This window comes from Dasypus novemcinctus, chromosome 15 (genome assembly GCF_030445035.2).
Source record: "Dasypus novemcinctus isolate mDasNov1 chromosome 15, mDasNov1.1.hap2, whole genome shotgun sequence".
Lineage (NCBI taxonomy): Eukaryota > Metazoa > Chordata > Mammalia > Cingulata > Dasypodidae > Dasypus > Dasypus novemcinctus.
In genome coordinates this window covers 96984389-97128567 of record NC_080687.1, presented here as the reverse complement: position 1 = coordinate 97128567, position 144179 = coordinate 96984389, and positions in this window count along the sequence as shown.

The following is a 144179-nucleotide window of genomic DNA, read 5'->3' as shown; positions in this document are numbered from 1 at the left end:
AGTTAAGAATGTTAACTTGAGGATGAACTTCCATTATGCATGCTATTCTAATACCAAATTAATGGAGATCCACCAGGGATTTCTCAGTTGTGGTGGGTTTTCCAGTTCTGGTTCTTTTGGAAATAGAATATGGGAAGCTTGATGCAGTCATACCAAGCTACTTTCCCTATTCAGATTCAGGTCACATTCCTTTTACCCTCTGATCACACTAAACATCTCAAGTCATTCCCAGCAAGGCATTCACTCACCCAAACCACTTCCAGACAAAGGAAATTCATGGATAAATTGTTGCTACATTGAATTATTTGGGCCAGGATGAAAAAGAAAAACAAGGGCATGGAAACCGCATTTTAATTCCCCATTATGCTGAATGAAATGTGTATTAAGGTACCTAATATAGGTCAGCAAATTAACCAAAGGAAAAACTTGAAGGCTACTGACATAAGTCATTTTGATAATTCCCAAGTTTCTATAGATATACAGCGGATTTCTTTTTAATTATTCTACATCTGTTTAGAGATATGCAATTTCCAACTATGTAATTGGATTTTAAGTACTTTCTCATTACTATAAATAAAGTGTTACATGCAATTACATTGAAAAGTCTGAAGTGAAAAGCAAGCTGCAGCCTACAGGTTACCGCACTTTAGCATATGGAGGATGCTCTAGTTATGGTGTGATGATAGCCAAATTAAAACGAGCTCTTTACTCTTGAGCTGGATAATAGGCTGATTATATTTAGAGCATATTCACTTCCCACAATCATCTGGTAGGAAAGATGGCATCGTTCAAACTACATCTCCTCCACTGGACAGTATCGTGACTGGGAGGAATTATTAGTGAAGAAAAAAAGAAGGAACACAACCAGGATCCAGATCCAGAATGCTAGTCAAAGATTTGCTCTCATACCTGAGACCTTTTCCAGAATAAAAAAGGTATTGCTTTTGACCTGTGGAAAGGATTCAAGGCAAAGGATCAGGAGGTATGTGTACTTGGTGTAAATTTCAGCCCCCTTTGGCTCCAGTGTCTACCCCTCCATTCAACCCCTCAGCTGGTGGCAAATTCAGGCTCTTTCTCTTAGCTATTGCATGAGGTTAGGCAGATAATCTTAACACCTTTTTTTTAGGAAAGACTCTAGATTAGCAAGGATTAGAGCAGAAGGAGGCATTAGAGATCCCTTAAAGAAGGTGGAATTGAAAATGAGCAAGGTTACTAAGTTGCCTGAGATGGAGCATACTGTTAACAAACTTGCCCGTGTTTCCCTTCAACTCACGCCTTCCTTCTTTCCCCTAGTTTTCTCTTTCCTTTTCCCCCTCTTCCCTTTGTCTTTGCACAAAGCTTCTCCAATTCAGCTCTACGGTGTTTCACACGTGTGGTGCCGCTGCTTGCCCCGCCTAGCACTACGTAAGTCTTGACTCCTGTGTCCCTAGCTCTCTCAAGGCTTTCTTAAGTTATTCAGATCTATGGATCCTAGGCAGACACAGTGCATATGCTGACAAATTCCTTACTAAAGGTGGTTTCCTGATGTTTCCTCGTTGTTGTGGATGTCCTTTTTAGTCTTCTTTGTCAGCGTCGGTTGTTGGTTTCTACTACTTTTGGAACTCTCCTTGTGTCTAAGTCTCCACCAGACACTGCCCAGAGGGTTTTGACAAAATGTAAGACAAAGTTCTTCTAGTCATTGAAATTATATTTTATAAAGGAGTGAAAACTAAGACATTAAATAGTAAAGTTCCAATCTCTCTGTTACTGAATCGAAATGGATCAATAATGAATGGTCAGAGAAAAGATGGATCAGAAAGATTTGGGCTTCTTCAAGCAAATCGGACAACCTGTGTGGATTGGAGCCAACAAAGCAGAACACTTTAAAGCCCACTGTGCTACAAAAAAAAGAAAAAAAAATATTATTAAAATCCTCCCGTGACTTTAATACTTTGGGAAAGAAACATGCCAAAAACACACTATGTAGAAAATACATGTCATTCAATGATATAGGATACTCACCTCTCCCTTGAAACAGGCTGCCTTATACATGTTGTACAATTTGATTTTCTTCACTCATTGAATTTAGTGACCAGATATTGCTGAACAATTTCATAAAACTAAATTTTTACCACTCATCCTAAAATTTTCCAAGGAATTTGGGCCTCATGAGTCACAATGCTTGGAACATGTTTTATATGTTTAGATCTAAGTAATTTTTCATAATCTTAAATATCCTTTTCATAAGCATTTATGATAGTCATTTTCTCTTTTTCCCAAAAGCCAAACAAGTCATTATTAACTTGTTCATCTGAAGAGCAGACACAGAATCAGACAAGTGGCAAAGTGGGAATTACTTTTTACTGCTCCTGGCTTGCAGATACAACTGCTAGATGAGTGAGGCAGTAAGATAATGTTCAGTAACATTACCACCAGAAAGCATTTCTTATGAGCCTATTCATGAGGCACTTAAAAAATTAATCACCTGCACCATAACCTATTTACTTTTGCCTTCAGATTTTTTAAGTAAATCTTTATTGAACTCCAATTGCATCTGAGGAACTTTTACAATTGTCAAATTTAAATTAACATCAATGAAAGACAAATTTCATTATGTCCAATTTTTTATATATTTGATACAAGCCCTTAATCAGAAGTGCTATTTTTGCAATATGTTTTTCCACCTTGTGGCTTTTTCTTTTAAAAAATTTATTTTGACAATGTCTTTTCCGGAACAGAAGTTTTTAATTTTAGTAATGCCCGACTTATCATTTTTTTCTTTCATGGACTGTGCTTTCAGTGTTGTATCTAAAATCTCTTCACAGAATCCAAGGTTTTCTTCTAGAAGCTTTATAGTTTTGCATTTTACATTTAGGTCTGTGATGTATTTTGAGTTAATTTTTGTGAAAACTGTAAGTTCTGCACCTAGATTCATTTTGCTACATGTGGATGTCCACTTGTGCCAGCACCATTTGTTGAAAAGATTATCCTTTCTCTGTTGACTTGCCTTTGCTTCTTTGTCAAAGATCAGTTAAGTATATTTGCTTGGGTCTATTTCTGGGCCCTCTCTTCTGTTCCATTATCTCTGTGTCTATTCTTTGATCATTGTGTCCTATTTTCGTAGATGAAGACATAATCTTAGAGAAGTTTAATGACCACTCAAAGTCATACTGAGTTACAGATTGGGAATTTGAACTCAGATCCTTTGAAATTACTACATTCTGTTCACCAAACTACAGCTCTCTGTCTTCCAATCCAGAACCAAATAAGAGATGTGACTGTCCATGAAGCCCAATGCCATAACCAATTTGTTTACCTTGCATGCTCCTCTCTGACCATAGAACCTGCTTCACATTGGCCACCTAGGGGCAGAGAGAGTGGCTGGAAGACAGATGGTATATTGTACACAGAACGTGCTTCCTACCTGTGCAGTCTGGATCCTGGTATTGTGTAATTTGAGGCCGATTACATTGTTGGAGTACATACAGGTGCAAATCAAAACCCAACTCCTTTTGCAATCTAAATCGAAAGATTTCCAGTGTCACTGTACTTGCTGGTACAGTGACAGGAGCTGCTGTTGATGAGCTGCAAAGTGCCTGAGCATTGCTCCTGCTTTTAATCAAGGAAGTCAGTCCAGAGAGGGGGCACTCGGTTTTGCCGGGTGGAAGGTCTGCAGACCATTGATTGGCTTTACTGTAGCCATTTTCAGAGAAGGAAAGATTTTGTCTGAAATTTTTGGTTTTTGTTTTAAAGAAAGTGCAATCATAATGTAAAGCTACGGGAGCCTGGGGTTCTGTGGAACGGATGGTATTTTGCACATTTTTTTTTTAATGTTAACAGTGATTTTGTTTTTTCTGTTGTTTTCTTTTCTTTTTTTTTAAAAAAAGATGTATTTATTTATTTATTTCTCTCCCCTCCACCCCCCCACCCCCCCACCCCCCCACCTCCCCACCCCCCCACCCCCCCACCTCCCCACCCCAGTTGTCTGTTCTCTGTGTCTATTTGCTGCATCTTTTTTGTCCGCTTCTGTTGTTGTCAGCGGCACGGGAATCTGTGTTTCTTTTTGTTGCGTCATCTTGCTGTGTCAGCTCTCCGTGCGTGCGGCACCATTCCTGGGCAGGCTGCACTTTCTTTCGCGCTGGGTGGCTCTCCTTACGGTGCGCGCTCCTTGCGCGTGGGGCTCCCCTAGGGCAGGGGACACCCCTGCATGGCAGGGCACTCCTTGCGTGCATCAGCACTGCGCATGGGCCAGCTGCACACGGGTCAAGGAGGCCCGGGGTTTGAACCTTGGACCTCCCACGTGGTAGACGGACGCCCTAACCACTGGGCCAAGTCCGCGGCCTATTTTGCACACCTTATCATTGTTTTCTGAAACGTGTAGGAAATGAAAAAGAAAGGCTTTCATTGGAAGACCAGTGTTTCCTTGCTGTCAGGGCAGAAGGACTTTCCTTGTGTGGCTGTCAAAAAGTTATTCAAGCAGTAATGAAGGGAATTCGAGACTTCAGTCACCTTTTATGGAACTTGGGTGAGATTTTGGGAGAATCCTGGTCAAGGAACAAATTCTGCCACAGTGACATTATCACGGAGGACAAGTACGAAACCCCCTCTTCACATGTTTCGTGACTGCTCAGTGGGGCTTGTGGCAGGAGGATGGGTGATATAGCTGGTTGGGATTCTTTCAATTCTCAGTTTCCAGAGTCCAGTTTATGCCTGATGGTCTACTCCAGATATTTTTAGTCTCTGAGATATAAATGTTCACTCCTATCATTTTATCTTTTCAATACAGAAGTTTAGAGATAATTTAGACGCCATTATAGGATGGAGTATCCCTGAGTGCCCAAAATGCTATTGGCAAAAGAAATTGTGAGGTGCTTGGAATATAATAGCTAGATAATTTAATAATATAAAGTGCAAGAACTAGGGGATCAAGGAGTTATTAGCAATATGAATATTCATTAAGATGCTTTAGTAAACAAATATAGTTAAGTTGAAGGCTTTCTTACTGAAACGACGTTACTCCTCAGAAGCTGTTTTACTGATGCTTTGTGCTTGTGCCATATAATCTTAGCAACTCCTTGCATCTCTCTAAAGTTATCAGTCTGCGTTTATACTATCAAGGTGTTCAAAACTCCAAACTTCTTCTCAGGTCATTGTGATGTTTTGTGGTATCTAGAATTTAAATACAGGCTAACAACTTTGCAATATCTGTATTCTCAGTGCTAATTTTGGACTCTGAAATATATGGGTATTAAGGCTTTATCAGGAGTAATTGCTACAAGTTAAATCAAGTTCAAACACTTCAGAAGAAAAGATATTTTGGTCAAGTTCAAGGGAACCTTAAGGATCATTAAGTCCACACCTCTGCCCTTACAAACTAGGAGTGGATATTCAGAGAGTGCAGGGCAGGCTTGAGGCCTAACGGTCACTGGTGAAAGAAGCACCACTGCAGGCTCTGAAACATTTCCGTGTCATCCTTCCTGTTAATATGAAAATGGATCCACTCTGCTACTTATTTATTTTAGATACACCCACAAACCTATGAAAGGTCTCTTTAGTTTTTCAAGGACAGTTTTCCGGTGAGCATGTCTAGGACTTGTTTGGAGGCTAATAACGAAAGTCTGAGGGAGGGTGAGGGTGTCACACTTATAGACTCGGACCAAGCCCATCACAAGCTGTGATGGAGAGAAACAAAGAGGGTGGATCTGTTACTCCAGAGTTGAATCAACCTGTTCCTTTTTTAGGGCAACAAACACATGGCTTCAGCTATAGATTAAAAAGGTTTTCCTGCCTTTCTATACAGGAACAATGATTTTTTTAAAAGGTCCATTTAATCAAAGTTGTACTTCTAGGCTCAAAATAGCAGTTCAAAGGGATAAAGAACTGGAACACGTTAGTAAGTCAAGATGCGTTAGCATGAGGGATTCTCAAATTTTAATGTGCATAAACACCATAAGCCTTGTTCAAAATGCAGATTTCTGGGAACTACCCCTGATATTTCGATTGGTAGGTCTGGAATGGGGGCCAAGAGATCTGTGTTAATGAAGAAAAGCTTGAGTGATTCTATAGTAACTGATCAAAGGTTTGAGCTGTGACATTTTCTTTAGAGAAAATAACTCAAAAGTTGTGTATTTTGACATTTTATTTAGAGGGAATAAAAACTCAAGTTGTTTTTTTTTTTTTTTTTGGTACTTGTTCATTTCCTTACTATTCCCACTCTTTCCTTCAAATTTCCTGTCTCCTGTTTTCCAAAAATACAAATGTAAATCTCACAATTCTCTTTTCCAGTCTGTTCTTTTTCCTCTCTATTTATATATATATTCATACAGAGATACAATGTTCTTCTACGACCAGAACAAAATTCAGGAAACCTTTTTCATTTCCATATTTCCCACGTTTGATTTTAACTTGTGTTGCGTGAACAAATATTTTTCTTCTAATTTCAATTGCAAGTGGTCTGGCAAACACCATCCCCATCACAATTTCAGAGTCCATTTTGAATTGCAAGTCCTTTGGTAAATGACCTTTCCTTTACAAAGCTCCAGACTTGTCACATATCCATCCATTGAGGGCAGAGTAATCTGGCAGTTAGTTTTCCTTGTGAATATTCCGACCCTGGGCAAATATTCTAGGCAGCCTTTGGACAACATCTGTCACCCAAAGGAAATGCTTTATTATCTAGACTAGAGTTAATGCCTACCTTGTTTCTGATTTCTTCTTAAGAGTTAAATGGTAGTTTTGGTTCACACTATAGATGCTAGGCTGATAGCCATAATGCCCCCCAACCTTTGTACAGGCCATGAGTTTTTGTCCAGGTGAAGGGCATGGGTACAAATTGGTGCTAGAGAGTGGTACTTCATGTGAGGATTGAAGAGTTTAAGGGGATTAGCATTGTTATGATGTGTTCTCTTTGGGTTTTCTCATTTGGAGTCTTCTGGCTCCTTGTCCACTTTTGAATTCTTTCCTTCCATAGGTCTGGTATTATAAGATAGGTCAAGGATTGGCTCCTACTTGGAAAGAGCTAGTACCACCCATCACTATTTCCTAAAGGGTATGAGCCTGAATGCCAGATCTGATGCAGAAAGTAGTCTCCATAGTTTAAATATGGTTTACCTCATCTCTGCAGGAAATTGTATTGGTATTTGAGGCCAAACAATATAATAGGCAATGCAGTTTTCCTGGCCTCACCTTCTGGGTTCGCCACCTCAGGGAAAAATAGAAAAGAAACAGAATTGATAGGTACTATTCATGTCTACATATTAGAAATAACTAACAGGAGATAGTAGCCAAATTTCACTACCAACACCCCTTATTTCATTTATTCAGTGACTATCTTAGTGCCTGCTAAGTGGAGATATCTTCATCAGGGACAGAGCGCGGGAGTCAGGCATGACCTCTGCCCTTAAGAAGGCAGATAGCTACTTTAAGAGTTTGTCCTCAAATGTTTAGTCTTTCTCTGGTGCCTGTGAGTCTACAATCAAAGATTTTATTAGCCATAGTATGCAGAAGCAAGATGCCCTTGTAGTTGAACAACTTTATTTTATTTGTCTGATTTCCCAGAACAGAATGAGCTTGCCAAAGTCAGTTAAAGAAAACAAGGTGCTGAATGGGAAGGAAAAAGCTCTTTACTTTTTGAATGAATTTCAAGGACTGGGAATAAGTGTCTACCAGAGAAGATGGGGTTAGACTCAAGAGCAATATTCTGTACCATTTCTCACAGACTCCCCAAAGCCTGCCACCAGCTCTAAGGGCATCACAAAGGAATTCAGGGAAATGACTTCAATGAGTTTGGGAGGGAGTAATTGTGATGCCTATCAAACCCTCCAAGTTCATGACTAACTGAGAAATGGATGCAGGTATCTTATGGCTGGAGATCAAAATATTACCTTTATTACTAGTAAAGCTACATTGATAAATGTTTGGAATAGAATTGGCTGGAATCAAGCTTCCTCATTCTGAGCTCTCCTCTCAGTATCAGACAGAACTCTATAGTCACAGTTCTCCTCTATGAGGACGGGTTGATTGGGATGGAAGCCTCTACTGTAGGTGTTGTGATGGATGAATTATGAGGAGAAGAGGGTTTCTCTTCCCTACTGCCTATAATTTAAGAATCAATGACTATAGGTTTGTGCTTATTCTTCAGTACAACTTTCTTCAGATTATTCCTTAGCTCATAAGTTTTATTTTTCTTTCATGGTACTCTGCAAGAAATTGCAACACAATCTCCATGACCATCTCCTGGGAAAAGTTAGTCCAGGTTCAAGGAAACTTACCATGAGCCCCAACATGCTCTATCCACGTTTCAACAAGGGCTTAGCCTTATGTGCAGTTTCTCCCCAAGGGCAATCCAGAATTCAACAAGCCAAGCATTATACCTAAACGTCAATTGATTATAAGTTTATAATGAGGGCAACTCATTAATATAATGTGCTATTGATAGATTCAACATATCCAAGAGTTGACTGGGTCAACAATGTTTCCAAAATAGGAAGTCCATTAACAGACAAGCTTTATATTTTTATTTAAAGTTCTTTAGAGTATTTTCTTTATGCACTGAAATATCTGAAAAATCAACTGGGATTGTGTGTAATATGGTGTCTTGTTTGTTTTTCCACATAAGGTTGTAAACGTCAAACTTTTCAAAAGACTTCTCTTTCAAAATGAATTCTGTAATTTAAGGTCTTCCACTCAATTTTTCTAAGGTCCATTTTTTTTCCCACCTGAATCATCTTCTTGTGGCATGTTTGTGTTTTAGATATTTTTTCTATTTAAGATGTTCTTTGTTAGCATGTAGAGAAATTAGATTAAAATGATAAAACTCGTTATTGGCAGGATGGGTGAACATTAAGAAACTGTCCTTCTGGAGAGCAATCTGGAAAGATTTATTTACTTAATAAACAAGAACCAACTCCAGGCTCCTGGTTAAGTGCTGAGGCTAGTAAGATGGATGATACAATGGTCAGCGAGGTCTACCAGGTAAGAACGCATGTGGACTGCCGGCAGTGTGAGGTAGACAGGAGGCAGCACCTCTGCGAGGCCGTGACCAGGCCACCCGCCGTCCTGTAACATACCCTGCCGCCATGAACCCAGGGTGGGAAGGAGGGGCTCTGGCCAGGGCTCTCCAAGTCCTTCCCTAAGATTTCTCAGATTTGAAGTAGGTTAGAGAAATTTCTTTTCTTTCTGGATTAAGAGGTGATGATAGGCGAGCCTGGAGCTGAATATAGCTATGACTCTGGCCACATGGAGTAAAGCTGGTTTGAGAAAATGTAGCTTTCAAAGAAGACCTGAGACAAGAAATGGAGAATTTGTCCTGACAAATTTAGTTTCTGGATTTGGGCCTCCTGTCCTGTTGCTTGGTTTGGTTACTGGAACCAACTCATTTTCTGTTTTTGCTTGTTCCGTGTTTGGTTTCTGTTATTAGCAATCTGACCAATATACAGCATCCAGTGGAGGCATGAACCCAAAGATACAATACTTTCACTTTTAGAAATACACCCTAAGGAAATAGCCATCTCCATTCACAAAATTAAATTACATTTACTGAGATGTTCTTGGAAGCACTATTTATACTAGTAAACATCTGGAGAAAAGCCAAATGCCCCCCAAAATGAGTAGTTAAGCTATGACATAGCTATAATAAATAATAATTCTAAGTATTATGTCCTTACATAAAAATGCATGTGTTAAATTATGTAAACTAGGATTGTTGGAACAGAGTTCACTGAGCATCTTGAAAGGAGGAGCCATGTCTTCACTGTTTTTCCACCGATAGTACTTAGCCTGGCATGCAGGAAGGTGTGGCTGACACAGCATACCTAATAGTCACTACTGAGGCCAATGAGGTCTAAATGGAAGTCTTTGGTTAGGGATTAATCGGGGACTTGCTTTCTAATGGATCAACAGTAGCACCCATATTTTGCCCAGTTCTCTTCCCACTTCTTCTAGCTTGGAAGTCGGGTTGTGCTTGGTACAGGAGCCACTTTTCATCTTTAGCACAAAAGCCGTAAGGTCTGCCAGATTGCTGAACCCTAAGAGGCACCCCTGGATCATGACTGTTACATGTTCTCTCTGGATTTGGAAAACATGGTTACCCTGAAAGCCAGATCGTCAGGCAACTTCACAGACGAGGAAATATTTATGGCCAATAAACTTATGAAAAGATGTGTAAACTCTCTGGTAATTACAGAAATGCAAATTAAAACCACAAGAAGATATCATTTCACCCAATAAAATCGGAAAAAATTCAATCTGATCTCTTGCTGGAGAGAATGTTGAAAAATAAAAACCATCACACCTTGCTAGTAGGAGAACATAGTGATACAAGCATCTTGGAGAGCAGTTTGGCAATATCTGCTAAATGTTATGATGCTCTTATTCTACAACCCAGTAATTCTACTCCTAGAAAATCTCAGGTGTACATGATTAGGGGGACAGATGCTGTTTAGAGCAGCATTGTTGATGATAGTGAAAGTAAAGGAAGAACCGATGTGCCAACTGAGTGGAGGGTGGGTAAATTATAGTACTTTCAGAAGAAGAATACTCTATAGCAGCGAAAATAAGATTACATACAACATTTGGCTACATAAATTTTAAACAGCTGCAAAAGAAATCTATATACAGAATAAATATATAAAAATATGAATGAGAGTGATCAATACCAAATTATATGTTTGTGTGGTTGCTTCTGTGGTGGGCATTAACAGGAAAGGAGAAAGAGGGGCAGTGCAAGGGGCCTCACCACTATCTATGATATTTTATTTTGTTAAAGAATAATCCGCATCACATATGTTGGTGTTGGATATCAGTGGGGCTATGTAATGGGAACATAGATATTTGTTGCATTATTTTTTATTTTCCTTTTGTCTTTTTACATTTTTAAATAAGCTTTAGCTTACATAAATGTCACATCAAAAATATAAGGGAAAGAAAAAAAAGGAAATGAAAAATAAACAAAAAAAGAAGGAAATATACAGAGATTCTTATATACCCCACCCTATCCCCGGTCCACACTTTTCCCCATTAACATCTTTCATTAGTGTGGTACATTGTTACAATTGAGGAACACATATTGAAGCATTGCTACTAAGCATGGGCTATAGTTTACATTATAGTTTATACTTTGTACTGCACAATATTATAAGTTTTGACAAAATGAATCATGGCCTGTATCCGTCATGGCAATATCATGAAGAACAATTCCCATGTTCCCCAAATGCCCCATGTTACACCTATTCTTCCCTTCCCCTCCCCTCAGAACCTCTGGTGGCCACTGCCTTTATATCAATGATACGAGTTCTTCCATTGCTAAAGTAATAATAAGTCTACTTTAGTCCATAGTTGCATTCCCTTCTTACGATTTTTCATTCCTCAGTCTTAAGCATTTTGGGATGGTGATACCCACTCTGTTTGTGATTGAGAGGGGGCTTAGATCCCTTGGGGCAGATGGTTGGAACTGTCTTGCTTGCTGTTTCAGCTACTCTTTTTTTTGGGATGGGTGTTGTCCATCATCATCCTTTTGTTAGTTGTCCTAGGTGAATCCAGTGAACTGGAGAGTAGGTGTTGCAACTCTGCTGAGATTCAGGGCTCAACTGGCACATGAATCACCTGAAGATTTAAGTCTCTGGGACATATATTTAATGAGTATAGTCCTAATTATAAGTTCAGATAAAAAGACAGAAGAGCCCTGTGTAGGGAAATTATAAATGAATCTAACTCCATTACACAGGGGAACATATATTTCAAGGTAAGGCCCACAGAGAGGGTGCCCAACTCCTGAGATTGTCTGCCCTGCCTACAGTGTCTAGATATCTACGGAGCCCTCAGGAGCCCCCTGCTTGGGGCACTGTTCATTGTGACAGTCAGTGAGATCCTGCTGAGACTTGCATGAGCATAACCTCTGGAATGACCTCCAGGTTCACTTTAAAATCTCTTGGCCATAAAAACTCATTTGTATTTAATTTCCCCTTTTTGGTCAAGGTCTTTTTCCAGATGTATTGCTAATTGGCTCTTGGTAATAATCCCGAAGTGTCAGGGAGACTCATCTCCAGGAGTGGGGGTGGGGGGGGGGGTAGGGGCTGGGGTGTGGGGGATGGAATTAGTGAGTTTATATCCTGAGTTTGGCTTAGAGGGAGACCATATTTGAGCATCAAAGGGGCTTTCAGGAGGTAACTTTTAGGCAGTATATAATACTAGGCTAAGTTTCAATTTCACAAGAACAAGGTTCGTAAGTACAACCGTCAGTATCAAGAGCCCAGCATATTGGTCTCTCTTTTTTGGTTAAGCACTGCCCATGTACTCTAGGAATCCTTGCTGCTCTATTAGAGAATGTAGCAGGACTTCCCAGTTGGGAACTGAATATCCTTTTGGTTATTGTGTGGGTCTTCACCTACTGAGATGATGTCCCATTGCCACTTGAACACATTCATATTCCATAGAGACATATTGCAGCATTTTTTTCATATTTGTCTAAATGCTTCAAATATTGCATAATTTAAAAATAAGTATATATGGGAAATTATTCCCACCAGTTAAGATTTGAACTATTATCCAGGTGTGTAAGTGAGTAAGGGATCCAAGGGATGTATATTAAAATGAAGACATGTAGGAGACATGGTGGCTCTCCTAAGGGAGGGGCTCTCATTGTGAGGCTGGTCTCTATTGAGGAGTCATAGCAGTGATTGAAAAAGAGGTAGCAAGTCGATATCAAGGGGAGTAGCCCTCTAAAGTTTGTGAAATACATTCACTGTATCTTTTCTTCTTCCATCATCCTACAAATTAAATAGAAAGTACTATCTGCCTATGTGATAGTTTGAGACAGTATGTACCCCAGAAAAGATAAGGTCCTTGGAGCTAAACCATTCTCTGTGGTGTGAACCTATTTTAGATGGGACCTTTTGATTAATTTACTCCAGTTAAAGGTCTTTGATTAGTTTACCCAGGGTGGGTCTTAATCCTCTTTTAAAAGGATGAATATGTAGAGACAGACAGGCAGAAAAGACCCAGGGGCTCAGAGAGGAACCCACAGAGGGAACGAAAGCAAGCCAGGAGAGCAAGAAGCTGAAACCAATGATTTCTGTCTCTTGGAACCCAAGAGATAGAAAGCCACAGAAGGAGCAGCCGGAAGCTGAAGGCAACAGTGCCTGGAGAAGAAGGCAGAGACCGGCAGATACTGCCATGGGGCCCTTCCTTGTGACAGGAGTCCAGGATCTTTGGGGAGAGAGCTTCACGTGATGCTTCAATCTGGACATTTTTATCAACCTTGGAACTGTAAGATTATACATTAATAAATCCCCATTGTAAAAGTGAGCCCATTTATGGTATATTGCCTTGGCAATCTTTGGCAAACTGAAAGACTACGTAAAACTTATTATAAACTTTTTTCCAATTGACAGAATTTAAAATCATGTATATAGATACTCCTCTATAAATATGGAGAGAAAAAGTAGGGGAAAGAGAGAGAGAGAATGCACATTAGGTTTGGAAACACATTTACCTTTTAATTTACCAAAGGGATGCATTTCACTCAAATAGACAATAAAACAACCAATTTCAAGCTGGAAACATTGGGGAAACATGAAACTTAGTACCCAGTGCCATTTTGTCCCTTTGATCACTCAGCCTCTGACCAGAGACACTGGTGCTGTAGGAAAGACACCCGTGCAATAAGGCTGATGATTTAGAAACTTATTATAATATGTTTCAGCAATTTTAAAAATATAATAAACTTTATTTCAAAAGAAGTTTTAGATTACAGAAAAGTTACAGTGAAAGTATGAGGATTCCCATATACCCCCAACTCCTTCCCATTTCACATTTCCCCCTATTAATAACATCCTACATTAGTGTGGTACATTTGGTACAGTTTATGAACAAATATTGAAGCATTGCTACCAACCATGGTCTATAGTTTACAATATGGTTTACATTTTGTATGGTACAGTTTTATAGGTTTTTGCAAAATGTATAATGGCCTTATCTGTCATTGCAGTGTCATGCAGAACAGTTCCAGTGTCTTTGTCATACCTATTCTCCTCTCCCCCTCCCTTTAGGATCTCTGACAACTACTATCTCTATATCAGTGTTACACATTCTTTCATTACTACAATAATAATGTCTGTTTTATGTTTGTTCTATCCTCAATCTTGAAAATTTGGGGATGGTGATGCCTCATCTGCTTCAGATTAGATCTTATGGGCCAGAGGGAATAAACTGTTTTGCTTGCAGTTGTAGATACTTTGTTTTTGGGGTTGTGGGTAGTCCATCATCATCCTTCTGTTAGTTTTCCTGGGCAACTCTGTTGAACTGGAGCATAAGTGTTGACTGAAACCTTGCTGAGATTTTGGGCTCAATCTGCATATGAACAGGTAGAAGACTTAAGTCTCCGGGACACATATTTAATGGTTATAGTGCTAATTATGGGTTCAGATAAAAGGGGTAGAAGAGTCATGTGTAGACAAATTATAAATAAGTCTACTTCTGTTACGTTAGGGAAACAGGTTACCATAAAATTTCACCAAATATTAACCTTTATGAGCTAGAGGCTTAAGAAAAGCCTTTTTGGAAGGAACATCTTTCCATCTCTAGAACTGCAAACAACCAGTTCCTCCCTCTGTCTTTATGGGGGTTTAACACTTACCTGATGATTTCTCCACATGAGTTTTAAATAACTGAAACCAAAATTACAACCCATAGATCACTTACATTAGAGCAGCAAACACTTTTATACAGTAAGTTTCCATCTGGAGAGAGTTAAGCTGGTGGGATGCTAAGAAAAGATGAATAACTTTATCAGTTAATTTGATTTTAAATTGCTTTTTTTGCTGTAGCTGGAAATTGGAAATTGTAGCTATCAATTTAAGAACTTTACAGAAAAGAACCCATAGCATGAATGTCATACTCTGTTAGGAAATTTGTTTAATTAGTTTTGAAGAATATATCATTGTTGGTTTAGCCACCTTTCCCAAAAGCACTGGAAGAAATTAAATTATAGAGCAGTCATTCTTACCTCAGAATTATCTAAAGAGGACATTAATTAATACTGGGAAAAAGATGATAACAATCACCAAGAGAGTACCGCATTTGTCAAACAGAATTCTGCATATAAGCAAAATCCCAATCCATTGTGCATTTTTTACATAATATTCTTATTTGAGGAGAGTAACCATAGTTTCCAGGACTACAGTTGTGACTGCTGTACCCTTGTACAAGCGAAAGCTACCCTTTTACAAGAACTATTGAATAAATTATAATTACCTAAGAAATAATGTGACAAAGACCAGCGCCTTTAGAAAACTTTGAGTAAGCATTTGAGCAAAAGCCAACCATTTCTCCCAGTCAATTTCTTGTTCTGTTTGTATCATTCATGTCTAGAACAGGGCCTGGAACTCATAATTATTTGTCAAATGAATGAATAAATAAATAAATGAAAGAAATATTTGCATTTAATTAAAGGACCCTGAAATAATAAAGTAACATCTGATAGAGCATACGACTGTGGGGCACATATGGTATCAAGCACTGAAGAGAACCAGAAGAACTAAGTAGGTAAGTCATTCTGACCAAATAGAACAAAGATGATTCTTTTTCTCATACCATCAGAGAACACTCTCCTGTGACCTAAAGAGAAAGATGGCGTACCTTAGGGTGGACTTTCATTTTTTTTTTTTTTTTACTTTTTTTTTTTTTTACTTTTTTTTTATTTTATTTTTTATTGACTTTGTAATAATATTACATAAAAATATATATGTGAGGTCCCATTGACTTTCATTATAAGTTGAACTAAGCTGTACCTAAGGTGGGAGAAACAAATGATTTAGTATTGTATTTGGTGAGCTTATTTCCACTTTGATGTGCTACATGAAACATCTGTATTCTGGCACAGAAAACGGTACTGGAGCTCTAAAATTCCATTCATTCACAAAAGCAATGATTAGGTTGGCAAAAACTTTCAGAATCGACTTTCACAGAACTCTGGGATCTAATAAAAGTTTACAACAATAAGAGGAACACTTGAAGAAGAAGTAAACTGCTGAATTTTGACAACAGAGCACTGTGGCACTTTAAATTCCTGACTTGCCGTTCCCTACTCCCTAGCTCAGTGACGTCTATGAAGATGGCAGCCTGCATTCATGGTGCAGGTTGCTGGTACCATGGGGAGCAGTGGTGACCTTTTTTCTGAAAGATTTATAGTTGTGTGTCTTGACTGTCTGGTGGCTCCCTGAAGGATCCACTGAAGGGCTGGCCTTTGCTTTGCCTACCTCGGAGATTACCCAGGGATGAGGTAACTTCCTGAGCCTTATTTGTCAAAACCATTAAAGGCAAATGGACTAGCCCAGATGCCTACAGCCAATTTGGGCCAGGCAATAGAATGACCGAAAAAACCTGGGGAGGAATTGGTTGGAGAAAGAGATTCTTGAAAGTTCAAGGGCTTTGAAAGGTTCTCACACATATCTATAAGGCCACACATACCCAGGGCTGGATGCAAGCTCAGAAAAGACCTGGAAAGACACTAAGTTTTTGTCTCTGGCTGAGCTTTAAGTTCCATAACAGCAGCAAGTGAAGGTGAAGGAAGAGTTGTAAACAGCCTGGCTGAGTGTTGAAGGAGTATGCTAACACTCCTCTGCAAACAGTAGGAGAGTAATTTTCTTGCCCCAGTAATTAAGAATTTTTCTTTGAAATGAACAAAATGAGAACACAGCATATAAAAACTAATGAGGGCTCAAGCATTTGGGCATCTGCCTACCACATGGGAAGTCCCAGGTTCAGTTCCCAGTGCCTCCTAGAGAAGATGAGCAAGACAGAAAACTAGTGTGACAGGCTGGCATGGCAATAAAGAGACATAAGGAGGAAACACAAAGAGAGACACAACAAAGTAGGAAGGTGGGGGTGGGTCAAGTGACTGAGCACCTCTCTCCCACATGGGAGGTCCCCAGTTTGGTTTCTGGTGCCTTCTAAAGCAAAGATGAGCCAATGTGGACACAGAGAGCAGACAGTGAGCACAAACAATGAGATGGGGAGGGGGTGGAGAGAAATAAATAAATAAAATAAATTTTAAAAAACAAAACCTAATGGGATGCAGCAAAGACAGTGCTGAGAGGGAAATTTATAGCCCTAAACTCTTATATTAAAAAAGAGGAAAGAGATATAATCAAAGGTTCAAAAATAAAAATTAGATCAGAAATAAATGAAACTGAGAACATAAAAACAATAGAAAGAATTAACAAAGCCAAAAGATGATTTCTGGTAAAGATCGATAAATTTGACCAACCTTTATCTAGACTGATGAAGGAAAAAAGAGAGAACACAAACAAATAAAATCAGAAATGAGACAGGGGACATTATTACTGACACTACAGAAATAAAAAGAATCCTAAGAGAATACTATGAACAACTGCATACCAACAATTAGACAACCTACAGGAAATGGACAAAGTCTTGGAAACACACAAACAACCTACACTGAGGAAATAGATGATATCAACACACTAATTACAAGTAAAGAGATTGTATCAGTCATCAAAAGTGTACCAACACAGAAAAGCCCAGGACCCAGTGACTTTAAAGGTGAATACTTCCAATAATTTCAAGAAGAATTAACACCAATCCTGCTCAAACTCTTCCAAACAATTGAAGAGGAGAGAACACTACCTAATACATTCTATGAGGCCAACATCACCCTGATGTCAAAGCCAGATAAAGAAACAATAAGAAAATAAAATTACAGACCAGTTTTTCTTATGAATATAAATGGAAAAATCCTCAACATAATATTTGCAAAATGAATCCAACAGCTCATCAAAAGAATTACACATTTTGATCCAGTGGGTTTTATCCCAGGTATGAACGGGTGGTTTAGCATAAGAAAATCAATTAATGTAATGCACCACATCAACAAAACAAAGGGAAAAATGACATAACAATCTCAATTGAGGCAGAAAACATTTGACATGTTTTCATTTGACAAATTTCAGTATCATTTCTTGATAAAGACAGGTCAATTTAGATTATCCAGTCTGTAGAGCAGAAAGAAAAAATAAAAGCTTAAGTGACCTGCGGAAATCATCAAGCATACCAAACAATGCATAATGCAGGCCTGGAATGAAAGGAAAAAGAGAAAGGGGAAGAAAGAATATTAGAGAATAATGGCCCACAACTTCCCAAATCTAATGAAATATGTGGATCTACACATCAAAGAATCTCAACAAACCCCAAGTAGGGTAAACTCAAAGGGATCCAGACTGAGGCATATAAAGAAACCCACACTCAGACGCGTTATACACATTATAAAAAATAAATGACAAAGGGAGAATCTTGAAAGTACAAAGACAGTCTCATTCTATACAAGAGACCCTCAATAAGATTAATAGCTGATTCCTCATCAGCAATAATGGAGACAAGAAGACAATGAGATGATATATTTAAAGTGCTGAGAGAAATCTCTGACAAAGATTTCTGTAGATGTCAAAATTAACTTTAAAATGAGGAGATAGCAAGAAATTCTCACATAACAAAAACTGAGTGAGTTCATTACTATACCTGCCCTAAAAGAAATGCTGAAGAGAATTCTTCAGGGTGAGATGAAAGGACACTAGACAATAACTCTAATCCATATGAAATACTAAAGAACACAGGTAAGGGTAGCACATAGATAAATAAAAAGCCAGTAATATTGTATTTATTGTTTATAACTCCAAATTTCCCCCTATATGATTTGGAAAACAAATGCCTAAAACAACCATTATAAATCTATGTTAATGGGCATGCAATGTATAAAGATGTAATTTTTTATTTAAAAAAACATAAAAAGAGGCAAGGAGTTTTATATTAATAGAAGCAGAGTTTTTGTATAGTTTTGAAACTAAGTTGATATTAATTCAAACTAGATAGTTATAAATTCCTCAGGATAACAAGTAAGAAAATAACTAAAATATGTAGAAAAGGAAATAAGGAAATAAAAATTGTAGACTAGAAAAATCAAGTAAACATGAAAGAAGGCATTAAAGGAGGAAATGAGGAATATAAGAAATATGACATATGGAAAACCAATTAAAAAATGACAGATACAAATACTTCCTTACCAGTAATTGATTTGACTATAAATAGATTATTTTCCAATTAAAAAGTAGTTTGGAAGAATGGATTAAAAAAACAACCATTATCCAACTATATGCAGTCTACTTTATATCCAAGGATGCAAACAGGTTCAAAGTGAAAGGATGGAAAAGATATTCCATGTAAATAGTAATCGAAAGAGAGCTGGAATAGCAGCTGTAGCAGACAAAATAGAATTTAAGTAAAAATTCATTGCATGAGACAGTGAAGGGCAATGTTGATAATCAAAGTGTTAATTCATCAAGAAGCTATAACACCTATAAACATATAAACACCTAACAACAGAATCCCAAATTATATAAAGTAAAAACTGACAGAATTGAAGGAAGAAATAGACAATTCAACAATAATAGTTGGAAAAGTCAATATCTCAGTTTAAATAATGGATAGAACAACTACACAGAAGACCATTAAGAAAATAGTAGTGAACTATAAACCAACTAGACCTAACGTCCTTCTATATAACATTATAATCACTAACAGGGTACACATTCTCTCAAGTGCATATGGAACATTTTCTATGGTTGACCATATATTAGGTCATAAAACAAGTCTAAATAAATTTCACAGCATTGAAATTTTATAGATTATCTTCTCTGATCACAATGTATTGAAACCAGAAATAACAGAAGTAAAACTAGAAAATCACAAATATGTGCATATTAAACATCACATTCCTGAACAACCAATGGGTCAAAAAAAAAAAAAAAGACATCGTAAGGGAAATCAGAAAATACTTTGTGATTAGTAAAAATGAAAACACATCACACCATATCTTATGGGAAACAGCTAAAGTAGTGCCTAGAGTGAGATTCATAACTGTAAATGCTTATATTGAGAAAGGAGATAAATCAATGACCTAAACTTCCACCTTAAGAAACTAGAAAAAGAAGAATACATTAAACCCAGAACTGGTAGGTGGAAGGTAAAAGTTAAAATGAAGATAGATGAAATAGAGAATAGAAAAACAAAGAAAGAATCAATGGGAAAAAAAATATCTGGTTGCCTGATAAAGTCAAGAAAATTGACAAACCTTTAGTTATACTGATCAAGGAAAAAAAGAAGATGCAAAGAACTGAAATCAGAAATGAAAGTGGGGACATTACTAAAAACCTAACAGAAATTAAAAACTTAGAATACTATGAACAATTCTATGCCTACAAATTGGACAGCATGATGAAATAGACAAATTCTGAGAAACACACAAACTACCAAAACTGACTCAAAGAGAAATAGAAGTCTAAGTAGATCCATAACAAGTAAAGGGGGAAGTGGATTTGGCCCAATGGATAGGGTATCCGCCTATCACATGGGAGGTCCAAGATTCAAACCCAGAGCCTCCTGACCTGTGTGATGAGCTGGCCCATGGGCAGTGCTGATGCACGCAAGGAGTGCTATGCCACATAGGGGTGTCCCTTGTAAAGGGGAGCCCCATGCACTAGGAGTGCGCCCCGCAAGGAGAGCTGCCCGCGTGAAAAAAGGGCAGCCTGCCCAGGAATGACACAGCACACACGGAGAGCTGACGCAGCAAGATGACGCAACAAAACGAGACACAGGTTCTGGGTGCTGCTGACAAGAACGCAAGCGGACACAGAAGAACACACAGTGAATGGACACAGAGAACAGACAACTGGGGAGGGAGGGGTGGGGAGAGGAAAACAAACAAACAAGCAAGTAAAGGGGCTGAATTGGTAATCAAAACATCCCAGCAAAGAAAAATCCAGGACCAGAAGACTTTGCTGGTGAATTCCATTAATCATTTAAGGAATAATTAAACTCTATCCTCACACTCATCTAAAGAAACAGAAGAGGAGGGAACATTTCCTAGCCCACTTTATGAGGCTGATGCCCAGTCCAGACAAAGGCATCACAAGAAACCTACAGACCAATATCTCTTACGAATATAAGAAGACTACAGACCAATATCCAGCATCATGGCAAATAAATCCAAATGGGATTTATTTCTGAAATGCAAGGGTGGTTGAACATATGAAAATTAAACAATGTATATGCACTATATTAGCAGACAGGCAGAAGAATCTACAGTTAATTAAATCAATGAAGAAAAAAGCATTTGACAAAGTCCCAACCATTTCATGATAAAAAAGAAAACATTAATCAACTATGAATAGAATGGAAATTCTTCAAGCTGATAAAGGACATCCTTGAAAAATCCACAGTCAACATCATACTTAATGGTGAAAGACTGAAAGTTTTCATACTAAGATCAGGAAAAGACAAGCATGCCTGCTTTCATGTTACCATAAACAAAATAAAGCTCTCAAAGGATACACAGATCCCTCCATAAAAAGAACTTCACAGATGAATCCAGTTAATTTTTTAAACTTACCCTTATCTCCAATTCTATTCAAATATTCCATAGCATAGACAAACAGGGAAACCTTCCAAATCCTTTTTACAAAATCAACATATATTGGTACAAAAACCTCCAAATATTACATTAAAAAGAATATTGTGGATCACTCTCACTTAACAGTAATAATGGAAAAAACTCAAAACATTTGTAAACACACTCAAGCAATATATTAAAATAATAACATAGACATTTAAGTGGGGATTAGAAGTTACATATTTTAATATTATGAAAACTATTAATTATGCAACCTATTAATACAATAGCCACTGTATTCAGGTGTCCACACTTAATTTTTTAGGATTGAGCAAAGGAGTCATGCGTGATTTTGATTTTTTTCTCTTTGAATAGTTATTTAACCTTTATGAAATTATATTTTTATTTATGATTTCTTAATTTTCTTCTAAGTAGTTTAGCTAATGGTTTATTTAAACATTATAAATTTATTTTTTCTGTAATAGTTTTTGACATTAATTTCTGCTTTAATTTTTATTAATTTCCTCCATTTTGTAACTCTTGTTTTTATTTTACTCCTTATGCTTTCTTAAAGGTATAATTTACATACAATAAAATCCACATATCTTAAATATTTAGTGTATTGAGTTTGACAATTGTATATCAGATTTTACTACTACAGTGAGGCAAGTGAGGCACCTAGAGCCAACTTAAGGAGACTCACACTCAGAGTCCCACAAGGGCAAGGTTGATGTGTTATATATTATGCTTTGTGTTTGTGTGACACACATTTTAAAATTTTATCTGTTTTATATTTAAAGTTGATTTCTTGTAGGCAGCCTAAATTTGTATCTTATTCTCTTTTGATATTGTATAGTCTGACAATATCTATCTTTTAATTAGAGTATTTAGACTATTTACATTTAATATAATTTTGATATGGCCAGATTTTAAAAATCATATTGCTATTAGTATTCTATTTGTCTTATCTGTTTGTTTATATTCCTCTCTTTTCCCCCTTCCTTTAGATTAAGGAGTATATTTTCACATTCCACTTTATCTTTACTTTAAAAAAAACAGTAGTTACTCTAAGATTTGAAGGATGAACCTTTAAGTTATCACAGTCTACTGACAAATGATCCTATTCCACTTAATTAATAATTAAAGGCTCTAATGGTGGTATACTTTCATTTCCCTTTCTATTTTTTTTTGTCCTAGTGTGGTCAGAAATCTTGCTTCACATACGTTATGAACTCCAAAGTTTAGTTATGATTTTTGCTTTAAATGGTCAATAATATTTTAAAGAAACTTAGAAGTGCGAAAAATATCTACTTTATTTACATGCATATTTAACATTTCTGCCTGTCTTCCTTCCTTCATTCCAAGTTTCACCTGGTTCTTTTTAAGATAGTTTGGTATCTTCATTTCTCTAATGATTCTGTTAATGTTTTCCTTTAAATGGCTTTAAATAATTATATTCACAGTTTAAAGATCCTTCTCTGCTTTTCCCACTGCCTGGGTCATTTCTGGATCTCTTCTTATTGCCTTCTATTTTTCATTGTCCTGAGTCACATTTTTCTGCTTCTAGGCATGTGTAGAAATGTTCATTAGATAAAAAATAAGGAATATTACATTTTAGGTATTTAGGTTTTGTTGTCTCAAAATAATGGTGGCTTTGTTTTAGCAGTTAAGTAACTTGTTCATCATTTTGATCCCCTAAAAAACTATTTTTTAAGGTTTTCTAAGTCAGTTGTGGAGACCCTTAAACCTTACTACTTAGGTATAACCCTCTGGTGTCTCCACTAAATGCAGTGGGTGATTACTCAGGACTTTTCACTTTATTTAAATTAAAATTTTTAGTTTGAGATGATAGCACATTCACAGGTAGTAGTAAAGATCCAATGTATTCTTTACCAAGTTTCCCTAAATGGTAACATCTTGTAAAACTCCAGTGCAAAACCACACTAGGATACTGACCTTGATACAAACTGCAGCACCAGCCCATAACCACAATAAGCCCTCCTGTTTCTCTTTTATAGCCAAGGTCACTTCCCGCCTGCTCCTCCCACCCATTCTTTACCTCAAGTAACCACTGATCTATTCTCCATTTCTAAAATGTTGATATTTCAAGAATGTAATATAAATTAAATCACAGTTACAACCTTTTGAGTTTAGCTTTTTCACTCCACATAATTCTCTGCAGATTCCTCCAAGGTGTTGTATACACCAATAGTTTGTTCTTTTTATTGCTGAGTAGTATTCCGTGGTATGGATATACCACAGCTTGTTTTATAATTCATCTGTTCAAGAACATTCGGGTTGTTTCCCGCTTTTGGTTGTTATTAATAAAGCTGCCATAAACATTTATGTGCAGGTTCTTTCTTTAACATAAGTTTTCATTTTTCTGGCATAGATAAATGTCCAAGAATGCAGTGGCTACATGTGAAGGCACTTACATGCTTACTTTACTAGGAATTGGTCAAACTGTTTCTAGAGTGTCTTTACTATTTTACTTTCTCAGCAACAGTTTCTCTGAATCCTTGCTAGAATATGGTGTCATCACTTAAAAAAAAATTTAGCCATTATGATAAGTGAATAGTGATAGCTCATTCTGGTTTTAATTGGAGTTTTCCTAATGTCTAATGATGTTGAACATTTTTTAATATGCTTATTTGTCATCTGTATGTCTGCTTCAGTGAAATGGCTGCTTTGTCTTTTGCCTGTTTCCTAATTGAAATTTTTTTTTTTTACTGTTGAATATTGTGAATTCTTTGTTTTCTACTAGTCCTTTGTTGAGTGTGTGCTTTATAAGTATTTCCCCCCACATTGTAGCTTTACTTCTTATCCTCTTAACAGGGACATTCACAGAGCCAAAGTTTTAAATTTTTATGACAACTACTTTAAGTTTTCTTTTATGGACTGTGTTTTTTTGGTGTCAAGCCTAAGAACTCTTTACCAAGCCCTATATCTAAAGAATGTCTCCTATTTTTTCTGAAAGATTTATAGTTGTAAGTTTAAGTTCATGATCCATACTGAGTTAAACTTTTTTTTTTAAGATTTATTTTTAAATTTTTATTTATTTCTCCCACTCCCTTATTGTTTGCACTTGCTGTGTCTGTTCATCTTTTTTATTTCTTTAGGAGGCACCAGGAACTGAACCTAGGACCTCAAAGTGGGAGGGAGTCACCTCATTGCTTAAGCCATCTCCATTCTCTGCTTTGTTGTGTCTCTCATTATGTTCTTCCTCCTGTGTCTCTTGTTGCATCACCTTGTTGTGTTAGCTCACTGTCTTGCCCATCTTCTCCAGGAGGCTCCAGGAAACTCTGCTCCCTGCTTTGTTGATTTTCTTCTTGTGTCTCTTGCTGTGTCATTTTGTTGTGTCAGCTTGCCATCCCTGCCCATCACACCAGCTTGCTGTCTTCTTTAGGAGGCACCACAGAGCTTCCATGTGGTAGGTGGGAGCTCAACCTCTTAAGCCACATCCACTTCCCTATATTTAGTTAATTTTTATAAAAGGTGTGAGGTGTAGGTCAGTATTTATATTTTGCTTACAGATATCTAACACCAGCACCATTTATTTAAAAGTTTACTCTTCATCCCATGAACTGCTTTTGCATCTTTGTAAAAAAAAAATCATTTGGGCATATTTGCGTGGGTCTACTTCTTGGGCTGTCCATTATAATTTATTGATCTATGTATCTGTCCCTCTGCAAGTGTCACACAGTATTGATTACTGCAACTTAAAACCTCAAAATGTTTAGATTGATTATTCCCACTTTAGTCTTTTTTTCAAAGCTGTTTTAGTTATTCTAGTTCCTTTGCCTATTTTTAGAATAATCTTATCTATATCTACAAAAATCTTGCTAGGATTTTGATAGGAGTTGTGTTAAATATGTATAGCATTTTGGAGAGAGTTGGCATCTGTAATACGTTGTCTTTCAATTCATGAATATGGTATGTCTCTCCATTTATTTAGATCTTTGGTTTCTTTCATCAGTGCTTTGAAGTTTTCAGCATACATGTCCTGTACATGTTTTGTTAGATTTTCACCTAAATAAATTTAGTTTTTAATATTGGTGTCCATGTATTCATTGAAAAGTACATAGAATACAACTGACTTTGTATGTTTATCTTATATCGTGTGGCCCTGCAGAACTCACTTATTAGTTTTAGGGGTGTTTTCTTTTGTAAATTCCTTGGGATTTTCTATGAGGATAATCATGTAATTTACAAAAAGGGCTAGTTTTATTTCTTCCTTTACAATCTGTTTTTCATTTTATTGCTTTGTCTTGCTTCACTGCACTTTCTAGAACTTACAGAAATGCATTGAATGAGTGTTAAGAGTATTGTGAGAAGACATCTTTCCTTTGTTCTCAGTCTTTGGAGGAAAGCTTTCAGTCTTCAGCCATTATATATGATGTTGGTGGTGGATTTTTCATAGACGCTTACTGGATTCTTTCTTATTTCCTAATGCTTGAAGATTCCTTCTTTTATCATTTACTTTCTGGTTAGAGAGTTTCCTTTCCATAGTCATTGTTTTAGAGTAGGTCTAAGGCAAAAAATTCTTCTAGTTTTTCTTTATCTCCTAATGTCTTTATTGTTGCTCTTTTTCTGAAGAAGATTTTCTCTGGGTATAGATGTGAGTTGGCAGTTCTTTTTTCAGCACTTGAAAATCATTCTGCCCTTTACTTCTGGCCATGGTTTCTGATGAGAAATCTACCATCATTTGAATTTAGTTTTGCCATATAGCTAAGGTGCCATTTTTTTCCTCTGGTTACTTTCAAATTTTTTTCTTTGTCTTTATTTTCACATGTTTAATTATGATGTAACTTGGTATAAATTTCTTTGTGTTTATCCAGAAAAACAGAACCAACAGGATATATATGTGTGTGTATATGTATATGTGTATGTATTAGTTAGCCAGAGGGGTGCTGATTTAAAATATCAGAAATTGGTTGTTTTTTTTTCTTTTTCTTTTTTATTGAAGTATATCATTCATACATGAACACACATAAACCGTAAGTGTATAGTAAAGATTGCAAGCTTACAAAATAAACATACGTAACATCACACAGCATAAGTTACTTCCTTTACCAAAGTCTATTTTCACGTGTTGGAGCAAGATGACTGCCAATGTCTGTGAGGGTTCAGGCTTCCTGGGTTCCTCCTTTCCAGGGTCTTGCTTCTATCTGGGTTCAAGGTTCCTTCCTTCACAGGGCTTGCTTCACCCTGGGCTCAGCATTCCTCTCTTCCTGGGGCTGGCTTCTCTTTCATCTGTGAACTTACTTCCTGGGGCTTCAGCTTTGTGGGCTCGCTGGCAGTGATTAGCGGCCCACGAGGTCCGGGCAGCCTTCCACGGCTCGGTGGGAAGCCCCTAGGCCAGCGCGTAGGCCTAGGTTCTCCAGGCGTGGGGGACGTGCGGTAAAAACCACGGAGACAGCCTGAGCGCAGGAACAAGTCTGCTTTATTGCGGAAATACACTTGGTTATATAGGGTTGGGTAGAGGGAGGGGCAGGAGCTGGGGCGGGTTAACTATGGGGCGGTAGTGGATAGGCGGAGTTGTGCAGGCGGCTATGAGGTAGGCAGTAGCCAGGGAAGAAGGCAGATTATATATTGGCAACGTGGGCGGGACTAGCGGGAAGGACAGCAATGGCTGGAGGAAGGAGATAACAAAGGCTGGGGGAAGGGATGCAGCAACAATTGCTCCTTCTGTATTTTAAGGGAGAGTAGATGAAAACAGAGTATCTCTGGGGAGGACGAGGGGTGAGGGGGCAGAATTGACTGGCTAAGGGCAAATGACATAGCATTTGATCAGGATGCATGTATAGCCCTTAGAGTCGGTACGTGCTAGTGCTAAATGAAATATCTAACCTGATGTTGCTTTTTTGGGGTGGATAGCACTGTGGCTAACTTAACTGCAAAATTTCTCTGACGTATAGCAATAAAGGGGGGCGGGGGTGCACCCAAGCCCTTTACGCCGAGGGAAACAAACCCGTGCCGGCGGCTACGGTCAGGGAGTTCTACAGTAAGCAGCTTACAGGCAGGAAGTACGGTGGGAAGGGGGGCGAGGACATGGTCGAGATTGAGGAATGGAATCAGAAGCAACGAGACGTTGGTAATGAATTTGGACAAATGAGGAGAATACACTGTCAGCATGATCTTTGGCAAGGCGGATGATTCGTCGAATGGCCCAGGGACCAACGGTGAGGCCCAGGACAATGAGCAGAACTGGGGTTAGTAACGGGAGGAGATAGGGGAGGAGGGGCTGCAGGAAGCCCCAGGAACCAGCAGTTTGGGCTTGTTCAAGTCGGCGTTGGTTGAGACCTTTTTCAAGTTCTTTTAAGCTAGAGTCTACTAAGCCGGTATAGTTAGCATAAACGCAGCATTCTTCTCCTAGAGCAGCACATAGGCCACCTTCTTTAAGGAGGAGGAGGTCAAGGCCTCGGCGGTTTTGCAGGACAACTTCAGAGAGAGAATTAAGAGAGTCTTTAAGGTATTTGACTGCATCACGGAGGTAGATGATATCAGAGTCTACTGCTTGTCTGAGGTTTTGGAGGGCAGATGCTTGTGTGGCTAGAGCTGCAACACCAGTGGCAGCTCCAGCTGCAGCTAGGAGGGAAGTGACAGTGAGTACAGCAGTAATAGGTTCGCGTTTGTGGAGGTAAATAGCTTCTTGCGTGTGATCAAAGGCTTCAAAGAAATGTAGAGGAGTGTGATAAATGACTCGAGGTGTGAGGAGGATAAGAGCACATGTTTCTTTGGTCTTGTTAAGTGTAGCAACAGATAAGCATGGAGTAAGTCCGGTGGAAGAGCAAAGCCATAGGGTAGTGTTTAGAGGAATTAAGTATTTGGTAGAGATATTTGGGGAGGTATAGTTGGCACAGGCTGTAAGGCTGGGAGTGCGAGAAGAACGGGGGTGAATGCATAAACCTTTGGAAGAGATGTGCGTAAAAGTGAGTGGGACATGAGTAGATTGATTCCAATTGCAGGAAGAGGGGGAATCGTCGGTGGAGGAAGTAAAGAGTGGTGAAGGAATAGCAAGTGGATCATAGAGGGGGAGGCTGGGGGAAAGACACAACCAGCAAGAGCGAGTGAGGTTGGGGTGGGAGGCGTTGAGAGAGAAATAGGAGGTGTTTAGGAGTTTGAAGTAGGGACTAGAGGAGATGAGAGGATGTGGTTGTAAATCTGAAGCAGGGGGGGAAGTGGGCCTAGTAGAAGGAACGAAGGCGGTCGAGGTGGAAGAGATTTTGAGGGGAGTAGATGAGGACGGAAGAAGGTGAACAGTGGGTGGGGGAGGAGGGTTAAGGATGTGGTTGGGACCAATAGCAGAGAGTGGGGCGGAGACAGGTCTTTTCATTATAATAAAAAAGGCACCAGGGTCATACTCGGTCATATACAGACGGATCCCCCAAGTGCGGCCTGTGAACCACTGATCTGAATTAGGGTCTTTGACAGAAAGTGTGACGCGGTCCCATCGATTTCCATACTTGAGAGTGAGATATGGGTCTTTGTCTTTTGGGGTTGTAGACAGGCCATAGGCTATGGTTTCACAGCCCCAGGATGGGCAGTAGTAATGTGTCGGATCATGACAGCCTCTCACTGAAGGGGGGCATATATAGTAACCGGAAAGAGTTTTCCCGTAGGGGCCAGTAAGGCCACTGCTAGGGGTGCCTGAGCACTTGGGTCAGGGTGGCAACTTATTACTGATGTATCCCATGTTAAATGTATTTATAACAGAGCTTGAGATTTTAGTATCTGTGTGATCGTATCCAGCTAGCCGGCAAACGTGCAGCGTGAAGGAGGGGGCTCCAGCAGTCACGTTGAAGGCGAGAAGTTTTTCAAACTGCCAGAGGCTGAGGGTCCAATTGAAGGGCTGGTGATTCAGGTTGGCGGTAGCAGAGGAGGCTAGAGACAGCATGAGGATAAGGAGATGAATGAGACGGGGGAGGGTGGAGGGGCAGGAGGCGGGGGTCTGGATAGAGCGGGCTTGTCTGAGGAGTTGAAGAATTTGGCGTTCGATGGGGTCATCATCTTCAAGAGAAAGTCGGCTTAGGTGGCGGGCAAAGAAGCGTTGTCGACGTCGTTCGCGGCGAGAGAGAGCTGGTGTGGTCCCCATGGGCGACGGTGTTGGGGTAGTAGGCTCAGATGAATGTACTTGGGGGCGCATAGTGGTCATGGGAGAAGGACTACAAGAGAGATGAGGATAGCAATTAGAAGCAACCAGGCAATAGCGAGGAGAAGACGTTGATGAAGGTTCCAGTCTGTTGGGGCTGTGGCTGCGAGACAGACAGCTGAAAAGATTGTTAGAAAAATGAAAATTGCAAGAAAAAAGCAAAGTAAGAGTGGGTGGGAGGGGAGCTTGAGGAGCATTTGCACGGTGAGTTCCCTTTATTGATAGGTTATAAGGCACGTTTTGGTGAAGATTCAGGCACTTGTCAACGGCGGGTTGCGGAGGTAGCAGAGGCTTCTCTTGTGCAGAGTTGGGTCTTTAGAAAGATCTGGAATGACAAAAAGGAAAAAAGAGTCCCCATAGAGGAGGGGCAATCAGCAGAAAGAAACTTAGAGAGAGCACTTATTGGAATAGAAACATTTTTAGGAGGGGGCTTGGCCGATGTCTCAATCATTGCCATTAGCATTGTGTTCTGGTATCAAAGGACGTGGGATGTCTTCGGGGTCTGGCGCTAGTGGGCGCGGGATATCATCTAGGTCAAGCTGCTGTGTTGCAGGCCGGATGTACCTTCCTGGGACCCAAAGAGGCTGTCGTTCTGTTTCTGGGAAAATACAGGCGAACCCTCTTCCTTGTGCTAGCAGAGGGGCAGGTTCTTCTTGCCAGCGATTGGAAGCTGGGTCTTTCCAGTAGACCACAGGAGTTTGGGAAGGCGGCCACATAGGTCCCCAATGCTTATGCGTGGGAGAGAGTCCTTGACTATCAAAAGTTAGGAGATTGTGATGGATGAGACAAGCTGTTACAACATCTGCTGGAGCTTTGTGGGGGGAAGAGGCTTTCTCTTTTTGAATGAGTAGCTTGAGCTGTTGATGAGTGCGTTCGACAATTCCTTGTCCTTGTGGGTTATACGGAATGCCGAAGTGATGTGTGATGTGATACATTTGCACAAAGTTGGCAAAGGAAGCACTGCGGTATGCTGGCCCGTTATCTGTTTTGAGGTCCCACGGGACTCCCATGAACAGAATGGCTTGGCGAAGAGCCTTGATGCAATGTTTGGCACTCTCCCCTGCGAGGGGCACCGCGTAGCACAGATGGGAAAAGGTGTCAATGGCTACGTGAAGATACTTGAAGCGGCCGAAGGCGCTGACATGAGTGACATCTAGTTGCCACCGCGAGTTAGGTCGGAGGCCGTGAGGGTTGACACCTCGGGGTTGCAGGGGCCCCAGAGGGAGGAGAGGGGCGCACACGCGGCACGAGCGCACTAGGTGCTTGCAGGTTTCAGCGGGTAATTCTGGATAGAGCTTGCGAATTGTCCGCGCTGAGTAATGAAACCGCGAGTGCAGCAACTTAGCGTGGTTGATGGGGTCTCCAAGCAGATTTTCATCCACAACATAATCTTTGCAGGCTAAAGGAAATACTCTAAAGCTTGACACCGCCGCATCGGCAAGGTTGTTGCCGTGGGCAAGGGGCCCCGGAAGGTTGGAATGACTTCGCAAATGTGTGATGAACCAGGGCTGCTGTCTCGTTTCAAGTAAGCGCTGCATGAAGGCAAGCGCTCGGTCAATGTTTGAATCGCCTGGCAAAAAGGTGGCAAGTGGCAGGCTGCGACAAACTTGTAGTGTGTATAGGCTGTCTGTAAAGATATTGAGAGGCTGGCTTGGGTGGAGATTGAGGACCGCTGCGACCGCTAGGAGCTCGCCTACTTGAACAGAAAAGTCATTGGCGAATACTAAGTGCTGGGCTCAGGTTTTCCAGGAGTGTAGATAACGGCTGCAAACGCTGTTTTTGAGGCATCTGTGAAGGCAGTGATGGCTGATGGAATGGGGTTCCGCGCAGGCAATGGGCGGAACGGGTTAGAGAATGCTAACTGAGACACCCCTTGCAGCAAACGGTGATGAGGGTAGTGATTATCAAAGGAGCCGCGAAAGAGCTCTACTAAGCTCTGCATCTGGGTATTGTTCATAATAAGGGAAGAAACTTCTTTGGCATCAAGAGGCCAAATAATAGTGTGCGGTGGGATACCATACGTTTGTATGGAAAGGAAGACTAAGTCAGTGGCCAACGCAATCCAGGCCCTTAGGAAAGGGCAGGTTTTTGGGAGTTTGCTCTTTGACGTGTGCAGAAAAAGAAGAGGACCATCTTGCCACAGGAGACCTGTCGGGGTGACCGGCGTCGGTAGAACCAGGGCAAAGATTGGAAGATCTGGAGAGAATCGCTCGAGGCGGCATTGCTGAAGCGCATCACTGACTTGTTGGACGGCTTCTTGCGCAGCGCGGGTGATGGTGATCTTTTGCCGGACTGCAGCAGGTGGGCTATCTTTGGTTTGCAGAAGCTCGAAGAGAGGCTGCATTTGTGCTGTCGTGATGGGAAGAGCTGATCGAAGCCAATTGATTTGCCCACAAAGTTGCTGAAGTTCAGTCAGTGTCATAGTGGGAGAGATGTGCAGCTGAGGGCTTGACGGTTGTATGAAGTGATGGAAATGAAAGCCCAAGAATTGAAAAGGAGGTTTGAGGTTTATTTTGTCTGACTGTACGGTAAGCCTGAGACTCGAGAGGTTGGTCATCACTGCAGAAAGCAGGTCATTGAGAAGGGTGCTAGAACTCGCTGCTAAGAGAAGATCGTCCATATAATGGATGATGTATGTTTCTTCAGGCTGGAAATGAGAGCGCAGCGGCTCGAGGGCACAGTTGACATAAAGCTGGCACATGGTGGGGCTATTCCGCATACCTTGTGGTAGCACTCTCCACTGGAATCGGCGTGCTGCGCCCTGGTTGTTAGTGCATGGGACTGTAAATGCAAATCGTGGGCAGTCCCGTGGGTGAAGAGGAATGGAGAGAAAACAGTCCTTGATGTCGATGGTCGCCGCATGAAAATGCTGGGGGACTGCAGTAGGATGGGGGCAGCCTGGCTGGGGTGACCCCATCGGCTTGATGTGCTTGTTGATTTCTCGAAGGTCGTGGAGAAGGCGGAACTTGCTAGTGTTTTTTTTGTTAATGACAAAGATTGGTGAGTTGTAGGGACTGGTGGACGGCTCAATGTGCCCCGCTTGTAGTTGTTCCTCGACGAGGGCAGAGAGAGCCTGTAACTTGTGCACGGGCAAGGGCCACTGCTAGACCCAGATGGGCTCCTCTGTGTCCCATTCCAGAGGGATAGGGTCAGGTCTTGAGACAGGAGCAGTGGCCCCTAGAAGGGGGGGGGGGGGCAGCGCGGCTGAGAAGGCTTCTGTGGTGATTCGAGCTTTTAGCTGGCTGAGGACATCTCGTCCCCACAGGATGGTTTGAACTGAAGAAAGGACGAGTGGACGAATTTGGCCTTCGTGACCTTCTCAATCGTTCCAATGCAAAGGCTGTGATGTCTTCCAGGAGGTAGCAGCTCCCGTGGCGCCAATGACTTGAGGGCCGGTTTCGAGGGGCCAGTGGTTGAAGGCAGCGATTTCAAAGGGAATACAAGAGATTTCAGCACCAGAGTCTAAGAGCCCTTCAAGCCACTGCCCGTTGATTTTGAGCTCGAGGGAAGGTTTCTGGTGACGTGTGATAGGCATTGTCCACATTAGGGCTTTGGAGCTCTCTTGAAGGCCTCTTGGGAGAGGGGCTGAGGCCTGCCCCGTTGGAAGTTTAAAGGCTGTTGCGAGGAACAGCAATCGCGAGCCCAATGGTACCCTTTTCCACAGCGCGGGCATGGTGTGGGGGGGCCTCTCGGTCGGCGCAGTGCCTCGGCAGGGCGGGGAGCCGCTTGTTGAGGGCACTCGCGGATGAAATGACCAGGTCGACCGCATCGAAAGCAGGCAGAAGCAGAGGCAGAGGACACAGCCATGGCGGAGGCGAAGGCAGTAGTAAGCGCTTTAGTTTGAGGGTCAATATCTCGGCAGGCTAAGACCCACTCGTGTATCTGCTTGTCGCGAAGAGGGAGGATGACAGTCCGGAAGGGTGCGAGGCATCCGTCGAGAATAAGCTCTTTTGCTAACATAAATTGGGCGTCTTCATTGGTGATTTTCCGCTGACAGGCTTCTAGAACGCGTGCGACAAACGCAGGAAAGGTCTCTTGTGGGTCTTGAAGCATTTGCGCAAATTTGGTAGATTGCTTGGAGGAGACTAGCGAAAATGACCGCTGGACAAGGTTCTTTGCTCGTTGCCAAAACCCTGGATCTATATTGACATAAGACTGAGGATTAGCAAAGCCGTTGATTCCGGTGTAGGCGTCCGGTGGATCTCTGACACCGATGCGGGCGTTCTCTGCTACTTGCTGCTCAACAGCATGCTGATAATAGGCACGCCATTCAAGAAACTGACCGGGCTGAAGGATGGCGCGGGCTAAGGAAATCCAGTCATAGGGGAGCGCAAGTTGAACTCCCAGTTCTTCTAACAATTGTTGGACATATGGGCTACCTATACCATCTTCCTTCACGGCTTTCGCAGTGTCTTGATCTCTTCGGCCGTAAAGGGAAGCCAGGTCTGAGGGCGCTGTGGCGTAGGCAGCGGGTTGAGCGGGTAAAGCTGAGGGGCGGAAGGGTGTGCTCTTCCGGAGTCGCCGTTATATGGTGGTGGCGAGGGATGAGCGGTAGCGGGAAACAAGTGAGGGAGTGGCAGCTTAGCAGCGTCAAGGCAGCAACAAGCTGGTGGCGGGACCCTTTTGAGCGTCGGACAAGATGGCGGTGAAGCCACGTCATTTCCGGGAGCCGGCCAAGATGGCGGCGAGGTTACGTCACTTCTGGGGGCCGGCCAAGATGGCGGCGGAGTTACATCATTTCCGGGGGCTGGCCAAGATGGCGACGAAGCTACATCATTTCCGGGGGCCGGCCAAGATGGCGGCGAAGCTACATCATTTCCGGGGGCCGGCCAAGATGGCGGCGAAGCTACATCATTTCCGGGGGCCGGCCAAGATGGCGGCGAAGCTACATCATTTCCGGGGGCCGGCCAGGATGGCGGCGAAGCTACATCATTTCCGGGGGCCGGCCCGGGGGATGACGAGACAGGAAGGGGCGGGTAAAGGCGAGAGGAAGCGCCTTTGTTCCCGCCGGCGGGCTCTAATCCGGGTGAGGAAGAAGCAGGAAGCATGCCATCTTGGGCAGGGGTGGAGGAAGGAGGAGGAGGTCCGCTATTCTGAGGAGCCACAGAAACGGTTTCTGTAGGCGGCGGGGAGCGCGAGCGGGGAGGCTCGCGCTCGAGAGCTGCGGCGAGCTGGTCAGACAGAGAATTCGTGTCTCTAAGATCATCAGGCTCATAATCATTGGGTTGTTTGATCGATTTGTCCCGGATGACTTCGGATGGTGCACCAAGGAGGCAGGCACGAACGGCCACAAGAGTAGGCAGCAGGCCGGGCGGAAAAGACCGCCTTTCATGCTCTATGGCAGAGGTAACTCGATCTATTAGCCGTGAGTACGTGTCCGGGCTCCAGAGCTGGCAGGTGGCGAGCCACGGATTGAAGGGGAGTAGTAAGTCCCAATATTTTTGGAGCTGTTTCAGGGAAACGCGAACCCCATTGGTATCAAGCAGGGCGGCTAAAAGCCGAACCTGAGGGGTATGGTGTGAAGAGAGGGAGGTGCCCATAGTGGGAGAAGAAAAGACGGTGATGGGGTCCCTACCTGGAGAGCTGAAATGGTCGCCAGTAGACAACAGCAACAGCAGACAACAGGGGCCGTAAGGTGGTGGAAGGAAAGGATCCCGGACGAGCCCCCAAGTGTGGGCTCGCTGGCAGTGATTAGCGGCCCACGAGGTCCGGGCAGCCTTCCACGGCTCGGCGGGAAGCCCCTAGGCCAGCGCGTAGGCCTAGGTTCTCCAGGCGTGGGGGACGCGCGGTAAAAACCACGGAGACAGCCTGAGCGCAGGAACAAGTCTGCTTTATTGCGGAAATACACTTGGTTATATAGGGTTGGGTAGAGGGAGGGGCAGGAGCTGGGGCGGGTTAACTACGGGGCGGTAGTGGATAGGCGGAGTTGTGCAGGCGGCTATGAGGTAGGCAGTAGCCAGGGAAGAAGGCAGATTATATATTGGCAACGTGGGCGGGACTAGCGGGAAGGACAGCAACGGCTGGAGGAAGGAGATAACAAAGGCTGGGGGAAGGGATGCAGCAACAAGCTTAAGGCTTCAGCATCAGACTCCAACATCAAAAACCCTTGTATCAAAAGCTCCAACTCTGTCTTTCACCATGCCTTTTATCTTGGTGGGTGGGGACTCAATGCCCTAATAATGTGGCCCAATCAAAGCCCTAATCATAACTCAGTCATGCCCAGTAATAGACCAGATTACAAACATAATCCAGTATCTATTTTTGGAATTCATAACTATATCAAACGGCTACAGTGTGTGTGTGTGTGTATATATATATATATATATATATATATATATACACACACACACACATATATATTTATAGAAAGAGAGAGAGAGAGGGGGGGACGGAGGGAGGGACGGAGAGAGATTCATTATTATAGGAATTGGCTCATGTAATCATGGAGATTGGCAAGCCTGAATTCCGTAAGGCAGGCCACAAGTTGGGGACTAACGGTGACATTGAATTCCCCATGCAGAGCAGCAAGTTGGGAGCTCCAAGGAAGATGATAATGAATCACCTAGGAGAAGTTGGTTGGCTGAAGCAGAGATAGTACTTCTTTCTGACTGCTGAAATCCTGAGTTCTCCCTTTGGTCTCCAGTCAATTGGATGAGGAGACTTCTCATCACCAGAGGCAATCTCCTTTGTTGATTATAATTGTAGTCAGCCATAGATGCAATCAAACAACTAATTATTTAATTCCATAAAATATCCTCACAGTAACTATCAGCCAGTGCTTATTTGACTAAACAACTGGACACTATAATCCAGCCAAAATTGATACATGAAATTAATGATCAAGACACCAATTTCTTGAATGCTTCACTGCTTCATAGTGTCCCCTAGTTCATGGATACTCTGCTCATAAATTTTTTAGTCTTTTCTCTGTATTCTTCATCTTGTATAGTTTTTATTGCCATGTGTTCAAGGGTCTATTTTTTTAGTTAATCCAGTGTTTTTTTCATTTCAGATATTGTGCTTTTAATCTGTAATAGTTTCATTTTTAAAAAAATTATAACTCCCACATTTCTCCTCATCCTGATAATATTTTCCTCTACTATGTTGATTTTATGTGGGATATATTTAGAATATCTTTTGAAATGTCCTTGGTCGCTAATTCCATCATCTCTCTAATTTTGGATCTGTTTTTATTTATTCATTTTCCTTCTGGTTATAGCTGGTATTTGCCTGATACTTCTCAAGCCTTATATTTGTTATGGATTTGAACATTGTGAATTTTACATTGTAAGGTGTTAAAATCTGTTATATTCCATTAAATATTGTTGGGCATTGTTCTGGGATACAGTTAAGTTACTTGACATCCGCTTGAGCCTTTCAAGACTTACTTTTGGGCACTGTTTGGATGTATACAGAGCAATATTTGACTTCAGTCTAGTTTAGTTTCTCTAGAGATGCAATATCCGTCTCAGGAGTACACTTGATGCTAGGAGGTTTTTCCACTTCCACTCTTTGGAACCTGAAGTTTTCTCATTTAGCTATTCTCACTGTTTGGAACTTGAACTATGTCCAGCTCTATGTGGAATCTAAGATTATTCTTTTTACTATTTTTCAGTGACTCTTCAGTTACATGAAAATTTTTCCCGTCCGTGTACAGATTAGAACTCAGTCAACAATATAAGATTATTTCTCTTAAGCTCTCTGGAGCTACATCTCTTCCTGTATTTTGGCTCCCACTCCCAAATTATAGGACTGAGGATGCCTGGAAGTCCAGCCTCTGTCTCCTTATTTTTAGAAAGGTGCCAGACTCTGTTTGAGTTCCCCCTCCTTGTGCTGAAGGCTGGAAACTATCCCTAGGCCAAAAAATGGGAAATCATAGGACAGAAAATTTCATTTATAAATATTTTTAATGGAGTCTGTATTTATTCCATATTTTAATCCTCCTGGCAACCACAATAAACCTGCTCTATCTACTTATTGAACAACCCTCCTGATATTTTTAAACTTATTTTATCTTTTAAAACTCACACAGAAAGAAAATTATTATATTTACTGTGAATAAATTTATCAACATTTTAAATCATATTCAGGGCTTAGTTTTGTTCTTTCCATTTGGATATCCTTCAATAGGTGTTTTACTAAGGATCTGTGCATAATAACCTCTTCGGGTGTTTATATATTGTTGAATATCTTAATTTTACTTTCATTCCTGCCTAACTAATTAGCTATGTTGACTGTTATTTCCTTTCAGTAGTCTGAATATATTATTCTATTTCCTTCCTACTGCTATTGTAACTGATGTAAAGTCTGCTCTCACTCTAGTTTCTATTCCTTGTGGCAGTATATTTTCCTGTGATAGTATTCATGGTTAACTATTTATTCTTGATATTATGCAGTTTAATTTTACTGCAATGCATAAAGTATACATATGTGTAAATATATATCTATATGAATGATCAGATACATATATAAATACCTATACATACACACATATGTACATACTTTGTTCTCTGAAGCTGATGATTCATATTTTTATTTTTGGAAGATTTTCAGCAATTATTCTTATAAATATTTCTATCCCATTCCTTGTATTTTTCTTTGGAATTTATATTACAGACATTCATTTGATTTAAATGCTTTTCATATCTAAATATTTATATCTTTTCTTCTCTCTGTACTGATAAGTTCCTTAATGGTATCTTACAATGAGCTACATTTTTCTTTGACTATGCCCTGTCTAGCTATTATGCTAATTCTTAATTTGTTTTGCTACTTTTGTTGTCACTCATGTTGATTGTGAGTAGTGTTGAATAGATTTGTTCTTTCCTTACATCTTTTTTCCTCCTTTTCTATTTTATTATCTCTATTAAGCCAGCCTTCTCTCTCCCATGCAGCTTCACTCTAAAGCTTTATCTACTGTCTTTTCTCTGTGCTTGTCTCTTTCCAGGCATCAGTTTTGTTTAATTGTCTTCATCTATACTTTTGTGACCTCAAACATACATCAGATCTTCTAACTGAGCTTTGAGCTAAGATGATATTAGATATATCACAGAATAAATCATGTAGTGCAATATTCCTCATGATTGTAAGGTTCTCTGTTTCCTTATAATTTTCACCAAAAAAATTGAATACAGATAGAGAATATGCATTTGTTTCACTGAAGATGGGTGCCAGCTCAGTCCCCAGATTTAAATAGTGGCTACTGATCCTCCAACTCTCAGTTATCTCTCTATCTTTCACTATATCCCATACTCATCATCCCCATTTCATACGGAACATTTTTAGCTTCCTTAAGTCGAGAAGAGGCAAACCCTGGCTACCATTGTCTGCTTCTGCACCCTGGGCTCGACACACCTCTGATTTCAGTCTGCTTGTTCTTTGACATTTTGATTCTGCCAGAGTCGCTAATTTGTTTTTTCCCAGCATGTTTGTGTATTTGTTGTACATATGCGTGTGTGTGTGTGTACCTGACATTGTGTTTAGAGCGGAAGTTGAACTTATTCCACCATCTTGAAGTGGAATACTCAGGTATTTTTCAAATATAATAGTATAAAGCACAATAGCAATGATTTTTACGCATTTCAAAATAGTGTACTTTCTAAACTCATGTTTTAATCTTTTCACTGAAGATGAGTGCAGTTTTAGAATATTTGAATTTTTAAAAATACGTGGATGTTTTTTGGGGAGGGGGAGCTTTTGTAAAGATGGCATTGGCTAGGCAGGGCTCAACTCTCACAAAAACAGCAGAGAAGGACAAAAAACTACCCAAGGCTGCTTTGGGGACCTGCAGTCCTGAGAGTGCTGCCCGTCATCCAGGGCAGAGAGGGACAGAGGGACAAAATGGCAAAACCAAAACTGTGAGTTACTTGCCCCTGCATCTGGGAACGGTATACATCCTCCACCCTTAAGGCAAATAACCTTCGTAAAATCCCTGGCTCCCTGCAGCCAGCTGAGACGGGAGAAGGCGGTCCTCCTTCCTGGGAGGAACAGGGGTTTTGAGGAGGGTGGAGAGTGGTTTTTCTTCAGTGAGTTTGGCCAACTGAGCCCACTTTGAATCTCAGATGTAGCCAGCCCAGCAAGTGGAGGTAGTGAGTGACCCGTCTGTGGGGGAGCTGAAGAGCAAATAAGTGTGGGACAGGCACCCAGCAAACTCAGAGAGAGAAGTGCAAGGGGGAGGGGAGATAAGATGGACAGAATAGAGGGCACCAGCATGGAAATGGCCCCAGGGAGAGGGGAGGGGGTCAGTAAGGCATGCTGTCACAGACACTGGCCCCCGGAGAGAGGGGAGCTGTGTCAGAGAGGGGGCAGTCTGCCAGGAGACTAACAGCCAGGAAAGAAAGCCAGCACACTGTGAGAAGCCCATCTCACCTGAGGGGATAGAGGGGACAGACAGACAAGCTTTCAGAAGAGCAGGTGTGGCACAGTGGATTGACACCTGCCTTGCATCCACTGGGTCCCTGGGTCAATCCCTGGTACTGCTTAAGAGGAGGGCTCCAGAGACTGATTCAGCAGCTGTTGGCGTCCAGGTAGCACCTTGTGACAGGGAGCTTATAGACTGAGGTTTCTTTTTTTAAGGCTTTTAGAGCTGTTGTTTAATATTTCTTATTATATATTTTTAAATTTTTTTAAATTAAAAAATTTTTAATATTTAAAAATTCTTTATTTCATAATAAGTTACAGGAAGACATGGCCCAGTCTAATGAATAAACTAAAAAAACAGGAGATACAGAATGTGCAACAACTAATCACGGATGTCCAAATAAATACAATGAATCATCTTAATACATGCGGACCTCACTCAAGTGGTTGAGCACCTGCTTCCCATGTCAAGGTCCTGAGTTTGATCCCAGATACCTCCTAAAAAATACACACACACACACATATATATGGAAACTATTAACCATTACTTCAATAAAACCTGATGTTTACACTTTCTCCTTAAGAATCAGTTCCAATATATTAGCAAGAATCCACTTAAGTCATTTTAGCATTATACTTTTTAAACCCAAATACACATTACAATTATTCAAGACATATGCAATAAAAATATTAGTAGAATTCGACTAACAAAGAAATGGAAAACCAACAGCATTTACATTTAAGCAAAACCAAACAACAAAATCTCTTCGGCCTATGTTAAAAACAAGTAGCAATAAATCTTGTAGCTGTGATAAAATAGATTCAGAAAAGCTAAATTCTATCACTGAAATAATTTATCTTTTCTTCTCTTCTTTTCCTAGTGATATAAACTGATTTAAAAATAGCTGAAAAACTTGTGTGTCTGATTTGCAATTGAAGGAACAGTACATTAAGTAAAGCTCAAACAAGGGAAAGCCAAGCCCCCCTTGCCCTCTGCATTCCTTGGATGGCTCTCCTTTTCATTCAGTGCTAGCTGCGTGGAAAGGATCATGATTAAATAGATAACACACCGGCAATGCAGCTATTGTGTGGCAAAATTGCTACAGCTTGTGTTCATGGCTTTCTCCTCAATGAGTTCCAAAATTCCTATAAGCTGTTTCTTTTATTTGAGTTGATTCTTTGAAGAAACTCATTGAGCAGTGGGGGAAGGACTAATGCTCAGTACTTTTCCAGTGGCATATTTGGACATACAAAAATACCCAACACATTCTTATAAAACTCCATACCATTCAGTGCTCTATCAAAGAGGCAAAACCATTTAGGAAGCCAGTTTTCTAACATAAAACTTCCTAGGTTAGCAATTATATTTAACTTTCTTCTTAATATATTTATTTAAAAGTAGTTTTAAATAGCACTCATTGTTAGAAAAATACTTTCCATATTAAACTGGAATTTACCTTTAAATAATTTCTACTAGCCAGTTCTAATTCTGCTTTCCAGAGCTTCATGGAATAAGTCAGTCCTGATTACGTGCCTTTTTGTTAATTTGAACCTAACACTCTAGCCTGCTAAACTATTTGGTTTCTGATTCTGTCATTCAGCTATCAGGTATCCCCCAGTTTCTTAAAATCTTTAAATTAGACAGACTTGCTTTTTGTGTTCTCACCCAGATTACTGATAGAAACATTGAAGATGATAGGAAAAAACTGCATCATGAAACTAGAATACATTACATTAAACTGACCTTCCTTTTCATGAATCAGTCCTCATTGGCCCTTCCGTAGGGTCCAAATCCATCACCCTAATGAAACCGGCTAGTAAGCTAGGGAATCAATAGACGGATCTGGAACCTGGCAGAGTCCACGTGGACATCAGCAACCCCAAGACGGCTGCTGGAAGACCCTCCCCAAGATTTTGCCGCTCAGAGGAAGACTTCTTCTGGAAACCAGGAGAAGCCAGATATTCCCTAAGGACTTCATTGTTGGGCCCTCCTGGGGATTGGTGGGGGAAATAAGCAATCAAAACAGTGAACAGATGGACTCCTCCCCTGCCATTAGCAAAGGGGTGGGATAATTAACAGTTCAAAAGCCGGGCACAGGGCCTGACGGAGGTCTCTTGCTCGCTGGCTCTCTTGCCTCTGGACCCGTTCCTGCCCTCTGAGCGCCGCTCTACCATTTTTCCTCTCCCACGTGGCCAAGAAAGTAAATCTGGGGATTTATAACTTATAATGGAGACTTGCAGTCTGTAAACCAGCCCTCTTATTCCTTTTCACCACTTTCCTCTCTACCTGGGACCCCTGATCTGTTATTTTTTTCCCATTTCTCGTCCCTCGCTGCCTGAATAAATTATTGGCCTAACTCATCCGATGTGCTCTTGAAATTCATTTCTGCAACATAGCCAAGAACCTAAATAAAATCTGGTAACACTATGATATCATCTGCCCACATTTCAGTATTTTGTCTAAAACCCCTGCTGAATTCCAGGTATTCTAACTTTATGGTCTTCTTTTTATCTACTGGTCTAGAAATTCTTTTAAAAAATGAATGGCTTATGAACATGCGAATATAATTTGTGATCACCTTTTTTTATCTGTCAGTGAGTCAGAGAGTAAGTTGGCAAATCCACAATCATGCTAAGAACCATAGCACTGGGATGACTTGAGCAGAATTAGCCAAACTGAAGGAACCACTTTGCAGGTTGTGACTGGAGAGGCAGCGGGTCTTTCCATCTAGGCCTCTTGTGGCCACAGTAGAGTTTCGTGGAATCCAAACGCTTCCAGAGCCACAGCAGTGGCCTCTTTCTGTTTCTTTTGTAACTTGTGTGACTTCCGACATCATGATCCAGCCTAAGCTGGATTTCACTCACCTTTTTACCCATGAATCACCTGAAAAAATTGCCGATGTCCCAAGGTGGAGAGGAACATATTTTATTCCTCTCTCAGTCCTCCTTTTGCGCTTTTGACTGGAATAGATGGTGAAGAGTGTGGGCTCTGAATCAGATTGCCTGTGTTCGTATGCTGAGTTGCCTTAATCGATTTACTTAAACCCTGCACATCTCATTTTTCTTATCTATCAAATGAGGCGACTAATATCTATTTCACAAGGTTGGTGTGACAGTGCCTTCATGTGTTGCACGTAAAACAAGACTTTGTGTCAGGTACTGTTGTATTGTTACTTGAGATCCATGTGAGCCTTCTCATTTTGGAGCAATGCTAATTTCTTGAGAACTAAAGCCATTCTGTGTTGAGTAGCTGAGATTGCCCCACATACACATTGTCAAAACCATTTCCAATAATGGATAGTTTAGCGATTCAGAGAATTACGGAACTTGTGGCAAACATGGGCAATATGACCCTTCTGCAGTGGTATTGCCTTAATGGCACCAATAATGGCTTGTTTTTACAAAGCCCCTCTCCATCCTGCCACAGAAAGCACTCCATAGATCTTCTCACATAATGAGTTGGGGAAGTTGCTAGGCTACGAGCACTATGTTATATTTTCTCTTTTGCACAGGGAGTCTAAGTAACTTGCATTGAAAGGCAGTAGCAGAACAAGGAAAAACCTATTACATGAGCCTCTTAGAGCCCACATGGAGAGTTGGGCCCCCATGGCAAGTAACTTTGTAGCAGACTGTGTCAAAAACACTCTTTATAAATTTAAGGTAATTTAATTAAAATCACTTTGCAGTGTGAGCTCTGGCAATATGACCTCGTCAATTAAATGTGGACTATAAAGTGACACTCACATCAGCTCAAATTATTAACTCTAATAATCAATCATTAGGCTCACAGAGCCCAGTGCATTTGACAACTGGAAGAAATAAGCAGTGAGACAACTCACAATTTCAGTCTATTTAGCTTTCAGTCTGGTTTAACAAATACTATGTGCCAGATTATATGCTGTACATGATTAGAGATAAAAGTGGTTGTTAAAAGCTTATAGTCCTGTGAAATTGTGAAACAGAAAATACAGATGGAGATTAGATGGAGATGAAGATCTAGATTAGATATAGGTATAGATTCATAAAATACAACACTATAATAGAGAACAAAAGTATATCAGGCAGTAAGCTAAAGAACTGCTGTTTTTAGGAATCTGGAAACACCTTTTGGAAAAGATGATTTAAATAAGGTCTTAAAGAATGGGAAGATCGGAAGTGGCAGAGCATGTCTGGCTAATGCAGAGCAGCTGGAGAGGGGTCCTTGAGAGCCTTCACTCATGTAGGATAAATGGGCAATTACAGTCTATCTGTGTATTATCCAGAGGTAATGAAGTCCTCCAACTTACTTTTCCACAAACATAAGACCAGATTCCTGTCAACTGGAAAGAAAAAAAGGAGAGAAAGGAAAATATAAAAGCTGTTTCCATTTTCTTTTAAACTGTTTTCAGTGACAGACATATAACTCACAAGCCAAATATGTCCGAAATACCTACATATCGGCTCCTTAGGTGACTTGTTCCAGAAAGTAAATCTGTGGGCTGTTTCTGTATTCCCTTATTTAATTAAGAGTGTGGCAGTGGTGAGCCGTGTACTCATCATCTCATTGATAAGGCATTAGATTGCTGAATTCTATTAATTGCAACTCACTGATGCACACCCTGAGGGTGGACACGGTCACTAAGCAAAGGTACTTTCAGTTCATTTTCCTGCTACCCAGGCTGGGGGTGGTGAAAATTGACCCATTTTATAATCAGCGTTTTAAAGTAATATGCAAAATATTTCCAAATGAACTTGCAAAATTGCAAACATTTTAGCTTGCCTACCTTCGTTTGCTTATTATTTTAAAAATTAAGCCTGAAATTCCTGAAGAACAGGAGATGTTGATAAGCCTCTGTCAATGGAGGTGATAAGGACATCTGGAGAAATCAATGAGTATTTGATGAGTCAAAGTTTTGTAGAGTTAAAGAATTCCATCTAAATGACAAATATGTGTTTGCCAATATCCCATATTTGAAACCATAGAATCTAACATTACATGCATATATATTGTATGATCTGACACATACATTGAATCTGTCATGTATATAACATGTGATGAGATTTTTTGAAAAATTAGACATTAATGAATTTTCTTATGTTGGAATTTAAAATTTTCTCCCAGTGTAAAGTTAGCTTAGTCAATAGAACTTACTGTCAGACACAAGACAACACAGATTTTGCACCAGGAGAGTTGGGTTTGAGACCTGACCATTCCAGTCTTTAGTTGTGTTCTCTTGGGCAAGTAAACTTTTGTTTATAAATCTGTGTCTTTACTGGGAACAGGGGAATAAAAACAGTGTCTACTGGGGTAGGTGGAATTAGGTACCCCAACAAACACCTGTTATTAATTTTATTCCATGTCCCTGTGGGTGTGAGCCTAGGGTAAATACGACCTTTTGAAGATGTTCTTTTTAGTTAAGGTGGGATCAAATTCAATTAGAGCAGGTCTTAGCCTGTGGTACTAGAGTCCTTCATAAGCATAAGAAATTTGGACACGCTCATCTGGAGAAAGCCCCATAGGAAGAAGCTAGAAACCAGTGGTATCTGGAAGAGAAGACCCAAGGAGAGCGACTGCTGTGTCATGGGAGTCAGAGGTAGAAGCAAAAACCCCAGGGATGACCAAACACCAGAATGCTGCAGACTTAGGCAAGAAAGCATGATCTTGCCAATACCTTGATTTTGTTTGGATTTTTAGTCTCTGAAACTGCGAGATAACATACTCCTGTTGTGAAGCCAACCCATTGTGTTTGTCAAAATGTAGTGGCAGCAGAGAGAAGTCAGTGATCGGGGACTGAAGGCTAGGACATGGGAATTCTCTGAGAAGGAAGATTTATTATGACCGGCTGGTCCAGTCCAAAAAATGGAGCCCCGAGTAAGATTTCCAGGCCCTTTATATGCAGAGGATTCAGGAGTGGGGCTCAAGCGGCACTTCTGATGCGAAATGAACTTTCTTTGTTAGATCAGGTTTCAGTTTCTTAGGGTCCAGGGGTGTGTTTGGGTGCCAGGAAAGCTTGAATTAACACACCGCCCACACTCCATCTGTATGTAAGCTCAAATACACATTTAGTCTACATCCTTTCTTTTTTTTTAAAGATTTATTTTATTTATTTCTCTCCTCTTCCTGCCCGTTGTCTGCTCTCAGTGTCCATTCATGTGTGTTCTTCTGTGTCTGCCTGCATTGTCAGGTGGCACCAGGAAACTGTGTCTCTTTTCCATTGCATCATCTTCTTGCGTCAGCTCTCCATTTGTGCAGTGCCACTCCTGGGCAGGCTGCGCTTTTTTCACGTGGGGCAGCTCTCCTTGTGGGGTGCACTCCTTGTGCTTGGGGCTCCCCTATGCAGGGGCTCCCCTGTATGGCACAGCACTCCTTGTGCATGGGAGTACTGCGCATGGGCCACTTTACCACACAGGTCAGGAGGCCCTGGGGATTGAACCCTGGACCTTCCATATGGGAGATGGATGCTCTATCAGTTGAGCCATGTCTGCTTCCTTATATCCTTTCTGAACATACAAAGTCTATAGAGTTTATATCACTTAATTAGATTTCCAGAAACTAGGCAAACTTGGATACAGAAGTAGATAAGTTTGAATACACACACAGGCCAATACACACACAGGCCATATGATTTCCCCCTTTGATGCCTGCTTAAGTTTATTAAGCTTTGGCTTCATTATTTTCAGAGTTATGAGGTGGGTGGCCATCTGTGTTTTTAGCACATCATTTATTAAAGCACGTGCCCTAGCTATTATTATGGGGAGAAAGCAGGGAAGTATGATGAAAGCATGGGAGGAGTTCTAGTGGCTTAGTGCTTTGACTGCTTATTTCTCCCACTAATTTCCCAGGAGAATTCAATGATAGACTTTTTTGGGAATATTTGGAGCCCCTCCTAGTCTCAGGAGGAAGTCTTCTTCCGAGCAGCAGAATCTTGGGGAGGGTTTTCTGTGGTCACTCCTCGGGCTGAAGTGTGGTTTGCTGGCCTGGCAGGGGAGCAGCCGCGGCAGGCTAAGCCGCTGCCCCCATAATAGGGTGGCTGGTCGGACTCACCGCCACCCCTGAAGGGAGCTCGGCATGGGCGCAGAGTGCCCTCGGGTCTCCCCTTCTCGGCAGCCATGCTTCCGCGGCCGTCCCTCCTCCCGGATGGTGCCACATGATGCCTGTGGGGCGGCACCCTTCTTCTTCCTTCTCCCTGCGCAGGCACAGGGCGGAAAATTCCAGTCTGCCCTTTTCCCCTCCCCCAACAGCAGCAACAGCCAGGCGTGGGCGGAAAAATCCAGTCTGCCCTTTTCCACTCCCCCGACAGCAGCAACAGCCAGGCGTGGGCGGGAAACTCAAGTCTGCCCTCCACCCCAGCAACAGCAGCCACCAATCACTAAGCCCTGCCACTTCCCCCAGCAACAGCAACAGCCAATCCCTAATCACCACCCCTCCCCCGTCCAGTACCGCCCACTGACCTTTCGCTGGCAACCAATCAGAACAGGGCGTAGCTTCGACCAATCAGCCTTCCCCAGCCCCTATAAAACTGTTGCCTCTCCCTCAATAAAGTGGACTTGCGTGTTTACCTTGTCTCCGCGGTAGTTCTTCTGCCGTGCGCCCTCCAGTCCTGAGAGCCCCCGACAAGGGCCTGGCCTCCCTTGTCCCCAGTTCGTCGCCTGCTTCTCCGAGCGACCCCTTCATCGCCTGCTTCTCCGGGCGACCCCTTCGTCGCCTGCTTCTCCGGGCGACCCCTTCGTCGCCGGCTTTGCCGGGCGACCCCGTCAGCCGAACCGCGCAACCCCTTGTGAGACCAATCCCTCGTCTGCTGCCGGACCGACCCCTCGTCCCAAGTGGGACCGACCCTTCGTCCCAAGTGGGACCGACCCCTCGTCCAGAGCTGGACCGACCCCTCGTCCGCAGCCAGACCCCACCTCTACCGACCGAGCAAGCCGCCGCAGTTTTCCAGTAGCCATCTTGGGGGCCATTGATGTCCACGTGGACTGCTTGCCAGGTTTCAGATCCACCCACTGATTTTCTCTCTTACTAGCCTGCTTCATTCCCCCCTTAGAGAACTTACACCTTTAGTCTTGAAGGGGTGCTGAAGGGAGATGGTCTTTCTTCTGTAGTTAATTCCTGCAGGTTAGGGGCAGTAGTTCCACCTGACAAGGTGTGAAACCCTCCCTGCTATTCTAGGTTGGAGGAAGATGGATCTGGCATTGGGCAAAGCTGGATGAAGTTCCCATATGTCCAACAAGATGTTGATTCTGGAAGAAGTAAACTCAATTGGAATTTTGAGAATATGTGGTCCCAATAAGAGGGCATTGGATAAAAGGTCAGGTGCCTGCAAAGGCTGTATTTTCCCAAAGTTGGTGGGAAATAAGATTCTTCCTTCAGTTATTTTATGCTTTACTTTAGAGAGAAATTGCAATAGACAATGGGGTTAGGTATAAATTGCCAATTTCAATTTTTATAATAGAAGAGAAAAATGAGAAGAGGCATTGCCCTTTTAGTTAAGTTAAAGGAGATGAAAAAAGACAAGGTCTGGTTTGCCTTCCCCCTAGCAATAGGCATTTGGGTTAGAGCTAGAGGGAACAGTTGTTTTTGACATAGACACTGCTTAGCTTTATTTCTTGAAAAGTATTTCAGGCTGTCTAATGACTGGTATTCATACATCCTATCAGGTGCTTCTGGTGAGCTGGCACTTTCTTGGGCAGCTGGCTTCATTCAGGATTAGTGCAACAAGCCAGATATTCCTTTAACTTTAATAGCTGTGGGAGTGATTAAAAGTACAGAGTAAAGTTTTTTTAATTTTTTTTATTTTTTACATTTTTGGCTTTAATTGAGTAACTTCTAGTAATCTCTTTCACAACTTTTACCAGGCTTCATTTTTCAAAAACTCATTTGGCTAAGTTGGTTAAGGCATACCTTTCTGAATGAGTGCCTTGGTGAAGCTCATGAAGAACTTTCCACTGCACTGCTTCTGGCAGGTAGACTTGAGTATTTCTTTCTGCTATAGCAGCGTTTGCTTTCTGATGCCCTAAATAACACATAACTACTATTTCCTGAGGTAACAGTACGGCTTCTAGTAAATCTAGGATTTCCTGCCCGTGTTTAATAGGGGACCCACTGTTAGCAAGGAAGCCTCATTCTTGTTACACAGCAGAGTGAGCATGAAGGACAAGGAAAGCATACTTAGAGTTTGTGTAAATATCAGCTCGTTTCCCAGCTGCCAGCTTTAAACTCTGGGTAAGGACAATTAGCTCTGCTTTCTGGGCTGAAGTTCCAGAGGGAAGAGCTTTGGCCTCTATATTTCAAATTGAGAAACCACTGCATAGCCTGCCTTTTTAATTATTTTATTATTAAAACTGCCTTTATCTGTGAACCATATAATGTTTGGGTTCACAAGAGGCTCATCCTTTAAATCTGGCCAGCTTGAGTAGTTTTGGGTAAGAGTTTCAAGGCAGGAGTGGAGAGGGGGTCCTTCAGGGTCTGATTTTGGGCCATCTACTGGTAGTAGGGTGGCTGGGTTGAGAGTCTGACACCACTTACCTGCACCTTGAGGGTTTTTAGTAATTGAGCCAGGTATTAACTGGCTACCTGTAAGGCACTGGTGACTCTTGGCTTTAAGCACTTGGTGTGAGGTGAAAACGGAAAGGTTGCTCCCAAGCTAATTTGGTGGCTTTTTCAATTAAAAGGGCTATTGGCTCCACTGCTCTCAGGCAAGGTGGCCATTCCTTTATCTTGCAGACACATTCATTAACTACTCAGAAAATGAAGTTGACCAGGACTTTTAACATGTTCAATGTCCTTCTGCATATGATTTAATAGAAATCTTACCATAATTATCAGACATATATTTAGAATAGGATATAGGTACAGTATTTAATATTAATTAATGTATTACTAAATGCATAAGTTCTTCCATGAGCTGCAATTAATAGCTTCAAGTTTCAGGTTTGCAACATCATACATGTTACTCTCCATGGGAGCAAGCTATCGTGCCAATTGTGTTTAAGTTCTACTTGCAGTACTCTGGTATTCATTGATCCACTTAGTATGCTCACAGAATCTGCAGGACTGTTGACCCTAGAGAAAAGCTAGGGAAGTAGTTTCCAGTATTCCACTGGCCTGGTGTATAGTGCTCTTCAGCACTATGAAACAGTGCCAGTCTGGAGGCGATATCCATTGTACATTTGGCCATCATTGACTGTTGCAGGAGTTTGAAACTGTAACATAGTTTTCATCGATTTCAGTAGCACAACCAGAGATGTAGTAGATACCTTCATTGTTTTAGGGGTCAGTGATCAACCTAGCCAATAACTCATATGGAGAGGTAACCTACAGTGTATTAAAGGCCTGGTTTGAATGCGCAAGAGAGTTTGACAATGCTGAAGTCTATCTCTTGATTTTTATATACGTTTTAAACATTTTTAAAGCAATGCATTACATATTAAATATCTTTTAGTACTTTCTTTTTACTTCTACACTTTTACCATGAAGACGTTAATTACACAGGTATTTTACTTTAGCAGTAGAGGAAAACTATTTTTCCTATTTTTAAAATGAAAACTGAAGATTCTCAATGGAATCAAGGTAACTTTTCATTACCACCATTTGAATATGCACATTGAGGTGACTTGCAGACAGGTTTTATTGCTATGAAGTTACTTTTTGCTATTAACATTAATTTAGGTTTTTAGTTAATAGTGGCTTCTTAGAACTAGTCATTTAAATATTTTAGTTTAGAAGATACATTTATAAACTCTTTAAAATTGACCACAGCCACATGGTTAATTTACCTTAGATTGTAATTAGCAACGAATGGAAGTTACTTTATCCATTTAAAAGATGGCAGACCTACATTTTCTTCTTTAGCTTAATTTCATTAAACATGAACTTACAACTTTTATCATTTTTAAGATTTAATATATATAATGTTAATTTATTAACTTGGTATTTTATAAACTAAAGAGTTAATACCCAAGCTAAATAAATTGAAACTGTTATAGTTTATACAAAGACCTTCTTTTTTTTTTTTTCATTTCTTGGCAGGGGGCTAAACCCCTTTTTAATATTCTTAGCTCCTTCTGCTTAAAAGAGTTTTAATCTGCCCCTTCCTCAGAGCTCTTGCAAAGAGAAGCCCTGGGGGTTGGGTAGGTTAAAAGAGCTCAGGAAAATCCTTTTTCCCTTTTTCAGTAGTAGTTGCTATATTTAGAGTTTTATATGACTTTTCTGTTTTAATCTAATTTGGGCTCTAGGAATATTTATTATATACATAACTGCATATTTAATTTTTTAAAACAATTTGAGTGGAACTTTTTAAAGAATTATTTCTTAATTTGATATTATTATCCTGATGTATGATGACATATGAGCAAATAGGCAGACATGAATTGTTTGACATGGAGACAGAACTTAGTTATTTAAAACTTTCATTCTTTTACAAAGCAAGTTTAACTGTAAAACAACATTTGAAAGATTTTCCAGAAGACTTTTTTTAAAATTTGCACTATGACTATGCAGTTTTGCACAAGAATTTTGTTTTTTAATTAATGCCTTATAGCCACAATGTTCCCAATGCCTTAACACAGTTGTCCTTTGCTTCAGAACTTTATATTTTACCTTGACTTCAGCAGACTCTGGATGAGCAAGACCAATTACATGTATATTCACTGAGGCTATTAAAACCTCAGGAGAACTGGTTTTTCTCATGAATTGCTACCTTTAGGAAACCTGAAAGTCAAGGAAGGAGGCTTCCTTTACTTCCCAGTCCTCAGAGATAACAGGACTCCAGCACCTGCTGGACTGGGAGAGTGGGCGTTCAAACTTGAAGGTCAAGAATTCCACCAGGCAGTAATTTAGTCCGCACTTGGAGCCATCAGAGAAAGCAGGGTTATTAATACCAGTAGAACAGGAGGCAAGGATGTCTCAAATTTGCTTTCCCTGAGCCATAAGGGCAGAAGTTGTCAAGAAATAGCCATAAGCAGAGGCAAGAGGTGAGGCCAGACTTGTAGTAACCATAAACAAAGGCAAACTCAGTTTGCAATTACCATCACAATAACTGAAGTTTAGGGTTTGGTGAAGCTAGTTATAAAATAACCATAATTAAATGTAAGTTTAAGTTATAATTACCATTACTATAGTAAGCATAAGATAGACTTGAAGTAGCCATAAACAAAGGTAAATTAGTTTAAGATAACCATTATAATAGCTGAAATCTAGGCTGCATTTACTGCATTATAACAATTTCAGTTATTGTTTTTCTGCTGTGTTTTATATAACGGCATTTATACAATAATTTTAACTCTTAGTTTCTAGAAAGTTTTCACTTACAATAAATTTGGGCACCTTTATTTATTAACTAAGCCAATAAAACAATTTTATTAGTAACAACTTTGTGCCATTCCTGTTTTTTTTTTTCCAGCAAGTAATTAAATAAATTTCACTTGTGATTTATGCATTAAATTTACTAGCAAGACAATATTGACATTTAAAGATTTATTTTTAGGTTACCTTTCACTGTTATTCAATTTTTAACAGGTGAACTCAAATCTGATTTCTTAGACACAAGCAAACTGACCAAGTTAAATGCAGACTTTAAAGTTGAACACAGAGTGAAGCACAGATTAAAACAGAAGAGAAATTTGATACCTTTAGCATTTCTAGGAACTCTTTGATTTTAATTAATGGCATATGAGCTCTTTTTATTTTGATATCCATTCACACCTTTTATAGGCACAACCGAGTTTACACTAATGGAAGTTCTAGGTTTTTTCCCTCATTTTTTAAGGAGACATGATATGAGGTTTCCAGACCTGAGATCTATCTGTTTGATTTTTTTTTCACGGTGGTTTAACTGGAATTCAGGGTTTTATACAGAGGCTGCTCTGTGGCCATGTGGACTAGCAGTAGGCAGAATTTCCTGATTCCTGAGAAGAGACTTTTATGGGGAGTTGGCTGGTGTGCTAGAAGTTATGCTTATTATTTTAGGAAGAATGGAGAGACACCTTTTTAGTTGTCTCACCTGGTGTCCCACAGTTCCAGCCTAACCAAAGTTCACCATTTTACATAATTTAATATTACCACCCAGAGGTATGAAAATATATACTGACACTAAACAAATGGACAAACAAGGTTACAGCACACAGACAGAAACATAAAGTTCATTAATTTGACTCATAATTCTTATTCCTTTGGTATGATTACTTCCAAGCTTTCCATCATTCCACATATTTGATTTTTATTGTTTTTAAGTTTTTCAATTGGAGCTAAGGGGACTCACACAGTTTTAATTCACAACCTTTGGGGAAGTGTCCTGTTTTCAGACACGTAAGCTATGGGAGGGGGCTTATGAGGGGAACCTCTAACAGAACACCTTGCCTACCCTTGCTGTCTACAAAACAAGCTCAAATAGAATCCAGCATCAAAATTTAAAGGCCTATTTCTGTCCAAACTTCTCCATTGCTCAATTCATATTCAGACCAAGCTTTATCACAAAAACTAATCCATTTCCTGTGACCAAGATCTTCCAAATTTAGACCAATTCTTCAAGATGCAGTCCAGTGGGAAGCACTGGGATATGGATAACGGAGTGGGACCTCAATCCATGAAACCTCTCTCACTACCATCAAACCTTTAACTTGCAGTTAAACACAACTAAACGGCAGGTTGGTATGAAACCCTGACTCAGATGAAGAGCCCCAGAGGGTGCCTTCACTGCCCTTGACCAGAGGAGGTCACCATGGAACTGCAGATTAGGACACCACTCTCACCCAAAGAAGTATGTCTCTGTGTTTTATTCACAGAGTCACATGCACACAGCCACCTGTTTTTTTCACAGTCACACATACATAGTCACCTGCTTTTTCATAGTCACACATTCACAGCCACCTGCTTTTCTTTTCTTTTCAGACCTGGAGAAGACAGCTTCTCCCTGAACTTTTGGGAGTACTAGGGTTCTCTCAGGGGTTGATCAGGCTCTCTTTCTAATGTTCACAGTTTGGTGTTTCCTACACTATACTCCCAGGTGACTTACCCATCTGGCATGCAGGGCTTTTCTGTTCCCTTCTCAGGGTCTCCCTTTAAACATTTTGGTGATTCTGGTTTCTTCCAGAAGGGCTCCGATGGAGTCCACAACCTATTTCTGGACTAAAGGGGTCCAGGGGCACCCTGGCCTGGGGTTCTCCTGTGCCCTCCCTGCTTCCTCAGAGGCACCTGAGAGGAACAACAAAATGCTGCTGTCTCTGGCCTTTGCAGCGATCCTGGATGAGCCCCCAGAAATGTACTGGCAGCAGAGAGAAGGCAGTGATCATGTATTGAAGGCTAGGACATGGGAATTCTCTGAGAAAGAAGATTTATTATGACCAGCTTGGTCTGGCAGTCTCCTGTACAAAAAACCAAGCCCTGAGTAAGATTTCCAGGCCCTTTTTATGCAGAGAATTCAGGAGCAGGGGTCAAGTGGTGTTTTTGGTGTGAAATGAACTTTCTTTGTTAAATCAGGTTTCAGTTTCCTAGGGTCTAGGGGTTTGTTTGGACACCAGGTAAGCTTGAATTAGCATACCACCCACCTTCCATCTGGATGAAAGCTCAAATACACATTCAGTCTACATCCTTTCAGAATATATGAAGTCTATAGAGTTTATATCACTTAATTGGCTTTCTGGAAACTAGGCAAATTTGGATACGAATTAGATAAGTTTGAATACACACACAGGCCAATATACACACAGGTCATATGAATAACAGCCTGACAAACTAAGAAACTTACTAAATTAAACTTTGAGAATCATAGACCTATTGTATATAAATGTACTCCATAAAGTAGATTAGAAATATCATTTATCATTATTATCACAAGCTGGCTAATCTTTAGATTTAAATCAGTGTATAAAAGGATTTACAGTGTATCTTTATAATAGTAATCTGTAGCCCTTGTAAAGCTGGAGTTAAAGCTGATCCTTATTCAGCATTATGGTGGAATAATGTTGCTCTGAACATCTACAAATAGGATTAGTTTTGCATTTTTTTAAACCACTTCTCTGTAAGTAACTTTGAAACTTTTCTTTTCTAATAGAGTAGGTAGTGCTATAAAATGTTTTCTCTAATTACTGGTGTAACTGTGTCTCACAAAGCTTAATACATTTCAATTTCAATTTTTTTTTCCAATTTTCCTCCTTTGTGACTCTCTTTTTGACTTATGGGTTATTTAAAAGTGTTTTGTTAGTTTCCATCTATTCAGAGATTTTCAGATATTTTTGTTAGTGATTTCTAGTTTAAATGCTTGTGGTCAGAGAATATGTTTTATATGATCTTAATTTTTTTTTTTTTCTGCAAAGAAGCAGTGTGATGGTTAGGCTAATATGTCAATTCAGCCAGATAATTGTGTCCAGTTGTTTGGTCAAGCAAACATTGGGCTAGTTGTAACACAGGGACATTTATGGGCTTTACTCATCATTGAGTTTACTGCATAGATGGCTGATTACATCTACATTTGACCAGCGAGATAGCCATCAGCAATGAGTGACATTTTATCCAATCAGCTGAATGCCTTAAAAGGGGAAGTGATTTCAGCATTCGGAGAGAATTTCCTAGCTCATCTTCAGACAGCCATCATCTCCCAGAAACTCATCAAGGACCTTCATTAGACTTTCAGCAGAGCCCCTGATTTGCAGCCTGCCTGTGGAAGCTGGACTTGGGCATCCCTATGGTCATGTGAGAGACTCTTATAAAATCTCATACTAATTACAGATCTCTCCGTTGATTTGTTTCCCTAGACAATCCTGACTAATACAGCTTGTTACCAGATGTGGGGTGGTTCTTGAGGAACAGAAGCTTAAACATGCTATATCTGAAGTCGTTCTGGGAGATTTGCAATTGGCTCTCTACTGTAATTGAACTCAAGGGTACTAATGACTCCCTTTCCAATAACGAGAGGCCACTAATAGTCCATGTGTGAGGTGACAACAGAGATACACAAAATATCATCACTGGATTCCCCTAGTTCCAACACCCTAAGAGTTCAACACCTTAAGAGTTTTGTGGAGGTAAAAGGTATAATGATATTGACTGGCTCCTCCTAGATACTCTGAATACAATTACAAAAGAAAGAGATGAGCTAAAGGCTACAAATTTGCAATTTAAATGCCACAAGAATATTGTGAAAATTTCTATGGGTGCTCTGAAAGAAATGTTGTTTCCTGTAGTCACAGGCTTGAGATATCTGAAAACTAGACTCATACTCTCATTGTATGAATAACAGAATTACAAAGGAAATTAAAATCCCAGCCCCGCAAAGTATCTGCAGTTAAAGTGAAGGCACTGATTTAAAAGGAGTAGAACCATGAAGATTGGGATGGAGACAAATGGGATGCTTATAATATTGGTGGGGACATTGGAACCCTAAGTTGTGCTGAAATTTTACCAGATAAACTTGTGATGATCTGCCATGTTAAGACCATACTTTGTCAAGTCTGTAACATCCAGTCTGCTCCAGGGAGTCTCAACCTACTTCCAGCCCTGAGATGGGTACCAGCCAAACTGAAGCCTGATCTGCCCAGCCTCTGGCTTGCCCCAGGGAGTCTGGACCTCCTCCTAGCCCTGAGGCAGGTACCAGTCCAACTCCAGCATATACTGCCCAACCTCCACCCTTCCCTAAGGAATCTGCCTTCCAGCCCCTACCAGAAGAAAATGCAAGGGAATGCCCTGAGGTCAGTAGCTTGCAAGTATTTCTAATTCTTCTCCTTACCCACCCCACCACCTCTCTTGTCTTTGAGACCTATTACTCAACTAAAATCATAACAAGCCCCCAAGGGTGAAATACAAAGTGTGACCCATGAGGAAGCACACTATACTTTAAAAGAACTACATGAATTTTCCAACTCATAAAGACAGAAGTCAAGGGAATATGTGTAGGAATGGATACTAAAGGTATGGGATAATGGTGGAAGGAATATAAAGATGGATCACACTGAATTTATTGATATGGGCTCACTAAGCAGAAATTCTGGATTTGAGAGGTTAGAAAGGGCTCTAACTGTTTGTTTAGGTGGCAGAATAAAACATGGACTAAAAGATGTCCCAGCATGTCTGAGATTGAGATGCCTGATTTGCCCTGGTATACAGTAGAAGAGGGAATTCAAAGGCTTAGAGAGAATGGAATGCTAGAATGGATTTATCATTTGAGAGCTGCCCACCCACCCCAGGAATGTCCAGAGGACACACCTTTAGCCAGGACTGTGAGGAATAAATTTTTAAGACTAACTCCATCTTCCCTGAAGAGCTCTGTGGTTGCTCTTCTCTGTAGTCCAGATATTACTGTAGGGTGGCATGTAACAGAATTAGAATTCTTAAACATTTTGGGGACAATTGGATCTCAGTCCAGTAAAAGTCAAGTACTGACAGTTTATTGTAGTAGAAGCAGAGAGGATTCAGTGATCACGTATTGAAGGCTAGAATGCAGGAATTCTCTAAGAAGGAAGATTTATTATGACTAGCTGGGCCTGGTGGATTTCTGTCCAAAAAAAAACCACACCAGAGTAGGGCCTTTAAGTTATTTTTATATAAGAGACACATGGGGTGGGGCCAGGAGAAGTTTTGGCACTAAAATGACTTTTTGTTAGTTTTTTAGTAGGGTTTAGGGGTTTGCTTGGATACCAGGTAAGCTTGGATTAACATACTTCCCACATACCAGGTAAGCTTGAATTAACATATCACCCACATTCCATCTGGATGGAAGCTTGATTACACATTCAGTCTATATTCTTCCTGAATATTCAAAGCCTATAAAGCTTATATCACTCAATTGGCTTTCCAGAAACTAGGCCAACTTGGATACAGAGTTGGATAAGTTTGAATTCATGCACAGGCCATATTATTTCCCCCCTTTGATGCCTGCTTAAGCTTGTTAGGCTTTGGCATCACTATGATCAGGGTTATGAGATGGGCAACTGTCTGTGTTCTTATTGCATTGTTTATTAAAGCATGTACTCTAGTTATTATTAAAGGGAGGAAACAGGGAAGTATAATGAGAGCATGGGAGGAGTTTCAGCTGTTTACCATCTTGACTGCTTATTTTTCCCATTAATTTCTCAGGAGAGTTTAATAATAAAAGTCTCTGGGAATATCTGGGTCTTCTCTTGGCTTCTGGAGGAAGTCTTCTTCTGAGTGGTGGGATCTTGGGGAGACTTCTTGCTAGGTTTCAGATCCATCTACCAATTTTCTATCTTAATAGCCTACCCTATTTTTCTTTAGAGAGATTACAACTTTAATCTTAAAGGGGGTGCTGAAGGGAGATGATCTTTTTTCTGTAGCTACTTCCTGCTAGTCAGGGACAGTCAGCCCTACCTGACAAGGTGCAAAACTTTCTTGCTATCTTATCTTGGTTAGAGGAAGACAGATCTGGCATCTTGGGTGAAGCTGGACGAAGTTTCCATATGACTAACAAGATGTTGATTCTGGAAGAAATAAACTTAATTAGAATTTTGAGAATAGATGGTCCCAATAAGAGGACACTGGACCACAGAAGTAGAAAAGGTTAGGTGCCTGCAAAGGCTGCATTTTCCTAAAGTTGATGGGAAACAGTATTTTTCTTTGAGTTATTTTATGCTGTTGGTTAGCGTTAGAGAGAAATTGCAATAGACAATGGCGTTAGGTATAAATTGTCAATCCCGGTTCCTATGGAGAGGAGAGGAACGAGAAGAGGCATTTCTCTTTTCAGTTAAACTAAAGGAGATGAAAAGAGGCAAGGTTTTTAAAAGGGAAGTCTGGTTTGCCTTTCCCCTAGCAAAAGGCATTGGGGCTAGAGTTAGAGGGAACAGCTGATTTTGACAATAACACTACTTAGCTTTGTCTTTTGAAGAGGTATTTCAGGCTGTCCAATGACTGACCCTCGTGTTCCATCAGGTGCTTCTGGTGACCTGGCACTCTTGGGCAGCTGACTTTATTCAGGATTAGTGCACCATGCTGGACATTCCTTTAACTTTAATAGCTGTGGGAGTGGTCAGAAAAACAGTAAGGTTTTTTACATTTTGGTTTTAATGGAGCAATTCCTGGTAATTTCTTTGACTGTTTTTTTTGACCAGGCTTTGTCTTTTGAAAACCTGTTCGGCCAAGCTGGTTAGGGCATCTTTCCCTACATGAGTGGCTTGGTGAAGTCCATTAAGGACTTTACACTGCACTGCTCCTGGCAGGTAGATTTGAGTATTTTTGACAAGCTTCTCATTAGTTTCCAGGGTGAATTCCAGGCTATCTACTGGTTTGTTCATCCTGGGTATACTGTGGAACTTCAAGTACTGGTACAGGTGCTGGAATAAGGGGTAGGAGGGAAACCTGGGTTTGTGCTGCTTCTTTAGCAGCTGTGTCAGCTCGAGTATTTCCCTTTGCTATAGCAGTGTTTATTTTCTGATGCTTTGGACAATGCATAACTGAATAGGATATAGGTACAGTACTTAATACTAGTTAATGTACTATTCAATCCATAAGTTTCTCCTTGAGCTGCAATTAATAGCTTCAAGTTTCAGGATTGCAATACCATGCAGATTATCTCTCCATGGGAGCAAGCTGTAGTGCCAATTTTGTTTAAGTTTTACTCACAGTACTCTGGTAATCTTTGCTCTACTTGGTATGTTCTTCACAGAAGCTGCAGCACCGTTGACCCTAGAGAGAAGCTAGAAAAGTAGTTCCAGTATTCCACCAGCCTGGTGCATCACGCTTTGGCACTATGAAACAGTGCTAGTCTGGAGGTGATATCCATTGTATATTTGGCTGTACAGAGTTCATTCTTGTCTGCTGGAGGAGTTTGAAACCGTTACATAGTTCCCATCCACTTCAGGAGCACCATCAGAGATGTAGTAAATACCTTTATTGTTTTAGGGGTCAGTGACCAACCTAGCCAATAACCTGTAAGGAGAAGTAACCTGCAGTGTACTAAAAACCTGGTTTGAATGCACAAGAGAGTTTGACAATGGTGAAGTCTATCTCTTGATTTTTATATACCTTTTAAACATTTTCAATGCAATGTGTTGCATGTTAAATGAACTTTTAGTACTTTGTTTTTTACTTCTACATTTTTACCATGGAGACATTAATTACACAGGTATTTTACTTTAGCAATAGAGGAAAAACTATTTTTTTTTCCTATTTTTAAAATGAAAACTGAAGATTCCCAATGGAATCAAGGTAACTTTTCATTACCACCTCTTGAATATGCACACTGAGGTGACTTCAAGACAGGTTTTATTGCCATGAAGTTACTTTTTGCTGTTAACATTAATTTAGGTTTTTAGTTAATAATGACTTTTTAGAATTAGCTATTAAAATGCTTCAGTTTAGAAGATGCTTTTACAAACCCTTTATAATTAACCACAACTATACACACTGGTTAATTTACCTTAGATTACAATTAGCCACCAATGGATTTTACTTTATGCATTTAAGAGAGGGCAGATCTACATCTCTTCAACTTAATTTCATTAGATATGAGCTTAGAATTTTTATCATATTAAAGACTTAATACATATACTATTAATTTATGAACTTGGGATTTTATAAACCGAAGAGATAACACCCAAGATAAATAAATTGAAACTGTTATAGCTTATACAAAGAATGCTTTTTTCATTTCTTTACAGGGGGCTAAACTCCTTTTTAATATAAATTGAGTCTTAACTTTTTTGCTTAGAAGAGTTTTCATCTGTTACATCTAGTTTTGTTTTGTTTTGTTTTTTATAATACAAGTTCAACTGTAGAACAACATTTGAAAAATCTCCCTGAAGGCTTTCCTTTGTGGGCTTCTCTAGACTAGGGATCTATGGTTTCCCCTCTTTGTGGCCTTCTTAATTCTTGGCTTATAACCAAAATGTTTCCAATGTTCTAATACAATTTTTCTTTGCCTTATATTTTACTTTGACTTTTAGCTTTTTCTTAAAGGGAGCAAGGAAGCAGGACTTACACCCATCAACACCTCTCCCACTGTAACCAAACCTTCACTATCTTAATGAAGGCAAACCAAACGCAAACCCACAGTGAGCTAAAACCAAACATCAGGCTTTCTTTTTCCTTTTTCAGACCTGGAAAAGATGGCTCCCACTGAACTTTTGGGGGTACTAGCGTCCTCTCGGGAGTCGATCAGGCCCCCCCTTTTAATGTTCACAGTTAGGCATTTCTTACACTATGCCCCCAGGGGTCTTACCTGTCTAGCATGTGGAGCTCCTTTTCCATTCTCAGGATTTCCTTTAGACCCTTCAGTGCCTCCGATTTCTTCCAGGGGAGCTCCGGCAGAGTCCACAACCTCATTCTGGATTAAAGGGGTCTAGGGGTGCCCTGGGTTGGAGTTCACCTGGGCCCTCCAGGCTTCCTTGGAGGAATCCAAGAGGGACAACCAACTGTTGCCATCTCTAGCCTTCACAGCAATACCAGACAAGTCCCCAGGAAATGTAGTGGAAGCAGAGAGGATTCAGTGATGACACATTGAAGTCTAGGATGCAGAAAGTCCCTGAGAAGGAAAATTTATTACCACCAGCCAGGCCCAGCAGACCTCTGTCCACCCCCCCCCCCAAAAAAAACCTGAGCCCAGAGTAGGGCCTTTAGGTTATTTTTATACGAGACACATGGGGTGGGGCCAGGAGAGGTTTTGGCACCAAAAAGACTCTTTGTTGGTTTTTTAGTAGGGTTTAGGGGTTTGTTTGGATACCAGGTAAGCTTGGATTAAATACTGCCCACATACCATGTAAGCTTGAGTTAACGTATTGCCCACATTCCATCTGAATGTAAGTTCAAATACACATTCAGTCTATACTCTTCCTGAATATTCAAAGCCTATAGAGCTTATATCACTCAATTGGCTTTCCAGAAACTAGGCAAACTTGGACACAGAGTTAAATAAGTTTGAATTCATGCACAGGCCATATTAAATCACCAAAGACAAGGTGGGCATGGCTACTGCAATGAAAGGCAGATTTAAAGCAGCAATCAAAATAGTCTGAGTCACGTAGAACTATGGTGTTGGCTAATAGATCATGGAATGACTAGAAGTGAAGTAGATAGGCAGAATACTGAATTTCTTCTGGATCTGTATAAGCAGAAGAGTTCTAGGTCAAGTGAACAGAACCCTAACTCAGCTTACAGATGCAAAGAATCACAGACCCTTAATCAATTCCCAGACTTGAGACAGTTTACAGACCCAGAGTCCCTTGAATGAGGAGAAGGCCAGGTCCCCTTGGGGAAGGATCCTGTTAAACTGCTCAAAATTTATACGGTAATCTTCCTCCCACCTTTCCCCAAAGAGACCTCTGGCCTTTTACCAGAGTAACTATGCATTGGGGAAAAAGAAATGATCAGATATTTTGGGAATTATCAGACACTGGCTCAGAAGTGACATTAATTACAGGAGACCCAAAATGTTACTGTGGTCCATAAGTCAGAGGGACTTATGGAAGCCAGGTGATTTTTTTTTTTTTCAATTTTTTCTTCTCTTTATTTTTTAAATGTTACATTAAAAAAATATAAGAGGTCCCCATATACCCCCCACCCCCCTCACCCCATTCCTCTCACATTAAAACCTTTCATCATCATGGTACATTCACTGCATTTGGTGAATACATTTTGGAGTACTGCTGCACCACATGGATAATGGTTTACATTGTAGTTTAAAAGATATTACACTAAAAAAAATATGAGGTCCCCATTCGCCCCCACTGCCCTCACCCTGCCACTCCCCCCCCAATAACACTCTCCCCCATCATCATGACACATCCATTGCATCTGGTGAGTACATCTCTGGACATCGCTGCACCCCATGTCCCATGTTCCACACCATAGCCCACACTTTCCCACATTCCATCCAGTGGGCCATGGGAGGACATACAACATCTGGCAATTGTCCCTGGGGCACCACCAAGGACAACTCCAAGTCCCGAGAATGCCTCCACATCTCTTCTCTTCCTCCCCTTCCCTGCATGCAGCAGCCACCATGACCACTTTTTCCACATCAATGCCACATTTTCTCGATTATCAACCACAATAGTTCATGAATAGAATATCATTAAGTCCACTCTGATCCTTACTGTAGTCCTGCTTCCTGTGGACCTTGGCTTGGTTGTGTCCATTCCACATCTATGTCAAGAGGGGGTTTAGATTCCACATGGATATTGGATGCAATCCTCCTGCTTTCAGGTGTAGGTACTCTAGGCTCCATGGTGTGGTGGTTGACATTCTTTAACTCCATGTTAGCTGAGTGGAGTAAGTCTAATAAATCAGAGTGTAGGAGCTGAAGTCTGTTGAGGTCAGGGCCTGGCTATCATATTGTCAGTCCAGAGATTTAAATCCCCTAGATATATCTTAAACCCCAGCACCAACTACAATTCCAGTAAAGTAGCATGAAAGTCTTGTGAAAAGAGATCCCCTCTGAGTCCAGCTCCATCACGCAGAAACACCAGCTCCAAAGAAGGGTCAACTGACATGGCAGTGAACCCCATTTGCCATGACCATAGAACCTGTGGGTCTCTTTAGCCCTCAGAAGAACCAATACCTGGGGTTGTATCTACTTTATCTGTCTCTGAGACTGCTCAGGTGTGCATAAGGGCAATCCTTCTGACAACCTCCAGACTCTTTTTTAGAGACTCATAGCATATAAACTCATTTGTCCTTTCCATTTCCCCCTTAATTTAGGTGAAACAGCATTTTTAACTCCTGTTATTATATGTAGACAGGGATATTCTGCTGGTCCACCTTGAACCTTTCATTCAAGGTCATTTTCTAGTTGCATCGGCTGGTACTTGGTAGTGATCGGTGCCAGGGAGGCTCATCCCCGGGTGTCGTGTCCCACGCTGGGGGGAATGCATTGCATTTACATGCTGAGTTTGGCTTCGAGACTGGCTACATTTGAGTAACACGGAGGCTGTCAGGAGGAAACTCCTAGGCACAGTGCTGCTCTAAGCCTTGTTCTTGTTTCAGGTGTACAGGCACACAAGCATAGTCATTAGTATCAGGGGCTCATTGTTGGACCCTCATTCCTTCCTGGTCCTTACCGTTGCACCTGGGGGACAGCTGCTGCTCCCCTAGGAACCACAACAGAGCCCCCCCCAGAAGCCAGGTGATTGATGGAGTTTTAGCACAGGTCTATCTCACAGTGGGTTTAGTGGGGCCCTGGACCCATTCTGTGGTTATTTCCCCAGCTCTGGAATGCATTATTGGAATAGACATACTCAGGAACTGGCAGAATCCCCACATTGGATCCCTGACTTGTGGAGTGAAGTCTATTTTGGTAGGAAAGGACAAGTGGAAGCCACTATATTGCCTTTACCTAGCAAAACAATAAATCAAAAGCAATACCAAATTCCTGGAGGGTTTGCAGAGACTAGTGCCACCATCAATGATCTGAAGGATGCAGGGGTGTCATTCCCACCACATCTCCATTCAACTCTCCTATAGGCCACCATGCAGAAAACAGATCTTTGCAGATAACAGTAGATTATTGTAAATTTAAACCAGGTGGTGACTCCAATTTCAGCTGCTGTTCCAGATGTGGTATAATTGCTTGAGCAAATAAACACATCCCCTGGTACCTGCGATGCAGCTATCCATATGGCAAATGCTTTTTTCTCAATTGCCATTAGTAAGGACCACTAGAAAGAGTTTGCTTTCACATGGCAAGGCCAGGAGTATACGATCACAATCCTGCATTAGGAGTATATCAACTCTCCAGCCCTATGTCATAGTATTGTCTGCAGGGAATTTGATCACCTCACCCTCTCACAAGGCATCAGACTGGTGCCTACCTCCATAGCCACTTTGTCCATGAGCCCATTGGGCAATGACAGGAGTGACTGGGGAAAGAGGCTGAAAGCCATAGAGTAGGTCATCTTATCCATTAATTATTAAAAATTTTCTCTGCTAAAGTCACCCTCTGGAGAGCATTCACATGGGATGCAATTTTTTTTCCCCCACTCAGAAAGGTCTATCCACATACCTCTTTCCCAGATCTCCTTGTCACCAATTTTCCGATCATGTTCCTTCCAAATCTCTGACCATCCAGCCAAACCATTGGCAACCACCCATGAATGAGTGTACAAATGTACATCATCTGGCCATTTCTTCTTTCAAACAAAATGAACAACCAGGTGCACTGCTTGAAGTTCTGCCCACTGGGACAACTTGCCCTCACCACCATCCTTCAGGGATGTCCCAGGAAAGGCTGCAGTGCTGTAGCTGTCCACTTTCAGGTTGTATCTGCATAACATGCAGAACCGTCTGTAAACTAGGCCTGAGTTTTCTCTTCCTCAGTCAACTAATTGTAAGGGACTCTCCAAAAGGCCAAAGCTGTGGGTTGGGAAAGAGAAGGAAACATGGCAGGGGTGGTGACCATGAATTTGGGCTACTTCCTCATGTAACTTACTGATGCCTTCAGGACCCACTTGAGCCCTAACTCATATATACCACTTCCAGTTTATTATGGAGTGCTGCTGTGCATGCCCAACTTTATGATTTGGTGGATGAGACATTACCCATGATAGGCAACTAAGGTCTCATGGTAACTTGATAGCCCATGGTTAAGCCTTCAGTCTCTACTAAGGCCCAGTAACAGGCCAACAGCTGTTTCTCAAAAGGGGAGTAGTTATCTGCAGAGGATCGCAGGGTTTTGCTCCAAAATCCTAAGGGTCTGCATTAAGATTCTCCTATAGGGGTCTGCCAAAGTTTCCAGATAGCATCTCTATTTGCCACAGAAATGTCCAGCACCATTGGATCTGCTGGATCATATGGCCCAAGTGGTAGTGCAGCTTGCACAGCAGCCTGGACCTGATGCAGAACCTCTTCTTGTTCTGGTCCCCAAACAAAACTAGCAGCTTTTCTGGTCACCCAGTGCGGTCACCCCTCGGGCTGAAGTGTGGTTTGCTGGCCTGGCAGGGGAGCAGCCGCGGTAGGCCTAATTCCAAGCCACTGCCCCCATAATAGGTTGGCTGGTCGGACTCACCGCCACCCCTGAAAGGAGCTCGGCATGGGCGCAGAGTGCCCTCGGGTCTCCCCTTCTCGGCAGCCATGCTTCCGCGGCCGCCCCTCCTCCCGGATGGCGCCACACGATGCCTTTTGAGGCAACACCCTTCTTCTTCTTTCTCCCTGCGCAGACGCAGGGTGGAAAATTCCAGTCTGCCTTTTTCCCCCCCCCGACAGCAGCAACAGCCAGGCGCAAGGCGGGAAACTCAAGTCTGCCCTCTACCCCAGCAACAGCAGCCACCAATCCCTAAACCCTGCCACTTCCCCCAGCAACAGCAACAGCCAATCCCTAACCACCACCCCTCCCCCTTCCAGTACCTCCCACTGACCTTTCTCCCCAGTAACTGCTTGCGGCAACCAATCAGAACATGGCATAAGCTTCGACCAATCAGCCTTCCCCAGCCCCTATAAAACTGTAGCCACTTCCTCAATAAAATTGGACCTGCGTGTTTACCTCGTCTCCGCGGTAGTTCTTCTGCCGTGCACCCTCCAGTCCTGAGAGCCCCTGACAAGGGCCTGGCCTCCCTTGTCCCCAGTTCGTCGCCTGCTTCTCCGGGTGACCCCTTCATCGCCGGCTTCGCCTGGCGACCCCGTCAGCCGAACCGCGCAACCCCTGTGAGACCGACCCCTCATCTGCTGCCGGACCGACCCCTCGTCCCAAGCCAGACTGACCCCTTGTCCCAAGCCGGACCGACCCCTTGTCCAAAGCTGGACCGACCCCTCGTCCGCAGCCAGACCCCACAGCCACCGACCGAGCAAGCCGCTGCAACCCAGTAAATGGGCCAGAGTAGCACACCCAAATGAGGAATGTGTTGTCTCCAAAATCCCAAGAGACCAACTAAGCATTGTGCCTCTTTTTTTGGTCATAGGAGGGGCCAGATGCAAAGGCTTATCCTTCACTTTAGAAGGGATGTCTCAACATGCCTCACACCACTGGACACCTAGAAATTTCACTGAGGTGGTAGGCCTCTGTATTTTTATAAAATCAATTTTATTGAAATGTAATCACAAAACATTCAATCCATCTACAGTAAACAATCAGTCATCTTGGTATAATCACAGAGTTGTTGTGCATTCATCACTGTAATTTGTTGGATTTATCTCCCCTTCTCTCTCACACAAATGCTTTACCAATAAGTCTAGAGTCTTTGCTACTTATTGCTTACTCAGTCTTATCAACATGATATCATCAATATAATGGATGGAGGTTTTGCATGGGCTCAGGAACAGGGACTTCCCCTCACAAAGGCTGACTTTCTGAGTGCCAATCAGCCAGCAGCAGAAACCACACTTGGCTCCCAATATGGTATCCTTCCCTGAGGTGATCAATCTGTTACTTGGTGGCAGGTTGACTACACTGGACCACTTCCATCATGGAAGGGGCAGCAATTTGTTTTAACTGAAATAGACACATACTCTGGATATGGGTTTGCATTTCCTGCATGCAATGTTTCTTCCAAAATTACCATCTGTGGACTTACTTATCTATGTCATGGCATTCCACACAGCATTCCTTCTGATCAAAGAGCCCATTTCATAGCAAATGATGTGTGGGAATGGGCACATGCCCATGGAATTCACTGGACTTACCTTGTTTCCCATCATCTTGAAGCAGCTGAATTGATAGAATGGTGGAATGGCTTCTTGAAGATTCAATTACAGTGCCAACTAGGTGGCAATACCTTGGAGGGCTGGGGCAATGTTCTCTAGGAGGCTGTGTATGCTCTAAATCAGTGTCTGCTCTATGGTGCTGTTTCTCCCATAACACCATATGGGTCCAGGACTCAAGGGGTGGAAATGGGAGTGGCACTTCTCACTATAACCCCTAGTGATTCACTAGGAATATTTTTGCTTCCTGTCCCTACAACCTTAAGCTCTGCTGGTCTGTACATCTTATTTCTAAAAGAAGGAGTGCTGCCACCAGGAAACATAGCAATGATTCCAGTGAAGTGGAAATTAAGACTGCCTCCTGACCACTTTGGGCTCCTCTTACCTATGAATCAACAGGCAATGAAGGAAATTATCTTCTGGCTGGGGTGGTTGATCCTGACTATCAAGAGGAAATAGGACTGCATCTACATAATGAGGGTATAGAAGAATTTGCCTGGAATACAGGAGGTCCTCTAGGGCATCTCCTATTGCTGCCATGTCTTATGATTAAAGTCAATGGAAAGTTGCAAAAACCAATCCAAGCAAGAATAACAATGGCCCAGAATCTTCAGGAATGAAAGTTTGGGTCACCCCACCAGGCAAAGAACCATGGTTAGATGAAGCGCTTGCTGAGGGTAATGGGAACATGGAATGAGTAGTGGAAGAAGGTAGTGATAAACATGAACTTTGGCCACTTGACCATTACAGAAACAAGGATTGTAATAATCATGAAAATTTCTTCCTTGTTTCATTATGAGTATGATTGTATATGTATATAAAATGAATTTATTTGTTTTCTTCCCTAAAGGTTTCCCTTATCATATGACAAGATGTATTAGTTTCATGTCATAATATTTAAGGATGTCAAGTTAAAGAGTGACTGTTACTCAAGGACTCACACCCTCTTGTGTAGGGAATTAGTGCATTTCCAGTTGTACCTAGGAGAGTTGAACATTGTTAAGCAGATACACACACACACACACATATATGTCTACTACTGTTTTTACTTAGAGACTAAGTATGGTTTAAGGTAATGTGTATGGCTGCCGCGTTGACAAGTGGTGGACTGTGAAGGTTAGGCTAATGTGTCAAATTGGCCAGGTAATTGTGCCCAGTTGTTTGGTTAAGCAAGTACTGGGATAACTGTACTACAAGGACATTAATGGGCTTGAGGGATCAGTGAGTTTACTGCATAGATGCTGATTACATCTATGATTGAGCAGGGAGATTGCCATCAGCAATGAGTGATGTTTTATCCAATCAGTTGAATGTCTTAAAAGGGGAAGTGATTTCAGCCTTTGGAGAGAATTTCCCAGCTCCTCTTTGGACAGCCAGCATCTCCCAGAAACTCATCACGGACCTTCACTGGACTTTCACAGGAGACCGTGATTTGCAGTCTGCTGGCAGAATCTGGACTTGTACATCTCCATGGTCATGTGAGTGAATCTTATAAAATATACTATTGACAGATATCTCCTATTGATTCTGTTTCCCTGAAGAACACTGAATAATACAGGCAGTATTTTATTTTATTTATTTATTTATTTATATAATATGCTTTTCTATTAAAAAAAATACTTCTATTACATAAATGTTTCATAAAAATATGGGCGATTTCCATATGCCCCATTCTCTAGCCCTCCCACATTTTCCCACATCAACAACATCCTTCATTAGGGTGATACATTTGTTACAATTGATGAACAAATTTTGGAGCATTGTCACTGACTGTGGATTTTGGTTTACATTGTAGTTTACACTCTCTCCTGCACAATTTTGTAAGTTATGACAAGATGTAGAATAGCCTGTATCTGTCATTGCAATTTCATTCAGGACAATTCCCAAGTCCTGAAAATGTCCCCATATTACACTTATTTTTCCCTCTCCCTTCACTCAGAACCTCCAGTGGCCACTGTCGTCACATCAATGATAACAGTTCTTCCATTGCTAAAGTAATAATAAGCCTATAGTAGAATAACAGTAAGTCTACTTTAGTTCATCATTCATTCCTGAATCCTGAGGACTTTAGGATGGTGGTGCCCACTCTGCCTCTAATTGAGAGGGGGCTAGATCCCATTGGACAGATGGATGGGACTATCTTGCTTGCAGTTGCAGACTCTTTCTGTTCCTTGGGATGATCGTTGTCCATCATCATCTCCTTGTTAGTTGTCCTGGGTGAATCTCATGAACTGGAGAGTAGGTGTTGCAATACTGTTGAGATTCAGGGCCCAATTGGCACATAGAAAGCTCAAAGATTTAAGTCTCTTGGACATACACCTATCAACTCTAGTACTAGCTAGAGGATCAAATAGAAGGGGCAGAAGAGCCATGTGTAAGGAAACCACAACTGAATCCAACACTGTCACACTGGACAGCATGAACGCCAAAGTAAGGCCCACTAACAGCATGTCAAACTCCTGAGGTGTCTGCCTGCCCATAGTGTCTGGATGTCTCCAGATCCCTCAGGAGCCAGTTTGTTTTTATGGACCTTGTATTGGTGTGGAACATTTATTACAATTGATGGAAACACATTTTTATCATTGTACTATTAAGTATAATCCATGGTTTAACTTAAGGTTCACTGTGTGGTACAGTTCCATGAATATTTTTTAAACTTTTTTAAAGCTTTTTATTTTGAAATAATTTCACACTTAAAATACAGTTGCAAAAATAATACAAACCCTAAACAGAGAATTCCAACATTCTCCCACCTTCCCAAGATACCCAGGTCCACCAATTTTAACCTTTTGCCACCTTTGCCTTTGCTATATCTTTCTTTCATCTATTTTTTATCTATCTGTCTATCTGTCTATTGTCTTCTGTACATTAGAGAGCAGGTTGCACACATCACACTCCTTAAACACATAGTACTTCCATGTCCATTTCCTACGAACAAGGATATTTGCTTATGTAATCACCATAAGTGCAATTTCAAGTTCAAGAAATTTAACATTGATACAAAACTTACAATCTATATTTCAAGTTTTTCTTATGTCCCAATAATATCCTTTTGAGCCTTTTTCCCTCCAATCTTAGATCCTAGTCAGGAACACGTATTGCATTTAATTATCATTATCTCTTTAGTTTCCTTTTCTTTTTTTTAACTGTAGAAATATATACAGCATAAAACTTTCCATCCCAACCCCTCCCAAGCATACCATTCACAGAGATTGATCACATTCACAATGTTGTAGTTCTCTCACCACCATCCGTTACTAGAACTTTCCCTTTACTCCAAACAGAAAACCTATACTGGTTTTGCATTAACTCCTCTGTCCCCTTGCTTCCGCCGCTGGTAACCTGTACTCCAATTTCTCTCTCTCTGAGTTTGCATAGTCTCTGGTATTTTTTTTTTTTTTTGAGGTTACCATGGGGCTTAAATTTAACATCCTAAATCTATAAAAAATCTTTGACACCATCTTCAATAGTGCACACATACGATGCTCATATATCCCTCTATTCCCCCCAGTTTTTGTAGTTCTTGACACAAATTACATATTTATACATTGAGTCCAAAACCATTGATTTAATTCAAGGTTTACTGTTCGTGCAGTCAGTTCCAATATTTTTAAAAATGTTTATTCTAGTAATATATATAATCTAACATTTCCCCTTTTAACCACATTCAGATATATATTTCAATGCAGTGATTTATCTTTTAATAGGGGCTTTATAAGAAAAATTTACATTTATACAATAGAGCACCCAGTATGCACAATGTTAAAAAATGCTTAATATTCTGGGGATTATGACGGTTGAAGATAATGTTAGCATTATTCAGAGTTTTGGACATACTTGAAATTTGCTTAAATGACTGGTGTTATTCAAAGATTCCTCCTTGAGAGCCAGCACATGACCACAGTTTGAAGCTCTGTGACCTACTCAGCCTAGTTACATAATGTCATCTTATCATCTTACCCAAAATAAAAATAATAGCAATGATAATAATAAAGTTGTTAGAGGCTTGCAATAATTAACAAGCTGTAGCTCAGTATCCCCTGATATGCACTCTGGAAAGGCTAACCCCATCTCACATCTGTGTCTAAGGGGACAGCACTTCCCCACCGGTTAAACAAAGAAACCACACAGAGGCGGGAGTAAAGGGAAATGGAGACCTTCCCTACCTGCATATCAGAGGGAGATGAAGAAACCCTTTAATTCCTACAGATCAAAGAAACATCTGCTCCTGCAGCATCCCAAGAAACCCTAACTCCTGTAACTCTGTAACTCACTATCTAGTCATAGATAATTCTAGTCATTATTAGGGAAAATTTTCACCTCTAGGGCTTCCTATTGGTCCCTGTACCTCACTCAGACCCTCAACCCCCTCCCACTAACTGTCATTTCCCTGCCTAGGGATGTACTGTATAAATTCAAATTCCCCCCTTTCAGGAGTGGGCTGAAGTCTTTCTCCAGACCCCCACCATGCTAGTGGGAGGGCTGAAGTCTGTTCTTCAGACCCCCTCCATTGGGAGAGCTTCTCAAAAAATTCTTTCTTTGCCTGTGGTCATATCAGTCTCCATGTCCCAGTAAGTGCTATTTTTCTCCAACAAAAGTAAAATAACTTCTCAAGTGTCAATGTATAGAAAAGTATACAGTTTTGTGTGGGTTTGAACCCTGTAATCTCATTTCATGAGCTAATAATTTAATGGTACCTCCTGGATAATTATTAGCCATCTTGGCTCTTTACCTGTCATTGAAAACCAGTCACTTTTACAAGACACTGTTTCCTCCTCTTTTTCCCAGTGACTAAGATATTAATATTCTTAATGAGAAAAGTGCTCCTTCCAACCATGCTAAAATTTTGCCTTTATGTGGAATTTTGCTAAGTCTTATCAGATGTACTTTGGTTGTAAGAGAGCAGATTGAAGTTTGGTCACTATAGTTACTGCCCAGTCTTTCATTTAAATACTTATACACATAGCTCTGTGGCTTCAACCAGAAGAATCTGGCTAATTGCAGCATTTTAGTAAAAAAGCTTTCTGCACCCCCCTTATATAAACAGCTTAGGATGTAGATCCCTGGTCTAAAGCTTTCTTTTTATTTTAAAAAACAGTGGTCTGAAATCAAAGGAGAAAGCAAGCTTTGAGTTGTTGTGACTCACCCCAACGTTTGGCTTTACTGACAGTCTTTTCAATGCAAATTTAGACATTTGTCAATGATTGTACTCTTAGAACGTTGGGTGTACTTAATGGGCTTATCTAAATGTCAGGCTGTGATGAGGTTACATTCTGTCCCAGGGGACCCATTAGTGCTGGAATCAGGCTGCTGGAGTGGGAAACACAGTGCTTCCTTCATTGGTGCCTGGAGGGACCAAGGAAAGGACAAAAAGGCAAAACAGCTGGTATTAGCTAAGCGTCAAAGACAACTGGGTCAAAAAGAATCCAAACTGTATTGATGTAAAAATGGCATTCTTTTCATCTTCCCCTCTGCCCTCTACTCCCGTACTCTTCCTCCAATGACTAGAGACCAGAAGAGCACCCTGTTAATCCTAGCAGCACTACTAACTAGTCCTATGATATTAGGCAAGTCTGTAAGCATTCCAAGACTCAGCTTATTAACTTCCAAACTGGGTGTATTGAATTAAATTATTTCTTTGTAGACTTTCATCTTTAAAATCCTATAATCCTAAATTGACTTTTTAAAAATTTGAATTTTTAAAGAAGATTTAGGTTACATGAACATTATATAAAAAATACAGGGGATTCCCATATGCCCCATTCACTCCCCCTTCAACGTTTTCCCCCATTAACAACATCTTTCATTAGTGTGGTATATTTGCTACAATTGATGAACACATATTGAAACATTGTTACTAACCATGTTCTATAGTTTACTTTAGGATTTACACTTTGCATTGCACAATTCTATATGGTTTGACAAAATGCATAATGCACTGTATCTGTCATTGTAATGTCATGCAGTACAATTCCAATATCCCCAAAAAACCTCTGGTAGGCATTACCTTTATATCAGTGTTGTAAGTTCTTCCATTGCTAGAATGATAATGAGTCTACTCCAGTCCACAGTTGCATTCCCTCCTTATGTTTCTTTATTCCTCAATCTTGAGGATTTGGGGATGGTGATGCCCATGCTGTTTCTGATTGAGAGGGGGTTTAGATCCCATGGGGCAGGTAGATGGAGCTGTCTTGCTTACAGTTATAGATACTCTCAGTTTTTTGAGATGAGCATTGTCCATCATCCTTTTGTTAGTTTTCCTGGGCAAGTCCAGTGAACTGGAGAGTAGGTGTTGCAGCTCTTCTGAAATTCAGGGCTCAATCAGCATATGAACAGACTGAAGATTTAAGTCTCTGGGATATATATTTAACAAGCATAGTGCTAATTATAGGTTCAAATAAAAGGGGCAGAAGAGACATGTGTAGGGAAATTATAAATGAGTCTAACTCTGTTACACTGGGGAACACAAATTCCAAAGTATGGCCCACTGAGGGAATGCCAAATTCCTAAGATTGTCTGCCTTGCCTATAGTGTCTAGATGTCTCTAGAAACCTCAAGTGCTCCACTGTTTAAGGCATTGTTTATTGCATAAATATAACCTTTGGAATGACCTCAAGATTCACTTTGAAATCTCTTAGCCATAAGAACTCATTTGTACTTAATATTTCCCCCTTTTGGTCAAGTTTTTTTCCCCCAAATGCATTACTAATGGGTGCTTGGTAATAGTCCCTAAGCATCAGGGAGGCTCGTCCCTGGGAGTCATGTCTCATGCTGGGGTGGGGGTGGGGGGGAAGGTAGTGTGTTGATATGCCAAGTTTACCATGCTTTGTTGGGGATAGGGGACTCACTCTATTACTCTCTGTTAATTTACAATGTGCTAATAGAAGAACTCTTACAATTATAATTTAAAGGAAACTCCCCATTATAGGATCTATAATATGAATTTTTTTCTGTTTTCTTTCTGGACACATCAGAATTGTACTTTTCACTCTGGTATTTTTATTTATTTTTATTTTTATTTTTTTGAGGTATCAGGGCCAGGAATTGAACCTGGGACCTAATATGTGGGAAGCCAGCAATCAATCACTGAACCACATGGGCTCCCTTGAGTTGCTTTTTTGTTTGCTTGCTTGTTGTTGTTTTTTGTTTATTTGTTTTAAGGAGGCACCAGGAACTGAATCCAGGATGTCCCATGTGGGAAGCAGGCACTCAACTGCTTTTATATTCCATAGATTGAATTTCACAGCCATTAAAGCCTTTAGGAGCCCCATCTCCCACCCCAAAAGAATGAAGAGGCTGTAACGTCAAAGTAAATATTATAGGCTAGTGCAAGATAGAAGATAGAAGGTAAAGAGCATATTCCACTTACTGTGGGACAAATACTTTAACATACTATATATAACATGTGTAGCATACACTTGACTTGTAAAATTAGCCCAGAATGTGTGCAGGTTACTTTTCCCCCAGCATTTCACATATTTCATCCCCCAAACATCTATAGTCAGCATAGCTATTATTTCTACATCTTTCAAATGAGGAAACAGACTTAAAATACACACAAGAGGTATCAAATTTTGAGTCTGAATGGAAACTAAAAGATTATCTTCAGTTTCTTCATTATTCAGAGGTGAAAATCAAATACCAGAGAAATTAAGGTATTTGTCTAAGGTCACACATCTAAGTGATGGAGCTCTGCCCATATCGTTTTTTTAATTAGGCCAGAGAAAGAATTTATTGGGAAATGGGGGAAAAGAGCAGAACTTGCTGAGAAATGGGAGAGAAGAACAGAAATACACACCAAGATTTGGTGTGGGTTCCTCTAGGCAGAGTACGAGGTTTGGCTTGTATGGTTAACTTTTAAGCTATTAATTATCCTTCCCCTTGCTAATGATAAGGAGAGGCAACCCAGCTGTTATTGGTTACCCCACCAATGTTGGGGTCAATGGTGGGGCCTGTTTGGAATATCTAGGGCCTCCCCTCAGCCCAGGAAAGTCCCAACCGGGCCTCAAAGTCAAGGTCAAGGTCTTGGTGGAGTTGTGTGGCCACGTTGTCTGTTGGCCATGTTGTCTGTCAACCATGTTGTCTATTGGCCATGTTGTGGCTCATCTTCTCCTCATTTCTACCTGCCTCAATTCCCCACTCAGAGAGTTCATGCCCTTTTTCTTAAAAGTGTGCTGAAGGGTGATGAATTCTGTAATTACTCCCTGCTGGTTAGGGTACTAATCCCTGCCTGTCAGAGCGTAAACCTCTGTGGCTACTCTATTGATGTTAAAGGAATATGGTCCAGCATCCTGGTTGGAACTGGATGAAATTCCCTCATGACTAATAAGGCACTTTTTCTGTAAGAAATAAACTTAATTAGAATTTTGACAATACATGGTCCCACTAAAAGGATACAGAAGATGGTAAGTGGCCCTTAAAGGGGGCCAGTCATGACGTACTGGACCACAAGAGTGAGAAAGGCCAGGTACCTTCAGAGGTTGCATCCTCCCAGAGTTGATGGGAAAGGGTATTCTTCCTTGAGTGCTTTTATGCTGTTGGTTAACTCTAGGGAGAGGTTGTGGTAGACCTGCTGGGCTTAGTTAAAAATTGCCAACCCCAGTTCCCACATCAGTGGTTATGCTTAGGACAACTAGGAGAGGATTGAAAAGAGGCACTGCCCCAGATATACACTCACAAAGACAGTATATGCAACAATAAGACAGGCACGTGGCAAACAAAGACAGTACTTAAGAGAGACATTCCTTTATCTTATAGGTATGTTCACTAATTCCTTAGAAAATGAATTAAATTTGCCAAGATTTTTAACACGTTTAATATCCCTCTGCATATGATCTAGAAGAGTACATTCATCAGGCATAAAGGGTACAGTATTTAATATTAATCAATGCACAAGTTCTTCTTTGAGCTACAATTAATTTTTTTTAATTGACTTTGTAATAATATTACATTAAAAATATATATGTGAGGTCCCATTCAACCCCACCCCCCCACCCCCCCCCCTCCCCCCCCCCCAACAACACTCGTTCCCATCATCATGACACATCCATTGGATTTGGTAAGTACATCTTTGGGCACCTCTGCACCTCATAGACAATGGTTCACATCATGGCCCATACTCTCCTCCATTCCATCCAGTGGGCCCTGTGAGGATTTACAATGTCCGGTGATTACCTCTGAAGCACCATCCAGGGCAGCTCCATGTCCCAAAGACGCCTCCACCTCTCATCTCTTCCTGCCTTTCCCCATACCCATCGTCCACCACGTCCACTTTTCCCAATCCAATGCCACCTCTTCTATGTGGACATTGGATTGGTTGTGTCCATTGCACCTCTATGTCAAGAGGAGGCTCAGATTCCACATGGATGCTGGATGCAATCCTCCCATTTTCAGTTGTAATCACTCTAGGCTCCATGGTGTGGTGGTTGTCCTTCTTCAACTCCATCTTAGCTGAGTGTGGTAAGTCCAATAGATCAGATTGTAGGTGCTGGAGTCTGTTGAGGCTCAGGACCTGGCTATCACATTGAGCTACAATTAATTGATCTAAGCTCCAGGTTTGCAATACCATACATGGGAGCAGACCATAATGCCAAATGAGTTTGTATAAACTCTGCTCACAGTACTCTGATAGTTGTTGCTCCACTTGGTATGTCCTTCACACAGCCAGCATGTAGCGGTACCATTGCTCCTAGAGAGAGACTAGGAAGGTAAGGCTCCAGTGTTTCGCTGGTCTGGTGCATAGCGCCCTTTGGTACTATGAAACAGAGCCAGTCTGGAGGCAATGTCCCTTGCACATCTGTCCATATCAAGTCATTGCCGGCTGCTGCAGGAGTCTGAAAGTGCAATGTACTCTCCATCCACTTCAGGAGCATGTTCAGAGATGTAGTAGGTACTTTTATTGGTTTAGGGGTCAGTGATCAACCTAGCCAATAACTCAAGTGGAGACAACAGACAGTGCACTGAAAGCGTGGTGTGAATGTACAAGAGAGTTTGATGATACTGAAATTTATCTCTTAGTCTTTATACACTTTCTAAACACTTCCAGTGCAATGTATAACAGATCAAATAAGCTTAACTTTTTAGTACTTTGCCTTTTACTTCTACACCTTTATCTTGATGATGTTAATTAACAGTTATTTTACTTTAGCAGGACGGGAAAAACCTTTCCTATTTTTTAATGAAAACTGAAGATTCCCAATGGAATCAAGATTATCTTTCCTTCCCACCACTTTAACAAGCCAATTGAAGGGCATCTGATAGGTTTCCCTGCTATGAAGTTACTTTTTGTTATTAATACCAATTTAGGTTTCTAATTAATAATGGTTTCCTGGAATTAATCATCTAAATGCTTATGTTTGGAAGATGCTTTTAACAAAACTCTCTTTAATTAACCATAACCACAGACTAGTTACTTTACCTTTAAATAAGTTTATTAAATTGCAATTAGCAACCTATAAAATTGACGTTATCTATTTTAAGAGAGGGCAGATCTACATTTCTTCCTTTAACTTCGTTAGACACGAACTTACAACTTGCATCATCTTAAAGGTTTAATACATATAATGTTAATTTACTTAATTGGTATCCTATAAACCTAGGGAGAGTACACTCAAGCTAAATAAAAGCGAAACCATTATAGTTTATGACAGGAATGTTCTTTTTCCTTCATTTACAGCAGGCTTAAATCCTTATTTTTTAAATAAAATTCTAAAACTGAATAATCTTAAAAGCATAATGACTGCTGGATTCTGAAATATATTATAATTGTTTAATTTGTTTTAATTATAATTTAGAAAAGATCTTTCCATAGCTTTCAAGGACTTTTCCTTTACTTACTGAAACCTGACAATTGGATTATTAATACCCTTATTTTAAGACTAATAAAAGGTTTAAATTTGGGACTTACAGGGAAAAGTAATTAATTCCCCAGCCTAGAAGATAGAGTTTTAATCTGCCACACCTAGTCCCTCCATCAGAGTTCTTGCAAAGAGAAGGCCCTGGGAGCTGGGTAGGTCAGAGAGCTTAGGAAAATGTTTTTCCCCTTCCCAGTAGGTTTCTATATTCAGATTTCTATATGACCCTTCCATCCTGCTTAAACTAATTCAGGCTCCAGGGATATTTATTCACATATTTAAGCATTTATTTAAGTTTTAACAATTTGAATAGAGCACTTTTAAGAATTTTCTTTGTTAATTTGATATTACCAGCCCAATGTATGAAGATGTACACTGAACAAAAAGATATAAATAGCTAGACAGTTACTTATAATTTTTATTCTCTTACGAAATAACTTTAACTGTAAAATAACATTTAAAAGATTTCTTTGAAGATTATTTCTATATACTCTAATTTGCACTGTGACCATGCAGTTTTGAACAAGAATTTTATTCCTTTTAAAATACTGCTTTATAACCAAATTGTTCCCAAAGCTTTAAAATACAATTTACAACATTTTAGTTTGCTTCAGAGCTTTGCTTATTTCCCATTTTGACTTTGGCAGACTGTGAATGAGAAATGCCAATTCCAGTGTGTACTCACTGACACCACTGGAGTCTCAGGGAAACCTGGGTTCTCTCTTGACTTGCTGCCTTCAGGAGCATCAGCCCTCGAGGTGGGAGGCCCCACCCCACTCCTCCATCGCTGACCTGGAAGAGTGGAATTCCACCCCTGAGGGTCGAGACTTCCACCAGGCAGCCACATAAGTGCACACCTGGAGTCACAGGAGAAAGCAGGGTCACTCATACCAGGGGAAGGACAGGAGACTGAGGTGTCTTAAATTTGCCTTCCCCTGAGCCACAGGGGACAGAGGTTGTCATGAAATAACCATAAGCAAAGTCTGCCCATGTCTTAGATTGGCTCATTTCTAGGCAAATGTTCTTTCTGCATCAGGGTGCCATTGCTAACCAATGTCCACTTTTCTCAAGAGAAAGGCAATTTGAGAAGGGGAAACAGTAAGTTCAAATTACATTTTGAAGACACCATAAGGACAAGAGTTTGCAAAGCTAGACCCATACACACACATTACGAAAGAAAAGACTTAGGCCCTTTCAACTGAGCTAAACATTTGATTGGCACATTGGTCACAAAATTTTGATTTTTCTGTTGACAACTCCCAACATTTAATATTTCCTAAGAACCTTTAAGATTGTCAAATGCTTCTGCTGAATTAATGACCTTTTACTCCTCAGGAAAACTTGGGGTGGTAAAAGTTCTCAAATTCCTTGTTCCAGAAAACACCTGTTTGCTGGACCTGTGGTTGGTGTTTGGGTTGGTGTATACTCAGGAGACCTGAATCTCTGGACTGTCCATGTGACAGCCAGGCCCTGAATCTCAGCAGACTTGCAACTCCTACCTTCTGGTTTATTGGACTTACCCTGGCCAGCTAACAGGGAGGTGAAGAAGGTCAATCACCACACCAGGGAGCCAAGAGTGCCTACAACTGCAAGCAGGAGAATTGCATCCATCATCCATGTGGAATCTAAGCCCCCTCCCACATGACGGAGGAATAGAGTATAGATTAGAGTGGATTTACTGGTATTCTCCTGGGGAACTATTGTGATTAGTAAGGGAAGAAATTGTAGTAGTGATGTGCAGAGGGTGGCCACGGTGGCTGCTGATGGTCGAGAGAGAGAAGAGATATGATGTGGGGGCATTTTCGGGATTTGGAGTTGTCCTGGGTGGTGCTGGGTGGTACAGGGACAGTTGCTGGACATTGTGTGTCCTGTCATGGCCCACTGGGTGGAATGGGGGACAGTGTAGACTACAATGTAGGCCACTGTCCATGTGGTGCAGCAGTGCTCCAAAATGTATTCACCAGGTGCAGCGAATGTGCCATGAAGATGGAAGAGGTTGTTGTGGGAGGAGTGGGTTAGGTCGGTTGGGGGGTTGGGGGGTATATGGGGACCTAATATTTTTTGAATGTAACATTTAAAAGAAAATAAAGGAGAAGAAGAAAAAAAATGAATTTGGGATTGGTATTGAATTTTGATCCCTATGAAAAACTTGTCCTTTACCTGCCCCAACCCTCTTTTCAAACATAGGTCTGGGATGGATGAAGAATATAATAAGCCTTCCTTCCTCTTCTCACTAGTCTCTACCAAGGGCTTTCTGTACATTTTGCATTGTGAAATTTCCTCTATTGAGGTCACTGGGGTGAGTCCTAGGTTTAAAACTGATAATTGCTCTTAGACCTTAGAGGAAATTTGCTGAACAACCCTGCGTAATTCTCAGATGTGTATGATTATTCAGCCCCACCGAACAGTAAAACTAATCTCTAGTAAACTCTAGGATGAGTTGCCATCATTGCCCTCCAGAGATCCACTTTGGTCCAGTCTGGAAAGTCGAGCCTGGATTAAGACCTTCTACAGTTACAGTGGTTGCACACAGGTTGCTACAGTTACAGTGGTTGCAATCCATCTAGGTGAGTTCCACCCAGGGACAAGCTCTTCTCATCAGAAGGTCTTTTCCAACCAACCTGCTTCTATGTACTTCCATGCGAGTTTTGTAGGAATTGAGATATCTTTGGCACCTCAGGAAAACTTGGAAGCAACAACTTTCATATCTTTGGTGAGCCTACAGATTTAAAGATTTACATGTTATGATTAAATCCATACACAATGCTTCCAAAAATAAGAATGGGATGAGGGGGTGGAAAACCATTTAAACATTGCATCGCAGATACTGAACTAACCATAGTTTTGAGGGAAATGAACTAAAGGCATTCTGTGGCATTATTAATCTAAGTAGCCGCTAAAACTGTCAAAATATGTACCTACCCTGCCAAAAGTCAGTGTTGTTTACACTCTTCCCGTGGACAGGGCATGAAGTGATTTAAGGAGCTTTCACCACAGAATTCTTCCACTGGGGAAAAAAAATACTGCCTCAGTTGCCAGGAGGCAAATATATTTGGTAGGTTATTTATTCCCCTTGTGTCCTCACCTCTGACCAGTTTCTCATATTCAATGGCAGCACATCATTGATAAGACAGATAAGTCACTTGATCATTTCAGTCCCTTATGTACAGTAGGATGCTCAATAAAACTTTTGAGTTGTACCCAGTTTCAAAGAAAAAGACAACCATATCAAGAAAATATACATCCCCAACTGTAAGACAGAAGTTTCTCTGTGATAAAAGGAACCAAAGCATGTATGTAGACACAGAACAAATATATCCTACCCACATGAAAGCCCTCAAAATGCATGACTTCTTTTCACATTTCTGAGGGTACAGATTAAGTAATGAAATGATGGGACCAAGATTTAAAAATTTTTATTTTAGTAACACACATAAAATCTTTTTTTCCCCCTTTAACCACATTCAGATATATAAATTAGTGGTGTTAATTACATTCATAATGTGTAGCTATCACTGTCATTCATTAGCACAACTTTTCCATCACCCCCAAATAAATTATGTATGAAATAAGTTTTAACTCCTCCCCCTACCTCTCCTCAGCCCCTGGTAACCTGTATTCTAGTTTCTGACTCTAAATATATCTATTCTGATTGTTTGTTATCTGTAACATATTTGTCCTTTCATTCCTGGCTTATTTCACTCAACAAGTTGTCCTCCAGGTTCATCCATGTTGTTGTGTGCATCAGAATTTCATTTCTTTTCACAGCTGTATATTATTCCATTGTACATATATACCAAATTTTATTTATCCATATATCTGTTAATGGACACATGGGCTGCTTCCATCTTTTGGCAACTGTGAATAAGGCTGCTATGAACATCAGTGCACCAATTATCTGCTAGAGTTCCTCCTTTCAATTCTTTTGGGTATATACCTAGAAGGGGAATTGCTAGGACATATAGTATCTGATAAGAGTTAAACTCTCAAAATTAAACCTTTATTAGATATGTGTTTGATAAATATTTTCTTCCATTCTGTAGGTTGTCTTTTCACTTTCATGATGAAGTCCATTGATACACAAAAGTTTAAAATTTTAATGAGGTCTAATTTATCTATTTATTCTTTTGTGGCTTATGTTTTTGATGAAAGGTCTAAAAAACCATGGCATAAGACAAAGTCTTAAAGATGACTCCCTATGAGTTCTAGGAGTTTTATAGTCCTGATTCTTATATACAGGCCTTTCATACATTTTGAGTTAATTTTTATATGTCGTGTGATATAGGGGTCCCCTTTCATTCTTTTGCATATGGATATCCAGTTCTCCAAGTACCAATTGTTGAAGAGACTATTCTGTCCCAATTGGGTAGACATGGCACCCTCATCAAAAATCATTTGGTCATAGATGTGAGAGTCTATTTCAGTTCCATTGGTCTCTCTATATATCATTGTGCCAGTACCATGCTATTTTAATCACTGTAGTATTGTAACAAGTTGCAAAGCTAGGAAGAGTGAGTTTTCTAAATTCATTCTTCATTTTCAAGATGGCTTTGGCTATTTGGGGACCTTTACTCTTCCAAATAAATTTGATGATTGGCTTTTACATTTCTTAAAAGAAGGCTGTTGGAATTTTGGTTGGCATTGTGTTGATTATGTAAATCATTTTGGGTAGAATGAACATCTTAACAATATTTAGTCTTCCAGTTCACAAGCACAGGATGTCCTTCCATTTACTTAGATCTTCTTTGCTCTTTTTTAGCAAAGTTTCATAGTTTTCAGTGCATCAGCCCTTTACATCCTTGGTCAAATTTATTCCTAGATATTTGGTTATTTTAGTTGCTATTGTAAATGGAACATTTTCTTTATTTCTTCCTCAGATTACTCATTACTAATTTGTAGAAACACTACATAATTTCAATGTTGATCTTGTGCCCTGCCATTTTGCTGAATTTGTTCATTAGCTCTACTGCCTTTTTGTAGATATTATAGACTTTCTGTACACAAGATCATATCTTTTGCAAATAGTGAAAATTTTACTTCTTCCTTTCCAATTTGGATGCCTTTTTCTATTTTCTTGACTAATTGCTATGACTAGAATCTCCAGAACAATGTTGAAAAACGGATGAGAATTGGCATCCTTGTCTCATTCCAGATCTTAGAGGGAAAACTTTTAGTATTTCACCATTGAGTACAGTAGCAATGGGTTTTTCCTATATATCCCTTCTCATGTTGAGGGATTTTCCTTCTATTCCTATTTTCTCAGTGTTTTTTCTTTTTTTTTAATCAAGAAAGGATGCTGGATTTTGTCAAATGCCTTTTCTACATCAGTTGAGTCTTCCCTTTGTTCTGTTAATGTGGTGTATTATATTAATTGATCTTCCTATGTTGAAACACCCTTGCACACCTCAGATGAATCCAACTTGACCATGGTGTATAATTCTTTTAATATACTGTCAAATTAGGTTTGCTAGTATTTTGTTGAGGATTTTTGCAACTATATTCAAAAGAGATGTTCATCTTTAATCTTTTTTCTGGTAACATCTTTATCTGACATTGGATGAAGGTAATGTTGACCTCATAGAATAATTTAGATAGTGTTCTCTCCTCTTCAGTTTTTTTGGAAGAGATTGAGCAGGATTGGTCTTAATCTTCTTAGAATAATTGGTAGAATTCACCTATGAAGCCATCTGGTCCTGGGCTTTTCTTTGTTGGGAGGATTTTTATTACCCATGTACTTTCTTGTAATCAGTCTGTTGAGATCTTCTGTTTCTTATAGAGTCAGTGTTAAGTCGTTTGTGTGTTTCTAGGATTTTGTGCATTTCATCTAGGCTATCTAATTTATTGGCATGCAGTTGTTCATAGTATACTCCTATGATCCTTATGATCCTTTTTATTTCTGTGGGGTTAGTAGTAATGGTTTTACACCTATTTCTGATGTTATTATTAGCATCCTCTCTCCTTTTATCTTTGTCCATCTAGCTAAAGGTTTGTGAATATTACTGATCATTCCAAAGAACCAAATTTTGGTTTTGTTAATGCTCTCTATTATTTTTTATTCTCCATTCTTTTATTGCTGCTTTAATCTTTATTTCTTTCCTTCTGCTTGCTATGGATTTAGATTACTATTCTTTTTATAGTTCCTCAAGATGTGTGGTTATGTGTTTGATTTTAGCTCGCTCTTCTTTTTTAATGTAAGTATTTAAGACTATAAATTTCCCCATAAGCACTGTGTTTTCTGTATCCCATAAATTTTGATATGTTGTGTTTCTATCTTCATTAATCTCAAGGTATTAACTGATTTTCCTTGAAATTTCTTCTTTGGCCAATTGATTGTTTAAGAGTGTGTTATTTGGCTTCCATATATTTGTGGATTTTCCAATTGTCTGGCTGTTTATTGATTACCATCTTCATTCCAGTGTGTAGCCAGAGGAGTTGCTTTTTATAACTTCAATCTTTTCAAATTTATTGAGACTTGTTTTGTGGTCCAACATGTAGTCTATCCTGGAAAATGATCCATGTTCATTTGAAAAGAATATATATCCTGCTGTTTTGGGCTGCAATGTTTGTATATTTCTGTTGGATATAGTTCATTTATCATATTAAAGTTCCTTGTTTCCTCATTGATTTCATCTAGATGCTCTATTATATCTATGTATAAAAGTGATATCTTGAAATCTCCAACTATTATTTTTACAGTTTTCTATTTCTCCCTTCAGTTTTACCAGTGTTTGCCTCATGTATTTAGGCATTCTGGTTAGATGCATAAGTATTTATGATTGTTATTTCTTCTTGGTGGATTGATGCTTTATATATATATATATATATATATATATATATATATATACTGTCCTTCTTTGTTCTTTTGTCAAAGCTTTTGATTACAAGTTTATTTTGTCCAATATTAGTATAGCTACCTCATATCTCTTTTGATCACTATTTGCATAGAATATCTTTTTCTATCCTTTCTTTTTCAATCTATTTATGTTTTGGGGTCTAAGGCAACTCTCTTGAAAGCAACATGATGTTGGGTTATGCTTTTTCAATCTATTCTGCCAACCTATGTCTTTTGATTTGGGAGTTTAATCCATTAACATTCAGCATTATTACTCAAAGGCAGTATTTATTTCAACTATTTTATCCTTTGTTTCTTTGTATGTATTAGACCATTTTTTGTCTCTCTTTTCCTTTACTGCAAACTTCTATTCTGTATAGTTGATCTTTCTGATATATCTGGTTGACCACTTTCTCATATCTGTTTCTGTTTATTTTTTAAATACTTTCTTTGTGGTTGCACTGGGGTTTGTATTACAAAATCTAAGTATATAACTTACTAACATGAACAGATTCCAACCTAACTTCAGTAGCATACATGTTCTTTATTCCCCTATTCATCCCCAATCCCCTCTCCATGTTGTTTCTGTCCCACATTACCTCTTTATACCTTCGTGTCCATTATCAGGAAGTATGATTATTTCTTATTAAATTGTATTCTACCTCTTACAGAAATTAAAATGTAGAGTTATATACTAAGGATGCAGTACTACTGGATTTTGCATTTAACCTTTAATTACCTTTTCTTAAGATCTTCACTTTTTCTTACTTCCCCAAGCCACTCTCTCCTGTCCTTTTCCTTCAACTTTAAGGACTCCTTTTTGCAATTATTGTAGGGCAGGTCTTCTCTTGATGAACTCTCCCAGTTTTTGTTTATATGTGTGTCTTAAATTCCCCATCATCTTAAATGGACAATTTTGCCAGATAATGTATTTTGGCAGGCCCAAGTTGTAGATCTCCTACATTCTTCTTTGTTTTGTTTTGTTCTTTCTTTTCTTCAATTCAGCATTTGTGGAGTCCTTCTCAAGTCTCTGTCATCCTCCAGTGTTCCACACAAGTGTGAGTTTTCCTTTTATTAGCTATTTCTGAGGGAAGAATTTTCCATGGGATATCTTAAATTGCCATGCAGATGAACCAGATACTACTTTATCTTATTGTATGGATAAGTTATTTCTTCATGTATACTTAGAAATTTAAACTTGTTTACATGAACATAAATAGTTCATGTGGCTTGAAAGCTAGGTCCTAGTGGGATTGCCATTGATGATCTCACATGATAAGCCAAGAGGCTCCACTCTGTCTATTAAACAGCCCCACCACTGCTCACTCCTGGGAGACTGGATGGACGGATTTTTTTCAGTCCCATTTTCAGTCTGTCATGTTGGAGTGGAGTGGAGAAGTTGCCTTCTCCCTTTAATGTTTTACTTCTATACTTCGGTTGTGATTTAGAACAATGGTCTTCAGAGTTCAGAAAAACTAAATTTTTAAGAAGATTTGTTATTTATTATTTTTTAACATGTGTAGAACCTCTTACTTGTTATTGTGTAGTGCTAGTGAGCTCTATTTGGGTGTGTGTGGCCACATGCACAAATCTCAGCATACAGCTTCTCCTAAAATTTCTATGTGTATATGAGCTTTCTAGAAAAAAAATCAGATTAAAGGAACAAGTTCTTTTATGTAAATTCAGGCCTGTACACATCTATTTTTATAAAGGTAAGTGCATGTTTATGTCACACATGAGCCTCAATACAATCTGTTAAAATTTTAACATTTGTAATCACTTATCTGTGTGAATTACATTTTTCCCATTGCTATGCAACCAAAAGTATACAAGGATACATTGAATGTATGCTAACATAAGATGTAACTGTCAAGTCACTCAATTTCAAAATTTATTTGTCAAGAGAGCTTCACTGCTTTCACTGATGATTTTAAAACAAGTATATTTTGCATATTTTAGATTCATAATATTGGACAAGTAAAATATTTATTTTATAATTAGGGTTTTGAAATAAGAATTCTGTTACCAAATATCTGGAAATTGATGATTCAGGTCAGTATATAGCTTTGTACACAGAATTCATATCTTGAAACTTCCAAAATTGACCATTTTATTCAATTCATATAATAAAATTCTTTGAATTAAAAGAAAAATCCAGTTGCAGTTGCCGAGTTTAAAAGCAAAATAAAATGATTATATAATTATGTTTCAGAGATATTCTAGTGAGGCAGGTGAGGCAGAAAGTTAGTAGATATTGGGTTTTTTAACTCTGATATAATGGGAAGATGCAGGTAATGGGAAGAAGCTGACAATTAGAAAGTGTGTGTCCTTTGATTCATGGCGATATTTTTTCCTCAACAGATTTGTTTCGCAGTGGTGTTCTTTACAAGGACACTAACACCAATTTCATTCCCTGAACATACCAAATGCATGAGAGATATTAGACTTGGATTAAACAGTTGCTCTTTGTAAGTCACAAGTCCATGGTCACCATAAACATATTTGGATTTTGGGTCTGTTTATTTCAGCCTGCCTGGCTGCACATCCCCTTATATTTCCCAATCATGTTCCCAGAAAGGCCTTACTTCACATCCCTATGATGTCCTGGTGAAAAAGCATAAAAAAGCATAAATGAAAACCACAGAGTCCTGGTAAAACAGGACCTGATGTAAGTGCTGACTTCCTGTCCTCCAGGCTGCCTCTGAGTCATGAGCAGCCCCTGATAATCCCCAGCCAACGTGCTTTGGCTGATAAAAAGCAGTGGCATCTGTTCAGTGTCACATGCTCACCTTCCAATGACTCAGAGACAGTCTCACCATTGGAGGAGCACAGCTGAGTCACAAAAGATCATTCTCTGCAAAACTGGCCTCTCCACCCTGGGAGTCACCACGTTGAGACCGTATTCCCAGTCTGCACCTCTTTCTAGTAGGACCTATACTGGAGCAAATAAAACTGGAGGTAAATATTACAGTCCGTACAAAAAGATGGGTAAAGTGAGATCATCATGACTCAGTAAACAGTTCAAGGTCTTGTGGAGAGGACACTGTCTTTCCGTTTTCATCTCATACCCAGCTACCTGTGTGACCTTTGAAAATTTGCTTAGCCTCTGTGAGTCAGTTTTCTCACCTTCAGAAAAGGATTCTATTAAATTGCTTCAGGTAGCTCAAGAATCACTGGGAAGGCAGGAGAAACAGAATCTAGCTAAGTATTCGAAAGCTGCAATGAAAACCATGATGCAGAAGTGACCTGATGAGATAGGGGCCAGCAGCTGCTTCCACCCCCTGCCTACAAAGGTCCATCTTTGCTCCAATTGCTGCACATTCCAGGAAGATGACCTGAGTGCAAGCAATCTTATCATTTCCAAAGCTGGACTCTTCTGCCACCACCCATGCCAGCAATATAGATGCTCTGGAAACTCTGTCCACTCCTCTCACTCACTTCCAAATTGAAACTCAAGCAGGTGCATCTGATTAGTACATCTGACTGAAGTCACCTGATTCTGTCCTAGTTGCAAGGGAGGCTGGAGCATTAGATGAAGTCACATGTAAAGTATCTGCCTTGCACATGTAGGCATCTAAAATGTCAATTTTTTCCTTTTTTTCTATTTCTTGTCAGACTGTTAAAAAATCTCACTATGCAGAGGTTCAAGAATTCCGTCAAGGGCATGTCCTTTGTGTTGTGAGTAATAGTGTGACTCTGAATCTTTGTTTTAAATTTGGAGCAAAGATATAGGAAGTTGGGTCTTCTTAAGCTCTTCTGTGATGTTTATTCTTCCTGAGAATCTCATCAGCACAAAGGGTTAGAATGCAAAGGACAGTGGCTACACTCTCTTTGCTGGCCATTGGAAGGTGAAGTGCCCCTGAATGGAAAGGGAGAAGGGGTTCTTTCTCCCCAATTCCCAAAGCATCTGGGAGTGAGTCCCAGGGTCTTCTCAAAGTGCATTTCATACCCATCTCAGAAGTGATCCTGTGGACAATGCAACAGCTCCCTTTTATCCTCTTCCATGTCCCATAGAATGGACCTTGGCTCCCAGGCAGACCCACCAGCACCCAGGAATATGAATATGGTAAAAGAGAGTTAGAGAAAGGTATGTCTTCTTCCTTCCTCTAGGAGGTTTGCATTGGCCAGACCTGCTCTTACTGGGAAGATGTTTGCCAAGGGTCAACACAGATGAGTCAGCGCTGTCATCAATTCAAGGGTCAGAAGCATGGACAAAGCATAGAAGGCCAAAGGCCAGGTCATTGCAAGAAAGGAGTCCAACGTAGTGAGCAACAATGGGACAAATGAGAGCCTCTAGGTCAGGGATTCTTACCAAGGAGTCCGTGAACTTGAACTGAAATTCAAAAAACATCATCCTTGGGAAGCGGTTGTGGCTCCATCAGTTGAGCTCCCATCTACCATATGGGAGGCCCTGGGTTCACATCCCGGGGTCTCCTTGTGAAGGCAGGCTTGCCTGCCCACTGTGGAGAGCCAACTCAGCAAGGTGATGTAACAAAAAAAATGGAGACAAGTAAGTAGAGTGTGCAGTGAGTGGACACAGAGAGCAAACAACAAGCAAGCCATGGTGGGGGTGGGGTGGGGGGGAGGATACAAAAACAAAAACAAAAAAAAGTCATTCTTGTGGGGACATGTTGGTGCAGGTGTGATATATTTATTAAATAATACACAGCATAGTGTGGGCTTAGTAAGGAGTCTGTGGTTTTCACCTGACTGGCAAAGTGGTCTGTGGAACAAAAAAGGTTAAGAATACCTGCTCTAGACTATGCATTCTCAGGCCAAAGAATTGATCTTATGAATTCTCCAGTAATCATACACACAAGGACATATGTTCCAGCACTATGTGTGATAGAAAGTAATTAACAACTATACCAGTTATCTATTGCTGCATGTCAATTTACCACAAACTGCTTGGGTATCCTAGAAATAACCTTCTATTCATGTAGTGGTGCAGTTTAGAGAGTAATTTCATATATTTTATCCCTTGTGATCTTAACAATAAGTCCTAAGGTATTAAGGAAGCTGGTATTATTCCAATTTTAGAGATGTGAAAATGATGGTGGGTGTAACTTAAGTGACTTCGCCAAGGTCACATGGCCACTCTGTGGAATCAGATCCTCTTTCCTTATTTAGAACTCTGAACTGTGGCTATCAGAGTCTACCAAATACTTTAATAAAGTTTTTAAACAGAAATATGGGAAGATATCAAATGAGTTGTGAGGGTTTTACTAATTTGGTGTTGTATAGCCTTACATGAGGACATTTAAAATTTGATCTCATGCATAGGTTCTCTAAGTTTCCAAATGAAAACTCTGGAATAATATATTTTATTATTTGCAGTCTAACTAAGTAACATTTGGGATGCTCTTCGCCAGACCCTGTTCAGTGTGCCACTTTCTTAATTGTGAGAAAGGCAAATTATTTAAATTCTCATAAGTGTGTCCATCCTTCATGACTCAGCTGTAGAGCTGAAAACAAATGTTATGAATGTGGACTTCCCCCCTTGGTTGGCTGTTTTAAAATGATGCCCAATAGTCATGGTGAGTGGGGATTCACACAATAACCAAAAGAATATTGAATTCCCATCCTGGAGAGTTCTGCCACATCCTCTAATGAGACAGCAAGAATCCCCTGAGTATAGAGGCGGTAACTAGTGAAGTAGGATGGACTTTTGACGGGCACTTGATATTGATGACTGTACATATGAACCTTTACTTTTGAAACTGAAACTTAACCTACTATCATAGGATGCTTAAGAGTTACCTCCTGAAAGCCTCCCTGTTGCTCAAATGTGGCCTCTTTCTAAGCTAAACTCAGCATATAAATGCACTATCTTACCCCTAGTGTGAGACATGACTCCAGGGGATAAACCTTCCTGGCACTGAGGGATTATATTAAGAACCAACTAGCAATGCAACTGGAAAAAGACCTCAACCAAAAGAGGGAAAGGGTGAAGACAAATGAGTTTAAATGGCTAAGAGACTTCAAAGTGAGTTGGGAGGTCATTCCAGAGGTTACGCTTATGCCCGTTTCAGCAGCATCTCATTAACTTCTGAAGTAAATGTATCCTCAAATAGCAGGACTCCTGAGGGCTTTGGAGATATCCAGATACTATAGGCAGGGCTGACCACTCAGGAGTTTCGTACCCTGCCAATGGGCCCTACTTTGGAATTTATGCTCCCCAGTGTGACAGAATTGGACTCAGTTGTGATTTCCCTACACATGGCTTTTCTTTCTCTTCTATTTGAACCTATACTTAGTTCTAGAGTTGATAGGTGTATGTCCAAGTGACTTAAATATTTGGGCTGTCTATATGCCAGCTGAGCCCTGAATCTCAACAGGGTTATACCACCTACTCTCCAGTTTATTGGACTCACCCAGGACAACTAATAAGGAGATATGATGGACAAAAACCATCCCAAGGAACAGAGAGTGTCTGCAACTGCAAGCAAGATAGACACATCCATCTGCCCCATGGGATCTTAGTTGACTCTCACTTAAAGGCAGAGTGGGTATCACCATCCCAGAATCCTCAGGATTGGAGAATTAAATGATGGACTAAAGTAGACTTACTGGTATTCTACTATGACTTTTTAAAAATTCTAGCAATGGAAGAACTTTTATCACGGATGTGGAGGCAGTGGCCACTGAAGGTTCTGAGGGGAAGGAAAGGGAAAAAGGTAAAATAGGGGAGGCATTTTCAGGACTTAGGAATTGTCCTGAATGACATTGCAATGATAGATACAGGCCATTATATATCTTGTCATAAGTTACAAAATTGTGCAGGAGAGAGTATAAACTACAATGTAAACTATAATCCACATTTAGAGGCAATGCTCCAAAATGTGTTCATCAAGGATAACAAATGTACCACACTAATGAAGGATAGTGTTAAAGTGGGAGGAGTAGGGAGAGGGGCATATGGGAATCTCCTATATTTTTAAGGTAACATTTATGTAATCTAAGTATCTTATAAAAAAGTATATTAAAAAAATACTAAAGATGCTCAGATTCAGAAAACTGACCATTCAAAAGTCTTGATGTCTTTGAAGTTTGGAATCACTTCCTAATAGCACTTCGATCAACCTTTCCTCTTCTCCCAAAGCACCTGTTTGGACAAGGTATGTCTTCTGTAAAGGTGTCCAACTGGTCTGATTTATTTTGTTATGTAAAAAGATTTCTATTGAATTGTACATGTTTGTCTCGGAGTCTTTCCAGTTGCTGTCTGCACATCTACAGAGCATCCCGTAGAAAAGTGAAAGGCTGATTTCATCATTTAGAAATTTTAGCTACTTTCAGTTGTTAGGATATTTGATTGAATTTTAGTACTTGTCCTACCTTCTTTTGGATTGATATGGGTGAAAAAGAGAAAGAGTCATCGTCCGTGAGAACACTGAAAAACATAAGGCACTGAAGAAATTATTGCATTTTTTTTTTAACCAAGGAACTCATAGCTAAATTCTCAAATATACTTGAAGGCAGGAAAAAAGGTTCAGTTATATATAGGAGATTATGTCTCTCTTACTACGACAACTTCAAGATGAGGCCCATTTTATTTTATCTGCGTGGGCTGTGTTGATCCACCAACAAAATAAGCAGGAATTCAAAAGGTGCTTTGAGGTAAAACAGACGGAGTACTTACTATCTGCCCTAGGAAATAAGAAACATTGAATTTCCCCTTCAAACCTTCTTAGCTATGATTTACTATATCAATGAACTTCAAGTGAAAACTGCGTAAGATTGATTTACATGCAATCATGTAGTATTTATTACAGACAAAGAAATTCTGAGTATGATAATAGTTTCAGAAATTCAGTTGTGATGTTTAAAGGCTCCCCCGAGCAGTTTCCCTTGTACATGAGCAAAACCACATTCTTCCAAATGAATGTCTGAATTCCAGTCTTCCTGCGGCCTCAGCCCTGGCTTTCCTGAAAACAATTGCATGCACAAGAACCCTCTCAGCTGCCTAAGATTAGAAAGCAATAATTTCTACCACCATGAACTGTAAATTCACATGGTTAAGGCATATTCTTTGGCCTCCAAATCTCTCCAAACAATACTAGAACTCTGACTGAAACATCATAACTGACATTACTTAATGGACCTCCTAAACCAGTGGTCTAAAATATGGACAGTAGGTAATGGCACTTTGTATTCCTTCCTAGAGACTTTTGTTGGGTCTCCCCAACCCCCCGCCCCTTTTTTTTTTAATTAAAAGGCTCACTTGAATGATATTTCAGGAACAAATGAATAATCTGCCTTAAATATAAATTCAAAGACTTTGCAGTTTCAAATTGGCAGGTTTTTTGTTTGTTTAGGCCTCCTAGAGCAAAGTATAATTATTTACTGCAATGTTGATGAGAAGGTTTTGTGGTTTTATTCCTTCTATTTTTCAAAATTACATTTTAACCTTCTTACATTTGTCTGAACACTTAAGAGCAAGGCCTCATTGAAATAAAGACATGGATTCTACAGCTTAAAGCCAACAAGCAAACAACTAGATGTTTGAAGTTGAAGAGCTATAGAGCAACTTACACAAATCACAAAATTTGTTTAAAAAACCCCCGTATAAAGGTAGTATTTGGGCATTCCTATCCTTCGAAAAGTTTTCTGTTAAGTAGTATTACAGGAATAAAAGAAAATAAGTCAATTTTATTTACAGACTAAATTAAAATTAAAGTGACAAGAATGAAATGGCTCAGTATTTTCAGGAATGTGACAAATAATTCAATATGCTGCTGTTTTGCCTTTTCAAATTTAAACCCTAGGTAATCTTATTTTTAAAGACAAATTACATAAATGTGATTCTTTTTGAGAGCATAGAAAAACTGTAATAGTTCTTTCTAAGTCAGTTTGTCAATGGTCTTAATTCTTCAGGAGCTTTGTTAGTTTTCCCAAAATGAAGGGTAGACTGAGTATAAAAAGAACACCTCTGGCTTCACTATAAATGTATTATTTCATGATGAAATTAATGAGGACGTGACTATGTAGGTGGAAAACTTTGCTTCTGCTTCTTCATTATTCTTTGCAAGTTTGGATGCAGGCTTAGTTTGGGAGGAAGAATTGTTGACCATCGGTTCTCTAGAAGGTGGTTAAAAGCCTAGAAGTCAAGGATAACTAAAAACTGTCTGTTCAACTAAGGACTGAGTATATATAATAAATAAAGCTAGTGACTCTCCCCCCACCCCAGATTTTTCTGTAGCGTTTGTCCAAATGAACTTTCGACTGATTTTAAATGAAAACACTAGATTGCTTATGAATTTAAAGAAGCCTGCATTCTTTCTTTTATTTACATTGAAATCTTTCACAAAATTTTTCTTTACAACTTAATGCTGAAGTGTAGATAAGTTGGAAAAGCTGAAATGGAATCCTTAAATGTTGGTTGTTGCCTTTTCTTATTTAATTTTCTGCTTCTAGTCTTCTTCCTTGGGGCAGAAAAGCATTCTGGGATTTGTTCTGAGATGAATTAATTCAGCACCATGGGACTGTCTCATGACTTGGAAAAAATTCTCTTCATTGTGGATGCCATAATATATCTAAACCTCTCATATAGTTAAAGAACTTACAGATGAAAAGGCTATATTTTAAATTAATATCTGAGAAAAAAAGATCAGATATATGGTAAAATTACATTTAAAATTCAGTTTAATTTAGCTTTTATGCTTCACCCTACTAGTTTAGTTTAGCAGGTTTCCATACCAATTAATATTTACTTTCATACAATTTAATAATATAAATATAGGTATATAGCAACCTGAGTTTTGTTCACAATTCACACTACTCAGATTCTTTTCATTTGCCAGTTTTTTCTTTTTTCCTATCTAAATCACCTACACATGTAGAATTTATTATAGCTGAGTATTACCATTTATATAACAGTCACATTAAAAATGCCTACATTTTTTCCTACTCCAAATATTTAAAAATGTAAATGTAATCAAGTTATATTTTGTCATTATTATCCTCTTTTTAAAATATTTAAAATGACTAGGCTAGTGAGTAAATCACACTTTCGTAGGTTTACTTTTAAGGTTGACACTGTCAACTTTTAAAGTTATTTTATTTCTATTTATTTAAATTTCATAATGTGTAATCTCTTTTGCTGCAAAAGTCTGGTTTCTGTAAAATGTAATGGAAAACTTCCAGGGCCACTTTCTCATCAGACTGGAAGGCACATCAACCATGGCTTCTTCGGTGAATGCTTTTGATATGGAGCAAAAGCGGGGTCTTTTCTGCCCAGTGCACTTCAAAGACTAGTCCCTGAGGCACGGGGGGTTTCCAAGAGAGAACGGGTTTATTTGCTAGCACATACCAGGAGTTCGGACAACCCAATGGTCTGAAAGTCTCTGTCCCTTAATTGCAATAATTCCGTTGGTTTTATAGTAGCAAAAGGCAGGCAGGTTTAGGCTAATGAGTAATTGGGGTGGGACTGGCTCAGGTTTCTTCATTAATAAAGATTAAAGGTTGCCTAGTGATCATAAGATTCCAAAGTCAAAAAACGGGAGAAGGGGTTTACAGACAAGGTCAGTTACAAAGACAAGGTCTTTACAATCACAAGATAAAGTTTATATAGTTTTACAATCATTATCAAACATCAAGGCATCTGGAATCTAGTTCAGCAAGTTTCAGTAATTTCAGGTATATATATATATATATATATATGTATATATAATTATTAATAGAAGCTGTGAACTTACAAACATGTATAATGTGCAGAATCCCATGCAGCACCCCTCCAACAACACCTTAAGTTGTTGTGGAGCATTTGCTACAGATATGAAAGAACATCATCAAACTCTTACCACTAACTATGGTCTATAGCAAACATTTGGTATATTTTTTCCATACGCCCCCCTATTAAAATAGTATGTTCTTTGACATTGATGCAAGAATATTACAATATTGTTAACTGCAGTCCATAAGTTACATTAACTGTGTTTTTCCCATGCATCGCCATTTTCTTACCATCTTTTAATAGTGATGTACAGTTGTTATAGCTTTAATTTTGTATTTGTATTTGTACTATAAACCATAACCCTCATCCACTATGAGGTTTATATTATATTCAGGTTCACTATATTATATTCAGTCCCTAGATTATTTTCTAGCTTTCTTTCAATTGATGTTTACATCCCTAGACTATCTCTTTCATCCACAATGCCATTTATAAAGCAGCTGTGTTAGCTACACTCTCTATAATGTGTTACCATCACCTCTCTCTATTTCCACACTTTTACAGCCAAATTAATAAAAAACTCTATATACATTAAGCATCAGTACCTCTTCTTAGCCCTCATCCTGTCTCCTAGTAAACTATACTTTAGGTTTTAATTCTGTGTGTTTATTCTTTATACCTAGTTCATATTAGTGAGATCATACCATATTTGTCCTTTTCTGTCTGGCTTATTTCATTCGGCATAATGTCTTCAAGGTTCATCCATGTTATCATACATGTCCTAATTTTATTTATTCTTACAGCAGCATAGTATTTCATTGAATGTATATACCATATTTTGTTTATTCATTCACTGGTTGATGGACACTTGGATTGTTTCCATCTTTCAGCAATTGTGAAGAATGCTGCTATGAACATCGGTGTACAAATATCTATTTGCATCACTGTTTTCAGTTCTTCTGGATATATTCCTTATACAGGGATTTCTAGATTATAGGGAAGATCTATATTTAGCTTCTGAGGACATGTCAAATTGTCTTCCACAGAAGCTGCACCATTTTACTTCTCCTCCAACAATGGAGTGTTCTTCTTTCTCCACATTCTCCCCAGCACTTACTGTTTTCTGTTTATGTGTTTGTTTGTTTTTTAAATAATGGCCATTCTATGAGATGTGAGATGATTTCTCGTTGTAGTTTTGATTTTCACTTTCCTAATAGCTAGTGATATTGAAATTTTTTTCATGTGCTTTTTGCCATTTGTATTTCTTCTTTGGAGAAATGTCTACTTAAGACTGGCCATTTTAAAATTGCATTGTTTGCTCTTTTATTCTTGTGTTCTATGATGTCTTTATTTAGAACGGAAATCAAACCCTTATTGGATATGTAGTTTCCAAAATTTTTCTCCCATTGAGTTGACTGCTTTTTCACTTTCTTGACAAAGTCCTTTGGAATCACAAGAGTGTTTAAGTTTGAGGAAATCCCATTTATCCATATTTTCTGTCATTGCTTATGAATTCAGTGCAAGGTTTAAGAATCCACCACCTATTGCCAGGTCTTGAAGATGTTTCCTTACATGTTCTCCTAAGAATTTTATGGTTCTAGCTTTTATATTTATGTCTTTGATCCATTTTGAGTTAATTTTTTTAATAAGCTGTGAGATAGTGGTCCTCTTACTTTCTCTTGGATATGAATATCCAGTTCTCCCAGGACCATTTGTTAAATAGACTGTTCGGCCCAAGCTGAGTGGGCTTGACAGCCTTGTCAAAAATCACTGGTCCATAGATCTGAACCATCATTTCAGTTATGTCAGTGCCATGTTTTTACCATTGTAGCTAGGTAATATGATGTAAAGTCCAGAATTGAGAGTACTCCAGTTTCATTCTTCCTTTTTATGATGTTTTTAGCTATTTGGTTGCCCCTTACTTTCCAAATAAATTTGCTAATTGTGTTTTCCATTTCTTTAAGAAAGGCTGTTGGAATTTTTATCAGTATTGCATTGAATCTGTATACCGAATTGGGTAGAGTTTACATCTTAATGATATTTAGTCTTTCTATCCAAGAACATGAAAAGTTCTTGCATTTATTTAGGTCTTCTTTGATTTCTTTTAGCAATGCACTGCAGTTTTCTGAATAAAAGTGCTTTACATCCTTGGTTAAGTGTATTCCTAAGTATTTGATTGTTTTAGTTGTTATTAAATGGAGTTTTTTCCTGACGTCTTCCTCAGATAGCTCATTACTAGAGTATAGAAATAGTGCTAATTTTTGCACATTAATCTTGTATACTGCAACTCTGCTGAACTCATTTATTAGCTCTAGTAGCTTTGTTGTAGATTTTTTGTGACTTTCTAGGAATGGGATCATATAATCTGCACACAGCAAAAGTTTTATTTCTTCCTTTCCAATGTGAATGCCTTTTATTTCTTTTTCTTGCCTGATTGCTCTAGCTTGAACCTCTAGCACTATATTGAACAACAGTGGAAACAGTGGGCATATTTATCTTTGTTCCTGATTGCAACAGGAATGCTTTCAGTCTTTCACCATTGAGTACAATGTTAGCTGTGGGTTTTTCATACATACTCTTTATCATGTTGAAAGAATTGCCTTCATTCCAATCTTTTGAACTATTTTTTATTCAGAAAGGACGCTGTATTTTGTCAAATGACTTTTTTGTGTCAATTGAGATGATCACGTGGCTTTTCTTCTTTGATTTATTAATCTGGTACATTACACTGATTGATTTTCTTGTGTTGAAGCACCTTACATGCCTGGTATAAAACCCACTTGATCATGATGAATAATTCTTTTAATATGCTGTTGAATTTAATAAGCAAGTATTTTATTGAGGATTTTTGCATTTGTAAAAATGAGAAATGGGTATGTAATTTTCTTTTTTTCATAATATCCTTATCTGGCTTTGGTAACAGGTGATATTGGCTTCATAGAATGAGTTTAGTAGCATTCCTTTCATTCAATTTTTTTTTTGAAAAGTTGAATAAGATTTTCATTGAATACTTGGTAGTATTCACCTGTGAAGCTGTCTGGTCCTGGACTTTTAATTTTGGGAAGTTGTTTGATAACTTTCAATCTCTTGTGATTGGTTTGTTGAGGCCCTCTATTTCTTCTAGGATCAGTGTAGGTTGTTTGTATGTTCCTAGAAACTTTTCCATTTCATCTGCATTGTCTAGTTTGTTGGTGTATAGTTATTCATAGTATCCTCTTATTATCTCTTTTATTTCTGTGGTGGGATCAGTAGTAATGTCCCCGTTTTCATTTTCTATTGTATTTATTTGCATTTTCTCTCTTCTTTTCTTTGTCAGTTGAGCTAAGCATTTGTTGATTTTGTTAATTTTCTCAAAGAACAAACTTTTGGTTTTGTTAATTCTATTTATTGTTTTGTTGTTGTTCTCAATTTCATTTATTTCTGCTCTGATTTTTGTTATTTCCTTCCTTCTGTTTGCTTTGGGAATAGTTTTCTATTCTCTTTCTAGTGTCTCCAACTGTGTAGTCAGGCCATTGATTTTAGCTCTTCGTTTTTTTTAATGTAAGCATTGAGTGCTATAAATTTTCCTCTCAGCACTGCCTTGCTGCATCCCACAGGTTCTGATATGTTGTATTCTCTTTTTCATTTGTGTCAAGGTATTTATTGATTTCTTTCACAAGTCCTTCTTTAACCCATGATTATTTAAGAGTGTGTTTTTTAAATTCCATATATTTGTGATTTTTCCCTTTTTCTGCCTGTTGTTGATTTCCACCTTTATCCCATTATGATGAGAGAAAATGCTTTGTATAATTTCAATCTTTTTAAATTTATTGGAATCTGCTTTGTGACCTAATATATGGTCTATCCTGGAGAAAGATTCATGAGTACTTGAAGAGAATGCTGTTTTGAAGTGCAATATTCTGTATAAGTCTATTAAGTTTAGTCCATTTATCATATTATCCAAGCTCTATGTTTCTTTATTAATCCTCTGCCCAGATGTTCTATCCAGTGATGAGAGGGGTGTATTGAAATCTCCAACTATTATTGTATGGATGTCTATTTCTCCCTACAGTTTTACCTCATGTAATTTGGGGCTTCTTGGTCAGGTGATATATATTTATATTTGTTTTTTCTTCCTGAGGAATTGTCCCTTTTATTATTATATAATATCCTTCCTTGTCTCTAATAGCAGCTTTGCTTTTGAATTCTATTTCATCCAATATAAGTGTAACTATTCCAGCTTTTCTTTGTTACTGCCTGCATGGAATATGTTTTTCCAGCCTTTCACTTTCAATCTGTTGGTATCCTAGGGTCTAAGGCAAGTCTCTTGTAGGCAGCATACAGATGGCTCATATTTTCTTATCTATTCCACCAGTCTTGTATTTTGCTTGGTGAATTTATTCCATTCATATTCAATATCATTACTGTAAAGGCAATTCATACTTCACCCATTTTGACCTTTGGGTTTTATCTGTCTTATCTTATTTTCACCACTCTTTCTACACTTTTAGTTATTTTTAATAATATAAACATGATTTCTTTTACTGATATAATCTTCATTTCTAAACTCTCTTCTGAGCCCCTCTCTCCTGTCTTTTCTTTTCAGTCTGTAGCACTCCTTGTAATATTTCTTGCAAAGCCAACCTCTTAGTTAAAAAACTCCCTCAGTTTCTATTTTTCTGTGAATATTCTAAACTCATCTTCATTTTTGAAAGACAGCATCGCTGGATATAAAATTTTTGGGTGGCAGTTTTTCTCTTGCAATATCTTAAATATGCCATACCACTGCCTTCTTGCTTCCATTGTTTCTGATGATAAATCAGCACTTAATTTTATTGGACATTACCTATATGTGATATAGCACTTTTCTCTTGCTGCTCTCAAGATTGTCTATTTTTGGCATTTGACATTCTGATTATTATGTCTTGGAGTAGGTCTATTCAGATTTATCAAATGGGATTATGTTGTGCTTCTTGGACATGGATATCTGTATCCTTCAATAGGGTTGGGAAACTTTCTATCATTATTTCTTCAAATAGTCCTTCTGCCCGTTTTCCTTCTCCTCTCTTTCTTGGACTCCCATGACATGTATGTTTGCCCATCTCTTTCTGTCATTTAGTTCCCTGATGCCCTGTTGAATTCTTTCCATTCTTTACTTAATCTGTTCTTTTGTGTGTTCACTTTCAGAAGCCATGTCTTCAAGCTCATGGATCCTTCCTTCTGCCTTTTCAAATATGCTGTTATATAACTTCAATTTATTTTTAATTTCATTTATTGTGACTTTCATTCCCACAATGTTATTTTTCTATGTATGCTTTCAAATTCTTTGTACTCACCCAGCGTCTACTTAATATCTTTAATCTCTTTAGCCATCTCATTGAATTTATTAAAGAGATTTTGGACATCTAAGACTAGTTGTCTCAACTCTTTTGTGTCATGTGGAGGCTTAGTTTGTTCCTTTGACTGAGCCATATCTTCCTGTTCCTTGTAATTTTTTGTTGATCTCTTTGCATCCAGTTTACTAGAAATACTATTCTGAGTGCAGTTTCTCTTTTAAATCTAGGGCTTTTTATTTGTTTGGCTTGGTGCTTCAGTTGCTCTTTGATATTTAGTTCATCTTAATTTTGAAATTTATAGTGGCTTGTATTTATTTGATTTGATTTTTTCAGCCTTTTTTTCCTTCTGTTTCTTCCCCTTTCTCCACTGCCAGAGGTAAGGATGGAATTGCAGCTGTGTGCAGTAATCCAAGCCCTGTAGTCCAAGACTATCTGTTATTGCCTGGAGAGACTGATGAAGTTTCACTCACTTTCCTCCTTTTTCTGGGCCAGGATAGAGCTGCAGGTGTTGGCAGCAAATTAAACTATGAAGGTCAAAATTGACCACAGTTGCCCAGGTGGATGACCAAAACACTGGCCCTGCTCCTTCCCTACCATGGGTGGGAATGGAGCCTCAGGAGTGCCCAAAAATCTAGTCTGTACAGGCCAAAAACACCTGTAGTTGCCCAGAGATCCTGGGGAATTACCACACCCCTCCTATCTTATTCAGGGGTGAGAATGGAGACATAGGTGTCTAACAATCCAATCTGTGTGGGTTGAAAGTGCCTGCAGCTGCTCAGAGAGGCTGGGGAAACACCTCCTCCCTCCTATCCTATTGGGGGGTGGGGATGTAGCCACATATGTCCAGCTATCCAGTTCATGAAGGCCAAAAGCTATTACAGTTGCCTGTAGTGGCTGGTGCAGGTCCCCCAAGCTTCCTCCCTGCTGGAGGTGGGGCTGGAGCCTAAGCTGTGACTGCAATCCAGCCTGAATGGAAAGAAGCCAGCCCTTATCATCACTGTGATTTTTCAATCAGTCCTACTTCCCTTCATGCCAGGGGCAGAGTTAAAAAGGAGGCTACCCATCTTTCTAACTTGGACAGGTTTAAACTTTAGCTGTTCTTAGAATTAGACTTTAGCCAGGTGAATTTATTAATCCATAGCTGAAGTTAGTGCCCAACTGTCTCTTCCTCCACCATTTTTGGGAAATGTAGCTTCCAACTCCCACCAGGGAATAGCTCCAGAGAAGTCTTCCACGGCCAGTGGGGGATGGGAACCAGCTTGTGCAGCTTGGCATGCTCTGCTAATGGATATTTATTGCAGATGGGCAGTCCCTCCTTCTGTTCTTCCAAGGATACTGCAGCATGCTCTTCTGGTCTCCTGGGTCCCCCAAGCAGGTGGTTTAGATAGCTCTGGCTGATTACTAACTGCACTGTAGGACAAGCTGACTTTGGAGCATCTTACTCTGCTGCCATCTTGCCCTTTCTCTCCTCAGATATTTACTTTTGACTGTTCTGCAACATATCAGAAAATAAAAAAGCATCTATATAATGATTGAGTGATCATAATCATTTGCTAATTCTTAACTCTCAGTTATACTATTAGCTGGGATTCTTTTCCCTTAAAAGAGAGGCTGCCATCTTGAATGTTTACTACAAGACTCAGCTGTAGCTATTTCCCTTTTTGCTGTGACTCATCTTGTCTTCTCTTTCTTCATGAGTAACTGAATTTTCTTTTCTCAGTGAGATGACAACTGGTCTGTGTACCATACTGTGGGGAGTATTTCTATTGACAATCACAAGAACAAACTTAAGTGACTTACTTTTGAGATGCAAATGCATATTTAGTGATATTCTCAGGGATTGCAATTGTTATGTGAAAGTTACTTTGTTTGCCTGTATCTATTGTGGCTCTTAAGGCAAGTTTATCTGGTTGTCATGATTGTTTGGTTTCATTTCCATTTGTATCAGAATCCAAATTCAGCATTTTTACATTCTAAAGACTCTGATAATAGTCTCCTTTCTTAAATAAATGATTAACTCTTTGAGTTGACCTAGAAGTAGAATTATAATGCAATATTTTTTTAATCATGGTCTCAGGCATTAGAGGAACTAACTTTATTTCTGACTCTACATTACCCACACTAACCAAAGTAAATTCTCTTTTTAACACAATCTACTCTTATCTCAACTCCACACAATCCCACCTCAGCCAATTTTCTTTCTCCTCCTTCTCTTAGAACTTAACTAGCCATATCCTGTATTATTCCCTTTCCAGCAGGAACTAGGTCACATTTTCCTATCTGAAGCAGTAGCAGCTTTAATGTCAAGTGCTTCAGAGTGCTTTGTTTTGATATTGAGGATTGTAAAAAGAAATAAAACAAAGTAGAGTTACTATGGCTAAGAGATTTCAAATGAAGTTGGGAGGTCCTTCTGGAGATTAGTCTTAGGAAAATATCAGCCAGTTATCACAAACTTCCAGATGTTCCCCATGCAACAATGTTCCCCAAAACAAAGCCATAAAACAAACCACATGATAAAGAATTAACTTAACTATCTAACCTGAAGGACAACTGGAGTCCCCCAAATATCCATGAACCACAAACAACTTGTCTGATCTTCCTTTTCTTTAAGCATCCTTGCCTGGAAATGCCAAGACAGGACAGGATTTGGGTTGCTTCCTGAATCTGTGCTCCTAAATTTTAAGTCTAAGACCCCTAATAAGTGCCTTTGTTACCTTGCTGCTCAGTTTATTTCTCAGTTGACAGGATCTATGTGTCTCCTGGCCCCAAATGGCCATCTGAGCACCGAGTTATTTCTCTTGGTCACTGGTTTCTGAGCATTGCAAGTTCTAGGCTCATCCCCTTCCTGCTTCCTGCATGAAGGCAAGTTCTCAGAAGTCTTTAAGCTCTCCCAGCTCTTTCTTGCCCTCTTTGCTGTTCTGTAAGTTCAAGTGAGGCTTGCAGGCCTGTTAGGGCCATGTTTGGGATTATTTGTGAAAGCAAAGCTAATGGACTTGCTGATGTTTGGTTGTGGATTGTAAGGGAAAGGGAAGAAGCAGGAATCAAGAACACATGCCCCTCGATGTTGGGGGGTGGTGTGTGTAACTGGATGTTTTATGTCACCTACTGAGTTGGAAGCTAACCTGGTGAGGGAAGGGACTGGAGTGAGAAATCAGGGTTTTATTTTGAACATATTAAGTTGGAGATGCCTACTAGATATCTGAGCACAGATGCTAAGGGCAGGGTTGGCTATAGGGACAGAGACTAAATTTAGGAGTCATTAGGTGATACATGTTCTTCTAAATCCATGAACTTAGGTGAGAGGATCAGGTAGAGAAGAGGAGAAAGTCGGCATGGAGTTTCACATTTTCGGCACCTTCTTCCTGAGGGTGATGTCAGTTGCAGTGACAAAGGCACAGGAAGACTAAAATCCCAGCATATTGGAGAAAAATAGGAAAGGAAGTCAGGATGAAATGGACCTAGAGGTAAGGTTTTCTCCCAAAGGACTGGTAACTATGTAAGGACTCAATTACCTTGCAGCTGGTATTGGGTAGCTTTATGCTATTTTCTGGGGATGCCTGGCACTCTGGTACTGACTGTTGGCCAGTACCAGGATGAAAAGTAGTAGCTAGTGATTTATAATATGCTGTTGAAAGTCCAGAACTCCCTTGAAGTTACCTTGCACTAGCTTGTCTAGATTATTTATTGAAAATATATGGCGTGCTGGTTTGCTCCTTTTTTGACCAGTTAAACCACTTGGATGTGGCCACATCACCTACAGGATATGAAACATCCCTCAGTGAACTTGTACCTTGGCTTCCCTGAGACCAAGGAAACTTTGCGAGTGTCTAGATGTTTAACAATCCAAAGGTGAAACTCATCCACTGCTACTGAGAGAAGACCTTGGGAATTTCACCCAGAAGCCTCAGACCTCTTTGATGTTTTCTCTTTCTTGCAACAATGTATCCTTTTCCTTCATTAAAGGCTGAGATGAGTATATCTTATGGGATTTCATGAGTTCTTTCAATTATTCAATTGGTGTAATTGCTGCAGTGACAATAAGAGTGACAAATCCAGTAGGTGGTACCTAAAAGCAGGGGGTCCCAAGCCACAGGTGTGGTAGAAGGTAGGCAGGCTGCAGGTTTGGTTAAAATCTTTAGTTTGTTCAAAGCATAACCCTAAATACCTCTGGGGGGGAAAGGATTAACAAAAATACTTGGTAATTTGTTTGCCATTACATGGCACTTAGTCAATGTTTTTGACCTAACTGAAAGGCTGAATAAAGGAGTGAAAAAAGGGAGAAAGGTAGTCACACAGGCTAGGTTTCCTGCTGGCCGACAGCTGCAGAAGGTGAATCAAATAATTTATAAAGTTGATTTTTCCAACAGGACTAACATGCTCTGCTTCAGGGCCTTTGCTTCCCTGCACCCCACTAATCCACCACATATCCTCAAAGACCACTTCCTCACTTCAGTTCAGAGCTCTGCTCACATCAAGGAGTTGACCAACATGTCCAAAACCACTCCCTCCTCCCCATCACTCTTCATCTTTTTATACTGAGTCTTCCTTGTTCTTCAAAGAACATGTCACCAACAGATCCTGTATTATGACCAGATCTGTATGCTGAATGACGGCTACACTAGAATGCAAGCTCCATTTGAGCAGCGCTTTGTGTGTCTTCTTCACAGCCTTAGTGTCTGGAACAGTGTCTGGCACATATTTGTTGGATGGATGAGTGCTCATGTTTCACCCACATCACTGGGCTCTCGGGTTTGCCGAGGACCAAGACAGTTCCTGGGATGCAGGACTTCCAGTTTTGAAATGGGGATGAGGTGGTTACTCTGCTAAGCTCCTGCCTCAGCTTCCTGTTTGCTCATTCATTCATTTATTGACCAAATATTTAGTTAGTGTCTACTCTGTAATAGGCTCTGTTTCAGGTACTAAAAAACATTAGTGAACAAGTCAGACAAGGCATCTGCTGTCATGAAGCTCAGATCATAAAACATGGGAGTTGGCTTGATCTAATGCCCATTGTTTTAGTCTACTAAGCCTCCGAAGCACAGTATACCAGAAATGAGTTGGCTTTTACAATGAGGATTTATTAGCTCGCACGCTTACAGTTCTGAGGCATTGAAAATGTCCAAATCAAGGCCTCATCAGGTGGTGCGTCCTCCTCGAAGACTGGCTGCTGGTGATGCTGGACTCCTCTGTCACACGAGAAGGCACATGTAGTGTCTGCTGGTCTCTCCCTTCTCCTCTGGGTTTCATAGCACTCATTTTCTGGCTTCTGTAGATTTCTCTCTCCCTTCGCCTGAATTTCATTCTTTTATAATACAGGTCTCCAACAAGAGGATTGAGACCCACCTTGGGCCATACCTTGCTCAAGTGGCCAATTCAAAAGGCCTTACTTACAACGAGTTTACACCATGGGAATGGATTCATTTATTTGTCTATCTCTCACCACCCCCCTCTTTGTTTGTGTTTGCTGTGTCTGTTTGTTGTGTGCCAGTCTTTTTTTTTTTTTAGGATGTACCGGGAACCAAACCTGGGACCCCCGATGTGGGAGGGAGACGTCTAATTGCTTGAACCACCTCCGCTCCCTTGGGTTATTTTTTTTTTTTAAGATTTATTTATTTATTTATTTCTCTCCCCTTCCCCCACCCCCACCCCAGTTGTCTGTTCTCTGTGTCTATTTGCTGCGTCTTCTTTGTCCGCTTCTGTTGTTGTCAGCAGCATGGGAATCTGTGTTTCTTTTTGCTGCGTCATCTTGTTGTGTCAGCTCTCCGTGTGTGCGGTGCCATTCCTGGGCAGGCTGCACGTTCTTTCGCACTGGGCGGCTCTCCTTACGGGTGCACTCCTTGTGCGTGGGGCTCCCCTACGCGGGGGACACCCCTGCGTGGCAGGGCACTTCTTGTGTGCATCAGCACTGCGCATGGGCCAGCTGCACACGGGTCAAGGAGGCCCGGGGTTTGAACCACAGACCTCCCATGTGGTAGACGGACGCCCTAACCACTGGGCCAAGTCCGCTTCCCCCTGGGGTTATTTTTAAGAAACTGTTTTCAGGGGTCTTTATCACTACGCTGAGATTCACCCCAGACATGGTGACTAGTGAGAGCCCCCCAGGGATGATGGGTGTGAAGCTGCTAATCAGTGGCCAGCAGGAGTTGCTTAGAAGCAAGGTAGGCCATGGTTGGGGTTGAGTCTGTGCTGTGGTGAAGGCCCAGTAATGCCACGAAGAAAGGCTCTGCTGCCCTTGGGTTCAGGACCACATCTCCATTCGGTCTTCAGCGGAGACCTATCAAAACCTACAGATGCCCCAACTTTCAACTGAAGCCTTATATTGCAGGGTTCCGTTAGGTCAAACTTCACCATGGACTTGCACCTGACCCTTTGCTCTCCAGAATTCTTCCCTACCCAAAGTTTGCCCTTTGTTTTATTCCTCAGTGCTCTGACAAAAAAAAATTGCAACAAATTCTTAAAGATATGTATACCTGTTAATAGATCATCAACCATCAGATAATCTATGTGCACTTTAGAGATAGCTTTCTGAGGCCAATTTACCCAAATTAGTAAATCTGGTGGCAAGAATTTTAGGGGGCACATGAGGCCAACCATGGAGGGAATGAACTCCTTACATTTGATCAGTTCCAAGAGCTGCAAAACACATTTAAATTTTCCATTTCTATTCTTGATTGTTCTTATATTTCTCCCATGACTGGGCATCATTTCCTTCTGCCCTTTGGCTTCTGGGCCCACAGTAAGCTTTTGGAGTTCATAAAATATATGCCATAGTCCTTTTGAATATCAGTGTATAGCTTCCACGTCCTCTGCAAATGATTTAGTGCTTCCCCTGGATAGTGCTGATGTGGGTAAAGATGACATTTGAAGAATACTTGGCTCAGTTCATGTCTTGCTCTGCTCTCCCAGCATCCTTGTCAAAAGTTTAATTATGCAAATGAACACTCCTCAAAAGTGGGCTGGGGAGGTGTGGTGGGGAGAACAGTGCCAGGAAGTGCTAGACAGGAATTAGGCCAAGAATATCCACACTTCCTATATTGAGAAATCTCCTAGGGATTTTTTTTTTTAAATTTCCCACTAAGATGAAAAATAATTTGGAAGTCTACTTTTCAACTTTTAAAGTTTTCTTCTGTCCTACTTCCTGTTTAAAAAAAATTATGTCAGTTTTTAAAATGCTGGTTTTCCTTTGAGCTTTTTGAGTGTCTCTGTCTCTGGTTAAGAGAATCCCCTGGTAAAATAGCCTTGCATTGCTCATGTGAAGGTTTTTAAGTTTTTCTTGGGGATAAAAGAGTTTTTTCCTGGCTACCTTCTTAGGGCAGCAGGTTCAAACTCAAAGATGAGATCTATGTGGCACTGCTGAAGAAGCTAGCCAGGGTCCCTCTCCAACTAGGTCTTGGCCTTAGGGCCTAAGTGACCCAGTAGTCCTGGGTTAGACTGGTCACAGCTGCCCAATCTGAGTGCACCCAGGACTTAGTAACTGTCACAGCTCTTGTAGCTGCCTTGGAAGGACGGAGACCTCCATAGAAGACGAGCTAAATGAGGGCCGCATTTGCATAGCCAGTGTCAAGGGGGAAATTGCACTGGCCAATGTGATACAAACAAGGATGACTTTATTCCTAGCTCAATGGTAGGGGAGAGAGTTGAAATAGGGAGTGGGTTGGCGGAAAAGCTCTGGATGGCATTGAAGGGGGTTAATCACTGGGGTTGGTGAGTGATTTACTGCGGTTGCAGTTGATTTGGCTCAGAACCTTTTTCTTGGTGGTAATTAGGCCACCCGGAGTCCATATGGAGTTAAGGAACTACCTGGTTCGTAGCTCCTCGGGTGCCTGGGTAGTGAAAAGGCTGGGGCCTGGAATCAGGAAGAAGCCTGTCTAAACTTGAGCCAAACTACAGGGAAGTTACATGGTCACCAGTATCCAGCTGGGTAAGGAAAGTAAGCTTTTGAATTTATTTATTTTAACCTTTATTGACTTGAGTAACCTGGATATCATCCCCAGATGATTTTCATTTATGACTCGGGTTGAGAGACACTCAAAGAAATAATATAAAACAAAAAACATGCAAATACACATAATAGAAATGATGATGGAAAAATAACCAAAGATCCTATCCTATTTTTGTCGTTATTTGACAAAAATAGAGGGGGTGCTGCCTAATTCAGTTTTAAGATATAAACTTGATTCCAATAATGGTTAAGGAGAGACAAAGGGCTACAGAGACCCACAGTTTCTATGGTCATGGTAGATGGCTCTGGAGTTGTCAGTTGGCCCTACTTTGGAATTTGTGTTCCTAAGTGTGATGGAGTTGGACCCAGATATGACCTTTCTATACATGCCTCTTCTGTTACTTTTATCAGACCTGAGGTTGGTGTTTGGGTTGGTGTATACTCAGGAGACCTGAATCTCTGGACTGTCCATGTGACGGCCAGGCCCTGAATCTCAGCAGACTTGCAACCCCTACCCTCTGGTTTATTGGACTTACCCTGGCCAGCTAACAGGGAGGTGAAGAAGATCAATCACCACACCAGGGAGCCAAGAGTGCCTACAAGTGCAAGCAGGAGAATTGCGTCCATCATCCATGTGGAATCTAAGGCCCCTCTTGATGTAGAGGGGGACTGGACATAACCATCCAGGGCCCACAGGATGGAGGAATAGAGTATGGATTAGAGTGGACTTACTGGTATCCTGCTGGGGAAATACTGTGATTAGTGAGGGAAGAAATTGTAATATTGATGTGGAAAAAGTGGCCACGGTAGCTGCTGAGGGTAGAGAGAGGGAAGAAGGATATGATGTGGGGGCATTTTCAGGATTTGGAGTTGACCTAGGTGGTGCTGCAGGGACAGATGCTGGACATTGTGTGTCCTGCCGTGGCCCACTGGGTGGACTGGGGAGAGTGTGGACTACAATGTAGACCACTGTCCATGTGGGGCAGCAGTGCTCCAAAATGTATTCACCAGGTGCAGTGAATGTGCCACGATGATGGAAGAGGTTGTTGATGTGGGAGGAGTTGGTGGGGGTAGGGGTGGGGGGGTATTATGGGGTCCTCATATTTTTTTAATGTAACATTTAAAAGAAAATAAGAAAAAAAAAAGAACAAAAAAATCTTGGCCTAGGTCACTTATGAACAGACTTCGAAATTCTGTATAAAATTTTGAGTCCACTGTAAATTTAAAGGTTAAATCACAATCAAGGAGGTTTTTATCCTAGCAATTCAAGAATGGTTCATCAGTGTAAAACATATCAAAGAAATTAATCACATTCATAGACTGAAAAGGAAACAATTTGTATCATTGTCTCAAAAATTACAGAAAAGTGATTTGACAAATTTCAATGGCTATAATTTTTTTTAAAAGGCTATCAGAAATACTAGGACTAGAATGGAACTTTCTTAACCTGAAAAAAATCTGGTTCACGCCTCCTTGCCCTTTCATGTGTCATTTCTTTTTATTCAAATGCTTCCCCTCCCCTTCACATCTAGCTAATATTCCCAGACTTCAAGATTCAGTTCAAGCTTGGCCTTTTCTGGAAACCTTCACTGCACCCATTGTAATTTAGACACGTTTTTACTTAGTATGGACCTCTATCATTTATCACACTTGTGGGATCATTAACTTACTATATGCCCCACTGATCTGTAAGTTACCTTATAATGAGAACTTCTTCACAATAGCTACTCATGTAATCCTTGGATAACAGTCATTGCCAACACCAAGCTTCTAATACAGCACTTTTGTCTTCAGTGGTCTGAGTAAAGAGAACAATGCTCATTTTGATGGTCTCTAAAGTTGAGGCAGTGTTTGAGAACCTGGATCCACTGTTGAGCAGTCATTAGCTAGGTGTCTAGACTTTGTGATATATTTTGCCTGTTCAGTCCTCTGTATAGGAACCGCATGGTCTATGAAAAGCGCTGCTCTGACCAGGCTATCTCCAGCTTAAAACGCCTCATTGGCCATCTACTGCCCATGGGTTAAAGTCTGCGATGCCCCAAGTGGTGCGACCCATTTTACTCTTGTCTCTGATCACTTGCCTCTTTTCCCTGTGAGAAGATTATGCTTTCCTGCCCCGTTGTCCTCAGACTTGGAGGTATGGCTTGCTTTGGTCAGTGAAATGTGAATGGAAGGGACATGCGCTACACTGGAACAGAAGCTGTGTCTTTGTGTAGTTTTACTGCCTATCCCTTTGCACCCTGCCAGAAGAGTAGCAAAGTCTCGAATAGCAGTGCCCCTTCAGCCTGCTCCTGGAAAGCAGATGATGCATGGAGCAGAGCCACAGTGGACCACGGCTGACATACCACTTGAGTGAAGGAAATACCCTTATTATTTCAAGACATGAAACATATTATTTCAAGACAGTGAGAAGTGAGGATGGCTGGCTCCAGCAGGGCAATCTTCTGAAATCACAGTGCTTTACATGACCCTGTCCCTGCCCCTGTGCCAGCCTCATATTTAACTGCTCCGTGCCCTTTGCCTTAAAGCCCACTGAACAGAACACCTCCTGTGGTTCTTCCCATGCCCTCCCGGGTTCCCACTGCACCCTGGGATGTGTCTAACCCCCTTGGCTTGGCCTGTTCCTGTGCCTTCTTCCCGGAATGGCCTCTCCCTCTGGTTACTGCCGATTTAGCCTATTCATTTCTACGGTCACCTCACCCTGGAGCAGTTCTCAGCTAGCTCACCTCCCTTATGTCCCACCTAGAATGCTATTAAATTACATGCACTTTCTCTGCGATCCTGCTGACACCTGTTTATAGTGTAAGACTTACTCATTAATTACAATTATTTGAGTTTCTTTTTTTGTTGTTGTTACCTGAGGAAGTTCCTTAAGGACAGAAACTGTTTTCTTCCTTTTTGTAGCCCAGACACTTAGCACACAACAGGCACTCAATGGATGCTTGTCAAATAACTGCTATTAGCTTTTCTTCTAAAATAAAATAAAACTAATAACTCAATAGGACAGAGTCTCACATTCAAATTAAGCAATCATTCGAGAGGGATTATGGAAATGGCTAGAAGCAGCTTTGCTTAGGATGGGCTGGGTTGAAGGGTTTGGATTGCAAGAGAGGTGAGATTTTCTAAGCCTTCTACCCATAAACTCCTCATCTAGTGGCCTTCTCTGACCCTCCCAGAGGTTCTAAGTGCCCTTTTTCTGTCTCCTTCAGCACTCTGTAGATACCCAGTTGTGGCATTTGCCATGTACTATCTTCTCATTTCAGTTTGCTAGCTGTCTCCCCCACTGCACTGCAAACAACATGGCCCAGGATTTTGTTTTCTTTTTCTTACTCATAATAGGTATCCTGTAAATGCTTGATGAGTGGAAAAATGAGGTTAGGTCAGGCTTACAGGCTGAGTGAAGGCCCTTAGGAAGGCTTGACAACCTCTCAACCTCTCCGGGTATCACAATCACAGAGAAACGCAGATCCGAATGTAATATCCATTGAAATTCAGATAGCCATGCAAAATTTACCACCTGGCAATCTTTCTTTGGTCACGATTTCCAGGAAGTGTCTCATTAAGGAAAGAAGTTGAGTGTCTCTACCCAGCCACTTTAAATAAGATCCTTCAGTATCAACATATCCCTGCAAAGGAAATGGGATGACTGTTTATTGGGTAAAGGAGACAAGAAAATTGATGGCTGCAGGTAGAGAGAGGGCTTTGGGCAGAAGGACACGTTGTGCTGCTTTTACAAGCACTCCTGCTAAAAATGCACATAGAAAACACAGCTGTTAGGAGGGACTTCACAGTAATCACAGAACTCAACATGAAGAGCTGTCATGGCTTAATAACCAATTCCTTTTAAAACACGGAGAAGTGGCTCACAGAGTCCATGAAACTCAGTCAGTGGTCCTCATTGCCTTGCACGAAAGCCGTCACGCCCGGCGTTGGTCGCGTGCTGACGTCTGTGCATGTACACACCGCACACGCACGCACGCACGCACACACACACGTACGCACGCACACGCAGGCCGTTCCTGGTTAAAAGGGAAGCAAGCGTGTTAGAGGGATTTTAAAGACCACAACGCATCGCTTTGGAAAGCAACGGAAAGCATAAAGGCTGTCACTTTGCCGATCATCCTAATAACAACAGCGCCTAACCTTTTTTTTTTTTTTAAAGCTACAATAATCTCAAATTATGGTTAATTGTTTTCCTGGAACAATAAAGTTTGATTTAAAAATATATTTCATTTCATATGTTTGGCACAAAAGAAACAACTGTTTTTATCTCAATAGTCACCTTCCAAAGAAAGATTAAGAACAGTAATCCTCTGCCGGCCAGATCAGCCCATTTAACACCAAAGTAATGTGGTCTTGCTAGTACGTAACCTGGGCATAATTTGATGAGAATGGGACTTCTGTGATCTTCCTCCCCAAAACACAGAACCCCAGTGTAATCACAAGGAAAACCTCAAGCCAATAAATGGTCAGACCCGACTCCAGACATTCTGCAAAACATCTGACCAATACGCCTCCAACCACCAAGGTCATCAAAACCAAGGATAATCTGAGGAACTGTCAGAGCAAAGAGAAGCCCAAGGAGTCATAGGAAGTAAGTGTAATGTAGTGTCCTGGATAGGATCGTGGAGCTAAAAACGAAGGAAACCTGAGGAAAGTGTGGTCTTTAGTTTATGGTAATGTACTGATATCGATTTATTGGTTGTGACAAATGCACCACACTTCTGTAAAATGTTAACTCTGGGTGAGAGTGTGTGTGGGGTATATGCAGAGTCTCTGTCTTATCTTTACCAGTTTTATGTAAATCTAAAACTACTTTAAAATAAAGTTTACTTTTAAAAGTTAGTTGGGCACATTTGGGTGGACTGTTACTTTTTTTAACTGCTCTAAAATGTAAGTTTTATGCTGGTGAGGAATTTGTTGTATTTGCCCCTACATACCCAATTGCTAAAAGAGTTCCTAGCAAATAGTAGATCCTCATTAAATATTTTCAGAATAAATCATTGAAAAATAAACACATTTGATAACATTCATTGAAGGCATTATCAACTAATTCTCTATGAGAAAACGGATGAAATTAGCATTCCTATTGTGGTAGTGGAGTTAGAAAAACAGTCAGCAGAATTGGTGATGGTGAGATTGATGAGAGCAGTGCACGGCAATTGTAAGAAAGATTGTAGAATTGTCTTCAGTGTCACAGGGGAATAACAGAATTTCCTCTTTCTACTATTGCCTGATCCTGGATACTGGAGATTAAAATGAACGAGCAGTTTACACATGAAAAAATTTAGAGTAATGTAGGGTCATCAGAACGTGGGGCATTTTTATTTAAGTTGAGGAAATGGAAAACAATTTTCAGGAAATATTTACTAACACCATGCTGTATCTTGACAATACAATAGGGGTTCCAGAGAGTTCAGCGAAAAATATGAGAAGCAGTCATCATATGGAAAACAAATCAAGAAAGAGGAAAATGTAAGACAAAATCAATAATAATAATAGCTATCATTTATTGAAATTTCCTGTATTTTATCATTTGAACCATGTGCTACATTGTACAGGCAATGTTTTACTAATTTTCCAACTCACAAAGGCAGTTACTATTATCTGTAATTTTATTTAATTTTGTATTGAATATTGAATAGGTTCAAAAGAACATTTATTTTTTAAAGATTTATTTATTTATTTCCTCCCCCCCCCCCCCCCCCCGTTTGTCTGTTCTTGGTGTCTGTTTGCTGCGTCTTGTTTCTTTGTCCGCTTCTGTTGTCGTCAGCGGCACGGGAAGTGTGGGCGGCGCCATTCCTGGGCAGGCTGCTCTTTCTTTTCACGCTGGGCGGCTCTCCTCACGGGCACACTCCTTGCGCGTGGGGCTCCCCCACGCGGGGGACACCCTTGCGTGGCAAGGCACTCCTTGCGCGCATCAGCGCTGCGCATGGCCAGCTCCACACGGGTCAAGGAGGCCCGGGGTTTGAACCACGGACCTCCCATATGGTAGACGGACGCCCTAACCACTGGGCCAAAGTCCGTTTCCCAAAAGAACATTTATAAATTTATACTTGGGTGAGATATAAATATAATAATATAAAAAAGAGAAAAGAGAAGACAAACACCAAAATAATGACAGACACCAATGTAACTATCATTGTGTTTAAAAGATTACTAGCATCTGTTTGTATCTCAGGGTGCCCTTCTCTGATCTGATTGTAATTCTCACATCTATCCCCCAACATGGAGAATATATATATATATATATATTCAATTCATAATATAGACATGTAATGAATGGACATGATGCGTGCAAGGGCACACCTTCCCCTTTCTCCTTTCTCACTGTAACATGGGTGTGGTGGTGAACCATTTCCTAAGTGGAGAAGAGGGCAACACCCTAGAAGTGTAAATTCACCCTATAGAGAGAGCCTAACACTATACAGCCATCACATAAGCCCAGGACTGCCTATATTCAATTGTTGCATGAGAGAGAAATAAAGTATTTGTTTAAACCAATGTTATCTGGTCTTTGTTACAGCAGCCAAACAGGTAGCCTAGCCAATTGTGTAACTGTAGCACAATTTGTATATTCTAATTTTGGCAGATATTTAGTTTATCATATTTTTGCTATGGCAAATGATATATAATGAACATTCTGTACTTGTCAGCTCTGTTCACATAGCTAAGTCTTTCTCATATTGAGTTAAATGGGTCTGGTGCCATCCCCAACGGGACAATGGAAATGTGTATGGAGGCTTTGAATTTTTATGATGCCATTTAGAGTTAAGGGCATGGGATGTTAAAGGCCCTGAAATGCTTGAGACAATTCCATATGACAAAGGTTTGTCCCTTCCACAAGCCCATTAGCAAATACACTGCCTAGAGAATATAACTTGGAGTGGCATTTCTGAGCTCATTAAATTTTAACCTTTATTCTTTTTCTATTATAAGAATGTAAGGCCATAATTGTGTATCTAATGACCACTTTAATTTCATCCTGCAAGTTCTCATATGTAATAGATCTTTATTTTCTAGTTCTAAGCATTTGAAAAAATTATGCATTCTTTTTGTGGCCTCACAATCGAGTTATCATTTACTCTGTTGTCTAAATTAGGACACTTTTGAGAAGAAAAGGATGCAAAATTATTAATTATATGGAGAAAATAGACATAAACTGGATAATTTTGGACAAAGGTAGGAATAGGTCTCCCTACACATGAATTATTTGGCAGTATATTTAATGTTTATCAGGAGTAAATTTTAAACCATGAGTATTTATTGTTCCCTTTTTATAATTAAACAGAGGATAACAAGTTTTTGGAAGCTGTTGAAATATTTTATGGTTCAGAATGAGGACGATTTCTATAAAAGTTATGTGTGTGCTTAAAATAAGCATATGCTAAAATTGATGATATTCTGCACATGTGCATTAGATCAATATTGTTGTTTGTTCAAATTGTATATATATCCTTAGTAACATTTACCTGCTTTATAAATTGTAGGGAGAGGTGCATTAAAACTTGCAATATGATTGGAGAGTTTTTACCTTCTTACACTTCTGTCTTCTCTGGTTTATATATTATAAGACCATGATATTCTTTGCACAATATTAGAATTGTTCTATCTTCCTCATGAACTTTTATCATATATAATAGCTCTCTTTATCTCTAGTAATAGATTGCCTTCAACTCTATTTTAGTTTTCATTACATTAACTACAGATTTTTTTGAGGTTAGTATGTTGTTTTCTAATCTCTTGCTTTCAAAGTATCTGTATCCTTATGTGAAGAGTGTCTCTTTTAAGCATCATACACTGGAACTATTTTTTCATCCAGGCTGTTGATCTTTGTCCTTTGACTGGAGATTGTTTTGTATCAGGTTCTTTACTCTGAGACACTGAGGACGCAGTTCTTTGGAAATGTTTTATGCAAGGGATATTATTTGACTCCACACTTAGGCTAGGCTGGGCTTTTCTCATTTGTTTTAGAGCCCTTGCAGCATCAAAAGAAAATTCAAACCCCAAGTTCATCAAGTGTCTCTATGGAAAGGCTGTCTCTTTCACCTTGTTAGGTACCTCAGAGGATTCTCCATTAACTTGACAGTAGTACAATGCATTTAAAAAATATCCCAAATATATATTTTATCCAGCATTTAGCTAGAAGGGTTTTCCATATATTTAGCCCATCATACTACAAGAGATGGATCTCATAATTTACAGGTTCAGAAATTAATACATTTTCCAAGATCACACATCTAATAAAAAGAGTAGAGTCAAGATTAGACCCTGGATGTGTTTGATTTTGCACTAAGCATTGTTGTCTACCTCTGTATTGGCTTTTGTTCCTTCTCAGTGTACAAGGTATCGGTGATTTGCCAAAGTGCATGAATTTCTTGCAGGAGAAGCCTTCATGTTCAAATCCTTCTGCTAAAATTCATCATGGCCTGTCACAAAATGATAATTATACTTTGCAAAGTACTTGTAAAGCCACAATTAACCATTTCTTTCCATTTATACTCTAAAAAAAGTATGTGTTTAGAGTTATACCTCAGTTATCTCTCAGAGAAATGGATTAGAAAATTGAGAGATTATCCCCAAATTACGCTGAGCTTCTTATAAGGAAATTAAACCTATAGCTTTCACAACTTCTTTTTGGCTCTAGTTTTTTTTTTGTTTTTAATTCTACTATGGCAATTTCTATATGCTGGAGTATGGCCAGCATTGATTTTTAATAATACTCATTTTATTTTTCTGGTTTTATGACCAATGGATCAGAAAGGTGCTTTCTCGGAGAGAATATATCGTGATGGTGTATCATGTATACTTTAGCTCTTAGTTGTGTGGTATTTTGTTGGTAACATGTAGGCAAGTTTTTCTTATAAAAACATTCACTTCTTAAAGAATAGTTTTTGTTTTCTCTCTTATCTGAAAACCTAAAGCAATGCTGGATTCACAGGAGATATTCCAAAAGTACTTGTTGGCTCTGGTTAGATTTTATTTGCAATTGGGTTACCAAACTAGAATACCTGTCCAGTGTTCTTGTTCCACCTGTTTTATACCTACCCCCTTTGCCAGTCAATATGACTTCAAATATGAATAGGATTGTCTTCTCCATCTTGGAGACCAGGCTACTTTTGCAAAGATCAATCATTTCCTTTGGGAAAGATATAGATAAAGGGGATAAAATCTGAAGAAATAAGGGCAAACTGAAATATGAAAGTAACGATGCACCATTGTCTGGGACAGATGTCACAGGGCTGGAAGTCAGAGAGAAGAGTATCACAATCTCTTGTATTTACTCTTGGGCTCAGGTTTTGGAAACTACACCTGATTACTCAGAGTACATAATCTCATTTTGTAAATGAAATTTCGTACATGTTGACAACCTAAAAACCCTGAAAGCAAACTTTATGGGAAGATGAGGTATGAAACAAACATGAGCAATGTAAAAATAATAACATTGCTAACCTAGTCACTAACGCTGGCTGAAGGGAACTTCTCCCACGAAGGAGAGAAAGCAAAGGGCTATGGCTTTTCAAAGCCTACTAAGAAGGTCTGGCTAAGTGTGTTCCATTGAGATGCGAGTCAGAGTAACGGCCATTGCAGGAGATCCAGGCTCTGACAATTGACTGTATTTGTGTGTCAGGGTTTTCACACTCTTGTTGAAAAGGAACTGGAGCTGAAATTCTAGTTCTGGCTCCAATGCTTTAAATAAATAACATCCTCTCTCTGGGTTTTTGTGTCCTCATCTGTGTCATAAGCGGGTGGAACTCAGATGTCTTGATTCTGCTTCATGCCCCTCTTCCATCTCTCAGGTTCTCCGTCGCTATTTCTGGGGATTGTTTTACCAACCCAGCCTAGGACTGTGCCGGTGCATTTCTCACACACCTTCTCTTTTGTGTTTTAAAAGCTCCTTAGGCTTCCCACATTTTTTTCCAGTTAAGATCCCTGTCAACAATAGAGTTCTATGATTGCATACACCTAGGCTGTGAGCAAAAGAAAGAGGCTTGATTACTTTAAACAAACTAGCTCCTTACTGGAAAAAAGTGAAACGGCTAAGGGAACCTACAGAAAGGCTAAATAACCAGGCTTCAGAGGGAACACTCGGCCTAAGTTTCTCACTCCCAGGAAACAGAGGCTCACTGAACCCAGGTCGGCTGTCCAGAGCAGGTAGGGGAAGGGGCTCTTTAATTATCAGTTCTATCAAGACTGAATGTAATAGTAAAGTAGGCTATTTTCCCAAAGGAAAGACAGCGTGCTGTTACCAAAAAAAAAATTAGGATGAGCAGTTAAAAAAAAATTATCTGGGACCTGCTTTCTTCAGGTTTGTAAGGCAAATGAATCAGAAACATTTCCTGTCTGCTCCATGGGTGGGGACAGGCTGAGGGCTTGGGATTCTGGGATAAAGCCCCAACACATGCTAGTTAACAGCCACTTCTTTGGGAGGGCTGGGAATCCAAGTGCAAGCTCATCAGTTCAACGTCTTGGATTGTCCGGGGAGATAAGATTTTTAAAAGTCAATAAACCGTGAAGTGGCTGTGGCTCAAGCAGTTGAGCTCTGGTTTACCACATGGAAGACCTGAGTTCCATCCCCTGGACCTCCTGGTGAACAAAGAAAAAAGGCGTCCCAGACCCGAGCTGGTGGAGAGGCGCAGGCCCCCACCTGGCCAAATGACCACCAAAGAGAAGATGAAGAAGATGACACAACTAGATTTAAAAAAGAGCCAATAAACAGTTCACTCTGGTGCCTTAGCCATTATAATCCACCAACTATTTTCATGCAGGGATGAATCTCTTTGCTTCTATCAACAACTGAGTCAAATGAGCAACTCCAAGGCTTGAATTAAGATTTAATAACTTCTGATTTTAAGATTTATAAATTGGTCAAAGCAAAGTGAGCCTCACCTATTAGCTTATCTTCATGCTTGTGTATTGCTTCCATAAATTGATAGCATTTACATACTGAGAGGAAAGCGTCCTTTTGAAGGGCTCAGAACATTACAGAATCTTACTAATCTGCTTACTTTCTCTCTGAGATGAGGTGGTTGTCAATAATATCATAAACTTTTTGAGAAAATGTGTATGAGAAAATGTATGAGCATTGAAAGAATTAGCAATTACCCACACTTTCATGATATTATAGAAAATCTAAATGTACCAGTGTAGAAATAATAGCCATCATATTGACTAAATTGATTAGCTCCTCATTTTCATCTACAAAATAAAAAGCTCATCATGATCATCCCAATAAAAACCATCTATTGAATACCTTTCTGCTAATGGCACTTTTTGGAGATTGTTTAACAGGCATAATCCTCTCCATCATTATCAAACATTAATATTTAACAAGAGATCTCTTTTTTAGATTCTGAATGAATATTCACTAAATTTAGGGACTGTACATGTAAATTATCTATGTTTTTTTTTTGTTTTCTCCAAGAAGAAAATGGGATTCAAAGCAGGGGTTCTGGAGATGTTAAGATATCCTGACTTATTTATGTGGCGTTCCACCTCTCTGATTTGATTTTTAAACTCTGAGCTCCAGTGTTGTCAGTCCCTCAAAATAAGGCAGGTCTGGAATCACAGCCAATCCTTTATTTGCTCATATTTTATAGTGCAGAAGCGTTTTCCTATTGTCTGCTCCATGAAGAATAGAACATAATTTCCATTTGCCTGCTTGGGGGACAATCGTTTAGTGTTCATAAAGTGAATTCTACCCATAGGCATAATATGGAAACAGAATTTGTCTTTATATATAGATCCATTCTTATTAATCACGTCTCCAGAGGATTTCATACTTCTAAACTAATAGTTTGGTTTCTGTAATAGGGTAAAAGTAGACTCCATTTGCAGAGCAGGAGTTGTATTGTGGGACTTCCACTGTTTCAAATGGAGCAAATGTATTTAAAACCCAAGACACCACTTTTCTAGATGCAAGGCATTTCCAACCAGTAGCTGCCACTGGGGTGATCTATTGAAACGTCTGTTTGGAATAATGTGTGATGTGTACTAATTGGTGGCTTACCGGTAGACTCTCCTGGGCATCTTTTTCTGCAACAGAAGGGAATTCAGGTATATTGTCAACAACAACAACAACAACAACAACAACCAAATGACCTTCCCAGCTTTAAGGCCAGAGACGGGGTTCGACAGCGAAGTGGCTGCTCCAGAAGCTCACCTGCTTTGGCTGCAATGACCTTATAGTAAGTAAGTGTGTCCCCAAGTTCTTGTGAGGGGCCCCGGTGACTCACGTTTGCTTCCTGGAAAGTTTTAAACAGAAATATCTAAACTCTGACAACTTCAACTTCTCGGCTTGTCCTAATGTAGACTACAGGCTTCTCTGTTGCAGGATTTCAAGTTCAGTTTTGGGGCATTTCTCCAATTAGCTTCCCTTGCCCCGGCCCTCGCGGCACTCGCCATACACAGCCTGGAGTTCTGCAATTGTTTTTGTTATCTTCTTGTGGCCCTTCCTCTTACTACTGTGGCCTAAGATTAGCTTGGTCTCGAGCATAAGACTAATGCCTTTGGGAAAGATTGTTATTAACCCAGCACCTGGAGAAGAGCCGATACAGCTGGCCCTTGGGAAGCGCTCAGTTAATATCTGGTGATTGATCACGCCAGTCAATTCAAAGGAACCATTAAACCCAGACCTCTTTATTGACTCCCTGTTTCCAATCAATGTAAAGTGCTGTTGCATTCTGATTATATGGGGAAAAAAGGAAATTGAGCTGATCCTTAGACAGGGGAAGAAAAATTTTAAGAGACTTCAAAATTGAAACAAATATTTATACACAATGATTATATATTGCAGCATTTTTTTATAACAGAAAAATTGATTAAAATAAACACCTAAGATTGATTAAATAAATTATGGAACATATGTTCAGCTAATCATGTTTAACCGCAGTGTTTGAGGACATGGAATTAAACATGAAAAATCCTTAAGCAAAATCAAACAATATATAGAATGGCCATGCTAAACAATGCTAAAATAATAGAAATATGTAAAAACCTGGAAGAGGGCAACAAACTGTCAATAGCCTTAATCTCTAGACTGGGGTGCTTTCCATTTTCTTGTGTCTACATTCACTGTATTTTTCCCATAAAGACCACGTATTATATTTGTATATGTATGTTTGACTGTATGTATGTATGCAGAGTTTTTAATACTTGAATGACGTAAGAATCTCCTTCAAAGAAACAAGAAACCTATTTTATTGAAATATCACTTATATTTGCAAACTATGAGCACTTTAGCCTTTAGTTCTTTTGTGTAACTATAAAATGAAAACAAATGTAAAAATGAAATAAAAAGGAAGGTTTCAAAATGAACAAAATTTAAATCGATGACTTGGACTTAATATGACATAAAGCGTTGAAATGAAATGGAAAACAATATTGAATTTAATAAAAACAAGAATATCCTTAAATGCAGTAAGATTTTATTGTTTTGTATTTTGACTTCATGAAAGTTCAATTAAGGCTGTTTGCAAAGTAATGCATGTGTGTACATATATGTATATACACCCCATTCACCAACATATATACACATAGGCATATCTATACACATACATATATTGTACATTATTCAGGATTGTTGGACTTCATATTTTCACAACATGCTATTAGTAAATAAAACTCAAATGTACCATTTTAATAATGCACCATTTGATAACTGATTTCTGTTGAATTTATTGAAGATAAAAAAGAAGTGAATTACAGCAGAAATCTGAGGTACATGGATATTTTACTGATATTTTTGGAATAAGGAACAGAACATTTTTCATTTCTTTTTCACTACTACACTTACTGCTAATGAATATCTATTAAATGTTGATGTGTACAACTTTTAATGCCAAATCCATCAGCTCAGTGCACTACATGGGATAAAATAGCATGGCACCAGTACTTTTGAGTTTTTCAAAAGCCTCCAATATATAACGTCGGTGATAATCCAGTTCTCTCACATCTCCACCCGCCCCCCAATTACTTCATGTGCACTCTCTTATGTCATTTTTGATGGTGTATTTGACACAGATCCTACATGAAAAGCTTGAGGAATGTAACATCATTCGGTTACGAACAAAACTTTCTCATCAACTCTGAAATCGCTCATTCCCCCTTACAGTCAATTCACCCCATCTCCCAGCAGAGGTAAACCTTGTTCTCTCTGTTCACCTTATTGATTAATTTCACTGACCTTGAAGTGTATATTAATGAGATCATAGTGTATTTATTATTTTCTCTTTGGTTGCTTTAGCCCAACATCATGTTTTTGAGATTCACAATGCAGGTGCATTTATCAGTGCAGTAGTTTGTTCCTTATTATTTCTGAATAGTATTCCATTTTAAGACAATACCACAGTTTGGTTTTACATTCCCTGCAGACAGATAATTTAGACAATCTCCAGGTTTTTACCATTTGGGATGAAGTGTGTTGTGTGTGAACATCCTTGTACAAGTCTTCTTGTGGACATATGTTTTCACTTCTTTTGAGCAAACACCTAGGATGAAGTACTGGGTCATAGGGTAGGAATATGTTTAGCTCTAAAAAAGAAACTGTCACATTATTTTCTAAAATAGTTTGCCATTTACATTCCAACCAGCAAAATATGAGTTCCAGTTATTCTACTCTCAACAAAACCTGGTGTTGTTAATCTTTTAAATTTTAGCCAATCCAGTTGGTAGAAATTGTTATCCCATGTGCTTTAAATTTGTATTTCCCTGATGGGTCTTAATGTAGGACATCTTTTGTGTGCTTATTAGCTTTTCCTCTATCTTCTTTTGAGAAATGTCTGATCAAGTCCTCTTGCCTATTTTTTATTTGGTAGTTTGTCTTTTTCTTATTGCTTTGTAGAAGTTGTCTATGTATTCTGTATACGAATCTTTTGTCATATATAAATATATCTTTATACCATCTATGGCTTGCCTTTTCAGTTTCTTAACAATGTTTTTTGAAGATCAGAAGCTTTTCATCTCAGAAAGTCCAGTTTATCTTTTCTTCTTTTGTGTTTATTGTCTTTTGGGTCCCTAAAGCATCTTTTCCTACACTGTAGGCTGTAAAGATATTTTCTGTCTTCTTCTCAAAGGTTTTATGCTTTTAGCTCTTATATTCATGGTCTATGACCCATCTTGAATTAGATTTTGTATTTAAGTGTAAGTGTCCAAGGTTTATTTTTGTACATATGGATATCTGTTGTTCAAATGCTGTTGAAAAGACAATCATTTCCCTTTTGATTACCCTGGTGCCCTCTCAAAGTAACATTTCCGTGTCTGTTTCAGGATGTTCTATTTTCTTTCATCAGTCTGTATATTTATGTCTAGGCTAATTACATACTTTTGATTATTGTTTTTAGTAAGTACGAAATCAGGTAGCATAAGCCCTCCAACTTTGTTCTCCTTTCTCAAAATTGTTTTGGCTATTCTAGGTCCTTTTCATTCAATATTAATTTTGGAATCAGTGTTCCAATTTCTAATTACATCTATTAGAATTTTGATTGAGATACCACTGAATCTCTAGTTAAATCTGGGAGGTATTGGCATCTTAACACTATTGAATCTCTAAATCTCTGTATATGTCATATCTGGCCTTTTAGGAAGATCTTTAGTTTTATTATGCTATAGGTTGCAACTATCTGTTGCTAGTATATGGAAATACTATGTGATCTGCTTAATATACTTATGAAGTCCTAGAGATTCATTTTTGTATATTCTTTAGACTTTTCTATGTAAACGATCATGTTGTCTGTGAAAAACAAAGACACTTTTACATCTTCCTTTCCAACTTGTATACCCATTTATTTTCCAAGCCTAATTGCACAGACTAAAATTTCCAGGCTACTGTTGAATAGAAGCAGTCTGGACAAACATTCTTGGCTTATTCACATTTTTATATATGAATTTACTGTGTTGTTTTTTTGTTTTTTGTTTTGTCATTGCTCTTTAACAGATTGAGGAAATTCCCTTCTATGACCAGTATACTGATTTTTAAAAAATCTTAAGTAGGTATTGAATTTTGCCAAATGTCTTTTCTGTATCTATTAAAACAGTTTATGATTTTTCTCCTTTATTCTGTAAATTTGTTAATTACATTGATTTTCTGATTTGAACAAACCTTGGGATATTCTCAAGATAAACTTCACTTGGTCATGATGTACTATCTCTTTTTTACATATTGGAGTATTTGATAATTTTTGCATCTCAAGTGTGTTGTTATTTTGTAATTTTCTTTTCTTGTAAAATTCTTGTCAAGTTTTGGTATCTAGGTTATGTTGGCCTAACAAAATCACTTGGAATGCGTTCCCCTTACTTTTATTTTCTTACCAGAGTTTATATTATGGTTGTCATTATCCCTTTTTAAGTGCTGGGTAGAATTTATCAGCGAAACCACTGTGGAGTTTTCTTTATGGAAAAATTTTTTTCTAATTACAAATTCAATTTCTTCAATAGATAAAGGGTTACTCAAAATTTCTACTTTTTTATAAGTTTTGGTAACTTGTGCTTGTCAAGAATTTGTGCATTCCTTCTACATTGTTAATAATAGCCCTTTGTAATCTGTCAAGTGTTTATAGTATCTGTAGTGATGACCTCTTGCTCATGATGTTGATCATTTATATTTTTTCACTGTTTAAATAAATTTTTAAATGGTTTATCAACTTTATTGTTTTTTTAAAGAAATCAGCTTTTGGTTCCACTGATCTTCTCTGTTATTTGTCTGTTGACTATTTCCTTGAATTCCACGCATTTCTTTTGCCATTTACTTTTGGTTTTATTTCCTATTTTTTTCCTATCTTTATATTGGAAGCGTAGATCACTGCTTTTCTAATTTTTATCTTTTCCAATAAAAGTTTTTACAGCTATAAATTTCCTTCTAAGGACTGTTTGAGCAGCATCCCACAAACTTTGATGTCTTGTGTTTTCATCATCATTCAATTTAAAATTTTTTCTAACTTCCCATTTTATTTCTATTTTTGACCCATGGGTTATTTAGAAGTATATCGATGTTTTCAAGTATTTAAGGGTTTTCTAGATAGTCTACGCCATTGATTTTGAGGAATTTAAGATCATTGTGGTTAGAGAGCATATGATTTTCATTCTTTTAACTATATTGAGACTGTAATGGCACAATCTGGTGTATCTTGGTAAATATTCTTTCAGCTTTGAAAAGAATGTGATTTCTACATTTGTTGGGCATTGTGGTCTATGCACGTCAACTAGTTCAAGTTGATAATGTTATTTATATCTTCTATATCTTTTCTGATTGCCAACTTTCAATATCTGAAAGAAATAATAAAATCTCCCACTATGATTCTAATTTTGTTCTATTTTTTGAATTAGTTTTGTCAATGTTTGCCTTGCATATTTCAATGATCTTTTAGTGATTGTACACATTTAGGACTTTTTATGTCTTCTCAATGAACTGACCTTTTATTATTATGCAATGCCCTACTTTATCCCTGGTAATTAAAAAATAAAATGACTTTATATTTATTTTGTCTGATTTAGCCATGCAAGATTTCTTTTGATTTAATTTTGTATGACATTTTAAAAAATCCATTACTTTCACCCTGCCTGTGACTTTAAATTTAGAGTGCATTTCTTGTAAAAGCATATAGTTGCATTTTTCTAAAATGTTGTCTGGCAATCTTGTTTTTTAAACAAAGTATTTATTCCATTTACATGAAATGTAATTATGGATATTAGGTAGGTTTAAGTCTACCAACTTGCTATTTGCTTTTTGTTTGTCTTATGCACTTTGTAATCAACTGTTCTTTCCTTAAACCTTCTTTTATACTAACCAAATAATTTTAGTTTTCCATTTTAAAGTTCTGTCAGGGGAGATGAGAGTAGAAATGAAAAGGGGAAGAATTATCCCCTCTTGGAAATATGTGAAGTAGAAAGGAGTAAGAGGGCGATGGGCAAGGGTCTCTTGAAAATCTAGGCATTTTTGTAGATTATAACTAACTATATAAAGAGAGAGGTTAAAAGGAAGAGGAAATAATGTTTCCTTCATTTAAGGATAGGAGCCAAAGCTGAAAGCTTCACCAAGTTTGTTAAGGCACACTTTGGGGTCTTGATAACAAACTGGTGTGGTAATCAGAAGTCTCTGAGCTTCTGAGTTTGTGGACCAGGCAAACAGGACCTAAAACCCTGCTGGGCTGGGATATTTGGCACAGGAAAAGGAAGGGAGAGAGCAAGCGAGAGAGAGAGAGCGCGAGAGAGATTTGATCTTGAGGTGGCAATGAAACATCCAGTGAAGATAATCTATGTGGAGTGGTATGAAGAAGAAAGATTTTAAATCAGAGGAATGAATGTCTGAATTATATGGGAGAAGCTCACATAAAAGAGCATAGTTTGGGGTCAGGTAGAACCTGTTCAAATCCTAGCCTTGTCATTTTTAGCTTGGTGATACCAAGCAAGTTTCTTAATTTTCTTAAGCTATATAATCATCTATAAAATGTATACAATGAACCTCATGGGATTTTTTCAAGAGTCAACACTTTACACCTGTTACAGCACCTGGAAATAGGATCTCCATCTGTTTCTTCCTCTTCTGGAACACCACGTTTTTAGTCATACTGAGTTATTTTGCTTAAAAACTTCAGAAGCCACTGGGTGTCTTATCCTACAACCACATGTTCCTGCATCCACAAAATAAAAGAGAGAGCAGAACTAACATTGCTGAGTCACTTCTTGAGTCAGGGTCCCAGCAGAATACAGAGACTTTCAGGATGTGCGGCGGCTTGCTCGGTCGGTAGAGGTGGGGTCTGGCTGCGGACGAGGGGTCGGTCCAGCTCTGGACGAGGGGTCGGTCCCGCTTGGGACGAGGGGTCGGTCCCACCTGGGACGAGGGGTCGGTCCGGCAGCAGACGAGGGATCGGTCTCACAAGGGGTTGCGCGGTTTGGCTGACGGGGTCGCCCGGCGAAGCCGGCGACGAAGGGGTCGCCCGGCGAAGCCGGCGACGAAGGGGTCGCCCGGAGAAGCAGGCGACGAAGGGGCCGCCCGGAGAAGCAGGCGACGAACTGGGGACAAGGGAGGCCAGGCCCTTGTCGGGGGCTCTCAGGACTGGAGGGCGCACGGCAGAAGAACTACCGCGGAGACAAGGTAAACACGCAAGTCCACTTTATTGAGGGAGAGGCAACAGTTTTATAGGGGCTGGGGAAGGCTGATTGGTTGAAGCCACGCCCTGTTCTGATTGGTTGCCGGCGAAAGGTCAGTGGGCGGTACTGGACGGGGGAGGGGTGGTGATTAGGGATTGGCTGTCGCTGTTGCTGGGGGAAGGGGCAGGGTTTAGGGATTGGTGGCTGCTGTTGCTGGGGTGGAGGGCAGACTTGAGTTTCCCACCCACGCCTGGCTGTTGCTGCTGTCGGGGGAAGGGAAAAGGGCGGGCTGGATTTTTCCGCCCACACCTGGCTGTTGCTGCTGTCGGGGGAGGGGAAAAGGGCAGACTGGAATTTTCTGCCCTGCACCTGCGCAGGGAGAAGGAAGGGTGCCGCCCCACAGGCATCGTGTGGCGCCATCCGGGAGGAGGGGCGGCCACGGAAGCATGGCTGCCGAGAAGGGGAGACCCGAGGGCACTCTGCGCCCATGCCGAGCTCCCTTCAGGGGTGGCAGTGAGTCCGACCAGCCACCCTATTATGGGGGCAGCGGCTTGGCCTGCCGCGGCTGCTCCCCCGCCAGGCCAGCAAACCACACTTCAGCCTGAGGGGTGACTGCATTTCCCCCTTCTTTTCAAATAAGGACCAGGATGGCAGCAGCAACAAGTAGCCGAGGCCCAAGAGGCAGTAAGCAATGAGGGAAGCGGGGCTGAAGAGGGAGGTGAGTATGCCCGGGATATAAATGTACAGTTTAGGGGGTGGTATCTTGCCGTTGCAAGCAAGGGTGGCCAATGTCCAATTCTCGTTGAACTCGGTGGCTATAAGGTCCATCTGCTGTTAAAAGTCCCGAATGACAGCGCGTTACAGGTAGTTGATCTCTTCTTGGCGGCGAAGAGCGGTAGAGGCAGACTGTGTGATGGTCTGGAGGATCGCAGCGGTGAGGACAAGTCACGCCAGGGCACCAGCGGCGGTGGTGGCGGCAGCGTCGGGAGTGGTGGAGACGTAGGCGAGGACAGCAAGAAGGCCAAAGTCTCCACGGGCGCGAGAGAGGCCAATGTTAACGGGGCGGGCCGACATGGGGCGGCCCAATCTGCAACGCAATGGGGGTTCAAACAAAAAAGGAGGGGGGCGGGACGAGAAAGGATGCTTTGGATGGCTGAGAAGAGGAGTGAGGTCGAGACAGGAGGAAGCTCCGCAGAAGTATGGGGAGGCAAAAGCAGAAACGTTATTAGATGCTAGAAAGCAGGCCGCAGGCCGGGGAAAGCAGGTTGCGGGCCGTTTAGCGGGGCTGGTGCTGCTTGAGAGCGATGGCGGCATGGGGGGCCGCGGTTACAGAAGACTTGGGGCTGTTTCAGAGAGATCTTACACCGGTGAGTGTCTAGGAGACCGGCGAGGGCCCGAACTTGTGGGGCTTGCTTAGCAGATAGGATGTTACCCATCGCTAATGGCCTTTTGGAGCCGATAAGAAAAGGGGCCCTTACCTTGAGAGCGCGGCGATGGGAGCCGAGGTGCGCGGTGAGACGAGGGGTCGGAGCCGGTGGGGCTCCGACGGTGGTCGCGGGCCAAGAGAAGGCCCCGACGAGGGGAGGGCGGGACGACGAGCAGTGGAGCAAGCACGGAGGGGAGGAGGCAGAGGTGAAGGCAGGGGTGGAGGTGCTCAGGCACGCGCTCCTGAGAGTTTTATTGGCGCCTCTTAATCATAGTGGGTTGGTATAAGCCCCCGACATGGAAGGAGAAAGCCATCCAGCAATTCTCCCAGACCGCCGTGGATCATATGAGGTCACCAAGGTTCAGGAGCAGTAATGCAGAGCGAAAAGATAGGGGTGAGAAGAGAGGAGAGCATAGGGCTGTGGTAGGGTTACTTCAGACGTGCAAACACGTGCTCCCGAGAAATCCAAGGCTCCTCTTAATCATAGCGGGTCGGTATAAGCCCCCGACATGGAAGGAGAAAGCCATCCAGCGATTCTCCCAGACCGCCGTGGATCGTATGAGGTAGCCAAGGCTCAGGTAGCAGCAATGTTGCACGAGAGAAGTCCCAAGGTGAGAAGAGAGGAGGGGGTAGGGCTGTGGTAGGATTACTTCAGACGTGCAAGCGCACGCTCCCGAGAAATCCAAGGCTCCTCTTAATCATAGCGGGTCGGTATAAGCCCCCGACATGGAAGGAGAAAGCCATCCAGCGATTCTCCCAGACCGCCGTGGATCGTATGAGGTAGCCAAGGCTCAGGTAGCAGCAATGTTGCACGAGAGAAGTCCCACGGTGAGAAGAGAGGAGGGGGGGGCGCCAGGTTATGGAGTGAGGCTGTGGTGGAGTTGCCTTGCCCCACGTTGTGCTGTGGTGGGGTTGCTTTGCCCCACGTTGGGCGCCAGCTGCGGCGGCTTGCTCGGTCGGTAGAGGTGGGGTCTGGCTGCGGACGAGGGGTCGGTCCAGCTCTGGACGAGGGGTCGGTCCCGCTTGGGACGAGGGGTCGGTCCCACCTGGGACGAGGGGTCGGTCCGGCAGCAGACGAGGGATCGGTCTCACAAGGGGTTGCGCGGTTTGGCTGACGGGGTCGCCCGGCGAAGCCGGCGACGAAGGGGTCGCCCGGCGAAGCCGGCGACGAAGGGGTCGCCCGGAGAAGCAGGCGACGAAGGGGCCGCCCGGAGAAGCAGGCGACGAACTGGGGACAAGGGAGGCCAGGCCCTTGTCGGGGGCTCTCAGGACTGGAGGGCGCACGGCAGAAGAACTACCGCGGAGACAAGGTAAACACGCAAGTCCACTTTATTGAGGGAGAGGCAACAGTTTTATAGGGGCTGGGGAAGGCTGATTGGTTGAAGCCACGCCCTGTTCTGATTGGTTGCCGGCGAAAGGTCAGTGGGCGGTACTGGACGGGGGAGGGGTGGTGATTAGGGATTGGCTGTCGCTGTTGCTGGGGGAAGGGGCAGGGTTTAGGGATTGGTGGCTGCTGTTGCTGGGGTGGAGGGCAGACTTGAGTTTCCCACCCACGCCTGGCTGTTGCTGCTGTCGGGGGAAGGGAAAAGGGCGGGCTGGATTTTTCCGCCCACACCTGGCTGTTGCTGCTGTCGGGGGAGGGGAAAAGGGCAGACTGGAATTTTCTGCCCTGCACCTGCGCAGGGAGAAGGAAGGGTGCCGCCCCACAGGCATCGTGTGGCGCCATCCGGGAGGAGGGGCGGCCACGGAAGCATGGCTGCCGAGAAGGGGAGACCCGAGGGCACTCTGCGCCCATGCCGAGCTCCCTTCAGGGGTGGCAGTGAGTCCGACCAGCCACCCTATTATGGGGGCAGCGGCTTGGCCTGCCGCGGCTGCTCCCCCGCCAGGCCAGCAAACCACACTTCAGCCTGAGGGGTGACTGCATTTCCCCCTTCTTTTCAAATAAGGACCAGGATGGCAGCAGCAACAAGTAGCCGAGGCCCAAGAGGCAGTAAGCAATGAGGGAAGCGGGGCTGAAGAGGGAGGTGAGTATGCCCGGGATATAAATGTACAGTTTAGGGGGTGGTATCTTGCCGTTGCAAGCAAGGGTGGCCAATGTCCAATTCTCGTTGAACTCGGTGGCTATAAGGTCCATCTGCTGTTAAAAGTCCCGAATGACAGCGCGTTACAGGTAGTTGATCTCTTCTTGGCGGCGAAGAGCGGTAGAGGCAGACTGTGTGATGGTCTGGAGGATCGCAGCGGTGAGGACAAGTCACGCCAGGGCACCAGCGGCGGTGGTGGCGGCAGCGTCGGGAGTGGTGGAGACGTAGGCGAGGACAGCAAGAAGGCCAAAGTCTCCACGGGCGCGAGAGAGGCCAATGTTAACGGGGCGGGCCGACATGGGGCGGCCCAATCTGCAACGCAATGGGGGTTCAAACAAAAAAGGAGGGGGGCGGGACGAGAAAGGATGCTTTGGATGGCTGAGAAGAGGAGTGAGGTCGAGACAGGAGGAAGCTCCGCAGAAGTATGGGGAGGCAAAAGCAGAAACGTTATTAGATGCTAGAAAGCAGGCCGCAGGCCGGGGAAAGCAGGTTGCGGGCCGTTTAGCGGGGCTGGTGCTGCTTGAGAGCGATGGCGGCATGGGGGGCCGCGGTTACAGAAGACTTGGGGCTGTTTCAGAGAGATCTTACACCGGTGAGTGTCTAGGAGACCGGCGAGGGCCCGAACTTGTGGGGCTTGCTTAGCAGATAGGATGTTACCCATCGCTAATGGCCTTTTGGAGCCGATAAGAAAAGGGGCCCTTACCTTGAGAGCGCGGCGATGGGAGCCGAGGTGCGCGGTGAGACGAGGGGTCGGAGCCGGTGGGGCTCCGACGGTGGTCGCGGGCCAAGAGAAGGCCCCGACGAGGGGAGGGCGGGACGACGAGCAGTGGAGCAAGCACGGAGGGGAGGAGGCAGAGGTGAAGGCAGGGGTGGAGGTGCTCAGGCACGCGCTCCTGAGAGTTTTATTGGCGCCTCTTAATCATAGTGGGTTGGTATAAGCCCCCGACATGGAAGGAGAAAGCCATCCAGCAATTCTCCCAGACCGCCGTGGATCATATGAGGTCACCAAGGTTCAGGAGCAGTAATGCAGAGCGAAAAGATAGGGGTGAGAAGAGAGGAGAGCATAGGGCTGTGGTAGGGTTACTTCAGACGTGCAAACGCGTGCTCCCGAGAAATCCAAGGCTCCTCTTAATCATAGCGGGTCGGTATAAGCCCCCGACATGGAAGGAGAAAGCCATCCAGCGATTCTCCCAGACCGCCGTGGATCGTATGAGGTAGCCAAGGCTCAGGTAGCAGCAATGTTGCACGAGAGAAGTCCCAAGGTGAGAAGAGAGGAGGGGGTAGGGCTGTGGTAGGATTACTTCAGACGTGCAAGCGCACGCTCCCGAGAAATCCAAGGCTCCTCTTAATCATAGCGGGTCGGTATAAGCCCCCGACATGGAAGGAGAAAGCCATCCAGCGATTCTCCCAGACCGCCGTGGATCGTATGAGGTAGCCAAGGCTCAGGTAGCAGCAATGTTGCACAAGAGAAGTCCCACGGTGAGAAGAGAGGAGGGGGGGGCGCCAGGTTATGGAGTGAGGCTGTGGTGGAGTTGCCTTGCCCCACGTTGTGCTGTGGTGGGGTTGCTTTGCCCCACGTTGGGCGCCAACTGCGGCGGCTTGCTCGGTCGGTAGAGGTGGGGTCTGGCTGCGGACGAGGGGTCGGTCCAGCTCTGGACGAGGGGTCGGTCCCGCTTGGGACGAGGGGTCGGTCCCACCTGGGACGAGGGGTCGGTCCGGCAGCAGACGAGGGATCGGTCTCACAAGGGGTTGCGCGGTTTGGCTGACGGGGTCGCCCGGCGAAGCCGGCGACGAAGGGGTCGCCCGGCGAAGCCGGCGACGAAGGGGTCGCCCGGAGAAGCAGGCGACGAAGGGGCCGCCCGGAGAAGCAGGCGACGAACTGGGGACAAGGGAGGCCAGGCCCTTGTCGGGGGCTCTCAGGACTGGAGGGCGCACGGCAGGATGGACTAATTACAGAGGTGTGGGCAAGGTTAAGGGGAAAACAGCAGATGTTGAGGTATCAGAAACCAACAATCCCAGGAAACCATTACCAACCCAAAGGCTGAGGGGGTCACAGGAAAAAAAAAGAGTGTTCCTGGACCCAACATCGTGGTGGGAGGACTGCCCAGCAAATGGTACTCAGCAGATGCTGCTCATAGAGGGACACATGTACTAAAGCAGGGTGGCAGTGCGTGTGTGGGGGGATAGCCCAATCCCTTTCTCCTCCCACCCCCTAATCTCCTTCTACTGCCTCTCTTTTGCTGGACCAAATCAGAAGCCAGAGAGAAAGGGGGTTCTGGTGATGCAGTTGGTGAGAATCAGCTTCCTGGGGGAATGGATTGTATCTGGGCATGGTGCAAATGTGTAAATAACCACCACATTCAGCATGACACAATGTACCAAAGATGGGAGACCAGCTCTCAATGGAGATAACTTCTCTGTACCCACAATGAGGCGCTCACACTCACTTGGATGCTGTGAATCAGACTCTCCGATGGGACTTGTTCCATCCACCAATTTTTGGATGTTATACTTTGGCTTTACACGAGCCCTTCCTACAGCAAACACCTGCCTAACATCAGACTTAATCACCTGCAGGAAACCCGAGTCTAATCCATCAAGGCTCTCGCTATCATCACAAAATCCATGATGTGACTCCTGGGATCCCTTTTGAAAGCTTTCTCTTTAACCAAGTTGCTATTTTCAGCAGCCATGGAAGTCCTTTCTGTATATCTGTCAAGGGCAGAAACACGGAATGATTTGCTCCTCTTCTCTGAGCCAGGGCTTCCATCAGCAGGTAATTGGACACAGGCATTTGCTGTTGTCACTTTCTGGCTAACTTCCACCCGTTCTTCAGGTCTGGCTTTGACAGCACTTCTTCTGGGTGGGTGAGATGTACCCCAGTTCACTCCCTGAGTAGCCTACACTCCAGATTCTATATTCTCTGTTTTCTGTATCCAATCTCTAGGCTCTTTTCTTAAGGACTGAGACTCTGATTTGCCAGGACTTTGCACAGTGCATGGCACTTAGGCAGTGCTCAATACATGTTTATTCATCAAGTGAATAAAGAATATGCAGATGAATGGGAGTCATACTTTCACTGTGCTTGCTTGATAGTAGGTGCCCATGGATACTCCCATGGGAAGTCTCTCTCACCTTGAACATGTTACAGCTCTTCCAGGCCTCGTCTTTAAAACTAACAAGGCTGCTCAAGATCTTTAAGCAACTGTAAGTGCTAAAATCAAATATCTGTGTTTTATGAAAATTAAATATGGCAGTACTTACTGATTTCTTTTGAGAAGAAAGATGGGACATTTGACAGAAAGGTGGCAAGCAGCGGTCAAAGTGAATACTGCAAATACTACTTCCCCATCAGCCGGAGAGGACCACAGTGAGAGCAGAATAGTTTTGGTCTCCACATCTCCCTTGTGTGTCCTGGCACTAGTTTTGGAGAACACAGATCATCATAGCTTATCCTATTTTTTTCAAAAGGCAGATCCCTCAGATCACTTTGATTCTCCCTTAACCACTTACATTGTACAGTCTTCAAAGTAAGAAGAACTTAGAAATATACAGGAAGAAGAATCTGCATGGGAAGTCCAGGGAGGTGCAGATCTCTGCAGGGGGCAGTGCAGAGAGCAGGAGACAGGGTATGGTTCTGGCATCAGTTAGAGGCGGGCTGGAGTCCAGGTATCTTCTGAGCTGTATGATCTTGGGCAAGCCACTGCAGCCTTCTTATCCCCCAGTTCTTCACCTGTAAATGGAGATCGTGATTCTTAGATATGCTGTCAATGTTAAATGGAATATGAAATGTAAATAACCAGGCACACAGTAAATGGAAACTACTGCTGTATGCAGGTCACAAGAAACCACGATACGTTGTCCTGTTAATCCCCCTGACTTTAAACATGTCCCTAATATAAATTTTATCATCATTGTTTTATGGAAGGATTGCTTCTAGTAATACTACTAATACTAGTGCTACTAATAATAATGCTTTACATTTGAAGGCTGCAGTAACACTTTTCAAATGAATTACCTCATTGTGATCTCATTCTTGTGTACAAAGCAAACCAGATGTCCCCAAAGCCGTCCTCTTAAGATTTATTGAGCCAATTACCTGAATCAGCTTTTCTTGGTTATAGATCAGGACTGGATTTGATTCCTTTCAGATGCTCAAAACCCTTTTCTAATTTTCTGTTGCCCTTAGAAAACAACTGCCAGTAACATGATCAAATAATGAGGTAATTTGCATGACCTCTCTGGATAGACACGATTCAGATGTGGCAATATGTATGTCTGAACATTTTCCAAGTACAGTGCCTCTAGCACTGAGCCATTGCAACGCGGCCTTAATTACTTTGCATTTTCCCCTGGATCTTATTTTCTTTTGCTTAGAAAAGATTTTGAAAAAGGAGTTCAGCATAAATTAATGAAATACGAGTTCAGAACAAAAACTGTTCCTTGGATATAATTAGTGAGAGTTTATTATGGCAAGAGCCAATAAAAGCACATCACCAGATAGACAGCTCCTTCTTCCCATGGAATCTGTTCACACCCATCGTCAATACGTAGCACAGCATTCCTATTTAGTCTAGCAGGTACCTCATTATTTAGTTTTGCTTCCCCAATGTAAGAAGACAAGTTTGGACCTATTTCGATGATAATCAATCTGATGTGGACAGCAGTTGTGTCTTATAATATGAATGAACAATTTAATCACAAACTGAATAAATATTGGGGAGCTGCTCCGTGAGCTGCAGGATGAATGAGGCAGAGTCCTTATCTTCAGGAAGCTTCCTCTCTGATGGGGGAAAAAAATCACATACGAAATACTATAATACAAAGAATGAGGTGAAGACAATAATAAAAATAATAACTGGCATTTATTTAATATTTACAATGCACCAGGCATTGTTCTAAATAACTTGCCCTGTCTCAGGTAATTCTTGTGACAATGCTTTGAGAAAGGCACTGTTACCATTTTAATTTTATGGATGGGAAAATGGAGACACAGAGAAGTTAAGTAACTTGCTCAAGTTCGCTCAGTAAGTTCTCAAGCTAGGATTCTAACCCAGCCAGTCATGCTTTTAGACCACGTCTTAAACTAGGGCCAGAAAATAATGCCAAGGGATCAAGACAATGGGAGCTTATTTTCTGATCTCTCTACCTTAGAGGGATCTATTTTGTAAAGCAGAGGTAACAGTGATGCCCATTTCACTTAGATGTCATGAGATGAAAGCATGTGAATTCATGCCAGGTACTTTAAAATGAGGCTGAAGTTCACTCCTGAGCCATGGGACACACCCAACCATGCAGTGGGCATCCACCTCCCAGCAATCCCTGAGCAGGTTTACCCCACTGGGCACCTGCACCTGCCCTAGCTGGAGCACCTTCCTGGGAGCACTCAATGCTAGAACCCAGCTGGACATGGGCCTGACTTCAGGGGCAGTGGAGCAAGTCCACAGCGTCCTGGGCGTCTGTCCAGGAGGACACTCCACAATATTAGATGTTACGGACATGCCAACTCCAATCAACCATCCGAGAGGCACCTAAGCTTGGAAGAGTCCTCGAGTTTTTCTCACTTGTTAGTTGGAGAGTTTCAAGGAGAAATTTTGAAAATGACGTTGAGATTCTTAAATCAAATTAAGTTGTCCCACTTGGATAGATTGTACAAGGCATGGGACTGTATAATGCAATGAACCACAAGATAGAAGATGGACTGTGGTTAACAGTAAAAATTTAAGGGTGTTCTCTCTTGAATTATAGCAAATACATACTACCAATACACGGTGTTAATAATAGGGAGTGTATAGAAGAAACATACCAAATGTAAGCTCGGGACCACAGCTAGTGGTAATAGTTTGATGATGTTCTTTCATAATCTCTAACAAATGTTCCACAGGAAAGCAAGGTGTGGGTGGAGGGGTGATGTATAGGAATTCTGCACATTATGCATGATTATTTTGTAAGTGCACAACTTCTCTACTAAAATATATATATATTTTTAAAAGATACAAAATTAAGTTGTCCCAGACACATATAGTCAAATGAGAAAACAAATCAACAAAAATCTTTCTCAAGTCCATTTTTAGAAAAATGCAGGATATAAATAAAAGTGAGTAGATATATTTATTTTTACCCCTAAGTATAGCTTGAAATGCCAGGACACAGATGTTAACATATCAGACTTCTCAAATCTCAAATACTGTCATATTTGTCACTTTTCCAGGGCATATGCTGTTCCATTTAGTAAGATACTGTGGAACTGTTAACATGGAGGAAATGTAGGCAATACTTTCTAATACTACTATATTGGAGAGTTACAAAATCTAACAGTGGGATTTAAAATAATTAAAAAATTTAGCAGAGAAATCAAAGTAAAAGTACGCAAAAGTATGGCGGGAGTAAATTATTCCAAGAACACAAAAGATAATTAAAATTCTCTGACATAAAAATCTACTGGAGGAAACCAGATGTTTAAGAAAACAAGCAAAAATAATAAACAGCATTTTAAATCTTCTACCAGCTGGTGTCCTACAATTACCCTAAAGTATACCCCTTCCTCCGAACACTGAGGACTGGAAATGTGCTGGTCTATTCTCACCGTGACCCTTTTATCTGCAATGTGCATTTAGTGGTATTTTTAGTTTTCATGATCAAAGTAAAGTGCAGAATCAGCTCTCAGGGCTGACAGCCTCCACACACACACCGAATTTGTTCCAATATAAAGAACCTTATGAGGATTAAGTTGTCAGCATCAAAATGTTATTACATTTAGTTTCACTGTGTCTTTTAAAAGATTCGATATGTTGGGTAACTGCTGAGAATTAATCATTTTGATGATGTTGTTAATTACTGTGGTAGGCTAAATAGGACCCCAAAGATGTCCACTTCTACATTTCCAGTGTGATGTGGATGTGTGACCTTACATGACAAAAGGGACTTTCCAAGTGTTATTAAATTAAGGGTCTGGAGATATGATGATTATACTGGATTACTTGCGTGGGCCCAGGGTAATCCCAAAGATCCCTGTATGAAGACAATGGTAGGTTTCAGGGAGAGAAAACAATGTGAAGATGCGAGGTCAGAAGCAGAGATCAGAGAGGGAATTTGAAGATGCTGTGCTGCTCACTTTGAAGATAGAGGAGGGGCTATGCTGCTAACAACTGGGAATGGCAAGGAAACCGATTGTCCCTTAGAGTCTTCCGAAGGAACCATCCCTGCTTAAAGCTTGATTTTAAGCTGAGTGAGACTGATTTTGGACTTCTGACCTCCAGAAGTGTAAGCTAATAAATTTGTGCTGTTGTAAGCCACTGAGTTTGTGGTACTTTGGTATAACAACAATGGGAAATTATTATTACTGTTACTGTTCATGGACCCAGAGCAGAGGAGATGATGAGCAACAAGCTTACTAAGATAAAGGAGTGTCAACCTGTCTAATGCACAGTGCCCCGCTGGTGAGCTGCTCAAAGAGAATTCAAACTATGAGCTAGCAGAGCTCACAGTCCCCAAGAGACATGACTGAAAAAATATCTACAACTGTGAATGCCCCACACTAGCAGAATGTTATTAGAGTCATCCAAGGGTTCATTATGCTCAAGTGGGTTTTAACTGAGTGATGTAGTTCTCAGTGGTTCACTGAAAATGCTCAGCTCATGACATCTATCTGCTACATTTCCCCACTGTTGGCTTTTATTACTTTGAGCATATTATCACAACCTTAGTTTCCACCTCCTACCTGTGACATAGGAGTGAATCTACTAATCATAGCATTGTAACCCCAATGCTTACAACTGCAAGGGGACTTTTTGAGGATCTATTCACCTTGGTTCTTAGGGGCCGGGCTACCTGTTTGTATGCTTGTCAGTAGTTGTTGCTTCGTTTGGCCACTCACCCTGGGAAAAGAGGGCACTGTGTAGTGGGAGGGCGTGACAGGTGCTCTGAAACAGGTTGTTTCCACGTGGTTCTGAGCTTCAGGGGTTGGGAAAGGAGGTTGTTAATGGAGGGGGTCTTAAATGGAGCAGTAACATTAATACCATGTTGATGCTCAGTTCTCTCCATAAGCCTGAAAAAACACTGTGCTAAACAGTTTCGTTTGGAAACTGGCAGGAATGGGGATCCTTTGGAAATCCCTTGCAGTATACCACCACCCCTCTCTTTCAACAGATTTTTGAGATATAATTTACAAACCACAAAATTCACTGGGTGAAATTTGCAATGGTAAGATTTTTAGTAATTGTACAGTCTTGTGCAACCACCAATTCAGTTTCTGTACAGTTTCATCATCCCCCAAAGATCATTCGTACCTGTTTTTAGTCAATTCCCATTCTATTCTCTACTTCCTGTTTCTGCAGATTACCATTCTCAATTTACATTTTTAAAATGCAATTGCACAATATCTACTCTTCTGCATTTGGATTCTTTCATTTAACATGTTTTTGACGTTCAGCCATGTTGTGGCATGTATCAGTATGTTTTTCCTTTTGTTTATAAAGGATACAAAGCTTTGTTTATCCACTTACCTGCGGTGGCATTTGGGTTGTTTCCACATTTTGGTTATTACGAATACTGTTGCAATGAACATTCACATAAAATTAAGTCTCTGTGTGGACCTATGCTCCACCCCACCCCTCTTGGTTAGATAACGAGGAGTAGAATAGTTAGTTGTATGGTAAATTTAGGTTTAACTTTTTAAGACATTGCCAAATGGTTTTCCAAACTGGATTCATGAGTTTAGTTTCACCTGCAATGTATGAGGGCTATTATACCTCCAAGTCCTCACCAACACTTATTTTCTGTCTTTTTTTGATAGTCATTCTAGGGGATGTGAAGTGGTATTTCATTGTGATTTTGGCCTGCATTTCCCCAATGACTAATGATGTTGAGCATCTTTTCATGTGTTTATTAGCCATTCATATATATTCTTTAGAGAAATGTCTGTTCACATCTTTTGCTCATTTTTAAATTCGATTGTCTTCTTGTTGAGATGAGTATATCATAGATTCAATTCCTTTACTAAATACATGAATTGCAAATATTTTCCCAATCTGTGGCTTGTCTATTTTTTTAAAATGTCTTCTGAAACACAAATATTTTAAATATTTTTATTCACAGACTTTCATTTTTAGAGCAGTTTTAGGTTTACAGAAAAATTCAGCTAAATGTACAGAGTTCCCATATACCCACTTCTCCTTCCCTGTTACCTGCACTCAATTTCCCCGATTATTAACATCTTGCATTAGTGTGGTAGAGTTGTTACAATTGATAAGCCACTGATAATCATTATTAACTAAAGCCCATTGTTTACATTAAGGTTCACTCTTTGGTACATTTCTCTGGGTTTTGACAAATTCATAATATTATGTATTCACCATTACTGTGTCATATATTAAAGAAGAGTTTCACATGCTGAAAATCCCCTGTGCTCCATCTATTCATTCCTTCCTTCTACCTGATGAACCCCTAGCAACCACAGATGTTTCTGCTGTCTGTAGTTGTGCCTTTTCCAGAATGTCATGTAGGGGACCCATACAGTATGTAGCTTTATCACTGACTTTTCCCATTTAGCAATATGCATTTTAAGGTTCCCCAATGTCATTTTGTGGTTTGATAGCTCATTTCTTTTTATCACTGAATAATATTCAATTGTGTGAATATGCCAAAGTTTGTTTATACCTTCAGCTATTGAAGGGTATCTCGATTGATTCCAGATTTTGGCAACATGAATAAAAATCTGCTATAAACTTTTGCCTTCAGGTTAATAGTGAACATAAGTTTTCAACTTCTTTGGGAAAATATCTTGGAGTATGGCTGTTGGATCATATGGTAAGCCTATGTTTAGCTTTGTAAGAGAATGCCCAGCTGTCTTTCAACGTGGTTTAACCATTTTGCATTCCCCTAGCAGTGAATGAGGGTTCCTGTTTTTCCACATCCTCATCAGATATTGGTGGTGTCAGCATTTTGGATTCTAGCCATTCTAATAGGTCTGTAGTGGTATTTGGTTGCTTTAATTTGCAATGCTCCAATGACATATTATGTTGAGCACCTTTTCATATACGTATTTGCCATCTGTACATACTCTTTGGGGAGGTGTCTGTTCAGGTCTTTTGCCCAGTTTTAAATAAGGTTGTTTGTTTCTTATCATTGAGTTTTTAAAAAATTCTTTGTTTATTTTGTGTGCAAGTCCTTTATCGGATGTGTGCTTAGAAAATACTTTCTCCCCATTTGTGGCATGTGTTTTCATTCTCTTATCAATGTCTCTTGCAGAGCAGAAGATTTTAATTTTAATGAAGTCCAACTTATCAATTTTTCTTTCATGGATCATGATTTTGGTATTGTACCTAAAAAGCCATCTCCAAGCCCAAGGTGACCTAGATTTTTCCTTTTTTATCTTCCAGAAGTTCTACAGTTTAGCATTCTATATTTAGGTCTATAGTCCATTGTGAGTTAATTTTTGTGAAAAGTGTAAGACTTATGTCTGGTCTTATTTAAAAACATATAGACGTCCAATTTTTCCAGTGCCATCTTTTGATCAAAGACTGCCCTTTCTCTATTGTCAATGACAGTTGACTATATTTATATGGGTCTATTGCTGGGCCTTCTCTTCTGTTCCACTGATCTATTTGCTTATTCTTTTACCAATACCACTGCATGCTAAGTCTTGGGGTCAGGGAGTGTCAGTTCTCTGAATTTGATCCTCAGTGTTTTGTGTTGATACACTTGGGTCTTTTTCCTTTCCATGGAAGCATTAGAATCAGTTTGTTGATAGCTACAAAATAATTTGCTGAGATTTTTAATGAGTTGGAAAGAATTGACATCTAAAAAATGTTTTTCCTATCCATGGGTTTTTATCCATTTATTTAGATCCACTTTGATTTCTTTCCTCAGAGTCTTATATTTTTTCTCATTAGACCTTGTACATCTTTTATTAGATTTATATTTAGGTATTTCATTTATTGATGCTATTATAGTAGAATATTGTTTTTATTTTCAAATTCCAATTGTTCATTGTTGGTTGTCTTAGTTTACCAGAACTCTACACCAAATATCATATAATGAATTTACTTAAATAGCCAGTATTTATTGTCCCACAGATTTGAAGGCAAGAAGTAAAACCTTGAGATGTCCACAAGGCGATGCTTTCTTCTAGGATCCATAGCATTCTAGTGATGGCAGTCTGCCATCATATGGCATCTCTCTAGCTTCTCTGGAATTTTCTGACCTCTGGCTTCTACAGAAATTCCTCTCTTTACAAGAGCTCCATTTATACAGATTAAGGCCCAAGATGATTCGTTTTGGCCTCACCCAAAATAGGATCTTTGAAGATCCTTTTCATAAATAAGACTACTCTTTAACTAATAATAGTATCTTTAAAGGTTCTATTTAATCCACAGGAACATGGATTAAGATGGAAAATGTCTTTTGTGGGGTACTTAATTCAATCCCCAACATTGGTAGATAGGAAAGCATTTGCCATTTGTATGTGAATCTTACATCCTGAAACCTACTTGTTAGTTCTGGGAAGTTTTTTCTATTTGGGATTTTTGACACAGATAATCATGTCATCTGTGAACAAAGACAGTTTTAGTTCTTCATTCCCCAACTGTGCACCCTTGATTTCCTTTTCTTTTTCTTATTGCATTAGCTAGGAGAACTTTCACTATGATGTTGAATAGGAGTGGTAAGAAAAGACATCCTTGTCTCATTTCTTATCTTAGGGAGAGAGCATGTAGTGTCTCACCATTAAGTATGATGCTAGCTACAGGTTATTTGTAGATGTTATTTATCAAGTTGAGGAAATTCTCCTCTATTCCTAGTTTGCTGAGGGCATTTTTCTTGAATAGATATTGGATTTTGTCAAATTCTTTTCCACATATATTGAGTTGATCATATAATTTTTCTTTAGCCTATTGATGTGATCTATTCCATTAATCAATTATTTATTTATTTTTTAAAGATTTATTTTATTTATTTATCTCCCCACCCCCTTGTTGTTTGCACTTGCTGTGTCTGTTCATCTTCATTGTTTCTTTAGGGGGCACAGGTTGCTGAACCTGGGACCTCTGATGTGGGAGGGAGGTACCTAATGGCTTGAGCCACCCCACTTCCTGCTTTGTTGTGTTTCTCATTTTGCTTTTTTCTTCTTTTGTCTCTTGTTGTGTTACCTCATCATGCCTGTCTATCATGCCAGCTTGCTGACTTCCATAGGAGGCACCAGGATCTGAACCCACAACCTTCCATGTGGTAGGTGGGAACCCAGCCACATTTGCCTTCCCCATGAATCAATTTTTGAATGTTAAACAAGTCTTGCATACCTGGAACAAATCTTATGCATTGCTGGATTTGATTTGTTAATAGTTGTTGATGGTTTTGCTTCTATGTTCAAAATATATATTGGTCTGTATTTTTCCTTCCTTGTAATGTCTTTATCTGGTTTTGGTATTAGGATAATGCTGACCTCATAGAATGAGTTATGAAGTATTCCCTCTGCTTCTAT